This window comes from Betta splendens, chromosome 17 (genome assembly GCF_900634795.4).
Source record: "Betta splendens chromosome 17, fBetSpl5.4, whole genome shotgun sequence".
Lineage (NCBI taxonomy): Eukaryota > Metazoa > Chordata > Actinopteri > Anabantiformes > Osphronemidae > Betta > Betta splendens.
This window is the reverse complement of record NC_040897.2, coordinates 6155145-6289117: the sequence shown is the minus strand read 5'-3', so window position 1 is coordinate 6289117 and position 133973 is coordinate 6155145. Positions and strand designations below refer to the sequence as shown.

General features: G+C 45.2%; 14 protein-coding genes and 1 long non-coding RNA gene across 36 annotated transcripts in view; 11 read left to right on the top strand and 4 right to left on the bottom strand.

Annotated features, from left to right (window-relative positions):
- Positions 1 to 500, top strand: part of LOC114844710 (uncharacterized) — a 9875-nt gene extending 9375 nt beyond the window's left edge. The window contains exons 13-14 of the mRNA XM_055503915.1: positions 81 to 182; positions 337 to 500. Coding sequence (XP_055359890.1) covers positions 81 to 182; positions 337 to 390 — 156 coding nt within the window. The 3' untranslated portion in view covers positions 391 to 500. The remainder of the gene's footprint in view (positions 1 to 80; positions 183 to 336) is intronic.
- Positions 501 to 931: 431 nt separating this feature from the next.
- Positions 932 to 7369, top strand: copb2 (COPI coat complex subunit beta 2). Its single transcript, XM_029132624.3, has 22 exons — positions 932 to 1088; positions 1534 to 1671; positions 1897 to 1983; positions 2196 to 2322; positions 2422 to 2570; positions 2691 to 2837; positions 3020 to 3119; positions 3228 to 3370; positions 3553 to 3752; positions 3866 to 3976; positions 4094 to 4182; positions 4279 to 4385; positions 4566 to 4709; positions 4826 to 4956; positions 5043 to 5250; positions 5430 to 5540; positions 5633 to 5847; positions 5959 to 6097; positions 6207 to 6344; positions 6418 to 6495; positions 6655 to 6807; positions 6924 to 7369. Exons 1-22 carry the CDS (start codon positions 1086 to 1088, stop codon positions 7017 to 7019), a joined length of 2814 nt encoding a protein of 937 aa, XP_028988457.1. The 5' UTR covers positions 932 to 1085; the 3' UTR covers positions 7020 to 7369.
- Positions 7370 to 7717: 348 nt separating this feature from the next.
- On the top strand, positions 7718 to 18423 carry LOC114843962 (segment polarity protein dishevelled homolog DVL-3-like). The gene is made up of 15 exons (XM_029130883.3): positions 7718 to 8362; positions 9623 to 9692; positions 11720 to 11835; positions 12091 to 12203; positions 12322 to 12457; positions 12967 to 13057; positions 13195 to 13264; positions 13516 to 13655; positions 14064 to 14140; positions 14233 to 14300; positions 14390 to 14539; positions 15337 to 15468; positions 15764 to 15931; positions 16041 to 16244; positions 17194 to 18423. The coding sequence occupies exons 1-15, from the start codon at positions 8202 to 8204 to the stop codon at positions 17547 to 17549; spliced, it is 2052 nt and encodes a 683-aa protein (XP_028986716.1). The 5' UTR covers positions 7718 to 8201; the 3' UTR covers positions 17550 to 18423.
- Positions 18424 to 18763: 340 nt separating this feature from the next.
- On the top strand, positions 18764 to 28086 carry LOC114843963 (AP-2 complex subunit mu-A). Its single transcript, XM_029130884.3, has 13 exons — positions 18764 to 19119; positions 20507 to 20628; positions 23497 to 23762; positions 23891 to 23973; positions 24245 to 24250; positions 24349 to 24484; positions 24808 to 24952; positions 25263 to 25280; positions 25754 to 25873; positions 25960 to 26095; positions 26198 to 26295; positions 26487 to 26598; positions 26953 to 28086. Exons 2-13 carry the CDS (start codon positions 20555 to 20557, stop codon positions 27085 to 27087), a joined length of 1329 nt encoding a protein of 442 aa, XP_028986717.1. The 5' UTR covers positions 18764 to 19119; positions 20507 to 20554; the 3' UTR covers positions 27088 to 28086.
- A 1625-nt stretch (positions 28087 to 29711) lies between these two features.
- pcyt1aa (phosphate cytidylyltransferase 1A, choline a) lies at positions 29712 to 35391 on the bottom strand. Of its 4 annotated transcripts, none has more exons than XM_041068026.2 (10): positions 35005 to 35391; positions 34381 to 34479; positions 33340 to 33477; positions 33034 to 33133; positions 32735 to 32851; positions 32288 to 32439; positions 31997 to 32075; positions 31618 to 31760; positions 31351 to 31539; positions 29712 to 30340 (listed from the first exon to the last, which is right to left on the bottom strand). In XM_041068026.2, exons 3-10 carry the CDS (start codon positions 33475 to 33477, stop codon positions 30122 to 30124), a joined length of 1137 nt encoding a protein of 378 aa, XP_040923960.1. In that variant the 5' UTR covers positions 34381 to 34479; positions 35005 to 35391; the 3' UTR covers positions 29712 to 30121. The 4 variants fall into 4 exon arrangements, with proteins under 4 accessions (XP_040923960.1, XP_028986721.1, XP_040923959.1 ...); XM_029130888.3 differs by having other exon boundaries at positions 33364 to 33477; positions 35005 to 35390; XM_041068025.2 differs by lacking the exon at positions 34381 to 34479.
- A 1658-nt stretch (positions 35392 to 37049) lies between these two features.
- Positions 37050 to 38784, top strand: and3 (actinodin3). Its single transcript, XM_029131639.3, has 5 exons — positions 37050 to 37080; positions 37369 to 37464; positions 37541 to 37585; positions 37733 to 37881; positions 37972 to 38784. Exons 2-5 carry the CDS (start codon positions 37401 to 37403, stop codon positions 38635 to 38637), a joined length of 924 nt encoding a protein of 307 aa, XP_028987472.1. The 5' UTR covers positions 37050 to 37080; positions 37369 to 37400; the 3' UTR covers positions 38638 to 38784.
- A 219-nt stretch (positions 38785 to 39003) lies between these two features.
- LOC114844337 (dynein, cytoplasmic 1, intermediate chain 2a-like) lies at positions 39004 to 45168 on the top strand. 4 transcript variants are annotated; one of them, XM_029131636.2, is made up of 17 exons: positions 39004 to 39162; positions 40059 to 40176; positions 40293 to 40419; positions 40886 to 40970; positions 41266 to 41328; positions 41527 to 41654; positions 41755 to 41844; positions 41972 to 42134; positions 42217 to 42316; positions 42403 to 42528; positions 42637 to 42783; positions 42887 to 43000; positions 43074 to 43207; positions 43281 to 43425; positions 43521 to 43661; positions 43824 to 43949; positions 44072 to 45168. In XM_029131636.2, exons 2-17 carry the CDS (start codon positions 40069 to 40071, stop codon positions 44171 to 44173), a joined length of 1899 nt encoding a protein of 632 aa, XP_028987469.1. In that variant the 5' UTR covers positions 39004 to 39162; positions 40059 to 40068; the 3' UTR covers positions 44174 to 45168. The 4 variants fall into 4 exon arrangements, with proteins under 4 accessions (XP_028987469.1, XP_028987468.1, XP_028987471.1 ...); XM_029131635.3 differs by having other exon boundaries at positions 40835 to 40970; XM_029131638.2 differs by lacking the exon at positions 41266 to 41328.
- Positions 45169 to 45296: 128 nt separating this feature from the next.
- LOC114844336 (electrogenic aspartate/glutamate antiporter SLC25A12, mitochondrial-like) lies at positions 45297 to 52434 on the bottom strand. The gene is made up of 18 exons (XM_029131634.3): positions 51815 to 52434; positions 51109 to 51162; positions 50124 to 50269; positions 49662 to 49777; positions 49219 to 49358; positions 48981 to 49127; positions 48652 to 48790; positions 48448 to 48541; positions 48259 to 48340; positions 48053 to 48134; positions 47805 to 47963; positions 47607 to 47659; positions 47407 to 47487; positions 47113 to 47253; positions 46882 to 47020; positions 46536 to 46694; positions 46355 to 46445; positions 45297 to 46242 (listed from the first exon to the last, which is right to left on the bottom strand). The coding sequence occupies exons 1-18, from the start codon at positions 51824 to 51826 to the stop codon at positions 46035 to 46037; spliced, it is 2043 nt and encodes a 680-aa protein (XP_028987467.1). The 5' UTR covers positions 51827 to 52434; the 3' UTR covers positions 45297 to 46034.
- A 622-nt stretch (positions 52435 to 53056) lies between these two features.
- Positions 53057 to 55925, top strand: metap1d (methionyl aminopeptidase type 1D (mitochondrial)). The gene is made up of 10 exons (XM_029132963.3): positions 53057 to 53182; positions 53433 to 53593; positions 54002 to 54151; positions 54238 to 54386; positions 54589 to 54631; positions 54728 to 54891; positions 54976 to 55073; positions 55225 to 55272; positions 55352 to 55430; positions 55568 to 55925. The coding sequence occupies exons 1-10, from the start codon at positions 53110 to 53112 to the stop codon at positions 55650 to 55652; spliced, it is 1050 nt and encodes a 349-aa protein (XP_028988796.1). The 5' UTR covers positions 53057 to 53109; the 3' UTR covers positions 55653 to 55925.
- A 5655-nt stretch (positions 55926 to 61580) lies between these two features.
- On the top strand, positions 61581 to 70806 carry LOC114843848 (integrin alpha-6-like). The gene is made up of 26 exons (XM_029130621.3): positions 61581 to 61835; positions 64314 to 64441; positions 64533 to 64612; positions 64721 to 64982; positions 65072 to 65203; positions 65289 to 65502; positions 65578 to 65771; positions 65860 to 65957; positions 66042 to 66169; positions 66251 to 66340; positions 66459 to 66520; positions 66630 to 66793; positions 66875 to 67018; positions 67096 to 67211; positions 67301 to 67457; positions 67530 to 67610; positions 67692 to 67771; positions 67946 to 68023; positions 68109 to 68211; positions 68301 to 68471; positions 68621 to 68719; positions 68830 to 68940; positions 69084 to 69182; positions 69279 to 69407; positions 69510 to 69592; positions 70039 to 70806. The coding sequence occupies exons 1-25, from the start codon at positions 61669 to 61671 to the stop codon at positions 69576 to 69578; spliced, it is 3156 nt and encodes a 1051-aa protein (XP_028986454.1). The 5' UTR covers positions 61581 to 61668; the 3' UTR covers positions 69579 to 69592; positions 70039 to 70806.
- A 49-nt stretch (positions 70807 to 70855) lies between these two features.
- On the bottom strand, positions 70856 to 79781 carry LOC114843847 (neurabin-1-like). Of its 11 annotated transcripts, XM_029130614.3 has the most exons (20): positions 79603 to 79634; positions 79360 to 79464; positions 78172 to 78255; positions 76346 to 78099; positions 75664 to 76073; positions 75484 to 75588; positions 74833 to 74920; positions 74599 to 74745; positions 74439 to 74492; positions 73922 to 74022; positions 73573 to 73701; positions 73396 to 73492; positions 73243 to 73312; positions 73030 to 73160; positions 72718 to 72947; positions 72557 to 72622; positions 72217 to 72412; positions 71914 to 72012; positions 71562 to 71750; positions 70856 to 71482 (listed from the first exon to the last, which is right to left on the bottom strand). In XM_029130614.3, the coding sequence occupies exons 4-20, from the start codon at positions 78020 to 78022 to the stop codon at positions 71240 to 71242; spliced, it is 4032 nt and encodes a 1343-aa protein (XP_028986447.1). In that variant the 5' UTR covers positions 78023 to 78099; positions 78172 to 78255; positions 79360 to 79464; positions 79603 to 79634; the 3' UTR covers positions 70856 to 71239. The 11 variants fall into 11 exon arrangements, with proteins under 11 accessions (XP_028986447.1, XP_028986446.1, XP_028986451.1 ...); XM_029130613.3 differs by lacking the exon at positions 79360 to 79464 and having other exon boundaries at positions 79603 to 79781; XM_029130618.3 differs by lacking the exons at positions 79360 to 79464; positions 79603 to 79634 and adding an exon at positions 78851 to 78964 and having other exon boundaries at positions 75664 to 75784; positions 75941 to 76073; positions 76346 to 78255.
- On the top strand, positions 78931 to 81812 carry LOC114843852 (uncharacterized). The gene is made up of 3 exons (XR_003783651.3): positions 78931 to 79070; positions 79377 to 79481; positions 81037 to 81812. It is a non-coding gene; the product is annotated as an uncharacterized LOC114843852 (long non-coding RNA).
- Positions 81813 to 82061: 249 nt separating this feature from the next.
- Positions 82062 to 96897, top strand: LOC114843849 (rap guanine nucleotide exchange factor 4-like). Of its 3 annotated transcripts, XM_029130623.3 has the most exons (30): positions 82137 to 82339; positions 85995 to 86137; positions 86424 to 86512; positions 87252 to 87398; positions 89529 to 89601; positions 89738 to 89793; positions 90567 to 90673; positions 90755 to 90876; positions 91024 to 91207; positions 91332 to 91416; positions 91759 to 91819; positions 91992 to 92068; positions 92414 to 92560; positions 92769 to 92863; positions 92951 to 93036; positions 93147 to 93225; positions 93326 to 93476; positions 93553 to 93641; positions 93742 to 93769; positions 93862 to 93937; positions 94032 to 94178; positions 94318 to 94415; positions 94523 to 94648; positions 94736 to 94914; positions 95016 to 95106; positions 95187 to 95237; positions 95319 to 95406; positions 95488 to 95552; positions 95638 to 95692; positions 95783 to 96897. In XM_029130623.3, exons 1-30 carry the CDS (start codon positions 82272 to 82274, stop codon positions 95908 to 95910), a joined length of 2991 nt encoding a protein of 996 aa, XP_028986456.1. In that variant the 5' UTR covers positions 82137 to 82271; the 3' UTR covers positions 95911 to 96897. The 3 variants fall into 3 exon arrangements, 1 of the variants encoding a protein (XP_028986456.1); XR_008693015.1 differs by lacking the exons at positions 93742 to 93769; positions 93862 to 93937; positions 94032 to 94178; ... (7 more) ...; positions 95638 to 95692; positions 95783 to 96897 and having other exon boundaries at positions 82066 to 82339; positions 93333 to 93476; XR_008693014.1 differs by lacking the exons at positions 93742 to 93769; positions 93862 to 93937; positions 94032 to 94178; ... (7 more) ...; positions 95638 to 95692; positions 95783 to 96897 and having other exon boundaries at positions 82062 to 82339; positions 92769 to 93036; positions 93333 to 93476.
- Positions 96898 to 97555: 658 nt separating this feature from the next.
- Positions 97556 to 104287, top strand: LOC114843851 (mitogen-activated protein kinase kinase kinase 20-like). Its single transcript, XM_029130625.3, has 11 exons — positions 97556 to 98059; positions 99045 to 99132; positions 99699 to 99800; positions 99866 to 99931; positions 100006 to 100034; positions 100114 to 100251; positions 100341 to 100427; positions 101613 to 101687; positions 101766 to 101872; positions 102575 to 102755; positions 102850 to 104287. Exons 1-11 carry the CDS (start codon positions 97901 to 97903, stop codon positions 103807 to 103809), a joined length of 1992 nt encoding a protein of 663 aa, XP_028986458.1. The 5' UTR covers positions 97556 to 97900; the 3' UTR covers positions 103810 to 104287.
- Positions 104288 to 104308: 21 nt separating this feature from the next.
- On the bottom strand, positions 104309 to 129623 carry dnah9l (dynein, axonemal, heavy polypeptide 9 like). Of its 4 annotated transcripts, XM_029130608.3 has the most exons (89): positions 129276 to 129623; positions 128927 to 129122; positions 128615 to 128714; positions 128204 to 128415; positions 127882 to 128115; positions 127550 to 127717; positions 127289 to 127405; positions 126958 to 127095; positions 126726 to 126850; positions 126388 to 126583; positions 125995 to 126099; positions 125722 to 125913; positions 125347 to 125547; positions 124920 to 125255; positions 124744 to 124821; positions 124621 to 124676; positions 124405 to 124525; positions 124120 to 124289; positions 123808 to 124030; positions 123604 to 123720; positions 123327 to 123413; positions 123078 to 123236; positions 122821 to 122904; positions 122555 to 122713; positions 122201 to 122323; positions 121794 to 121916; positions 121461 to 121685; positions 121150 to 121368; positions 120845 to 121012; positions 120643 to 120768; positions 120440 to 120547; positions 120234 to 120365; positions 119994 to 120154; positions 119740 to 119896; positions 119499 to 119644; positions 119277 to 119393; positions 119061 to 119199; positions 118741 to 118833; positions 118394 to 118588; positions 118205 to 118282; positions 117967 to 118099; positions 117643 to 117770; positions 117364 to 117512; positions 117133 to 117283; positions 116879 to 117010; positions 116594 to 116767; positions 116312 to 116516; positions 115979 to 116144; positions 115797 to 115899; positions 115585 to 115722; positions 115384 to 115485; positions 115009 to 115170; positions 114776 to 114859; positions 114282 to 114391; positions 114018 to 114180; positions 113754 to 113877; positions 113378 to 113520; positions 113065 to 113226; positions 112814 to 112873; positions 112547 to 112720; positions 112316 to 112462; positions 112097 to 112210; positions 111781 to 111924; positions 111490 to 111672; positions 111146 to 111247; positions 110615 to 110749; positions 110359 to 110532; positions 109895 to 110027; positions 109676 to 109778; positions 109461 to 109583; positions 109157 to 109361; positions 108870 to 109034; positions 108585 to 108725; positions 108309 to 108479; positions 108071 to 108193; positions 107799 to 107992; positions 107475 to 107623; positions 107119 to 107246; positions 106884 to 107021; positions 106645 to 106734; positions 106381 to 106572; positions 106193 to 106312; positions 105959 to 106018; positions 105639 to 105821; positions 105311 to 105493; positions 105107 to 105222; positions 104884 to 104996; positions 104635 to 104775; positions 104309 to 104557 (listed from the first exon to the last, which is right to left on the bottom strand). In XM_029130608.3, exons 3-89 carry the CDS (start codon positions 128685 to 128687, stop codon positions 104310 to 104312), a joined length of 12642 nt encoding a protein of 4213 aa, XP_028986441.1. In that variant the 5' UTR covers positions 128688 to 128714; positions 128927 to 129122; positions 129276 to 129623; the 3' UTR covers position 104309. The 4 variants fall into 4 exon arrangements, with proteins under 4 accessions (XP_028986441.1, XP_055359602.1, XP_055359603.1 ...); XM_055503627.1 differs by lacking the exon at positions 112814 to 112873 and having other exon boundaries at positions 129276 to 129622; XM_055503628.1 differs by lacking the exons at positions 119994 to 120154; positions 120440 to 120547; positions 120643 to 120768; ... (27 more) ...; positions 128927 to 129122; positions 129276 to 129623 and having other exon boundaries at positions 120234 to 120355.
- Positions 129624 to 133973: the final 4350 nt, after the last annotated feature.

Sequence of the window (133973 nt, the reverse complement as noted above, 5' to 3'; positions counted from 1 at the left end):
ATATAAACCAAGAGCAGTGCAATAATGTGAGTAATGTGAAGGGCAGATGATGAATGAATGGGTTTAATGTTGTTTTGTAGAGTCTGGTGACCTGGGAGGGTGAAAAGCTAGTGTGCACTCAGAAAGGTGAAAAGTCCAACCGTGGCTGGAAACACTGGCTCGAAGGAGACAAACTCTATCTGGTGAGTTAAGAGCAGCAGTTATGGTCAAAAATTGACAATAAAAGACAGAGAGATGTGTTGGAACTTTATTACCCAGTCGAACTGACTGGTTGTAGAGGATGGATATGGGAGTTTTACAAAAGAATACTGAATTAAATTTCCTTTTTTCTCACAGGAGCTGACATGTGAAGATGCAGTTTGCCTTCAGGTGTTCAAAAGAAAAGAGTGACAGGCAAGCATTTGTTTTTGTTTTACTGTGTTAACAATGGTTGGTTTCCTAATAAAATGTTTTCTCTTAACTTATGAATATGAATGTATAATAAAAATGATTTCCAGATATGTGCTGTGTGTTGTGTAGACAAACCTGTTCCTATTTTGAATCAAGCTTGGCCTCAGGTGTAAACAATAGCTCTAACAGCGTAACACCATCAATGTGTTTTCACTTAGCAAAGTGCACAAAGAAATGATCCGTTATTTAAATGGACACTTTTACCGTACTCTCTTATCCTTATAGCCATAACAACAATTGATATATAAAAAGTACAGACTCCAAAGATTTATTGGAATAAATCATACAAAAAGGTGAGAGTTTGGGCCTAAGTAGCTGTGTAGAGTAATGGTTTCCCTCTAAGGTTCTACTTACTACTAATATAAAACTAACTGTGCCGGTATAGCAACATATGAAGCGGCTATGGCTAATGCGCAACTGTCACCGTGGCAAGATCACGGCACACACGCTGCAGAAGCATCATCAGCTGCTCGACTTTCGTGTCACGTCACCTCTTCCAGAGAGCAAATCTCGCGAGACCGGGTTTCAGGAAGTTCCACGTCAGTACCACTGCACTGTTCACCGACATTTGGACCCAATTGCAACTGTTCACAGTATAATTCTCGAATCTTATTGTGACAACGCGGGGAGAAATCATGGTAAGAGACATGTAAAATGGCCCAGAGTAAATTTTTGCTTTAACGTGTGTTTTCTAAATTCGCTTCTCGGTTTTAAAAAGGACACTGAAAGAGTGACAAATAATGCAGTCTTGTAAATAGCATAGTGGCTAACTAGCTTGCGTTAGCAGAAGGACGTGCAGGTAACGACTTTAATAATTTCTATACTGTTTGCTAGGTTTGATGTGATTATGTTACTTTTAAATATGTCGTTGCTGTAGTTTTTGCAATAAATGTAAGGTTTTCTGTAGGATTACTGAAGTAAGTTGACGCGATGTTAGCATGCTAACGGTTGCTTTGGCTATTCCGACTCTTTATTTTGACTCAGAGGAGAAGAGTTAATACGACAGAGGAGAGACAATCACAGTAGTAAAACAGTTAGAGTTTGTAAAGCGCACAAAAACACGTGTATCATTTATTCTTCTAGCCTCTGAGGCTGGATATCAAGCGGAGGCTCACAGCCAGGTCGGACCGTGTGAAAAGTGTGGACCTGCACCCGACTGAACCATGGATGTTGGCCAGTCTGTACAACGGCAGCGTCTGTGTGTGGAACCATGAAACACAGGTATGATCATAAATCCTGAAATTCGCATGCATACTACACAATCTAGCAGCTCTGCTAAGTAAATGTTCTTGTTTTTATTATCGGAGGTGGCAAATAACTAAGTAAATTTGCTAAAATACTCAAAACATATCCTGTTTTTGCAAATGTATTTTTTGTTAAACTGTAATGAAAAAAATGATAATGTATTAGTTATTAATTAACTGTTGTTAATGTTTTTTTTTTCAGACTCTTGTCAAGACCTTTGAAGTATGTGACCTCCCTGTCAGAGCTTCTAAGTTTGTGGCAAGGAAGAACTGGGTCATCACTGGAGCGGTGAGTTACTCTGCTGGGATCAGGATTTAAAGTCTCTCTAAATATACACAATTTCAAACTGGCTTAAATTAGTTTCATTTGATATATGATTGGGGATAGTCTTTCTTGCTATGCATTTTTAGTTTTATTTTGTTGAACTCAAAGTAGTGTTTCTTATTAATGTTGTTGTCAAAATTAAATGAAACAGAAAACACTTTTATTGGCATGTGCAGGACGACATGCAGATCCGTGTATTCAACTATAACACCCTGGAGCGGGTGCACATGTTTGAGGCCCACTCTGATTACATCCGCTGCATTGCTGTCCATCCAACCCAGCCCTACATCCTCACCAGCAGTGGTATGCTAGGATATCTATAATTTATTCTTATGTGTTTTGCAAAATGCTTGATTATTTTGTTTTCTTTATATGCACAAATATGTTTCTGTTTCTGTGTAGATGACATGTTGATCAAGCTGTGGGACTGGGAGAAGAAGTGGTCATGCAGCCAAGTGTTTGAGGGTCACACTCACTATGTCATGCAGATTGTTATCAACCCGAAGGACAATAATCAGTTTGCCAGTGCCTCTCTGGACAGAACTATAAAGGTAAGTAATGGTTGATGCTCCACCTGTCAGTTTGGATGCCTTAACTATAACATATTAATAAAGCTAATTATAATAATAACAGGTGTACAATCAGTGGTTTTCTGCTGTGTGTTGTTTCAGGTTTGGCAGCTAGGCTCATCATCTCCCAATTTCACATTGGAGGGTCATGAGAAAGGAGTCAATTGTATCGATTATTACAGCGGAGGAGATAAGCCCTACCTCATCTCTGGGGCTGATGATCGTCAAGTCAAGATTTGGGACTACCAGGTAAGAAAACTAGCAGACTGAAGACAGATTTAGAACACAGATGATGGAAACTAGATTTTGAATGCTGGAATGTTCCTAAATGTTATTTAACTCACACTTTAAGTTAAGTAATAATATTAATAATGAATGTGCTCCTACTGATTAGCACCAACTTGCACATTCTTTTACTTTGCGTGGATTAGAACAAGACGTGTGTTCAGACTCTGGAGGGACATGCTCAGAATGTTTCATGCGTCAGCTTTCACCCAGAGCTGCCCATCATCATCACTGGATCAGAAGATGGTAAGGCGAACACCCTTTTGCTTTTCTACCACAATTTTCTGACACAATGCATCCCTCATGACGTCACTAACTGTTGCTATTTGCAACACTGCCTTTCTCCCTCTACAGGTACAGTGCGTATCTGGCACTCTAGCACTTACCGTCTGGAGAGCACATTGAACTACGGCATGGAGCGAGTGTGGTGTGTGTGTGGCCTCAGGGGCTCCAACAATGTAGCACTAGGCTATGATGAAGGCAGCATTATCATCAAGGTGCGCTAAAGGAGCAGTGTCTCTTAGAAATGTATCTGTTCCTGTAAAGAAAGCCTGAAGTTTGCCATATCGTAATTTACAAACATTAAAATAAAATAAACTCTAAATTTTTTCCTAAATATAGCTACATTTATTTATGCTCATGTACAAAATGCAAATTCCACTCTTCTATCCTTCTGTAGGTGGGTCGGGAGGAGCCAGCTATGTCTATGGACACAAATGGCAAAATCATCTGGGCCAAACACAGTGAAATACAACAGGCCAACCTGAAGGCAATGGGTGATGCTGAGATTAAGGATGGAGAAAGGCTGCCACTGGCTGTCAAAGACATGGGAAGCTGTGAGATTTACCCACAAACCATCCAGCATAACCCAAATGGAAGGTATTAAGTCCTCGCATTAAGTCCTTTAGAAGTGTTCAGTAAGAGGCATACAACAGAAGCCTACAGAGCAGTGGTAGATATGCAATAAATATATTAATGTATTTGTTGGGCAGGTTTGTTGTGGTGTGTGGCGATGGAGAGTATATAATCTACACAGCCATGGCTTTGAGGAACAAGAGCTTTGGATCAGCACAAGAGTTTGTCTGGGCACATGACTCCTCTGAGTAAGTGCACAAAGTTTTATTGTCTCTGAGATACATCTTTGCTTTATACCTCTGTATTAGTGTAGTTACAGTAGCAATTAGTGGAGATCTAATAGCATGCTTTTAAAAAAATTACAGATATGCTATCAGAGAAAGCAACAGTGTCGTCAAAATCTTCAAAAACTTCAAAGAAAAGAAATCTTTTAAGCCGGACTTTGGAGCTGAAGGTAATGTCCACACTGAAGTGGTGAACTGGTGCTGTTAAAGGTTTGTGAATTGTTTCGACTGACTTTGTCAATGAGTGTGATGTTGCTCTACTACAGGTATCTATGGAGGCTTTTTGCTTGGGGTAAGGTCAGTGAATGGCCTGGCATTTTATGACTGGGAGAACACAGAGCTGATCCGCCGCATTGAGATCCAGCCTAAACACGTAAGATAGAGTTATGTTTGGAGGCTTAGTACACACCTGTCCAGTTGGTCTGGCTAATGGTCTGGTCTAGCTAATGTTTGTGTCTTTAATGAGGTCTTTGTTATATAGCTATGTACTACTAACTTACAATCATTTTCTTTTTCCCAACTTGACCTTGTTTCTATCACATTATTCTACCAGATTTTCTGGTCAGACTCTGGTGAGCTGGTGTGCATCGCTACAGAGGAGTCGTTCTTCATTCTGCGTTACCTGGCTGAAAAAGTAGCTGCCTCTCAAGAGAACAATGAAGGAGTGACAGAGGATGGTATTGAAGATGCTTTTGAGGTGTGTTTGTGTATAGTTGTACACACGTGTATAGAGTTAAATATATTAAAAATGTAGATGTTTTCACTTTTTGACTATACATTTTAGTAACTGCGGTCACCATTTTGTTTTTTCAGGTCCAAGGAGAGATCCAGGAGATTGTGAAGACTGGGCTCTGGGTAGGAGACTGTTTTATTTACACCAGCTCTGTAAACAGGCTAAACTACTACGTTGGAGGGGAGATTGTTACTATCGCTCATCTGGACAGGTGAGAATACAAGAAATTCACTAACACTCACAAATTCAGAGTCTGAAAGAATCCTGCAACTAAAACCCCTGCTGTCTTCATCGCAGGACCATGTACCTGCTAGGTTACATACCCAAAGATGACCGTCTATACCTGGGAGACAAGGAGCTCAACATTGTCAGTTACTCATTGCTGGTCTCTGTCCTGGAGTACCAGACTGCTGTAATGAGAAGGGATTTTGGAATGGCTGACAAGGTGCTACCAACAATTCCTAAAGAGCAGAGGACCAGGGTGGCCCATTTTCTGGAGAAACAGGTAACAAAACGCTTTAGTATTTTACAGTTCTTTTTCATTTTTATAGAACTGTAGACTGTCGGGTTAATTCAAATAACCAAGAAAGAAACGGGAGCAGAAAGATTGGACCATCATCATTAAAAAGCACAATTATTTGTTCAGCACTCCTGCTGATGGGATTTATTCCTGTGCCTCCTTAGGGTTTCAAGCAGCAGGCATTGGCTGTGTCTACAGACCCAGAGCACAGATTTGAGTTGGCTTTGCAGTTGGGGGAGTTAAAGATAGCCTACCAGCTGGCTGTGGAAGCAGAGGTAAGAAAACAGCAGGTACAAAATAGGATTAGGACATTGTTGACACTAGTGTCTATACAAATATTGTAACTATTTGCTTTTGTCTTCGACAGTCTGAACAGAAATGGAAGCAGCTAGCGGAGCTGGCTATAAGTAAGTGTCAGTTTGGTCTGGCTCAGGAGTGCCTTCACCACGCCCAGGATTATGGTGGCCTGCTGCTCCTCGCCACAGCCTCTGGTAATGCCACTATGGTGGGCAAGCTGGCTGAGGGGGCAGAAAGGGATGGAAAGAACAATGTGGCTTTCATGACCTACTTCCTGCAGGGGAAGTAAGTATTGAATGTGTGACTGGCTACATAGGTCTGCAAATTAGGGTTAGACCACTGTCTAAATTTGCGGTGGCTGGTAACTTTGCTCTACGTCGCCACCTTTCTCCACAGACTCGATCAGTGTTTGGAGCTTTTGATCAGGACCAACAGACTCCCTGAAGCTGCGTTTCTGGCTCGCACTTACCTTCCTAGCCAGGTGTCCCGTGTGGTCAAATTGTGGAGGGAGAACCTGGCTAAAGTCAACCAGAAGGTCAGACACTCTAACTTTGAGAGTAAAGAATCTGCTAGTTTTCTTTTTGTAGAAGTATAAATATCTTCCTATTGTTTATGTCACACATTATACTAAATCTTCAATGCAGGCAGCTGAATCCCTAGCCGACCCAACAGAGTATGAGAATTTGTTTCCTGGGCTAAAGGAATCTTTTGCAGCTGAGCATTACCTGAGAGAGACCTGCTTGGGCTCCTCCAGGCCTGCCACAGACTATCCACTTGTTACAGTGAGTTGTATCACAGTCATTGTCTTTTCTATAAGTGTTTTTCAGTCGTCTAATAAACTGCAAATCGTTTCAGGCTAACGAGGACAGGAATATTCTGGAGGAGGCTCAAGGATACGAGCCCAAGGGAACCCTCATTCCCCCTGTTTTAAAGGTTTAAACATTTTTCTGTCACCAAGTCAATAAGTAATAACTTGCAGTTACTTCTGCCTGTCCTTGCAGGAATTGTTCTGTTCAGTCTATAAACTGTGTAAATAAAATAAAAACTATTCAAAATTAATTTTGTTCATTTTTTTGCCTTGTTTTCTGGCAGTCAGAGACACAGGATAGTGAGGAGGGCACGTCTGAAGCCGAAGCATCTGTCACTGCAGCGTCACCTGTGACGCAGCCTGAACCTGCTCCTGCAGCAGTGGTTAAAGAGAAAGAAGAAGTCCTCACATTCTCACATGACACACAAAAAGACATGGTAGGACTTTCTTGTGATATTAATTTTTTATATACAAAATTCTGAAAAAAGTATGCTTCCAAGTACTTGAAAAGCATTTGATGGGTTTTTAAAGAATATCATTTTTCTTTCTGTAGACGCTAGATGAGCTGGAAGTGGACCTGGACAACATGGAGCTGGATGACATGGACACCACAGATGTTAACTTTGATGATGACTTCCTAGATGATTGAAATGTGTTCCACTTCAGAGCTTATTTAAAAAAACAAAAAAGAAAAGACCAAACCTCCTTTTACTCCTTTTTGTATTTGTACGTAAAAATATTCTATTGTCATGTTCACCTGCTGCAGAGATGGGTTTCAAGTAGATGGTGATGATGGTGATATCAGTAATCTTTTAATCTCAAAATGTGGGCAGAACTTGTTTATTTCTCACTCTTCAGTTTGAATGCAATTTAAAAATGATTTGAAAAACTTTGGCTAACTGTCCATTAGGTGATATGTTATATTTACTCTTTGTACTGTTTGTCATGGCAAATCAACCCTCATTCAGTCTAATAAACTGCAGTTGCTGTACATACTCACATTTGGCTTTAGTATTTTATATAAAAGTCTAACTAAACTCTAACTTTTATATAAAACTCTAAGTAGAGGTTTTACAGTTTTAATGGATTTTTGGGCAACATTACTTGTTTCACCCCAGCATCTCTTTATTTGTATGATGGCATTTTGTATTGGAAACTAAACAAAATAAAATGTAAGTAAATAGGGACAATTAATAATAATATCTTCTAGACTCTTTATTGGATCATTTTCATATATATAAATTTTGCCACAACAAAGGACATGCAGTACACGTGGTAATATTTTGCCTTCCTCTGATGAAGGGGGGGCTCTGTCAGAAGGGGCCCCGGTCCCTCTGCTGTAGAAGCGCCTCTGCGCGCAGGCAGCAGGAGCCTGGTCCTAGGACGGCGGTCGGTCCCCTCCTCTCCTGTGGGTGGCGCCCTTTCCAGTCGGGCTCGGACCATTTAATGCACTTTCGTGTGCAACAAAGTACCGAGCTGGGAAGCTAGCGAGCGGAGAAAAGCGGCCGTTCCAGAGTGTCTCCGCAGCGTTTTTTAATCAGTTTCTTGTTATTTGAAGGCCTTCGCGTGTATGTTGGAGGGTAATTACAAACGAGGATTGACGCGGGTCAGCGTTGGACGCCTTGCGGGGGAGCGCGGAGCCTTTTGACCAGAAAGGCAGGCGTAGCGTTCGCGAGCTGGCGCAGAGCAGGAGGAACCAGAGCGACGTAGCGACTCGGTGAGCCAAGGGGAGACGGGAGGACCACGGCACAGCCGCCGCCAGCGCCACGGGGAGTCGGGGCCCGAGAGGGAGCCTGCCGGGCCCTCGCCTGGATGCGCCCTGTCTGCCGAGATGGGGGAGACCAAGATTATCTACCACCTCGACGACCAGGAAACGCCGTATCTGGTGAAACTATCGGTGCCGGCGGACAAAGTCACTCTGGCAGACTTCAAAAATGTCCTCAAGAAACCAAATTACAAATTCTTCTTCAAATCTATGGACGATGACTTCGGGTAAACGCTAACGGCTTTGACTAAGCGCTTCACACGCACGCAGCACGGCGGTCCCGCGGAGCAGTTAGCTCAGCCCGTGCCGTAGTTCTCCGCCTGTCCCGCTAGCTTGTCATCGGCTTCTTGGTTACCTGGCTGGTTGTTATTAGCTAGCTTCTCCCGTTGCAGTTCCTTTGTTAGCTGCTAGCGGCGTTAGCAGGTCTGCTTAGCGTCACGACCCGTTTGTTTACATTGCTGCGGCTGCTAGCTTACGCGTCTCGTGTCTTGACTTCGTCTGACCAAGTTTGGTGTTTGTCAGATTCACGAGCAGTAGCAGAAGACACCCGAATGACATTTGAACTTATTTGACACAACGCGAATGTGACAGCGATAGTAGCCAGTTACTTCTGGCCTTGTTTTGAACTAATGTACTGAAGTCGTTTGCTAACTGGCTAATGTCATAATGTAAACGGTCAGTGTCACGGCCCTGTTGTTGTTGTCTATTAGCCAGAGGAATGTAGAGTTGGACGCAGGAATGCCCTTTTCATCACCCTGGCAGCTTTATGGACATGTCCCTTTGTGTTAAAACCTAGCTGGAAACGTAGACGCTTTTTATTCCCCCACAAAGTAACCTCATCAGAGCAAGCCGAGGAGCTGGGCCACTATTTTAACAGGTTTCGGAGTTGACTTTGGTTCGACTCAAACTAGGGCGGGGCAGCAGCTCCTGAACAAGCAAGGGGAGAAAAATGTTTTGAAAGGACCAGCAGCTATTCAGAGGAGAGGGGCAGCCTGTAAATGAGCCACTGAGACGTTTCACTCCAGGCTCGGGCTCAGTCACTTGTCAAACTGGCCTCTGTGGTTAATGCTTTTAGAGTTCCACTCCTGTCTTTTGAGCTGACATGACGGTGAATGTTCTGTAGAGGTGATTGATTTGTGCAAACCATCTGTCTAATACAAGGCATCGCGCAGGAATGTTTGCCTGAACCTTTCTTCAGCTTTTAACACGTGTTGTGTAGGTGGTGGTGCTCCAGATGAAAAGAAGCAAATCAGGTTTGTCTGCAGACTAGTTTAGGGATTGAACTTGGATGTTGACCTGATGTAATCAGCGCTGGCAGCGTGTAACAGTAATGTAGCAACGGCACTATTAAATCAGCGCTGGCTGTCCCACATGTCAGTGTCTGTCCCAGTTGATGGAGCTATTGCTGTTGGCTGGTGTTTTATTACCCTGAAAGTGCTTTTGTGTTGCTTAAGGTTTACTGAAACAAAGCTCTGTTCACTTTACAGTGTTGTAAAGGAGGAAATAACTGACGACAACGCTAAGTTGCCCTGTTTTAATGGACGTGTGGTCTCATGGGTAAGTAAGACATACATCCGACAGTAATTTCCCCTGTTTTGTTAATTTGTTGTTTTGTTGTTGTGTGCGTTCACTGTTTCTTTGTGGTTAAGTGGCCGTATAGCAACTGTTTGCGTGCTTGCAGAACAATGATTCCCATCTGTTGGCTAGTGACCACAACCATAATTAATCTCTTGGGAGACGCCCTATGCATCTGCGTGATAATATCATTATCACGTTATGATTCAAGAACCAAGAGATCACATGTAAATACCCTGCTCTTCTCTGTACCTTTATGTGTCAAACTGCGGCGCATGTTCCAAGCCTTTATCTATGCTGGTCACTACACACAGCATGTGCATACAATTAGTCAGGTGTCGCAGATCATATAGAGGCTTTGAGCAATAATCCTAACTGTCTCCACAATGCAAGAGACATCTGGTGCCAGCGCAGAACCTCCCTTCCTCTGTTCTGGACATTGAAATTGAATTAGGAGCAAGTGAAATCACAGGATAGGTGGAGAATACCTCATTACAAAGAGCCTCACTGCGTATCGTCTACCAGGCAGATTGAATCTTTAAGGTAACAGAGAAGGAGGTTTCGAGTGTTCTGTGGTTTAATGTAAGAGGGCGCTGCGTTTTTATTAATTTAAAGCAGTGTGATGTTATTAAAGATGGCCTATAGTCATCCAGATGTACAGACATTTGTCTACATAATCCACTATGTTTGTCTTAAAATGTCCCTGTGTTGTGGTCATGGAGATTGGCTGGCTTTGGTTCAAAATCCATTTGTGTGTGTGTGTGTGTGTGTGTGTGTGTGTGTGTGTGTGTGTGTGTGTGTGTGTGTGTGTGTGTGTGTGTGTGTGTGTGTGTGTGTGTGTGTGTGTGTGTGTGGACATGTTTGTTATCTGTTCAGGGCTGTTGAAATGTTCCATCTACAATGAAATGTTGTTTCTGTGTGGACAGTGTGTACATCTGTTTGTCTTCACTGTTCATCTGTTGTTTCGATGAGCTGCTATATTGTTCTCTGGGGTCCAAGGTTCTGGCTGTTATGTTATCACAACTCAATAGACCAGCACCCTAAATCTGCTCTGTTGTGCTCGTATGTCTAAATCTTTCTCTATATTCTCACTCTGTGGTTTCGTTTAAGAAGTTGCCTAATGTTAGTACAGTATTATTAATTTCTGTCATTCTTTATGGACGATATTGGAGCTGAAATAGTTAATTAGTTAAAGTGTGATGTGAATTTCCAGTACTTGAATATTTATATTGACGTTGCAATGTTAAGCTTGAGGTGACTGTGAAAACGGGATGTAAGGGAGAACGGCCCGGGGCTGGATAAAATGAAGTTCAACAGGATTTTTTGTACTGCACCCTAGTTCATAAAGCTGTCTTACTATCCCATTACACTATTATTAACGTGTGTAAAGCAGTCATAAAGCCGACCCAGTCTGCTAATAGTAGGAGCACTTTCATGCTGATCTGTTGGCTCGAGTAGCTTTTTGTGTGCATTATAAATTGTGCATCTGTAGTTTATGTTATGGACTGGATTCACAGCAGAATGTAAAAAGCAAGTAATGGAAATAATTAAAGTTCCTAATGTTCTATTTTCCTTGCGAGATAAATTCTCCTTTTGAAAGCTCAGTCACGGACCATCGGAAACAACGTTTTCCCACACCTAGATAACTTAGGCAACGCTGTCAGGTAGACAAACCACAAGTCCTGGCACTGGCCCTTCAGTTTCTCACAGTTTCTCAACAATACTCAGCTTCTGATTGCTTAACATTTGCAGTTGGAAACTATTGGAAAGCAAATTCGTTTTTGTAAGACATATTTTCTTGAATAGCAAAGGCTCTGGCTCATTTCCAAATGCTGGGAAGCTTTCAAGCTGTAACAAAAACACACACCATCCAGCTCCTGAGTTTGGCTAATTGTAAAGCAGCAGTGCACTGATGTCAATCTGCTCACCACTTATTCTGTTTCTTTTTGTGAAGCCTAACTGTAAGTTTTCGTCTAATTTCTCTGACCTGACTCTCTGCATGTCCACAGTTGGTCTCTGGAGATGGAGCCCACACAGATGCCGGCTCAGTAGCAGATAGTATAGAGCCAACACCACCTTTGGAGAGAACTGGGGGCATTGGAGACTCCAGACCACCGTCCTATCAGTCAGTATAGACAATGTATTTTACTAATGTGTGTGAGACTGAATGAGTCATCGGGTTCTTTGTCTAATAAGCAGCAAAGTGTTTTGAAAAACTGTGACAGCTTGTATATATTGTGGGGAAGGCTCACTTTAAGGCACAAACCCATAAAATATGGAAATGAACCTTTGAATTTTTTATCACAATATATGATTATTAAACAAGCGTCCTGATTACAATGCGGTACAATTCTACCTCATGCAACCTTTCTGTGTGAAGTGGGAAGGCAGCAAGTGGCCGTGACAGTTTGGACAATGACACAGAAACCAGCTCTATGGTGTCCCAGAGGAGAGAGCGCGAGAGGCCTCGACGGAAACACACCAACGAGCCTGGTCAGTTTTTATCACTGGTTGTACTGTATGCATCTTGAGCAATGTGTTGTAAAATCAGCTTGCGTCCTTTGACATGCTATTCTTGTGTAAACCTGGTTATAATGCTCTCCCACTGCAGGAGGGAGGCAGAACGGCTACTCATCACGGGCGATGGGGCGCGGGGGCCCAGAGTACGACAGCTGCTCATCCTTCATGAGCAGCGAGCTGGAGTCCACTTCCTGCTTTGATTCGGAGGACGATGACGCAACCAGCAGGTCAGATGTTCTGGAGCCGTTCAGCTTGTCCATAAATGCAGTTTCCAATAAGGAAAGCGTTTGGCCTCAGGAATGCATCTGTAATTACAGTTAATGGGTTTTGGCAGCGATTAGTTCGGTCTGAACGTCTGGCTGGTTTTTGTGGTCGCCCCTTAGTTTCTCCACCGGGGGTTGGAGAATTATTTGCTTGCCCACTTCAGAGTCTCTGCTGGTCTCAGTCTTCAGGCATCTTTCAAAATATTTTTTCCAGGTGTTGAAAATCTTGTTAATGTTTCTTGAGTACAAATGCTGTAGAATGAAGAATTGGACCCTTGTCTGGGTACTAGGATTTACTGTTTCCAGAGCTCTCAAACAATTAGTAAAGCCTCAAGTACTCTCATTCCCCACTTTAATATCATCCTTAAGTAGATAAATGCTCTCATAACTTTATAATTTCTTTAGATAAATCATTGCAGTAATGATCTACATGATTATTAGTATTATTTCAAAATGTTTTTATTTCTATTCAGGTTTAGCAGCTCCACTGAACAGAGCTCCTCTCGGCTAATGAGAAGACACCGCCGTCGCAGACGGAAACCTAAAGCCTCCAATATGGACAGGGTGAGAACACCCACCAAAACTGCAATTGAATCATGAATATTTTCAAAACATTTTTCAGTTTGTATTCATATAAACTAAATTTGTTTTTTGTCTGATATGTCTGTGATCTTTTTGCATTTTATTTTCTTTGCCTACAGTCTTCATCATTTAGCAGCATCACGGACTCCACCATGTCCCTCAACATCATCACTGTCACTCTTAACATGGGTGAGTCAGTTTGCCATGTGGAAATTGCACAAACAGCATAGTTAGATTTGTTATAATGAATATACCCTGCTGCTTTCCTGAAAAAGCCCCAGTGTACACTCGCACATTGGGTTAAATTCTTTTCACATGATGGCAAACTATCCAGTTACACAGAATTTGTTCTAGGTTATGCAGGTTGGCGTCACCTTTCATGCTTACTTATTTAACCTTGCTAATATTCATTGATTTTCTGTTTCTCCTCCACATCACAGAGAAGTACAACTTCTTGGGGATCAGTATAGTTGGTCAGAGTAATGAGAGGGGAGATGGAGGAATCTACATTGGCTCCATCATGAAGGGAGGAGCGGTGGCTGCGGATGGACGCATAGAGCCTGGGGACATGCTGTTGCAGGTGTGTGTCTGTGTGTGTGAGAATGTGCACTGCTGCATACCTGGGATCTGGACTAGGAAAGTGTGTGCGTGTAGGTAGCTGCATGTTGTGTTAGCTTCTAGTGCCAGTTCATGCAGTGCATTAAAAAGATTTGGTAATGGTAATATGAGAGCAGTCAGGTTGTGCAAACCAGAAGGCGCAATGTGTTAAAAGCATGTGATGTAAGATTTGTTCTAATCTTTTCCAACCCCATTTGAATATGTTCTGAAATGCTTGTATTCTATAGGTTAAGAAATGCATAGTACACTCCCACACAACCTAAAGCTCATTGGCTTGGTTTATTGTAATTCTTCCTTGATGGCTTTGTGTAGTGGCACGTCATGTAACTGCTAAGAATGTTATCTAGAATAATACATTTTATTTCTGCAGGTCAATGACATCAACTTTGAAAACATGAGTAATGATGATGCAGTTCGAGTACTGAGGGACATTGTGCACAAACCAGGGTAAGCAGTGACTTCTCTGTGTACCAAGACTCTTTTGTGGGCTTTTTAGGTGAGTGTTAACTGTACAATTTTGGCTTTGTGGTAAAAATCAGGCCCATTACTCTGACTGTGGCCAAGTGTTGGGACCCAAACCCTCGGAGCTGCTTCGCTCTGCCAAGAAGTGAGTGTGCTTCCTCCCGTTTGTGGCCTTTTTTATTTTTTTTCATTTCATCTTTCTTTCAACTGTCTTCTCCATGTTCGATTCTACAGGCGAGCCAATCCGACCCATTGACCCAGCTGCATGGGTGTCCCACACGGCGGCAATGACTGGGGTGTACCCTCCATATGGCATGAGTCCTTCCATGAGCACCGTCACCTCCACCAGCTCCTCCATCAGCAGTTCTATCCCTGAGACTGAAAGTAAGTTACAGCACCGCTTGTAGCAGTTATCAACCATTATCTTCTGGCTTTTAGCTCACAGTTTGAAACCTTTAGTCTCCCTCTGCCTAAATGTGCTAGAATCACTATTGTCTTGCAACTTGATAATAAATCTTTGTTAAGCATGGCCCTGCCCTTGACTGCATTCCTGACTGCTCTCTGTCCCAGCTGATTACTGTGTTTAGCTTAGGTCTGCTAAGTGACCCACTCTAACCTCTCAAAACTGAGCCTTAACTCACAACTTTCGTCAGCCCTGTAATCTTTAGACGGATAGATAAAGTAATTTCTTTTCTTTCTAGAGAAAACAGTTTGCATCTGTTCCCCTTTCGGAAAGAACACATTTCAAAATCAATATTTCCTGTAGTTGTTTGACTTATATGTCCACAAAAAAAAGAAAGTTTGGAAAGTTGGTTTATGTAAATGGTGCCAAAGCATGGTTGATCTTGGTTGCAATGAATATTAGGCCAGACCCTTACTTCATTATGATATGGCTCCGATGGCGTTTTTGTCAGCCCAGTCATTTGCTTCAAACAAAGCTCCCATCTGATTCATGGCTAGGACAAACCAGGGATCAAATTACGATCCAGACCACAGGAAACCAAATGTTATTTGTGGCAAATGTCAAAACAGACCAACATTTTTGTAGTCTGTCAGATAACAGTGCTTGGCTGTTCTGTTCTATCATTTAAATGCTTAGGAAACACAATGGAATGCAACTTAGCAGTTCTAATACTTAGCTCCCATGTTAATTTGAACATGTGTCCTCTGTTTTCTCCCAGGATTCGATAATTACCACCTTTCTATCCGTAGCGACATGGCAACTGTTGCTAAGGCAATGGCGTGCCCAGAGTCAGGTCTGGAGGTGCGGGACAGGATGTGGCTCAAAATAACCATTGCTAATGCTTTTATTGGTATGTCTGTCAAAGCACAGAACCCATTGTTTCCTTCCTCTACACAAATCTTTGTGTTATTTTAATCTCTTTTATTTTAGTTTTAATTGCAGCTTGCATAGAAACACAATTGGTTGTCCTTTATGAAATGGTTGGTTTGTATATCTGATTTTACTTGAATAAAATGATTTTAGTTAAACATTTCTATTTTTAGACCTAATTCTTGGTAATAAAATTGTTGGGAATGGTTTACTAACTGAATTATTTAAAAATGGCATATGGTTTTATGGTAACATGTGGGCCCCTGCCTCCTCAGGTTCTGATGTGGTGGACTGGCTCTTCCACCATGTGGAAGGCTTCTCAGATCGCCGTGAGGCCCGTAAATATGCCAGCAACCTCCTGAAGGCCGGTTACATTCGACACACTGTTAACAAGATCACCTTCTCCGAACAGTGCTACTATGTGTTTGGAGACCTCTGTGGCAGTAAGTGGACACTCCTTCGTCAGCTAAACAACAGCATGTGATTGAGGATGAACCTGTCTTTGCTGCCAAAGTTGTCAGCGTGTCCTTCCCCCCCCTCTGTCTCCATCAGACATGACTCACCTGTCGCTTCATGACCATGATGGTTCCAGTGGAGGAGCTTCAGATCAGGATACTCTGCCGCCTCTGCCTCACCCTGGGGCAGCCCCTTGGCCCATGCCCCTCCCTTACCAGTTCCCAATCCCTCACCCGTATGACCTGCCACAGCCTTTCCATGGCGGACCAGGTGCTGGCAGTGCAGGAAGCCAACACAGTGGTGCGTGATATTTAAACTGGACAGTTAACAAAGTACTTTTCATGATAAATACTTATCATGGGAAATGGTTTCATGATATGTTTATTCTGAATGTTTTTAATCTATATAAAACCGTTTTAAAGTTGGGAGTGGGGACTTCTAAAGAAAGGATTATATTGTGATTAAAAGAAATTATGTTTTGAATAGTTTGCTCCAATCACTTGAGGAGCACAGCCTAGTTCTTGTCAGGAGCAAAACATGTTCCATCCAAAACCTTCAAAGCGGTGGTATTTACAATTTGGGTTCTGTGTATTTAACATTTGAGGAACTAGAAAACCAGACCCAGTGGTTTTAGCAGCAGTTTGCTTAGGCAGTGGAGAAATTTGCTGACCAACAACAGCTGCTCCTGCTGAGTGCTCACAACACTGCAGACGTCCTGTCCTCATTTTGCGGTTGCACAATGCCACAGCTTGAATGTAGTGGTGAATAGTTTACAAGCTAACAAGATACAACATGTAAATAACGCAGTCAGGTTAGTCTTTATACCTTTCCAGACTGATATTCCACACCTATGGCTTTCTGAAGGCCACAAAGAGACTGAATATTTTACATTTCCTAAGATGTAATTACACATGTTGGAACAAACATCCCACCCAATAGAATAATGTCCCCTTACTTTCTAGACAGTTATGGTTTTAATAATTGGTCTGAAAACCAGCAAGCTGTTTGTGGCAATAAGATGAAAATATTTATTTGCATTTGGTGATGGCTGTGAGTTGTCCATGACCATGTCTACATTCGTCATGCAACTCCCCAGAGAGTCTCCCACAAACTGGGTCAACACTGTCTGCATCAGCTCATTGGAAGAGAGTGAGTGGCTCATGTAGGTCACTCAGGTTTAGTGGGGAATGGTCATGCATTTGAATATCACATGTATAATAATAATAACTGTCTTCTGCTCTGTCTACAGAAAGCAGTGGTTCAAACTGCAGCAAAAACGAGGGTCGAAAGTCTGGCGGCAGTGGCAGTGAACCCGAAATCAGAAGCCGAGCTCCAAGTGAGCGCTCGGTGGCGCCCCCCAGTGAGCGAAGTGTCCGCAGCTCCGTCAGCCACCGCAGTGCCAACTCTCACTCGATAGCCTATGGGCCCGGTCTCATGTACGGCCCCCCGGGCCTGCCTCCACAGCCTCCACATCTGTCCACAGCTGCACCCGGGGCGCCACAGGGCAGAGAGCTCGCCTCTGTGCCGCCCGAGCTCACCGCTTCACGGCAGTCTCTGCGCATGGCGGTGGGCAATGCCGGAGAGTTCTTTGTCGACGTGATGTGAGGGCCATAGGCTGATAACAGAGTAGCAGATTAAGGAGACACACATACAGTCAGGAGGGAGGGAAGATTGCAAAAGCTGTACCCCAAGGCCTTGACTCCACTTTCCTAGAAGCCGAAACGGAACCAAGTGTTCCTCTTCTCTTGTGCTTTTATTCCTAGTAGTAGTGGTCATACTTTTCTTCAGTGAAGAAACCCCCTCGCTCCACACGGAACCAAAGCGCCTTTCTCAGTTTCTGCTCCTCAGCAGGGGAAGAATTTGTGAGGACAAAGAGCAAGAGAAAGGGAAGGAGGGGAGGCAGTGGAAACGGGCAGCTGGGGATGATGACTCAGCGCTTTTCTACATGGATGTTTTTTTCATTTGTTCTTGTGCTCACGCCCCTGTTCTGTCCTCCCCCACTGCTGTCCATGTCAACACTTTGTGAAAAAGAAGCATCTTCCTTCCTATCTTATTTTATACAGCCCCCCCCCCTGGCTGACCTCTAACAAGAAAAACAATTAAAGAAAGCTGAACTGAACACTAACTGTTAACTTTATTCAGACCTTTTTAAATGTTTGCTTGATTTAAGACAGAGAAAGAAATTTAAAAATTGTATGTAGTGCAAGAGAGTCACAGTCTTTACTGTAAGAATGCTTTTGTTTCATTATATAGGTAGTTGGTCTCAACTGATTTCCTTTTTTCAACGCTAAACTTGAGCATCCAGCTTCAAAAGTCATTTTACATTACACAACTGCGTTGTCATCTTTTAACAAGAGCATTTTCAGACTCTGTCTTGTGATAATGTATAGTGGAAGAATTTCTTACCATGTGTTTCACACTACTCTTTTACCAAGGAAAAAATGTCTTTTTATTTATAAATATAGTTTTATGACTTAAATTTGCTGCTCTGGTTTCATTTTTGTGTGGGTGTGTTTTTTTTTTAAACCAAGGTACACAAAGTCATATTTGCATTTCAAAGCAAGGACAGGAACGTCAAAAGTTGGGCAATTTTGTGTGTGTGTGTGTGTGCGCGCGCGTGTGTGCGTGCGTGTGTAAAATGCGCGAACTGGTTCACCCTGGTTGGGGTTAGAGAGGAAAACTCCTGTACAAGCGGCTGCACTGAACTTGGACACAAAGTCTTGGACTTTAATCAGATGGCTAGAGTCAAATAAGACCACCCACGCTACCATTCCATTAAAATCAGCTTTTCCACGGCCACGGTGAAGTTTGTTTTCCTGTTCCCGTGCACGGAGGGCCGGAGACCGGCCCCACCGCTGGAACTACTGAAATATTTGATTCTTTGGCTAAAAGCTTCCTGCATAGACCATAAAACCGATTATAAGTGACCAGTACCATGTGTAGCTTATCATAACAAGAGCCGGGTGTGGTTTACTCGTCGCTCCAGCCGCGCCTTTTCCTGCCAAGGCGGAAAGGCTGCGCGTGAGGACGGCGGGTCAGCTGACAGCTAGCGGAGCACCAGAAGGAAGGAGCGGAATTAGCGGGTGTGTGGACTGGGAGCCTGCTGGATCCTGACACAAGCTACGTGAGGCCAGAGAGAGGAACGCAAACGGGTGGCGTTCGTGAGAGAACTTGGGTACGTTTGCTACTGGACAGAGAGTAAAATGTTTCGGGTTAACAATTGTTATCCCTGTGGTCCCGTAACAGTTACTGAAACTGGTGAAACGATGTCGTTCGTTTCGATGCTAATCGTAGCAACGTTAGCTCCACTGCCTAAGCTAACGTCGAGCTGAAAGCTAATCAGAAAACGGAAATGGGACGTTTTTTTTTCCAAAATAAAAGTATACAATACTTAACATAGAGCATTTGGTTGTTGTTTTGGGGCCAGTCGATGTAATGATACTTTGTGTAAATACGTCAGCTGTCGATAAAATCACCGTTCCTCGTTCAACGGCCGTGAAAGAGCTCCGATTATCTCCTCACCGGAAGTCAAATTGAAGTTGTGCACGTCTCGACGCCGTTTCCAGCTAGCTTGCTAGGTGAGCTAAATTAGCTAGCTATCGCTCACTCGGTGTATTCCCCATCACTTTGATCACAGCTGAAGGTCATGCTCCTTTTAATGCTGTAATCACTTTACGCTGATTGTTAAATAGAGGTGCGTTTCGGGGCCGTGCGTTAGGTCGCTAAGCGCTTGCGGAACAAAAGAAATTCTGAAAAATTAATGAACGTTGGGAAATGGCCCGAATGAGCAGACATCTTGACTCCGGCCACCAAAAGGGAGATTACACCCGCTCAGATCTTGGACGTGGTTTAGGCAGTCACGATTCGACGATGCCCTATTCATTTTAATATTTAACCAGTCTTGGGAGTGTATTTCAGTTGTTATGCCTCTCGTGGGTTGCGATTATTGAAACGATCTGCACTCTGACTTCGAGGAATTTCAGACGTGTCTATTATCCTCTGGTTTTCAGAAGCTTCCTTCTTCAATGAAAGCAAATTGCTATTATGTGTTGACTGTCGTCCCTGGCTGGTTGCCTTTACAGCAAATCCACCATGTGTAGATTTACTGTAGTGTCTTTCTAGAAGTCTGATCAGATCCTGAGAGCTTCAGGCGGTACCGTCAGTAGGCTCGTAGAGGATTTCTGGCGTCCATCTGGTTGCTACACACTTTTGGCTGTTAATCTGCTGTTTATCTGTGAAGAAGCAAAGCTGTGGTGCCAGTGCAGCCTCTACTGTGGCCTGTATTGCATTGAAGATATGTGTGTATGCACGCAGCAGCAAGGAGTCACTACAGTGGTGCAGCTGCAGGATATATTCTGTGTGTGTGTGTGTGTGTGTGTGTGTGTGTGTGTGTGAGCGCCAAAGAGTGACAGCAACGAAAAAAGCGGATGTAGTGGGACAAACGCCTCCCTGTCCTGCTGGCCACTCACTCGCTTGTCACTGCTTTCACTTCTCCACCACAGGCATTTCCCTATCTCTGCTTCCGTCCTGAAATCCTTTGCTCCCTTTCTATCTCTCCTCAGGCGGGGTTTGGATTCACCATGGACAGTTGGGACTGAGAAGCAGCCACAATGATTGGAGGACTGTTCATCTACAACCACAAGGGGGAGGTCCTCATCTCCCGAGTCTACCGAGATGATATAGGGTATGTTTCATAGGAGCTGTGATGTTGCTAGACTTTTGGGAGGTCCCCAGTTTAAGTGACAAGATTCTTATCTGGCCGGTGGAGTAGGTGGGGATGCCAAATTATTTGATAGTAACATGTGAAGATTCTGCCAGTAAGTGAGAGGCGCAATGAAAGCCACTATTTAAAATTCACAGGAAAGTGTAATGTTCTCACTTAGAATTTTCCGTGTTGCATGAAACAATAAAGATTGTTACTCGCTGTGAAAATGTACTGACAGGAAGTTTCAAAGAAATGTGATTATAGATTCTTTAAAACAAAACTACCAATTGGCAGATCAGACACAAGTGAAAATACCCAAATAAACTGATTCACATTTTGCCATTTACTTCTCTAGCAGGGTTAGTGAAGATTAGGTTTTGGTGGCAAGCAAATAAATCTCTACCTTCTGGAAGATGAACCATTGTTGATGTAAACTCTGGTGATGCCGTCTTCTAAAACACGTGGTTGAAGTTACTTTAGGTAATTGATTTTGTTACGTCAGTTTAGTGGACTGGAGTTACTCAGCTGCATGTCCAGAAGAATAAAGAATAAAATGTGGAGTTGATTTTGTGCATTTCTCGCTTATCTTCTCGTTTCCTGTTACTTGTTTGTGTGGATGACGTGTGGAAACGCGAGTGTCCATTCTTGAATGCTGTATTTTCTGGGCACGCACTTACAGTCCCAGTTGTAGTCAGTCAGATGTTTCTCAGCACAGACACAACCCCAGTTGTCTAGTACATTCACACAGTGAGGATTGGCAAGGTAGAGCAGTATAAATACACTTAGCTGGCATTTTATTGTATGCACTGACAAATGGGTGTTAAATAAACGCCACTTTTAAAGCGTTTGAATGAAAACGGAACATTATCGCCTACGTAACGGAGAATTTATGTACATAATAATCTGCCCAGTGAGTGTAGCTCTCCTTGTCAGTTATATGGCTACTCAGCTGCGGCGCTGGTTCAATAACTTATTTCTTGTACAGAAATGTCTCCACGTGTTTGCTGTACTGGTAGCTGCCATAACATGATGCTGTATGCTGGGTTTTACATCCAGGATGTGAGCCTATTTAAAATCCGTTTGCCTTGGATGGATGGAAGGCCTGCAGCTTTGTTTAAATGACAAACAGTAATGTAAGGTGGTGGCCTTGGCTTCATGCTTGTCTAATATAGTGCAGCTGTATTATGCAATAGTCCTCACACATTGTCCCGTGGACTGACTAACAGGATGCATGTACTGAAAGCGGGATAGAAGACTTCATGCCCTTTAATATCTGTAAAAGGTGTAAAGCAAGCAACACTTAGTTTGTGGGTCCACTCTCCAGGTTGCATGCTCACCACACGTACAGCAGATGTTTCTGGTTTGCGGCGCTAACTGTTGGCATCTGTTGCTTTTGGTGACTCCCTGTTGCTGCAGCCACACACAGCAAACCAGGATGCATTGTGTCCCTCTAATGGCTGTAGGATATGCTTTAATGTTGTTAACACCTATCGGCTGTAGATTTGGAGCCATCACTGCTGAATTAGAAATTGAACCGCTTAAAACAAATTAGTTTGCTGTGGAATCACAATTTAATGAGCTGCTCGCTGCTGTAAGTGACTATGTAGCAATCTATTGGTTCTAGTCTCTTCTGATACATTGGCTTTTCAAAGGTAGCGTCATGACAAACACCACATAACTCACTGTGTACATGATGCACGAAAATGTCTCGTGTGCATTTTTGTCTCTCTCCTGTCTTTACTTCATCCTTTTTTTCCCCTCTGTATCACCATTTCCTCCATCTTTCCATCTTGGCCCCTGTAGGAATAGGTAAGAGAAGCTCCAGCGTATCAAGCATGGCCCTTCCCTCCGGTGGCCACTGATCAGTGACCTTCCTCAAACCCCAAAGTGCATGCCCATTAATTCCACAGCCACTGTCCTGATTCTTCTTCTATGCATGAGTCACTTGTGCTGACGTTAAAATGTGAACCAAACCAATGTAAAAATACCACAGATGATCTATCGAAGAAGAAGAATACAGCCTCTACCAAAGCCATGCAGTCCTTTTTGTTCTTCATGCTACCCAAGCACGTAGTCCGAGCATGGGATATGACTAATAATTTAGCCCTCCTTTTTTGTTCTCGCCCTGATTTTTTTGCTTTAAGATAAGTTTAGATTAAGCTTTGGTGTCTCTCTGTAGAAGAGGTTCTTGACGTAAGTGACCTTTTAGTAGAGTTTAAGATGTGGGTAATACATTGTGGACTTCACTGTCTTTAAGTCTTCATGCTATTTTTTTTCTCTTTTTCTTTTCATTCCAATGGCCATTTTTACCTCATTTGATCCTGCAGTGTATGATTCCAACCAGATTCTTCTGTTAAAGTGACCGTGTATAAGCCCTAGCTGCTCTCAGACGTGTCCCTGTTTTCTTCTTGTTAGAACGTGCTGCATCTTCTTGCACTAAGCCCCGTTTTTGATAAGTCCACATTAATCACACCTGCGTTTCCCCAAAGCATCTTGGAAATAAGCTAAGCTGTACTTTGTCACATTTGTTTGTTAAATTATGCTGTTCTGTGTCTGGTAATTATCACCATCCATACTAAACACCGTGTTTTACCTCTTAATGCACCAACGCGAGGCGTCTGTTTGCAGTTGGTGGGAAAAAGCTTGGACAATTGCTGGTTTCTGAGTAAATGTGTTGTTGATGCGCAGGACATAATGTCACAGTTGTTATTTTGCAGCAGCATATACACATGCTGCCACAGGGTGGGATACTGTCAATAGCAGCCTCATTGTTATGTAAAGCCCTGAAAAGCGCAGCCTTAAACCCCGACATGAAAGCCTCCGTCTCTCTCCTTCCCCTCGTCCCAGGCGCAACGCGGTGGACGCCTTCCGTGTGAACGTGATCCACGCCCGCCAGCAGGTCCGATCCCCAGTGACCAACATCGCCCGCACCAGCTTTTTCCATGTCAAGCGTTCCAACATCTGGCTGGCAGCGGTCACCAAGCAGAATGTCAACGCCGCCATGGTGTTCGAGTTCCTTTACAAGATGTGCGACGTCATGACGGCCTACTTTGGAAAGATCAGCGAGGAGAACATCAAGAACAACTTTGTGCTCATCTACGAGCTGTTGGATGGTACGTTTGCAGCTAAGATAGTCTGTCAGACCCGCTCAGTTGACTCTCGTTCCCTTCATCACTGTACGCCCCAGTTTTTTCCTCTTATCTCATACGGTTGTGTTTGTGGTTTCTCCTTGTTCACACAGAGATCCTGGACTTTGGCTACCCCCAGAACTCAGAGACTGGAGCTCTGAAGACCTTCATCACCCAGCAGGGCATTAAGGGACAGGTCAGTAAGACAAGTATGGACTTGAATGTAGTGATGTACAAGATAAATTTGACGAAAACAAAATCGTGATCCCAGTTCATTTAATGACTGTTCCTACAAACAGTGTAGACACTAAATAATGGAAAGCAAGTGTAAATTTGAACAGTTAAACTATAGATTTATAATTACTTTAACGTTATGGTTGAAACATACAGATGTAACAGAACATCATTAACTAGTTGTTTCCTTTTGTCTTTTGTCCAATTGTGGCCCTGGAAACTTCATAATTCAGCACCAGGTAATAATCTACACACTGACATGAGTGAAACTCGCTGACATTTCTTTCTATCGCTTTTTCCAGTCCTGATATATATTTTCTATTCTTGTCCCCCTCAGACAAAAGAGGAGCAGTCTCAGATCACCAGCCAGGTGACAGGACAGATCGGCTGGCGTCGAGAGGGTATTAAATATCGCCGCAATGAGCTTTTTCTGGATGTCCTGGAGAGTGTCAACCTGCTCATGTCACCTCAAGGTCTGTTTTGGTGGCCTCATCACTTTATGAAAGTCTAGTGTGTCCGAGCCTTGGGAATGATAAAAGTCCAAGATTGAGGATCAACAGTTTATCCTTGACCTTGACAACACAAGCTCTCACTGCAGTTAATCTAGTGTTGTGTTGCATTTGATCATATCACACATGCTACACTTCAGATGCGGCTAAAAGGAGTTTACATAAAGACTTATTAGACTGTCCTTATCTTGAATACGTTTTGATTGGCATCTTATTTACGTTTAAGTTGTTCTGCATCTGACTGGTTTCCGACTGGATTCATCGCTTTTGTCTTTGTTTTCATCCAGGCCAGGTCCTGAGCGCCCACGTGTCGGGTCGGGTAGTGATGAAGAGCTATCTAAGCGGGATGCCAGAGTGTAAATTTGGCATGAACGACAAGATTGTCATCGACAAGCAGGGCAAGGGAGGAGCGTCCGACGACGCAGGGAAGAGGTGAGCAACACGGAGTCACACATTCACAGAATGGACCATAAGCGAGGCTGGAAATCCTCTGCATTAGTAGATCGTTAGTTTCTTTATTGTGATTTGGGGATTTATATTGTTTCAAGCTCGTAAACCCTCACAAAGAAATGAATTGCTGAGTATAAACGAGGCCGCCTTGTTTGTTAGTCCCCTGTCTGTTTTTAATGTGTTGTCTTGTTTACAACAAGACAAGTTGTGCCATTTATTTTTAATTTTTCTTTCCTTTGGATGCATCTCTCCTTTCTTTCCCTCTCTTTCTTTTCTATGTGCTGTACCTCAGTGATTTAGGGGGAGGAAGGTACTGTACTGACAAGTGTCCTCACCCTCTGCTACCTCAACACACACGCCTTTGTCTTGTCTTTTAGCACACTTAAGTATGGGTACATCGAATGCACCGTTGCTCCCACACAAACCCACTACAAATCAACCTAAAGCTTGTTTATTGCCTGGTGTCTCTTCCCCTCCTCCAGTAAATATTTCTCTTGTTTTATAGCTTCATACCTCCCTGCTTGACTTTTTAACCCATTACCCAAACACCTAACACAAACTGTGGTTTGTTCAGTAGCAGACCAGTTTCATTTATCCCACCCAGACTCGTGTCTTGATGCTAGCAGTTGTGTCCCTACATGTATTTAAGTTTCTTCTTCTTTATTTGTGTGGATATGAATTGAGGGAAAGCAGCAGTTTGCATATATTATCATGGTTAATAATAAACCAGTGGACTAATGTTCCACTCTGCGTGTCTCTCTGATGTGTTCTCTCTCCCTGCAGTGGGAAGCAGTCCATTGCCATCGACGACTGTACTTTCCACCAGTGTGTGCGCCTCAGTAAGTTTGACTCTGAGCGTAGCATCAGCTTCATCCCCCCTGATGGAGAGTATGAGCTCATGAGGTGAGTAAATGGATGTTGGTCATCATTTTAACTCCTCATTAAAACTGCACAGACAGAGGGAATCAAGTTCAACGTTTCACCTCCAGGTACCGGACCACTAAAGACATCATCCTGCCGTTCCGAGTAATTCCTCTGGTTAGGGAGGTGGGCCGCACTAAACTGGAGGTTAAAGTGGTCATCAAGTCCAACTTTAAACCCTCACTGCTGGCTCAGAAGATTGAGGTGAGCAGGGCATTCCTCAACCATTTAAATGTGAATTTCATAAATTTGTATGTCATATTACGTTGTTGTTTACTTGTCTGCGCACACTTCTCTTCTCTGCAGGTTCGCATCCCAACTCCCCTCAATACTAGTGGTGTACAGGTGATTTGTATGAAGGGAAAAGCAAAGTACAAGGCCAGTGAGAACGCCATAGTGTGGAAGTAAGTAGCTCCACCTGTGTATTCATATTCACACAACACAAGCCAACTCCTCCAAGCTATTGATTACCAGTCTCATCTTGTTCAGTGCTTCTTGCATACATACACATTTGATTCTCTCTTCTTCTTGACCTCTGTTAATTGTGCATTATCCAATTAGGTTACTCTCGCTCACTGTTTACGTACGTTTGCAGGATCAAGCGCATGGCTGGGATGAAGGAGTCTCAGATCAGTGCTGAGATCGAGCTGCTGCCCACCAATGATAAAAAGAAATGGGCCAGGCCTCCAATCTCTATGAACTTTGAGGTCAGAAACTTTTTTTATTCCTCACATTCTCCCTAGTCTCTGAAAATAAATGTTTCAAAATCAGGTAAATTTTCAAAATGTCTGATCAGAAACGATTTCCTAGTTTGCCCTAACATTCTGTTTAATGTTCAGATATTCACTGTTAAATACACAGCTGAGCAGGACTTTATACAGAGTTGGTAGTAAAACAAATGGACTATGGAATAAATGTGATCCTAGTGTCAGTCATGCAAATCACAGTCTGCTTATTGTCACTTCCCGGTCCGCACCCACAGTAAAAACCAGAAACCAGTGTAGCCCACAGCTTCCAGCATGCAGCGACATGTCTAAATCCGCTTCCCGTTGCCTCTGCAGGTTCCTTTTGCACCGTCTGGTCTGAAGGTGCGCTACTTGAAGGTGTTTGAGTCCAAGCTCAACTACAGTGACCACGACGTTATAAAATGGGTGCGGTACATCGGCCGCTCCGGCATCTATGAAACCCGCTGCTAAAGTTCAACCCTAACCGGCAGCGAACTTACCACTTTCCTCCCATTTATCCTGTTAAGATTTTTTTCTCCTCTTCCTCCTTTGTCTCTACCCTCCCAACAAACCCTTTATAGCTTCTCTCGTACAACCCCACCTCCACCCTCTCCCCCTCCCTAAATAGGTGTCGGAGACTGAATTTACATCGTTTAAAAAAAGAAAATATGGTATATTGCACAGATATATGCAAAATGTGAACCATTGTATCGTATATATCTCGTAGTGATGAGTAAACCTGTAAACCAACTGGTGTCTGAGAGTAAGACGAGTGATGTGAGGGGGGGGCCAGGGGGAGAGGACTGGAAACACCTTGTGTGTTTAAGGTTCCTTTGTTCTTTTTATTCAGCGTGATCGTTCACTATATCCTCTCCAGTTACATTAGACGTCCCTCTGGTCCATGAGTTATCCCTGGTAAGATGATTTGTAGCTGTTGTGGTTTATAGTAAATTCTAATATTGTTCCTGTATGAGCATCTGTCTCAGTAAAGTCTACCCTTCAAATTAAAAAGCACTGTCTGCTTCTGTATTGTGAACAAACGTGGCACTTGATCTCAGATACTCGGTCTTTGTCACCCAGATGGAGAAGAACGTAAACATTTCTTTCAGCGTAGGCTTTTTGTGGCTAATTGGGAAAGAATTCACATTGACTGAGCTGTTTTTGTGCATTGTAAAGTGTTTCTTTCCCCTGCTGTCATTTACTGTGAACCCTCCCGGCATTCGAGTGACGTTAAAGTGTATGGAACATTCCAGACAGATGTGAGGTGGGATCATCATTACCAGAAGTTGTGACTCACATTTTCTAAATATTCCTTAAGCACTAATATCAGTTCCGAGTCCAAGGTCAGGCCCTGGGAGTGTTTGCAGTGAGGCGAGGTCTCCCCCTGGTGTTTGCCTCATCGCTGTCTGCTTCTTCATGTTTGTAGCCCTGGTGACCGTTCTGTCCAATAAAACCTGACTATGTAACCGACCCTCACCCCACCCTGTGCTTATTTGACTGAGATTAGTTGGGGTGAAATTTATTGTTTGACAGTCTGATCAAGCTGGAAATGAGGACAGGGTGGAATCCAATTCTTTTTGTTTTTGTCGCAGCATAATCAGTTTGTCCTGGTGATGTATGTGAGGATATTGTCCGACAAGCATTTGCTCCATTTCAAAAAGTGGCAGCTGAAAAAGTTAATGTCTAAACCTGAGCCACAACTCATTCATATAATTAGCTGTTAATGAATAACTGTAAATGGCACAAGGACAGTGCAGGACACCAAAAACTTAACAACTGCTTTGACCGTGTTTGAATTTATTGAATTTTTCCTATCCCCCTCTTCTTTTCTCTTTACATTTAGGATGCAAACAAATAAACTCAAACAGTAAAATAACGATTAAAATACTCTTAACATGTTTCGTAGTAGTGGCCAGTGTTTGCTTGCCACTGGAGTATTTGCCACCTTTAACTTTTTAACATGGACATGCTCTAATTGAGAATTCACACAGATTCCACAATCGAGTCTTTCCAGAAGTAGCTTAGCACCAAAGTCTACGCCGGATTTTCTCAGCAAGATGTACCTACAATACTAAAAGAACATTGTAACTGTGGGAATAGTGATTTTACCAATTGAATTCATTTAACATTTAAAAAGGCTGACTTAAAAGCTGCAGGAAATATTTGAACCACAACCGAGTTTAGAATTCATCAGTCTGACGTCTGTTGCCATTTGTAGTAGAACCATTAGCAGTATTGCATTGCGTCTTCAGATCACCTGTTACGTTTCATTTGGGGTTAAATAGGAGACGACTCATGCCTTTTCACAAGAGATGGAAGGTTAGACACAGCAAGGCCTGCAAATGATGTATTTGTCACAGCCACTGCTGATGCAGAAGTTGTGCTCAGAACAAAACCAGCTCGAGGAAGGAGGAGGTAGCTACAGAAAGGTTTGATCTGGAGTTTCACTGATACATAAGCTGAACCTTTCACCCACTGGTGACACATCTAGTCCAACAAACATCTAAACCGCGTGAGGGCAGAGGAATTCCTGCAGGTTGATGCAGGATTAAAACGTGCCAACAATGAGGAAAGGAAACTGATTTTGTGCTTGTAACCAAAAGATCTGATTACTCGAGATTAAGTTAATGCTTCCTACTATCATCACATGTATAAGAAACACTTTTCCTATGCATCTGCAATGCTGATTCTCTGCCGACAGGTGAAATTACAAAAACTAATCATGTCTGCATTGATTAAATGGGCCATCCCCCACTCTACGCCACAGGCGACTTGTGTCTGGAGACAAAAATGTTAAAAAGCTCATTTCTACAATATGAAGGAAATCCAAATCTGTCAATAGGAGAAAGTTGACAGACAATATTTCAAACATGCTGACATACTGTTCGAGTCTGCACTCAAAACATTGCATGCAGACACACACACAGCCCCAAAGCAGAAAGACAAGCTGGAGAAAAAGCATGTTTAACGCCAGTACTCTTACGCTGAGCTCCGAGTTGAATTCATCTGGAGTTTCCCTGCTAGATTCTGTACGGGCAGCGTATCTGCTCTGAGCATGAGCAGAAAATTTAAACCTTTCATTTCCTGTCCTGCTCTGTTTTCATGAGGTCTCTGTTAAAAAACCCTTCCAACCTTCCTGCTCAAGCTACGACAAAAACACCCCCACTACAGTACAATGCTGACTTTCAGAATGCACCTAAGTGACAGTGAGAGACTAAACTCAACATCAAATATGACAGAGAAATGTAACTGAAGCCAAATAAGTCAAGTAACTAGTGGTAACATTTTCTGACCATTACACAGAAACAAAATGGATTGAATTGGCTGTTAAAAATTAGCTTTGACGAAACAGATTCTCACGGTTAATGAGACGTTGACGTGCTAATCTTAAAGTAAAAACAAAAATATGAAAGCAGGAGCTCCATGGAACAAAGCTACTCGACAGCTGAGCTAACTGGTAGTGCTGACTTCAAACCCCAAACACGACAAAGTAACCGCATGCGCTCTAGTTTTCATCGTCTTCATCGTCGTCCTCGCTGATGAGGTATCCGCGGGCGCCGCTGTGGTCGGGCGTTGGTGATGAAGACGGGGAGGTCTTGTTGAAGAAGGGGAGCCGGAAGGTGGGGGAGGGGGAGCGCTCCTCACGGGTGGGGCTACTGCTGGGGCTGTGCCTGGGGCTGATGGCCTGCAGCATGCGGCCTTTTCCTTCCTTTAGCATGTGTTTCTGAGGAGGTTGGATGGACATGGGAAGGAGTCTTTTAGATCAGGTGATGACATGAAACAAGGACGACTGATATAATATGTAAAGTCTTAGCTTGAAGGATGGAAGCAGGTGAATAGTTCAGCTCCAAACAAAACTGTGTACATGAACAATTCACGAACTACTAGAACTACTACTAGAAAAAGTAATTTCTCAGAAATTATGTTGAGAGCTGGTCTGTTGTCGAAAAGGATCAAAATGCTGATAAGGTGCTGACGTCAAAATGTTGACTACGACAAGACGTTAACAAAGATTAAAAAGATGAATAAAATTACAAAGTCGACGAACATTAAAAAGTCACGGTTGACAAAGGTTAAAAAGCTGACCAAGGGAAACAAACTGTTGAGTATCACAAATGAGTACACGCTAATGGAAACACAAACTATAACAAACAAAAACTACATTTAAACGCTCACAAGCCGGAAACTACAGAAGTTACGAGGATGCTGATTTACACTGAGAAAGTTGAAATATGACTGATGCTTTTGAAGTCTAAAGACGCTTCTATGTCAAAGTATGACGATGACAGACGCTGATGAAATGAGGCAAGTTGACGAAAAGTTGGACAATGATTCCCACAGACGACCATTATAAAACAATGAGATAAAAAAAGTTGAATAACGTTAAAAGTCGAAAAGCTGAAAACGTCAAAAGTAATAGCCGCCATCTCCTAAAGGCGACACACGTTTAGAAAGTTGAACGATGATTCTGCAATGAAGCGAACGACCGAAAAATGGGGCGAAATAATAAGTAAAAGAGCGAACATAACGATAGTGAGAGCTGTTGCCAGCTCTCCCAATAATTACGGTTATAGTAAACCTATTATTAGAACAAATGTTTCTCACAATAATAATTTCCAGGTTGTGTGCGACATCCTTACCGGCGCTACAAAACTCCTAGGGCACCAACATTGTAAATGATGTGTTCCTAGTTACGCTGCATGATCAATGAGCAAACAAAGCCAACATCCTCACCAGCGCGCCCTCAGGGCCAAACATCTGCAGGAAGTTGCCGATAAACTCTCTGGACTTCTCCTCCCATTTCTGAATGAGGTCAATGCTCTTCTCCTCCACCTTCTGAACAAACTCCTTGCTCTTTTCCTCCACATCGCGTACCTTCCTCTTTACTTTGTCCACGCGCTCCTGCAGGTGATACTTCTTCTCCTAAAAGAGATGGTAGCGAAGTTACAAGATTGTCTGCTTCCGAAATGGACCTTATGAAGTTTGTATGAAGTTACTCACATTGATGTAGCTGACGTTGAGTTCTTTAGCTGTGTATCCTCTCTGCAGGTTGCGTCTGACATATACGTCATAGTCTCGGACGATGCGTGTGATAATGTCAGAAGTGGAGATGCCCTCTGTCCGCTGGGTGGGAGCAAACATACCTGTAGACAAGCAGACAGAAACAAATAGATAAAAAGGATCCAGTCAGCACGAGATGAAGCTGTACTTAGAAAATTGGAAGGAGAATTGCACAAATTGCATCATAATATATAGTAATACTTTTTCTATATCTTTTGGATTAAGGACACAAAGTGTTCACAGAACATATGCTCAATGGAAGCATTAGAAACCACAGAACCCTCTAATTAGTTCAACAATTCATTGTTCCAACACTCACCAGCCTCTTTAATGTGCTTGTACACGTCATCACTTCCCGCTGAGGAGTATGGGATGTCATCATGAGCCACAAAGTCAATCTGGAGACAATATACATCAACACAGTAGATTCAGATCTACAAACTGTACAACAATATACAAAAAACATAAAGGGAGAAAGTTAGAGACTCAAAAGTGACTCATTTTAGAGATTAGAACAAAATGTCAGATTCATTGTCTGTTATCTGATGATGGAAAACAGACGGTGTGTCTCCAGCCATATTTTATCTTTTTATTCTCTTCATTCACTCACGCGGTGTTTCGCAAGAAACTCTGGTGATAACGTCCAGGGAGCGTTTCGCACCACTTCATCCACATAGCGACAATGTGTCACAGCATCATATCGCTCATCCTCATTCATCACTGTGAAGCCTTTGAACTTGTGGGTTAGGTCATCACTGCACACTGTGCATGAGAAGATATATTTACAGGCATTATTCTTATTAATTTAAAAAAACAAAAATGAATCAATCAAGTGTGGCGCGGGAAATTTAAATATTCAAGTTTAGGTTACTGTGACTTCAACTTGTTATTTTTACAATGTTACCTTGATTTACCACTTTCATTTCAAGTTACTTAGTATAAAATCTATCTAAAACATTTGGGTTAAAAGGAGTGCACTATCTTGATGGCCTTCTTTGTTTGTATAACTCCACTTGAAACAGAAAGATAAATAAGCAGCATGGACACACACACCTACCTCCAACAATGAGGTGTGTATTTGGGAACAGGCATTTAGCCTGCATGAGAGCTCTGGCGTGACCCGAGTGAAAAACATCAAAGATCCCATCTGCATACACCCGTACTGGTCTGTGGGCTGGATGGAGAGACACAATAGACTCATAGACATCTTCGAAAATTGCTCCTGTTTGTTGATAAGAATGATTGGAGTTGAACTCCTACTGAGGAAAAAGACTAAGGGGGATTACAAGGAAAAAGAGGAACACAAAAGTCTGTCAGAGAAAGATATCAGCTGAGACAAAACAGTCTGTCACTCACGTGGTGTTCCTTTCAGGGCCTCTTCCATAGTGACTCTCTCATAACGTTTACTATCTGCTCTCTCCAGTTCATCTGCAAAAGGTGCTGGGTGCTTCAGTCCCTAAATAGGACAAACAAAAGGAAAACATGATCAGAAATTGTTGTAAACCAAGCACAGGCTATATATATATAGTTTAAAGAGGTATAAAATAACTGTTATTCTTTGCTGTAACAGAATGAAACTCTATTGCCCTGATCCTTAGCCATCAGCAACAATGACCATTTCAACAACTTTCAGCAAATCTGTAGAAACTGCTGGACTCATACGCTGCTTGATGGCATCTGACCCACCACAGTGCATCTGGGGACTTTCGCACGCCTCTCTCCCTCATCGGCCTCCCCATTGGAGCCCTCTCTTCTCCTCTTCCTGGACGGCACTGGCCCACTGGAACTTTCAGCCTCCATCTGTGTCAATAACATAAGAATTAAAAAACTTCACACATTTTATTTCCATCTTGTAGTATAACTAAAAAGGTCAACATAGAGGCAGACACAGAAATTTTCTCACACGTTTACGTTGGCAACATGACCTCAGTGGTACAGTTATATGAAGTGTTATATAGCACGTATTACAAACTGTGTATGTAGACAGCTTTCATGTTATAGCAGGTGGCACATGCTGTGTCAACTATGACCCAGTAGCAGGCACCTGGCTGGGAGATATTTAAGAATAGCTCTCACACATTCAGCTAATGGAAAACACCACCTGTTTCAACAATACCAATTGAGTAAAGAAAATAAACCTTTTCCATCTGCCCTCCACTTGTACCGCTTTCACAAAATGGTTCAAGATTAAGTTGAAATCCAATTTGGCAGCAATGGTGATGTGTGTTCTTTCACCACAGTCAGCAGTTCACTAGTATGAACAAATCCTCTTCGAAATTATAGTCTATTACAACGAAAGTCTAAATTTAATGTAGCCATCATACTACAGTTTAATGACAAGTGTTTGGATATAACTTATAATTGCCCTGTTATCTTTTCTTTTTAACAACAGGTTCAACCCTGAAGTCCATTCAAAGCTCTCTCATCTTTAAAACCATAGTAAAACACAAAAACCTAGCACTGTGGAGGATTCCTGTCTGGTATTCTAAGTTAAAGCTCTTCCTCATTCCACACATACCGCCACGCCACCAGAAATTAAGCCATAGGTTTCATTTTTTTAAAAATAAAGCTAAAAGGTGTTTAACATTATATTAACCATATACCTAGTTAATCATCCTGCATTTTTTTTGCAGCGTCAGTTAGAGTGACTCAGCACAAGAAGTGACAGACGTAGTCATGCATGTTCCTGGTGGTGACAGCTACCTGATCCAACACTGGGTACTTTCACAACCACCCCCCTTCCTCTTTCTCCTGGCAGAAGCTGGGCACTGGGAGCTGGATAGCCTGCAGGGCTCCCACGCACTGACAGAGAAGATTTACACGAATAGCACATGTGATCATAACTGAAACCAGCTGCTATAATAAGCAAGAATCAAAAAGAGTTGACATTCACTTGACTGATTGTTTTACTTTTGATAGAAGTCTGTTGTTGTTTTAGGGTAAAAGTGTGGGCATGAAATTCCCCAAAAAGTAAAGTTAACAGTGTTGCGCTGAGTAAAGGGTTTATTGCTAAATTATTATCTCTATTTTGCTGTAAGATCAGTGGATCCTGCCCTGGCCTCCGAGTGGACCCCCCTTTTCAGAGTCAGCACCAGCAGGTTTTAACTCTCATTCAACCAGTTTAATGCGTTTCATAGACTGATACGTGCTGTAGACGTTGATCTAACCTACAGCTGCCAAACTGATGACAGCTCCAACCTTGGCTTAACTCTAGTTGACGTTTTCGTCTTGGTCAAAAACCTCAACCTTTCATCATCTAACATAACTATTAGCCTATATAACAGTATTCGCTAATGTTGCAGCTCCTTCAGGTTTCTGGTCACTTACCGTCCACTCTTGTCCGGAATGCCTCTTTACAGGGGTGGGCGGCTTCCTGCCCTCCTAAGCCAGCAGGCTAGCTAGCTAACTGCTACACAGCTAGCTACCGCCGCTTGCCACCGGATAATAGTTCACCGCCAGGTGGTATGGCTCGTTAGCTACTTTTAGCTGTTAGCTCGACGGTTAGAGCGACAGCGGCGACGGTCGTCAGAATAAACAATGAGCCTCTGAAGCTCCGCTACTGCTGGTAGAAAACTGCAGCCACCAGGAAGACGGATAAATTATCAACTGTGACAGCTTGTACTACAACGCTGACAGGTCAACAACACAGGAACTACAAAACTTCGACATCCTAGAAGAATTGACACGACCCCGGCATTTCCGGTGTTGCGTCATGCTGCCCCCTAGTGGACGTGTGCATGTTAGACGATGCTTCAATAAAACTTTATTAGTTTAACGCGACATTCTTTGTATTTATGGATGATCTATATCTCGCATGCATCCTTTTATATGGGCTACTTCCGCGTTGAGTAGCACGAGACAATATTTTGGCTCCCAGTCAGTATTTTTTTACAAATCTATCAGCCAGAGTATCAGTCAAAATCTGACAGTTTAACTCTGAATTACCTTGATAATGACAAGAGTAATTTACATGTTTTCTGAAAATGGTTGACGATTTGTTGAACAAACAGATGTTTCATAGCTATAGAGTAAATGGTACAGAGGCCGTGCTTCATGTTTCCTGTGAAATGTTCTAAAGCCAAGCTACAATTTCCCTTAAGATGAGACTATGATTAATTATAGTGTGAAGCTGGTGTCAAGCTTATGCTATGAAAGATGTAAAATGCACTAATGACACAGAGTCAGAATGGTATGTGTTATGTTTGAGTTAGAAAAAAACCTATAGACCATTAAAGTTGATTCATTTAAATTTTGTGAATTGTATTGGAAAAATTAAAAATCATAAACATACAAAAAGCATCCAACAACAACCCTTTGTAACATATTCATCACTTTTAGGTCAGCAAAATCTTTTACCTATTTCAGAGTTTGTCTCAAATATAGTGACAATTGGCCCACTTTGTTGTTCTAAATGCTGGCCATAATGTTTGCATGTCACATACTTTTCCCCACTTTTTTTGCTTCTTCCTACCAAACAGTTTAAGCATACAGGTTAAATGAATGTACATCATTTCAGAGTAACAGGCACTTCTACCCTTCCATTTTTCTCATGTGCGCAGAGAAATTACAGTATGACGTTCACCATTAGCCACCTGGCCGAACTCCTTTAGACTCTCCGTCGCCCCTTTGTGCTCTTTGATCGTAGCCGTACCTGCTGGTTTGAAGCGGCGGTTGAAATGACAAAGTCTGAGCAAACAGACGCTGAGCCACTGACATGAAAATAAAGAAAGTCTCCAGAAAGTCACAGGGCAGCTCCAGAATATTGAAAGTATTAGTAAACAGTAAAGAGTTTAAAAAAGGCTTTAAGGCCTAAGTTAACACAACCGTGTGTTTTCTGCTTAAATAACAACGCCAATGCTGTGTTGCAGTGACTTGATGCCCTGACAGGCCAGCCCATAATTCCTGCATATTTCTTTGGGACATAAACAGCCGTTCCCTTGTCTCCCCCGCTATTCTCTGACTGGGCAGCAACAAAGTTAAAGGGACACTTCCAGCTGTTTTGGTACAGAGGGTTCTTTTTTACCTGCCAGTGCATGTTGCCCTACTTTGCATGTTCGGTCCATACGCACATTAAAAAAACAAAGTGTGGTTAAAGATATGAAGGCCTAAATTACATACCTTCATCAGAACTCTCAGCTTTTTAGATAGTGAACTACACATTTTCAACAACAGCAACAAATTGTTGCCCTGGTGCAGATCTACAGGTATTGCTCATTTTATTTAAAGCTGATTTTTCACTGCTGGTTTGTTATAATGAGCTCTCAACCAAAAGTGCATGAGGGGAGGAGTTAAGACTGTTTACAGCTCAGTGGCCAATAGAAAGGCTCAGTATTTACAGCAGTATTTATAGACAGGTACGTACTGCAGAAAATGAGACAAGACCTAGTGAAGCTGCAGCAACAGGTGAGCGTTTTACTTTGTTACGGTAACAGTGATGTAAAATGTCACACATTAGGCAAAGGTAATAATTTCTTTAATTAGTCAGTTCAGTGAAAAATTATTGAACCACTGTTTAAAAGATTATGTGCAAATTTCACACCAAAGTGATACAAATTAGCAAATTAATGTCTCATTTAGAGAAATCTTTATTATGTCTCATCAAGGTTTTAGAACTGCATGTTCATCAGGAGGTTAGAAACAAGCAAATTACACTGTTGATTTGCTTCCTAATTTGTTGATTTGTGATTGCAGTGTGCATCGTGAACATAATATTCCAGTTGCAGATGTTGGGGATGACTTTCCAGCTGTGTCTGATAAGGGCACTCTGCAGTCTGCTCTTAACCACAGGTAAACACACACGTGCAAGTAGTAGCTGTTCAATACGCTGAAGCCTGTGAAGTCTTATGTTGTGTGGCTTGTCCAGGTCTGCTTGAAGCGACGTCCCTGATGAAAGTCAGGAATAATGAAGGTATTAATCATCTATCTTCTGTTAAATTTGAATCTGAATAGGAAATTGTATAGCAAAAAACACAATTATTGGAATTTCCTTTGGTAATTTTGGTAACAGTTAAAAAAATGTAATTAAAATTCTTTCTGCATCTACACTGATCCACAGGGAACAAGATCAGCATCGGCTCTGCTCAAGCACATGATTTCTTGACTAATTCACGACCTAAGAGGGATATTGACCCAAAGTGGTATCGAGCAAACCCAGATTTTCAGTCCTACTATCGCTTCTACAACAGCATCGGACACACTGAAGGCGTAAGCTGACGATGGGTGGAAATATTTCACCAAACATGCGGACCTATCACACTGTTAAAATAATGTATTGTCTCTGTGTCTGTCCATCAGCTCTATGAAATTGACAGAATCAGGATGCTGTATCAGCAGATGCGTCACTTAGAGTTGACCTTTGGCCCGGACGCCTCCAGTTACCAAACTGACTTGGGTGTGCTGACAAGCACTGCAGCGCCAATTACAACCAACCAGCCTCCTCCACCTCCCGCCACCCCTGCTCCCACACCAGACCCACTGGAGAAGGCGCAGAAGATCTATTTGTGCAACCCCAAAGACCCCCTGTGCAAACCACAGATCGTCTACCTGCCGACAGGGGCTGTTCCAGTGCTGTGTGACCCACGGGTCAATCCCGCCTGTCGGCCCAAAACAGAGGAGGAGATCAAAGCCGCTGCTCCTCCGCAACCCCCCGTCTCACCTTTTGCTCCCAAACAGTCTGTCCCGCCTCCACCTCCCACTGTTAAAGGAATGGAGTATGACTGTGACCCATACTGGGATCCTGACTGCCTCGTCGACCACCCTCCTCGCCCCATCCAGGAAACAGCCACAGGAGCTGTATCTGCAGAAGAGAAAGGTGTGGATGAGAGAGAAGCAAAGGTTGAGGAAAAGGTCCCTGCTGCAGCAGCCACACAGAAACCCCTTCACTCTTACTATGACCCTTATGATTTCAAACGTGACCTTTACGATCCCTTTCATTACACTGATCAAGCTCCCAACCCATGAAAGCAAGGTGCTTCAGAACATGACCTTTTAATGAACAGACTTCAGTAGAAAGGGGTAAAACCCGAATTATGTTATGCCCTTTGTGTATAATCAAAAACAATAATGTAGAATAAAAAAGGAAATGCTTATGAATATGCTTGACTTTGTTATAGCTTGCTTCCTATTTCTACAGGTTTCAGGGTAGCCTTATGACTATTATTTAATTGTTTGGTTTTAAGTGAAACACAAGGAAAGAGAATTCATCTAAACGGATTTAAAGGTAGGTAGATGCCCACTTGACGTGAGAAGCCCAGACAACGAGTTCAAGTGAGCGCAAACCCCCAGGAGACGGTGGCCGGCAGAGGGCGGTAGAGCTCTCCTTTGACAACGCCGCTCCCAGCCGCCGAAGAAGAGCGCAGCCGCAGACAGCATCGTCTCTTCCAGCATCATCAGTCAGTGTTCAGCCATCACTTCTCCCCGGGCTTAACGAGCGCAAACATACATTGTGTTATTACTCTTCCAGCTAAACGTGACATTTGACACCAGGTAATTTTTCTTCGTTATGAATTATAGATGTGCCACAGTTGCTTTCTTCACATCTGGGGACAGTAAAGCAGAGGACCTCGGGCTCCGATGTGAGACGGGACCGTTATTTGGACCGTTATTACCGCAGCGGGCCTACCGGGTGCCGTGGAGTTTAGCATGCTAACACAGCTAGCCTAGCTAGCTTCGCAGTCTGTGCCGACAGCCTAGCGGTTAATTAGATTATAATAAAGCTGACAAATCCCACATCGACGAAAGACGCGTCTCACGTCGACGGTTTCTCCGCTGTGGCGACTTATAATGAAAAAACGTCATGTGAAATGGCCAGAAACGCGTGTTTATGTATGTGTACGTGCTGTTGTTTGGACCGTGGGTGTTGAGCATCTCAGTTGTTTAGACGTTAGACTCTAGACACTCAATGCAGATTTAATAGACCTATGACATTAATTACCATATTATACCCAATACTAACACTACAAACCCTGACTATCAGCAGATTTAGATCAGAGATATACATAAACTCTAAATAGTATGGCGTTGGCTATTAGTCAGGATATTTTTCGGATTATCTCGATCATTGTTGATCAGCTGTGAAAGGGATAAAGAGAAGACTGTTATAACAGCTGGCTGGTGTTCACATGTTACCAGTGTGACCAGCCCAGAGCTACACTACAGGTCCCAACGTCATAACAGCAGCAGTTATATGAAGTCTAACGAAAAAGTACACATCCTGGTATTGTGCAATATTTGAAACCACAAGTTTCTTATCATGAATGAAATAAATGCAGTAAGGCCTTGATCCGCTTGTATTTTCACTGAGACAAATTAGTCGAGGTGTATTTTCCTTCTTCAGTAGCTTAGCTTTCCCATTAGTTTTGTTCACTTTCCCTATTATTTAGCTCCTGCAGGATGTCTGACAAGAGCGAGCTGAAGGCTGAGCTGGAGAGAAAGAAGCAACGAATCGCCCAGATCCGAGAGGAGAAAAAGCGAAAAGAAGAGGAGAAGAAAAAGAAGGATGTATGTAGTGGAAACAGTCATTTCAACACATTGCCAAGCTGTGTTCCTTCTTTTCAGCTTGACAGTTTTGAGCTACTGTCCCATTTTTTAAGTTGTTTCTGTTCTGTGCTGTGTAGGGACATTCGAAGGGTTCAGTGGAGGCAGGCAGCGGCTCTGGCCACGAAGACTCTGACCTGGAGAGGAAGAGGAGGGAGGCCGAAGCTCTGCTGCAGAGTGTTGGCATCACCCCTGATGTACCACACGGTAATAACATGCACCTTGGCTGCATGCGTGTTTCACCTCCAGTTAACTCCCATCGTTTCCTAGTTGTTCGTATTATGAGTTTGAAGTGTTGCTTCTAAATACGCTGTTTGGCTTCATTCAGTGTTTTCCCTTCCTTCATACAATATATGAGAGATTTACATAACTGTTATGTGCATGGCACCTAAAACCTACCTGCCATTTATTTTCATTCTCTCTTCTCTCCCCTTTCTTTTTCCTTTTGTGTTTTGTCCTCCTCACTGCATGCAAACTCATTAACTCGGTCACTCATTCATACACGCACGCACACACACACACACACACACATTTCATACCTCACTTCCTCCCTCCCTTACTCACCCGCCCATTCATTAACCAATGCACTTATGAACGCAAACACAAACATACACACCTACAGCTCAGCCCCTGAGGGTAGTAACAGAAGATACATGTCTGTTTCACTACCTAGTCCCCGCCCCCATGTCTCCCTCCAACAAATCAGTGGGCAGCGATGCAGGAAGCCAGGATTCTGGGGATGGAAACGCAGGACCAAGGTTTGTTTGTAGGAGAGAGAGAGATGGGGATAGGTTGTTTTTGTCTATGTGAGTTTGAGTTAAACCTGCATGCTACATGTTTCTGTATTAACACTGTAATTATACAGTGTTGTGTGATTCTGACCTGTCTCCTCTGCCTTTTTACTGGCACGCTGATATTTCTCAATTAACACACACCCCTTTCTTCTTCTCTCCCTGTCTCTTTTATGGCTCATCTTGTGCTTGTCTTTTCATCCTCTTTCTGTCTGTCCTGTCTATCTCCTACTAACACCGTCTGGTGATTTGGCTGTTTAAGGACATTGCACTGGGATCCTGACCCCTCTACTCTGCAACTCCACTCCGACTCTGAGCTGATGGGGTACTGCTCCTCCTCTCGCCTTTAGCTTGTCTTTCAGCTTTTATCAGTTTTTGTGGTTTCATCCTAGACTTTTTGCGGTGTAAATGTGTTTAGAAACCATTATTTATGTCTCCATGTGTAAAATCTGCACTCAGTTCTCCTTTGAAATGCAAAGCTGTGCCTGTTTGTGCTGACTTCCTCGGGGGTATGTGCTTGTAGGCGTGGAACTGTAAGACTTGGCATGTCCAAAGTGACCCAGGTGGACTTCGTCCCAAAGGAAATGGTGTCCTACTCCAAAGAAACACAAACACCAACCAATGCTTCGTCACACGCTGATCAAAAAGCAGGTAAACAATGACAAACATACACATGCTTCTCTCTCCAACTATTTATCCTGGTGAATTCAATTTGAGGAACAACTAAAGTCTGTATTTGTGCATTTTCCAGATGAGGAGGAAGATGAGGAGATAACTGTTCTCCTTCCAGCAGAGGACATCCAGGAAGAGAAAGATGAGCAGGGTGACCATCAGGAGGAGGGTAAGCACAGACTGTCACTAACAAGGAAACAGTAAGCTGGTTGTTAAAAGGCTAGAAGTTAATTGTTGGATTCTGATAATTGTAGAAGGGAAGTGTTGATATTGTATATTGTATCATGTGTGAACAGATACTCCCAAAGAACTGACAGAAGAGGAGAAGCTGCAAGTTTTGCACTCAGAGGAGTTCTTGTCATTTTTTGAGCGTGGGAGTAAAATAGTGGAAAGAGCTCTTGCTGAGCAAGTGGACGTATGCTTCGACTACAGCGGCAGAGATTTGGAGGACAAGGAGGGGTGAGGCACACGGAAAAGGACTGAAAGCAGGTAGACGATAGATGGGCAAAGTTGCACAATACGTTTCTTATGTGCCTTCCAGTGACCTGCAGGCAGGAGCAAAGCTGGTTCTGAACAGACAGTTCGCTGATGAGCGCTGGACTAAGAACAGGGTGGTCACTTGTCTGGACTGTTCCCCACAGGTTAGTGCGTCCACAGCAGCAGCCCCACAGGAAATATGGCAAATATGTAATCTTAAGTCACACATGTGCTGCTGTGTTCCTCGCAGTATCCAGAGCTGCTGGTGGCGTCCTATAACAACAACGAGGATGCGCCCCATGAGCCCGATGGAGTGGCCCTGGTCTGGAACATGAAGTACAAGAAGGCCACACCAGAGTACATATTTCACTGCCAGGTAGGAGCTAAGTGACTCTGGACCAAGTGCATTCTTGCAAGACTGAACAGTCGTTTTAGAACGGAATACATAAATAAAAATGTAACACGTATGATTTTATTTTTCCAGTCAGAAGTGATGTCAGCTGGGTTTGCCAAGTTTCACCCCAATCTGGTGGTGGGTGGGACGTACTCGGGACAAATTGTGTTATGGGACAACAGGAGCAACAAGCGCACCCCTGTGCAGAGAACCCCCCTCTCTGCAGCTGCACATACAGTAATGCACACACACTGATGAATCAGAGTTTAATGTTAACTTGTAGGTGCGGCCTTTCCTTTCCTTTACATCAGCTAACCTCACTGCGCTCTGTTGTATCTAGCACCCGGTTTACTGTGTGAACGTGGTAGGAACCCAGAACGCCAACAACCTCATCAGCATTTCCACCGATGGCAAAATGTGCTCCTGGAGCCTCGACATGCTGTCCCAACCCCAGGTGCGTTGAACCGGGAGGATTTATGCACAGGTTCGTCTCCGAGTCTAAGGATGTACGTCCATTTGCCCTGCAGGACAGTCTGGAGCTGGTGTTTAAACAGAGCAAGGCGGTGGCCGTCACTTCCATGGCCTTTCCACTTGGCGATGTGAACAATTTTGTGGTAGGGAGCGAGGATGGTTCTGTCTACACTGCCTGTCGCCATGGGAGGTGAGGTGGGAACCAAATAGGGAAGGTTAATGATTAGTGGTCACCACAATGATCTTGCGTTTGTGTGTTACAGTAAGGCAGGGATCACTGAAGTGTTTGAAGGGCACCATGGTCCGGTGACAGGCCTCAGCTGTCACAGTGCTGGTGGACCTGTTGACTTCTCCCATCTCTTCATCTCCTCTTCTTTCGACTGGACTGTCAAACTCTGGAGCACTAAGGTGGCACATTCACACTTGCACACAAACATTTGTTTCCCTTTAGCTGCTGTATGTCTCTCCTAACAATAATAATCCCTCCCCTCCATGTATTTCAGAGTACACGTCCATTGTACTCGTTTGAGGACAGTTGCGACTACGTCTATGATGCAATGTGGTCTCCAACACATCCCGCTCTATTTGCATGTGTGGACCTCGCTGGACGTCTGGACCTGTGGAACCTCAACAACGACACTGAGGTGCACAAACAAACAAATTAACCTTAGTTCACGCCTTTAACATGCCATTTATGCTTTCATAATAAATTCTACACTGTAAAGTAAAACTTTTACCTCTGCAAACACTTGAATGCAGGATTCCTGCTGCTGAGCTGCTTTCTTCAAAAACTGTGCTTCTTCCAGGTTCCCACTGCCAGTGTGTGTGTGGAAGGCTCTCCAGCACTGAACTGTGTCAGATGGGCTCACACTGGCAAAGAGATTGCTATTGGGGACTCAGAGGGACGTGTATTGGTGTACGACGTAGGGGAGGTGAGACGTCATTCAAACGTATTGCTCCTTTTGATTGTCCTTCGTGTGCTTTTGTTAATTACTAATAATCAATGTTCTTTTCCCTTGTTTGACATATGGTGGGTTGTGCTGTCTTTTTGCAGCAAATCTGTGTCCCCAAAGCTGATGAGTGGACACGCTTCGTCAGGACGCTGGCGGAGATCAACGAGAACAGAGATGAAGCTGAGGAACTCGCCAATGTGTGACATTACAGACCCCTTCACTGACACTGCTCATCCCTTTCTGTCCAGTACTCAAAGCACCTATAGCACACTACATGACATTGTCAGAGGAGCTGATCTATGCTCTGGCCTTTGCACGCCCTGTAACCTGATTCGGCCTGAGGAGTTGTGCAGAGCTAGAACATTAGATGGTTTTACTTGTTTCGTTTTTAATGTGGTTTATAGTGTCTTTAAGAGCGTTAGAGAAAACACTTGTAGGAACGATGAATGTGACGTGTAGCAGTAGCAACAACAGTTGCGTATTTGACGTTGTCTAAATGAAAGAGGAAGTAATTCATTCTAGCTTTGATGACATCCTCAGGGTCCAGAACCTACTCTTCTCCTGAGGCCTCAAACCGTTGATCCTTTTTTTAAATATGCAAGCCTTTGTAATTGCACCTTTTTTATTACCATTTTAATGTTTTTACATGTTTTAATATTTTCCGGATATGCTTGTGCACATGCCTGGCAGCAGAGTAAGAAGACTCTAACTAAAGCTGACGTCCCTATATTCTCAGCAGCACTTAAATTCCAAGACTACAACAGCTAATGCTGTGCTTACACACGCACTCGCTGGCCTGTGCAGAAGTGTGTCATTATTGCTTTTTAACCACTAAATATTTAATATTTATTCCAATGGTTGCACCTATTTAAATATTCTGTGTACTGTTTGAAAACCGCTGCTTTGTACTAAAAGGTTTAGTAGTACATTAATACTAAGCTTTTACCAGGATAAATCCTTGTATCTTGAATTTATTGACTAGTATAGTTACTTTATTTCTGTTGATGAGTAGGAAACGGTTACTTTACAGATCCTCAAAACAATTTCTAATTAAAGTGGAGGACGGTAACAAGTTTTTAAAACAGAACTTCAAGTGGTTTTCATTATTTTCCTTTGCTATCCAAATGTTCATTCCTTCCATTTTGCAGCAGTCCAACCCGGCCAGGCTGCTCAAAAATAAACAGCTTCTGTCATTTTCTCTTGTTCCAATTTTCATCAACTGAAGTTGAAACCATGTTTGACAAGACAGAAATGTCTACAGTACCTGCATTCTTCCCCTTTAATGGTTGCACTCTTCCACTGGAAATAAAATTCAAAGCTTACCGGTAAAATTTAAACCATATGGATGATTTATTTCAATAAAATACAGACTGATTTGAGATACATTTAATTTATAATACCTAATTCTCTGCTCATTTTTGGTTTATCAAGAAAACACTTAATTGAATGTTCTATACATTATTAAGATTGATTCTCAGAGACCAGGTCCCACATTGTCAGAACATTACAGTTACTGTATAATGATGCTGACTGAATGTTACGGAGCTTTGTCTTGTAACATTTTCTTCACTGCAGTTATACAATATGTACAGCGCTAGCCTGCCGTGTGCGGATCAATCAAGAGTGAAGACACGCTGTCCTGGTCATTCTAACTGTTTCTATGCCAGCTGTCCAATATGAAAGATGTCCTACTCAAACAGTTTCAGACAGAACAAAATAAAAATCATAGCTACTCATGAGGAGCGCCCAAAGCTCCGTTTTATACAAATGCTGTAGAGAAGAACACAAAGAATGGAGAGGCCAGGAACAAGCAGCCACTGAAGATACAGCACAGTCTGTGCTCTGGTCTCTTTGCTGCCTGTTCAGCTACGTCCACAGCTGCTGCCAGCACTCCACCTCTGACTGAGGACTAGCGGAGCTCACCATGGACCTGCGTTTCCTCCTACTTTAATGGCCCCGATTTGTGGAGTGTGTGTTAACTGTGCGTGTTTGGATTGTGTATCTAAGTGTCTGGCTCCTGGTAGAGGAGAAGGGGGATGGTAGAGTGAGACGGCATGCAGACCTTTATGGGGCTTTAGCCGTCGCGGTTGGCTCTGAATGGTGTATTGAAACCACACCGGAAGACTTAAATTTGGGCAGGTGAAGGCCAAATTTGTTCTCCACCCCGGCAAAGGTCGCTGCAGCCAGACGGTAGCCTCCAACGTGGTCTGCGTGGATGGGAGGAAGCTCTGAGATGCGAGACTTGGGCGTGGGCTCAGATCCTGTCGGGCGACTGCAGAAATGGAGCGTGTGTGATCATTCCACAATGATATTTCCAATTACACCAAGTACTGCTTAAACAAGCAAAATGAAACACATTTTAGTCAGAATAAAATGGAACTTACTGTCCTCCGAAGTCAACATAGAACCACCGCTGTAAAAGCTCATACGTCACCAGGGTCACACCAAACTGAGGGGAAGACCGGCACATACGAGCTGGAAAAGAGAAATCACACAATTCACTGGAGGTTTCTACGCAGAAACCATGCACTGGGTATTCCTGCAGCATAAGACAGAGACACACACCTCCGGCCCCCTTCCACAAAGCCCTGAACCCCTCCTCTTTCATTATCTTCCTGAAGCAATCTATGACCCCTGAGTAGGTGGTCTGTCCTGCCCTAGCTGCGACTTGGAGGCGTGTCTTGATGACATCAGCAGGAGTCACGAGGGATGCAGCAGGGATGCCTGGAAAACAGAGTTAGTGTCAGGTTTAGAGATAAAGAGGAAATAGTGCACTATAATAAACAATAGCTTGTTTATTAGCATTTTCTGACAACTGGGTTTGAATCTATATGTAAGGACAAAAAGGTGCATTTTGTCCTAGATGAGCTCTGACTGATTTGTGGTGTTCTGAGTCATAATTAGAGTTTACCTGCAATTGCTCCAGCAGTGAGAAGCTGCAAAGGTCCCACCCTGCCCTGGTCATCGGCTAGCTGGGCTTTAGTGTGGGCATACACGGGGAAGTAAATGGCTGAGAAGGGGATGTCTCTTAGGAAACAAGCTTTAGCACCCTAGACGCACACACAAAAACACAAAAGGGTGCCAGGCTGAGGAGGTACAAATAAACCACACAGCCAGCGTGAGACATTCAAGGACTCCTTACCTTGTAGAGTCCAAAGAAGCCCAGGTCACGGACCACGCTGAGCGCACTGACCCGCGGGCCGGTGGTGATCTCACCTGCCACCTGCAGACGAATCTTCACAATCTCAAGAGGGTTGGTAAAGATCACCTGAGACGCTCCGGCCTGGAGAAACAAGACAACACTTGTTCATCCATGTAAATCACTCATTTACTTTGATCTACTCCTCTGAGGGAAGTAAAATGTGTGCTTAGTACACAAAACGCGCACCACATGCTTTTATAGCAGATATAAAAGCATTTGGGACCTTGCACTTACACAGCCACCAGCCAGAATCTCAGCAAATAAAGGAATTGTGTTATCTTTCTCGGTGAACTTGTCTCTTACGAAGTCATTCACCTATGAAACACAAACACAGCATGTGAGAAGCGAACCAATCATGTCAAAATTTTGGTCTGTATTTTAAAAGACAGCTGCACAAAGCAGAGAGGATTGGCAGACTGTGAGAAGGGACTTACTGTGAGTTTAATAGCCTTCTCAGGTGCCACACCTATAAGCTGAGGAACCAGACCTGCAGAGATTAGGTGACAAGGGAATCTAATTTCATTAGTAACACTGGGCAGACTTGAACAAGACAGATAAATCAGCATCACCATGTAACAGAGAGAACCACACAGGTAAGGAGCTGCGCATCCTGCCTTATTTATAGGACTCACCTCTGTAGAAGCCAAAGAAGCCTTCATAGCGGAGCACCTTCTTAGCGCAGTCAAAGCTGTTCTTGTACATGAGCTCTCCAACAAAGGATCCCGTGGACCTTTGGTTCTGCATACGAGTCTTCACTAAGTCGATGGGGTACACGGCCGTCGCTCCCGTGGCTGTGGAGACACGAGCCAGTATTAAAGTGTATCTGTGTGCGTATCTTCATGTCCATCAAACCGTCGTCTTAGCCCAGAGGACACCTCACCTCCGGCGATGGAGCCCAGGGTGAACCTGTAGGCCGACTCTGCAATCTGGAGCCACACAGACCGAGAGCCGTCCCCATGAGGCTGAAAGAAACACACAAACAGTTAGCGTCTATAATAAAATACTTTGTACAGCTCATGTCTTTTTTGCAACTCAAATCCCGCATTCCATGATGTGAATACTAGAGGAGACTAACAGGGCTCCTACCTTTTGGCTTTCAACCAGGTGGTGGGGCAAACTTCCTTCCTCCAGCGGCGCTATTCTCTCAATATCAGCAAGGTTAAGGCGCCTGATACACAGATGTTTAACATCACTTTCATATGAAGTTAATATCAATGAAACACATTTGGGGTACATTTAATGACTTTGGCCTAATAGTGGACTGTGAGTGTTTACCCAGATGGGGAGTGCAGGCCTGACAACTGATACAGGATGTCAATTTCCATAGGAGTGATCTGACCGAACTTGTTGGCAGCATGAACAAACTCCTCTGGAGGAAGAGAGGAACAGAATTTACTTGGACAACACCACAGACTTTCCACAACACATTAGATCAAAGGCAGCGATACAATGTTGGTGTTAATATCACAATCTGCGCACCTTTGGTCAGGAGCGTGTCCTTCCGCGTGCCCGCCAGCGTGCTGTAGATCTTACGGATCAGCTCCATGTTGTTCAGGAGGGAGTTGAAGGCATTAAAGTAAGAGAAGCTGACCATGTGAGAGGTGCTACCACCCGCAGCCTGAGAAAAGGGGAACACAAGAGTACGTTACGGTCAAGTGTACAGTTGTACGCTTCATTTTCTTTGTTTTAAATCATCCTGAAAGCAAAGATCGCTTTAGTGCAAGAGTCACATGCACAAGGTGCACGTTTGTCCTCTGACTTGCAAGGCCTTGCAAATTTTTATAATTTCAAAGGTCAGAAACACTTACAGACACAAGGTTCTCCTCCACAAAAGGTGTGAGCATGTGGTGTCTGATGGTGGACATGATGTCACTGAAGTCCATGGCGGAGATGACGCCGTTCTTTTCTTTGTCCTTCTGTGCAAACGCCTGGCGTGCGTGCTCCAACTGCAGCTCCTAAAAACAGCATGACACCACGAAGGCTGAGTGTAAATATAGAAAAGAGCAGAAGAGGAACTCTGACTGATCGGTGTGAAATATACGTTACCTGCAGGAACTGGGTGAATTCGAGGTAGCTGAGGAGTTTTTTGCGGTCGTGGCCGAAGTGCAGGCGGATGAACTCACAGTCCCAGTTAAAGGGAATGTGGTGATGCACTGTGGTCTGGCTGAAGATGTCCTGCACATTTTCTGCGGCACAATTATCAATTATATTAGAACCAAAATCATAAACTCAAATTACCAACTGTCTCCAAAAACAGCTTAATGATTTAAATGATCCAACAAAAAGCGCTGTGTGCATGGCATATGAAAGTCAATAGACACTTATGTAATGTAAGTCGGTCCAGTGAGTAATCTGGTTAGCAATGTCACGGCAAGTAATTCTCTCTCCACACTGCACTGCAGAGAAACGTGTACATTTAATGTACTGGGAACAAAGTGCAACATTTCCTTGTCAAGTGAAATAAACTAAAAAATAAAAGCACTCCATACCAAAGGAAATAGTTCCAGTCCCAGTCTTGTCAAACAGCTGGAAGGCTACAATGAAGAGAGCGTCTGGGGCACACAACACCGACTCAAACGCCAAAAACTCTTGGAACGAGATCAGTCTGTAGTGGAGATTAAAAAAAATAAAAGGTATATAGTTATGCAGAGAGACCTCAAACACTAAGGCATGAAGCCAAGGTCAAAACAAGCACTGTGCGAATGCATAGGAAACAGCTAACAAACGGCATTTAAAGGCATTTGTCCCCTTTTAATATAAATAGATCTAAACGCACAGGCACCTGATTGTTGGTGTGTGTTTGTAAACTGTCGGCTTCACAAAGAGAAAAATGTAACTTGTTGGGAAATTAACCTTATCTGTAAATGGGTATAATGCCCACTGTCGATTAGACACTAGTCAATAAAGATAAGCTGTGTGTCCATGTGCTGACTGTTTATGTCAATACGCACCCGTCCTTTGTGGTGTCGGCAACGGCAGCGATGAGCTGTACAGTTCTAGGGTTGTGGTGAATCTGTGTCTGCAGTCCCAGATACCGCTGGACAAAGTCCCCCGGGGTCATGAACCTCTCTCCATCCTTGTCCACCACGCTGGCATACTGGCATCAACATGTCGGCACAGACACAGTTCACAAACACCCACATATTTTCCTGTCGCTCCGAACGAACAGCCGCAAATTATGGGCGAGACACCTGCAACTAAAGCGAGCAGCCGCTGGAGTCCTGGTTGAAGCGCAGTCCAACCCAGCTTGTGCAATCAGCTGGGTCACTATGACATGAGGGCAGGGCTGGACGTGAAAGCGGAGCATGACATACTCGGCTCCAGAGAAGCACACTGTGAACCACAGGAGAGTTCTACCGGGGTAAAATCTAGTCGAGATCCTTTTCCTCTCAACACTTCCTCTTGTGCCACTGTTTGCACTCACGCTGCCCTTGAACAACCAAGGTCACTGATGTTGCAGCTGAGCGTGTCAAACGTATACACACACACACACACACACACACACACACACACACACACACACACACACACACACACTTGCGTTTATGAGCTATTTAACCCCTGCATACCAGTACACCAACAAACAGGTATCACAGCAGACGGAGGAGGGAAGGTGCCCTTTCACCACGTTCACGCGGTGCCTCCATAAATACTAGTCCTGTCACGCTGCTACTGAAAGGACACGCAAGTCCTGCTCGCGCACAGCTGAGGCACCCAGACCCCTGACAACACACCTCCTCTACATTCCATAAAGATGAACACAGACCCGGGCTGAGGAAAACAGGTGCCGCTGCCTCATCAGCTGCGGTCTGTATCTGTGTTCTGTCAGGAAAAACTAGTTTGTTGCGACAAAGGCCCTAATTAAAGCCAACTTTGAGGCTCAGAGGAGGAGACGGCTCCGCTCGCTGTTCGTGCATGAATGCGTGCAGATCTCACCTTCTGGAAGATAGTTTTCAGCTCACTCGGGTCCCCACGTTTAGTAGATTGCACCTGTAACAGGACACAAAGGTTAATGTCCCATCGCCGTTACCAGGCTGCGTTAACTTAAATCTAACGAGCGATCCGCGTCGGGTCGGCGTCTCCTTGAATCGCCCACTGCGGCTGCAACCGCACGCGAGAAAACCCCCCAAATCCGTCCGTTCTGACAGTCGATCACGACGAGAAAGTCGAGCTGCCAGCTCCACAACGGGCACGAAACACACTTCCACACAAGCCCGGACTAGCCCGAGAGGGAAGCCAGCTAGCAAGCACCGACTAGTCGCAGGAGGAGCAGGCGGACGCGTTTAGCTTTAAAACGGCAAACTGCGAGAGGACGACGGCGAAACGACCACGAGTCGGCGGTGGAAGTCAAATATACGAGCTAGTAGTAGTAGTAGTAGTAGTAGTAGTAGTAGTAGTTTTAGGGCAGTGTAGCGGTTTAGCCCGTCCTCGCTAACTCCGAGGCTGTGGATGCCTCATCAAGGCCAGCCGCCGCCGGGCGCCAGCTAGCTCCAGGGATGCTACAGCCCCAGACGCCGCCCCGGCCGCCCCGGAGCCGGGGCCCGAGCCTCCGCCGCCGCTACGCGGGGACACCGACGGCAGACGGCGCGGATGTCTCGCAGCAGACGCTAGAACACAGCGAAGGAAGCGATGCCGAAGTCACCTTGACCGCCATGCTGGTTTGACGTCACGCAGAGTGAGGAGCACGGCGCCGAGCACGCCGTCGGGCCGGTGGGAAGCTGCGGAGACGAAACGAAACGACGCAGCCCGCAGCAGATCGGATTACACGCACACGCTACAGCGGTGATCCGGTCCGGCGACGAGACGGCGCTCAAACACTCTGCCGCTTCCGCGTGCAAGAACACATCCCCAAACACTGGACGGAGCCAGCCTCCCTTTATCTGTCATAATAGACTCCTTATTGTATCAGGTCATATTACTGTTACAGCTACTTGTTACATTTCATAATCGGATTAATGCTACAAAATACTGCATTATCTCAAATTACTGATGCTTTTTATACTACTACTAATAGGATACTGCAGTGGTGCGACTACTTGGCTGTTTAACAAAAGGAAGAGGAAGCAGTAAAAGAGGAGCAGAGCTCAGCAACAACAGCCAAGCCGCAAAACGCAAAAAGTGCCACAGATCAGTGCAGTAAATTCAGCAGTAGAAAACTCACCAATCAGCTGATGCTGTAATGATTCATGTGGGTTATTTTATTAAAACTTTGTATCCAACAGGAAAACAATTTTGTTGCTGTTTTTTGCCTCATAGTTGTTGCTCGTTGGCAACTGGAACTGAAACTATACATATATGATGTATAATGGGACAAAGGCCTATAAGTATAATATTATTACTATAAAATAATAGTATTGTGAATATATATCTTTTTTTGCCTTTCTGTTTTAGTTCATATTGACTCTGTTCCGTCATCCATTACGGATGAGTATTTCTGTTTAGTTTTCTGCTCAGTCTCTTTTTTGCTTTGCCAGTGGAAGAGCTCACTGACCTCTGTGAGGTGTCTGTAATGAGACATCAGTGTTTGCTGCTGCTGATAAGGCACTGACCTACTGCAGTATCTCCTCTACTAGATGCAAAACCACAGCCTTCTGTTACGTAACTTTGTTTAACAGCCACTGTGTCATCTGGTGTATGGTCGTTCTGTACAGTGTATAGATAAGTTAGTTAATTACCAGCATGTCAAAAGATGCAAAGCTACAGTATGCGAACAACAGTTACAAAAAATGTGTGACAACAAATAAAATACATGGAACTGACAAAACCCTTTTTATTTTATATGTTGCATAAGCCATAAATACATTTAAAAGTATTTACAATTATAACGTAAATCTTATAGACTTTAAAAAAATCAACATTTATGTCAGAGTGCGGATATGACAACAGCATAAACAGTCAAGGCAATAATGCGCCATTGTTTAGGTATTAGCGCGAATTATGCGTCACGTGACGTCAGCACCACGTGACCACAAACAAAACTTCATGGCGGCGCACTGTACGGCGAGATCAGGTGCTGAGCTAATGCTAGCTTCAAACTATTCCATGCTATCGTTATTACTGCACCATCGGGTTTCATTCGACACAGGCGCACACAACTTATATAAGCAGTTAGTTAAATCATGACAGCCGATTTGATGTTACTCCGTTTTACGTGTTGTGGAGTATCGGACTACAGCGTCCTGACAAGAGAGCACCCTGCTAATAAACACTGTGTTCACATCATAAATCTTAAGTCCTTTCCCTCCTGTCCCTCCCTCCAGGTCTGTTTGGCATCCTGCAGAAACACCTTTGTCCCAGAAGCTGTGAACCTCCAACAGCCGTCTTCTGTCAACAACATCGACACTTCTTCTGGCAGAAGTGGAAAAATTCTCACAATGTAGTTCGTCCAGCTACTGTTAAACCTCCTAATGCAGTGCCAGAGGTACAGTATTTATATTTAATGGTCCCACAGTGTCGCTGTCTAATCAGAATAATAATATGGAATGTATGTTTAATAATAACAATGTTACTCTTGATTTCTATAGCTGGAACCAAACCAAAGAAGTTGTAGTGATTCTGTCAGTCTTTACTTTTTCTTCCTTTGGTCAGGTTGATTTCAATGCCTTTATAATAGTTTATGAACTCATGTATAGATATATTTTTATTAATTTTTAAGGAGGATTGTTGTGCCTTTTTGTCTTCTGACTCCCCTGACTCTCTCTAAATCCGATTCACTACAGCATTATTATATTTATGTCAGTAGTCATTTTTAGTTAAGTTCCCCAAATCAAACTGTAGCTTGATACCTCTATCAAAGTAATAACTGACTGTACCTTCTCTGTGATTATAGCACATTGTGCGCCCTGACTATGTGAGAAGTAGACTGGTCCCAGAATGGCCAGACTACATAGAGATCAAAGATCAGGAGCAGGTTGAAGGCCTTACGCGAGCATGTCAGCTCGCCAGACATGTACTGTTGTTGGCTGGACGCAGTCTAAAGGTCAGCATCTAATTACTACAAGTATGGTTTTTCTTCTCATGTCATAAAAAATAACAACATAATCTGTCTCTACCTCTTGCCTGCAGGTTGGCATGACAACAGATGAAATAGACTTCATCGTTCACCAGGAGACAATCAGGCACAATGCCTATCCTTCCCCTCTCCAATACGGGGGCTTCCCCAAGTCAGTGTGTACATCTGTGAATAATGTGGTCTGCCATGGCATACCAGACAGGTAAATGACCAAGCCTCTCATGTCTCTTTACATTTTGTAGTCTTGTAGTCTGCATAGTAAACCGAACCACTCAGGCACGTTAGTAACTTAAGTCTAAGATGTTTTCTTAAATTGGCATTATGAGCTATAAAGGTACAATAAATATAGACAGTTATGATGTTTGTGTTTAATTCTCATATACACAAGTATGTTTTTCCTGCAGTCGGCAACTTCAAAATGGCGATATCATCAATATCGATGTCACTGTAAGCCTTTAAAAACACCCACCCACACACATGCACAAGCACAAGCTCACACACTCAGGCACACCTTTGTCATTGACTTCTGCCCATTTCTGTCAGGTGTACTTGGATGGTTACCATGGTGACACCTCCGAAACTTACTTGGTTGGCCAGGTAAACGAGGTCGGTCAGCGCTTGGTGGAAACTGCCAGGTTGTGCAGAGATGAGGCCATTGCTGTCTGCAAGCCCGGTGCACAGCTCTGTGTTATCGGAAACACTATCAGGTTGCGCACAGACAAATGCATACGAACAGAGAGTACACAGTTCGTTCTTGTGGCAACTAACTGTATTTGTGTATCTGTTTGCAGTGAAATAGCTAATGCTGGGGGCTTCCAAGTGTGTCCTTATTTCATTGGACATGGGATAGGCTCCCACTTTCATTGTCACCCTGAGATCTGGCACCATGGTAAGATTTTATCACGAGTGCATGACCCAGTAAAATTATTAATAGAACAACTTCCACATTGGCAGCGTTGCACTGTGACAGGGTCAAGGTCATTAAGCTGTTGGAGTAAAATGAATAGCACTAGTAAATGTGTTGCCGTTTTTATTTTAAGCTAATGACAATGACATGACCATGGAGGAAGGGATGGCTTTCACAATAGGTGAGTTATGTTTTATAACCCATATATTAAGATTTTACTGTGTATGAACAAGAGGCTGATATTTTCTGGTAATTTGTAGAGCCTATAATCATGGAGGGATCTGTTGAGTTCAAAATCCTGAAAGACAAGTGGACTGCAGTGTCTGTTGATGATAAAAGGTAGATGGAGGAGAAGATCTATTGCTAAAATAAGTTCTAGCAAGTCATCAGCCTGCTGCTTGCATTAGCATGCTGACAGGCTTATAGTAAAGTCTTGGCATGTGCAGCTCAGTTGTTCTGCGTTTCTGTTAATCCAGGTCGGCTCAGTTTGAACACACAGTGGTTATCACAGCCGATGGAGTGGATATTCTCACCCAGCTGCCAGAAGAGCGCAAGCTGTAACCTGATGGAGCCCAAGTTCTGACCACCTACTGCAGCATTTATAAGAGCTTGAGTGGTCATTCAAATGCATGTATTTAAAAACACATTTATAAACACTTTCTACCTGTAAGTTATAATAAATAATACAATTAACTCAGCCAGCACATTTCCACTGAACTAACTGAGCCTCTGTAAAGTTGTTCAAAGCACACATTCCCCACAACAGCGTTGTTCATCTTAAAGGGTTTGTGTTTGTTTATATTTATCCTTTCATTAAACCACCAAACACTTTAACAGAGTGTATGAATATGGTGTCCTTAATATTAGCTTGTGACCTTAACTTGAGTTCATATTTAGATTTGTAAAATACAAACATCATCAGTGAGGCGGGGTGTGTCTTTATTAGCCGGATTAGTGTAATTCCAAGCTTTGCCAGTAGGCGGCAGCAAACTGCCGTCAGATGGAATCACTGTTCATGAAGCAAGGAATCTGTTTGTGGCTCATGTATGAGGAGAAAGCAGGAGAAAGTTTTAAATGTCAATATATGCAACTGTTCTGACGTTTTTATTCACAAGGTAAACCATCAACATTGTTCAGTTTGATGGCACAAGGGTTTTTATGGTACGGTTAGATTGTGCAACATCTTAGTTCAACAGTGGCTAGAACGATATCTGTGCAGACTGAAGGACAAAACATAGCTTAGGGTTGGACATTCCTGGCACTTCATACTGATTTTGTTCTGATTTGCCAGTTCCTCTTTACTGTCTGTGTCTGGTCTGCAGGTGGAACAACTAAAGGAAGATAACAGATGACGCATAGCTCCCCACCAGCCTCTTCATACTTATGTTTTTTTAGTTTTTCATAAGACAACTGGGACCAATGTTAGCTAAGGATGCTTCAGGGAAAAACCGCAGGAGCTGAAAGTGGATTTCAACCCAATGGGTGTGTTTCCACTTCCTGCTGTACTCCGTGTGCATGTCTGTACTCAATGCCTTTGCTTCGGTGCCAGTCAGTGGGTGGGGCCGAAGGAATTAGACTAACAAAGGTGGGTCATCTTATCAGCACTGCGGTCATGTCCGAGAAAGACTTCCTAAATCACTGAGCTGATACAGACTTTCTGATAGCTTGGGCTGTAGCTGGTGAAGTGATCCAGCTGGGACGGTTTGGTTTTAGGGCAGATCACAGGGCGGGCGCAGCTTCCTGTGAATCAGAACAGGAGTCATCTAAGCAGTCCCACCAGCAGATGATTCAATACGATTCACGAAAATATGACATGAGGTTTGTCAGCGCGAATGTGAGCTAGTGGAGGCAAAGAGCAGAGGGTAGGTATTAGCAGGGAGTGGTGGGGCGAGGTGTTGGATCGTGCTCCTGAATTCTCTCCTGCTTATCATTCTTTTCGCTGCATGTTGGGACTCATTCTGGCTCGGCAGCGCTTCTCAAACATCCTCGTCTGCTTTGATACTTGGTCTTAAAGCTGTTCTGTAATTTGTCTTTCAGCTCTGAATTTAAGATTTTATACTACAAATACGGTCAAGTGGTTATTGCAATGAAGATATATATGTGGAATTCGTTTGTATCTATTACATATATGTTATTAAGACAAATGTAATCCAACCTTTGTTTGTAATTTAGCTTGTTAAATTATTGTTAACCCCCATAGCAGCAATCTGTTACATTTTTCCTCACATTCCAGACACACATACCTGCTGTGTTTGTGTCGCACTGTAACATATCACACTTACCTGGGAATCAACAGAAATTCCTGTGTTTCCTTGGCAACCCATGAACCCGTGCCATTCGCAAGATAACGTGCTATTCTCACACCTGTGGAGGCAAATCTGTTTTGCCCGCACGCACGGACGACATGTACTGAATCTGAGTCACTAACTCTCTGTGCAAGGACTTAGTCAAGGCCCCCGGAGGCCAAACAAAAACGGCCGAAGACATTGAACTGATTTGGGCTCGTGCTGTGCAGATCACTGCTGCTCTGCAGAAACATGACAGGAAGTTACCAAACTCTCTGTTGAAATCTTCTAATTGGCCAAAATGAGGTCCTGACTCATGCGTCTTTTGCCAAACAGATCATATGATAAGATGCAACACTGGCTAATAAGTCACTGAGGTTAAGGGAGTATATAGAAGTATGGAGTCACATTAACCCATATAAAGCAATTCAAAGTGTGTGTCACATGTTACAATGTACAGCAGTGCATGTGTGTGTCAGAGGAAGGCCTATTAGTCTCCAGACTGGAGCAGGGAACGCTCCTGTTTGATTGACACCTACAAAGTGAATGCCGATCTCTTCTGAGCTTTTGAGAATCCATGCACTCAGACCACAGATTTGGAACCTAAGCTATTCATGCGTCCCTTGTGAATCTCTTTAGCTTCTAGGGGGGTGTCTTTGTTCCTTTAATACCATTCCCATGTCTCAACAACAAAAGCAGCCTGCCCAAATAAGAGTCTGCATCACCCAGGGCAGCTCCGAAAGGCCTGTGATGAACGGTGTCTGTCTTCAAACACACTTACACACATTCTTATTTTCCAGTGCGATAAAATTCGAAATCAATAAAGACAACAGGAGGCCTGCATGAATGCTGCATGTTTGTACACAGCGTAGTGAAGTCTCTGCGCCGCCACAGGAACAGTGTAATAGTGGAGGAATTTCTTAAACAATTCTCCTCGAGTTCAAAAGGTCTGAGCCAGAATCCCTAGTGACATTAAAAGCGTCCAGTATTTATGTGTTTGTGGCTCTGAATTAACAGTTAGTTTCAGTTAATTACATGTAAGCCTTTCAGACTGCCAGGGCAAAGCATTATGGGAAAACAGCTTTGTCAAGCTGTCAGCTTTGAGTGATGAGCATTGTGGATGCACTGGTGTGTATATTGTCTGTGTCTGTGTGTGAAACGCTTGGTTTGTTGGTTTGTTCGATTTAGTTTATTTCTGAGTGAGTGATGCTACTTGAGAACGATCAGCAAGAAAACCAGAGACTGGACGTGTCCTGAACCAGTCGGGCGAGACATGGAACAAAGCAGAGCCTGCGTCTTTGAAACACACCTGGACCCAGCAGCACGGGGGCCCCTCCCTCTACTCTGCCAGCTCGTGTTACGTCCTCTGGCCACACACACACACACACACACACACACACACACACACACACACACACACACACACACACACACACACACACACACACACACACACACACACAGTGACTGTGTAATCAATACACTCAGCAACAGGGCCAGAGGATCTGTTACAAGTAGCACTGAGTGTGTGATGTTTTAACTATGACCAAAGGCCCTGCTCCTGCTAAGAAACTGGATCAATATTGTGAAAAAGAGATCCACGGAGGGGATTGTAAATTAGACACTTTAGACCTAGCTACCGGCCATCTCTTTGATACACATACTGTACTGGCACGGTCACACTGTGGAGTCCTAATGTTCAACAAACAAAAATGCTGAAAAAAACATTCAGGTCCATGTAAAATGAAAACATCAAGCAATAAATTAATTGACTTATGTTATTTTTTAGTCTATTATAATTTAGCCCAGAAGACTGATGTGATGCTCTAGCCTTAGATTTATGACAGAGGCATAAGGGCGGTATTGTTTTCTATGCTAGACATTCCTGTTTGCTAGAACGCAAACAGGAATGTTTATTTTTCAAAAATTTGAACAGATGCTTTCAGAAATGCTAGGGTACGGTGTCATGACCCTCCTGCACCATTCTTCGTCCATCCATTGTTTCCGATCTGAGTCATAAAGTAAAGCTAAAGTAAAGGTGAGCTGCTGCCGTCATATTAATAGGCTTACATAATCAATAAAGCACAGGGAGAGTGTGCTGCAGTTGTGAAAGATCTGGGGTTTGCTGTTCAAAACGATTGTGAAACACTCTTTGTGTGTGTGTGTGTGTGTGTGTGTGTGTGTGTTTGTGCACGTGTTTCTGTGTGTGCGTGCTTGTGCATGCGTGTGTGTGTGTGTTTATGTGCGTGTTTCTGTGTGTGCGTGCTTGTGCGTGCATGTGTGTGTGTGTGTGTCAGTATCCCGAGGCTACATGTTTCTACAGTGTCATAAACACACACCCTTCCACTCTGAGCGCGGCGCCACACCCTCAGATGAGTGTGCGCCTGCTTTCACCTGGAGCTGCGGCTTTAGGAACAAACCCTGGGTTGCGGCCCGGGCGAGTCCGGACCCTGGTGTTCGACGTGCGCCGGTCTTAGAGAACATTGCTTTCACTCTCTTTCCTTGGCTCCAGAACCCAGTGGGAGGTTCTGCTCCTCTGCTGCCGTAGCGCTGAACATGCTGTACCTCTGCCTGGGGAGATTTCAAGTGGCTGTAATGTTTATTTTGTCCTTTACCTTGCAGCATAAGCTGCGACCAAGAAGATAAATATGTTGTGTGTCATGTAGATCCTGATTAGTCAGCAGTGATTGACTAATGCAGTTATCACTATAGGAAACTGTGTTTAATGGATGATTAATCCTGCACTAATTAGTATGTTCTCAAGTAGCGTATCAATATTTACTAGCTCATTGTTCAACCTGTCCCATTAATAACTTTACCTTTATTTGACATTTAGTTTTAGTCTAATTTTCTTGGTAACTGAGCCGTGCCTTTGTCTAAAATAACACACTACTTCCAGAATGAGATACACTTTTATTACTTGCCAGGGTTTAGGATAATATGACTTTGTGGCCTTTAAGTGCAAGTCATGTGCATTTTAGAGCCAATCTCAATTTTGATTTTCATCCCAGCTAAAGATTCAAGAGTGATAGCCATCCCATACAGGATTCTTTGCTGCATTCTTTCCTGTGGCCTTTACCCCTTTGTGCGTTCCCCTATCCCTCCATTATCTGTGCCTTTTATACTATGTGGGCAGTGTCCCACTCCCTCTTTCTCTGAGCGCAGACAAAGACGCCGTTGTCTGCCGGAGTACAGAGTTGCGAGGACAGGCTTTGGGTCAGCGTCTCATGGAATGCCTTGGAAACGTCCTGGTGAGGGAGTGTGTGAGTGTACGGGTCTGTGCCCAGTCTGGTCTCTGGCTGCCTTTGGCTCTGTGACTCACTTAATGAGACAGAAGACAGAAGGAGATAGTATTTAATGTTTGAACTGAGTGCTATGGGAGGGATGATCCGTGTCTATATCTGAGGCTTGTGCAGGTTACATCCAAGAGTAATCAGGCGAGATGTTTACAGAGTTACAGCAACTCTGGAAATACAAAATCATAAATAAGGGAAAACATAAAGTGCTGCAAACTGTTGAATTACTCATAATCAAATGTCTGAACAAAATCAGTGCAAAGCAGGAACAAACAAATGAAACTATCCAAACACTGACTAAAAGACTAGAGGTCAAGAAGAAGAAGTGGAATAAATCAATGAAAGGAGGCAAAGCTGAACAGAACAGAACCACACAATGAACCCACACCGCCGCCAACGGGCCGGAGGGGGAACTGCAACACAATGCCTCGTTAACAGGCCTTTTGCTGCAAATCTCAACTCTTATCCCTGTAGTTTCACGTTGTCACTCATGTCATTGTGTGTTGCTACTCGGTCCAAAGTGTAGTTTGGTATTTGTGACAAAATGTGCGCCAGATTCCTCCATCCTCTCTCCCAAACTGTGAACAACTGTGCTGCTTATTCCCTCGTGCCACCGGGTCTTTTGCCAGTGTTTTTCCCCTCTCGTGGGACTTCATTTCATTTTGTTTACTCTTCCACAGCAGCCGTAATTGCAGTGTTGCGCCGCGAGCGCTGCTCCGGGAGCCGCAGGAATCACTGACCCCCGTTACGTTCCAGCACCGAATGTTACGCTGGTGGTGGAGTAATGCGTGTTTCTGACGACAATCCAGTCACCGCAGTAAAAACAACAGACGCTATCGGGAAGGTGCGGTGGAATGATGCGCGTGCGAGTCCAGAAGCCGATGGGAGGAGCCGCCGCCAGTCAAGTGCGCACCCCTCCACCTTGCAGCGCGCGCTCAGTAGCACTCTGCACCTTCTTCGTCCAGCTCCAGGTTGTTTCCCCTGTGTTTGAACCCGATGGAGGACGGATTCTCCCGCGGACTGTGGCTCCTCGTCTTCCTCTCAGGATGTGCGGCGTTCAACCTGGACACCGACCGCGTCCTGCGGAAGAGCGGGGACCCGGGCAGCCTGTTCGGCTTCTCCCTCGCCATGCACCGGCAGCTGGTTCCGGAGGACAAGAGAATGTGAGAGTCTCGTTTCTATGGCTGTTTTGGGCCTGGGGGCTGTTTGTTCACTCGCGCGTCTCTTTAAACCGCGAAGACGCGTCTTTTACGTCTTTCTAATAACTTTTGGTAAAGTTTATTCTGAGCTGGAAGTTGAGAAACTCCCGTTAAACCCCCTTTTAAAACAAAGTAAACCCTCTGCTGAAACGAGCTCGGGTTGTTTTAAAGCGGCAAACATTTGCCTTACTAAAATCAAGTACTGCACCAGTAATTCACCTGTTGTGACGTCAACCACACGCTTATCATTTGTTAATCTTCCTCCCAGGTTACTTATTAGTAATCGTACAATTGAATGTTTTATGTATTTGGGCGTCTATTATTTTTTCACAGGGAAGTGATCAGTACATAGATGGTTTGTAACTAATAATTAACATATAGGATAAAAGTGTGTCTCTGTGGTGTGTTTACAATTAGAGCTCAGGTTTATTAAGTCCCTCAGAGTCTTTTACACACTACTTTTTAACTGTTAGACATAGACACAGACATAGTGTGTGACATTGATGACACATGACATTGATCAGCATGAGACGAAAGTCTCCAAGTCTTTTCAGGAAGATTTCAAGTTTGTTTGAAACACTGCAGAGGAACACGCGTCCTAACTTGTCATGAAGACATGGCTTTACGTGAACGGGTGTATCAACAGATGATTAGCAGCGAGGGTTGAATCTGCGTTAACAGCTGTGTTTTGCACTGAAGCTCTAACTCATCTGTACAAACTATCATTTGTGCGTGTGTGTGTGCGTGCGTGCGTGCGTACGTGCGTGCATGCGTGTGTGTTTGCCTCCTTGCTGCGTTCAAATGCTGATGCAGGCTGTGGCTGAGCACTGAGGCGTCTCCTTGTTCCCAGTCATTTGGAAAAGTGTCTACAAAGTTCACTTGGCTCCTGATACTTTTGTAACCTGAGGCGCAAGAAGCAGACTGATATGAGTGTTCCATGACTGACTGTAGAACAGTGTGTGCGCTGAAGTAAGGGTTGGCGCGTTTGTATCCTCACGGGCCGACTTTTATTCCCATTTATGCCTGCCACTGTTTTTCATTCCCTGCAGTGCTGCATGTACCGGCAGGACGGAGCAGGGGCCGACGGTGACGTGGGTATGCATGTGTGCGTGTGTCCGTGGAGGTGTGTGAGAGCGAGCGAGAGAGAGAGGGAGGGAGCATTCCACGGTCGGCCGTAATTGGCAGACAGCGCTGTCGGTGTAATAAAATCAAGAGGGAAAGTGCAAAATGCATAGGCGGGGAGAGGAGGGAGGAGGAGGGAGAGTTCAGGGAAGTTTAAGAGCTTGGCCTGAGTGTGGGAAACGTGCGAGGGGACAGGGAGCATGCGCGTTTCTGTGTCAGCGTAGCTGTGTAGAGTAAGGTCAAAGGTCAAAGGCGTTTTTGTGCGAAAGGATATTTTATGCCGGTGTATTTGCAAAAACAGCAGAGTTAGATTCAGGCCCAGGTACTGTAACCTAAGATCACCCAGCATCAAAGAAAGAGGTGATACGTGTAAATGCGGAGAGGAGCGTAAATCACAGCTACATCTGGGCACCGGCTATCAGCTGTTATTCAAGCTTGGCAGAAGGACGGGCGGGGAACTTGGCTCGCACCTTTCCTCTGTCTGTTTCTGTTTAAAGGAGACTCAGCTCCGCTTTCCTCTACTTTCTGTTTAAGCAGTGGACCCTGTGTTTGACGGTGGCTTCTTTGCTGCGCTGCAACGCAAGTAGAGGTGGGGAGTTTGTCGAGACTCCGGCCTGTGTGGTATCAAATGTCAAGTGTCTTTAATGGGTGGGATAACAGCACAAATTACAGTACTCCACGTTTCAGCAACAAGGCCAAACCAGTGCAGTGGCTGGAATGGAAGAGGCTGCGTACACGTCTCTATGTTTCCTGCAAAACATCCTCTATCAGCAGCATTAGGAGCCTCCTAACTTTGTTAGAGCTGCGTAAATGTTTGTGTTTACGGCACTAAGCGATTTATCGCGCTGGCTAATCCCCCCGTCACCCGCTGACGTCACAGTGATTTGTGGCGTCTTTCAGCTTAATTGTTTGAAACCCTCTCCCATGTGCAGCGTTGACAGCGGAGGTCTACGCTGCGAACATGCTGAACGCATTAGGCTCCTCGCTCCGACTGTACGTGCACAGATGGCGTGTGCCTTTTCAAATGCTTTGGGTTCCAAAATAGCACGTCTTCCCCTCGAGACGGACGGACAAAGAAAACCAGTGACCACTCACAAGGATCTGGCAGTTTGGACGAGTCCTAGTCTTTGCTGCAAATCTCCACAAAGCGTCTCTTCAGCCAGATGAATTAGATGTGTGGCGTTTGCCCTTTGCTGCTTCAAAGGGGTCTTTGACTCAAAAATGACCATAGGCTGAAATTTGTCCCAGTGTGCATCTGATTTAGCCGATGATAATGATGATGATGATGTTGTCATGCTGATGGAGTCGTGTTCCTTTCAGGCTGCTGGTTGGGGCCCCGAGAGCTAAAGCCACAAAAGGTCAAAAATCCAAGGTCACGGGAGGCCTGTACCGCTGCGACATGAGCTCCACCTCAAGTGGATGTGACCGAGTCCTGTTCGATGACGACGGTGAGACGTCCGCTAACGCTTTGCCTGGTTTGCCTGACTGTGATACACGCATTTGCATCCGTTCTCATTTCTTCCCGCTGTCTCTGCGCAGAGAATTTAAAGAAAGAAAGCAAAGAGAACCAGTGGATGGGAGTGAGAGTCCAAAGTCAGGGCCCCGGTGGCAAGATTGTGGTAAGGCTGTTTACGAGAGAGTGGCCGAGCACGAGCCCAGCGCTGGAACGCTAGCAACATTAGCAACGTTAGCGTCATTAGCCCCTTATTTATCTCTTTCTTCGACAGACGTGTGCCCATCGCTACCAGCAGCGCAACAACGTGGGCACACTCCTCGAGTCCCGCGACATCACAGGCCGCTGCTATGTGCTGAGTCAGGACTTGAAAATAAACCCTGGGGCCGGAGAAGACGGAGGCAACTGGTACTTCTGCGCCAACCGGCTCCGAGGCCACGAGTTGTTCGGCTCCTGCCAGCAGGGTCTCTCTGCCACCTTCGACAAGGACTACCACTACCTGATCTTCGGGGCTCCTGGAGTGTATAACTGGAGAGGTACTGGTGGAGCGGTGTTCTGCCTTCTTCATCTTTCTATCGCAATCTGCCTCATCTCACCTCATTAATTTTTGCCTCCTCTCTTGAAGGCGGAGTGCGCTTGGAACAAAAGAACAACACCTTTCTGGACATGGACATCTTCGACGATGGTCCTTTTGAGACGGGAGATGAGGATGAAAAGAACCCTGAACTGGTACCCGCCCCTGCCAACAGTTACCTGGGTAACACGCTCCGTCCCACCCACTCCGACGCTACCTTCACATCTCAGACGATGCGAGCCGCCATTTTGCCGTCTCTCTCTTTCAGGCTTCTCTCTCGACTCTGGGATGAGCTTGACCAAAAAGGGCCAGCTGACTGTGGTGGCGGGCGCCCCCAGAGCAAACCACAGCGGGGCAGTGGTGCTGCTCAAGAAAGGGCCCAGCTCGCGCAAAATCCTGCTGCAAGAGTACACCCTGGAGGGGGAAGGCCTGGCCTCCTCGTTCGGCTACGACCTGACGGTGCTGGATCTCAACGGTGACGGGTGAGTGATGCAGGGGCGATGCGCGTTGCTTATTGCGATCTCTCATCACCGACGTGTCGCCCTGCTCTTTGTTAGTTGGCAGGACATCGTGGTGGGGGCGCCCCAGTACTTCGAGAAGGACGGAGAAATAGGCGGCGCCGTCTACGTCTACGTCAACAACGCAGGGAACTGGAACAAGGCGACACGCACCAGAATCGACGGGGAGAAGGACTCCATGTTCGGCCTTGCAGTGGAAAACCTGGGGGACACCAACCTGGATGGTTATGATGGTGAGGTCGCTGGATTTGTTCATGAGCGTTTTAGCGCCAACCATCCGCTGGTGGAACTTCACACACGGATGTTGTTTTGTCCTGCCAGACTTTGCAGTGGGATCCCCTTATTCCAACGACGGCACAGGGAAAGTCTTCATCTACCACGGCTCTGCCAAAGGACTCCACTCCAAAGAAGCTGTACAGGTGCAGTAGTAAACCCAGTTGGATTCAGGTTCATTATTTTGTAGGCCACACCAGCGGCTCTAATTAAAGTCTACGTTGCTCCAGGTTCTGGACAGCCTGACCTTGAGCGTGAGGCTGTTTGGCTACTCCTTAGCAGGCAACATGGACCTAGACAGGAACTCGTACCCCGACCTGGCCGTGGGCTCCCTCTCTGACTCCGTCTTTGTGTACAAGTAAGTCATTAGTCACTAGTAGGTTACTTTGATCACGTGTTTCTCATTGACTAGATTCTCACCGAGTTACTTCTCCCTCAGAGCTCGTCCCATTATAAACATCGAGAAGGAAATCGCGTTCTCACCAAAGGAAATTGACCTCAGCAATAAGAACTGTGGCAAAAGTTTCTGGTGAGTTTGTCAAGTGTGTTAGACAGGAGATGCCTTTTGAATTTGTTGCCATAAACTTGTTTATTGAGTATATTTTAGTACTGTGTCTGATTGTATATAATCTCCACTGTGTTTCCAGCTTGGAGGTTATAGTTTGCTTCCGTTACACTACCGCCCTCAAGACCTACACTCCCAGACTGAGTATGCTGAGACAAAGCTTTCTCGTCCTGATATTAGAATAAGCAGCCAATAAACAAAACTTATAATCATGCTATTTTTGTGTCATTTTTTTCTTCCTCTTCGCATTTAGGCGTGCAGTACTCCCTAGCGGCCGACGCCGACCACCGGAAAAAAGGCCTCACGTCCCGGGTGACCTTCACTGACTCCTCAGATAACAGCTTCGAATCCAAAGGGACCATCGAGTTGAGCGGCCCGGGCACGAACCAGTGTGTCACACGTAAAATCTCCATCCAGGTACCGACTCCTGCCTATCAGCTGTGGTCACAGAAGGCGCAGGTGTGGTGTGTAACGCTGTCCCATGCCGTCGTTCTACAGGACAACATTCGAGACAAGCTGAGCGGGATCCCCATCGACGTGTCTGTGGAGATCCAGAACTCCAACCGCAAACGCAGGCAGAGCTCGGCCTCTCAGCCGCCACCTGTGCTGGACGCCAGCGTCCCGGCGACGACCCGGTCAGAGGTGCGTGTGCGCACGATGATCCATGTGCCAACGACCCGCAGCACGTGACTGACGGTGCATCTAAACGTGACATACAGGTCAATTTCTTGAAGTTGGGCTGTGGCAGCGACAAAGTGTGTCAGAGCAACCTGGCCGTGCAGTACCTCTACTACCGCACGGCGGCCAGCCTGGACAAGTTCACTAAATTGGAGCTGTAAGAGGACACACGCACTCATGCACACTCAGCTGTTTTTGTAAGTGCACCTTGATTAACACACAGGGCCCGTGTCTCCCTGTTTGAAGAGAAAACGGCGTGCCAGTGATCTCGCTCAGCGTCCAGAAGGACATCGCCCTGGAGGTCAAGGTCACCAACGCCAACGGGGACGACGCGTACGAGGCCTTCCTCACTGCGACCTTCCCACCCTCGCTCACATACTCGAGCTTCATTCATTCATCTGGTGTGAGTCCTAGTTTCTTTTTCTTCCCTGTCACAAACCGCTTCTTGCTCTGACTTCCACTTGGTGTTAACTAGACGCCGGTGAACTGCAAAGCCAACGAAGATGGTTCTAAGACAGACTGTGACCTTGGGAACCCCTTCAAACGTGACTCAGAGGTGAGGGATAGTCACTCTTCAGAACTGTTTACCTCCAGAACTGTGTCCTCATTACTGACTGTGCTACCTGTGTGCATATAGACGACTTTCTACATTATACTGAGCACATCAGGCATTTCTCTGAACATCACTGAACTGGAGATTGACCTTCAGCTGAAGACGTAAGTAAACCAGAGCTTAATGATTTTTAAATGATGGATGACCTGATATTGAATCTTCTGAATTTTCACTTGAGCCAAAAAACGTATTTATATAATAGAAATTGACCCATGCTCTGGAATTTGATGTGCCGTATGTATGCAATCGCTTCACTTGTGTGACCTTTGACCCAACAGAACGAGTGACCAAGCAAAGATAGCTCCTGTTAAAGCAAAGGCAACGGTGGCCATTGTGCTGCAATTGTCTGTATCGGGGTAAGACACTCTCTCTCTCCCACCCACCCACACACACACACACACACACACATAGGCCTCATACTGTATGTTTGTGTCCTTCCAGACAAGCGCAGCCGTCTCAGGTGTACTTTTCAGGGAACGTCATAGGTGAAGCAGCCATGAAGTCTGAAAGTGATGTAGGCAGTGCCATCACTCATCAGTTCAGAGTGAGTCCAAAGAACCTTGTAAATGGAGGAGGATTGTGGGATCAGCTGGTGAACTGCATGACACCCCTCCGCTCCTTCTTCCATCACAGATAATCAATCTGGGAACTCAGTTGAAAGACTTTGGCACTGCCTCGCTCTACATTAACTGGCCGAAGGAGACAAACAAGGGAAAGTGGCTGCTCTATTTGACCAAGATAAGCTCCACAGGACTGGACAACATAGTTTGCACTCCCCAAGAAGAGATCAACCCGCTTAACCTGGTCAGTGTTACAGTATGGTCCTTATGTCCGTATGTTCGTATATTGCTCGAATGCTCATTTTTATTTATAGATTTATATTTATGTTGATTTAAACATAGTGCCTGAATGTACATTTTACACTTTTTACTTTCTTTTCTCTCTGCGTTAAGGACCTGTCTAACAGCAGGAAGAGAAGAGCAGCAGAAAACAAACAGAAACGTGAAGGCACCCTTTCACGGTTTCTTGACAGAAAGAAATCAGACGTTCTGGTACACACAACAACACGTGATCTATTCTGTGTCTTATGTTAATGCCTGTGCATTTACAGCCGGTTGTAGGTTGGGGAACCTATTTGTAACGTGGTTTTGGTTTTTGACAGTCCTGCGACAGTGGGGCAAAATGTGTGCAGATAAAGTGCCCCCTGCAGGGCCTGGGCAGCAATGCAATCATCATGTTCCACTCCCGCCTGTGGGACGCCACCTTCCAGGAGGTAGGTTTGCTCTGCTGGTCTAAATATGAAACCACAGAGATGTGCAGCTTGATGGCACATAGAATTATGTCTATTGTAGTGATAAAATCTATTTATTATTTTGATTTGCTTATTAGCGCTGATCTTCTCATGTTTTAAAAAAGGATTATTCCAAGCTTCATCATGTGGATGTGAGAGTTGATGCCACTCTGCAGCTGGATGGTACAACAAGGACCACGATGCTGGAACAGGCTCAGACACAGGTAACTGAAAACAGAAAAGCTTTTACCAAGGATGTGATCAGTTTGTTGTGGTGGTGTATTTCTCTTTACTGTATCTGACTCATTATTGTGTCCTAGGTGGCGCTGACCGTGTTCCCAGAGAGGCAGAACTCGGCCCAGTATGGAGGAGTGGCGTGGTGGATCATCGTGCTGTCCATCCTGTTCTTGTTGCTGTTGTTGGGTCTGTTGGCTTTCCTTCTGTGGCAGGTAAGACACGCGAGCTAGACTCATCCCGCTGAGTCCAATTTACGTAACAAAACGCGTGGCTATGTATCGCAACAGTCTTCTAACCTGTTTGCCCCTCCTCAGTGCGGAGTCTTTGGGAAAAAGAAAAAAGCGGACCCGTCAGAAAAAGTGACACTGACGTCAGATGCATAAAAAAGAGCGAGAGGGTAAAATGACCGGTCCGGCCACATGAGTAGATGCTTTCTTGCTTTTTGCTTTTTGGTAATAGGCAGGAAGTGGGCGGAGCTACTGGGACAGGACTTCTTTTCCTAAAAGCTGATTATTTCTGCAGCAGTTTTTACATGAAAGGGTTTCACACATGGCTAAGTGTGGATCACTACAGTTCACTTGCATGGCCAAGAGGTTGGGTTGCCTCATAATGATTGACTAATTTACTGCTCTCAGGAACTGCGTTGCATCCCTCATTTTTTTCTGTTTCTGGTTTCTTTTGTTGCTGTCACGCAGTCTGAAGGTTTCCTCCTCTTTTCTTCAGCTCTTAATGGAATCACTGCATCTTACCTCAGTGTCTTATTAACCTCCTCCGCTTTCTTTGAGTGCCGTTGAATATCCTGTTGTTCAGGAAAGTATTTGGTTTTCCCTTCTTCCTCTACAGTGTGGCTTTTTGAATCGTGCCAAATATGAAGCCAAGGTTCCCAGTTACAGCGCGGTTCGGATCAAAAGAGAGGAGAGAGAAACGAGCCCTCGCAATGGTGACTGGGAAGACCCGGAAAAGAAAGCCTGGATGACAACCTGGCATCAACCTGAACATTTTTCTTGAACAAAAACCAACTAAATCTGACTATATTCACATTTGCGTCTGAAAACTCCCAAATTTTACAGATTTCTACCTTCCTGTGTTTCCTTTACATCCCTGCACAGTGTAGATTGTAAATATCTACAAGGAAATCTTTGAAAAAAAACTTGGGATACTAACTGATCAAACATTCTGCTTCAGGGTTAGGGTTATCCTGGAAAACGTCTGTATGAACCACTGGAGGAAGAGCTGCATTAGGGTCCTGCACTACTGTCTGTCACAAGCTTATGTTGTACATGTCCTACATTGACGGTGTTGACTGGAGGGTGGGTGGGAAGGTTTTTGTACATTTTTTTAAATGTTTTGCAGATTTGTATTTATTCTTTTTGAGGAGAATTATCTGTTACGTGCTCTACAGGCCAAAGAGTCATGCAATGCATCATAAGAACAAAGTGTTTATTTCCATAGTAAAAAAAAAAAAGAACAGTTTTTAATTACTTCTACTTTGCATCTGCCCAAAGACCGTTTTTTTAAACTACTATGCACATTATTTTCTGCAAAGTGCCTTGTCTCAGGTTGCACAGGTTATAAAATGTACAGTAAGAACCAATAAAAGGTTTGTTAGTGTGTTATGAGTGATCACTCAAGGCCAGATGTACCATAGTGAGATCAAACAGAAAATTCAAAGCATAATTTATTAATACATAAAATAGCATTTACAGCAAATACCTGAGTGCTCAAGGCACACAATAGAATACTAAAATTAGAAGCATATTATTAAGACAAATAAAAAACACATTCTCACACTTTACATCTGACATACTGTATATTGAGAGACATGCAATAGCTGCGAGTGCAAACTGTAATGCTGGAGCCAATCAATAAAAACCAACCACCATTTTCTTTTGTTCCGAATGATCAACATGTAAACGACAGTTTGCTTGCAGATGATGCAGCCGTTTCTACAAGCAAAGTAGAAACTGGCTCCCGTCTATTTCTGTGCATTTGAGACTACAAAACAAATTCTTCCTGCTGGTACGGTCCCACTGACATCGTTCCCCTACAGGAGTGACTCCGTTCTCACCGTCTTGCCACTGCGTCTGGAGTCCTTCACAGACCTTCCCTCCACCGCCATCCTCTCCGCCTCTCTTTCATCACTCCCTTTGTCCAACACTGCATTCTTCTCCTTGTCCTCTTTCAGCCTCTTCTCCTCTTTCCGGTGTTCTTTCTCCTCCCTTTTCTTCATCTCCTTCAGCTTCTTCTTGAGGGCAGAGCGGTCACTTTGACTGCACACACCCAGAGCCTGGCAACAGGAAGGAAGCGGAGGGAAACACACTATACCTGCAGTCAAAACTGTTACAAGAACCCATTTAACCACTCACCTTGAGTTTCTCGCTGTCCAGGTTGAGCAGCTGTGTCCCGTCCACACCTCTGGCAGCAAATTCTGAGGCGTACTGGTCCATGTTCATGGTGACTAACCACAGACACACCTGCTGGTTGCTCCACTCCAGGACCGGTCGACCTTGCCACTGATTGTTGTTATTGGTGGGAACTGGGTCATCGTCCAAGGTCTGAGAGGACACCAGAGACAATAAGGGGACGAGAGAGTCAGAAGAGGAACTAATTAAAGAGAAGCGCAAGCTTGGGAAAACCGTAGGACAAAAAAAAAAAAAAAAAGAGTGCTCTGTTGGGAAATAGGAAAAGAAAAAAAAAGGCGTGGAAAGACAGGCTCACCTCAGTGGAGGAAAAGGTGAAAGTGTAAGAATGTCCAGAGAGGGAGTGATCAGAGACATGACCCACCATGCTGGAGCTGTCCACTGGAGAACCAATGCTCTAGAACCAATAGAAACAAACCTGGGCTGCCCATTTAGTGCACACCTGCTTATCATGCATGCTTATCCATGCAGTTTTAGATAAGAAGTGTGTGTGTGTGTGTGTGTGTGGGGGGGGGGGGGGGGGGGGGGGGGGGGGGGGGGGTTGTAGAAAGTGGAAGCAGGAGGCTGGCATGCAGACGAGCCCCAGTCTTACTCTTCGTACCTGATCCCTCCTGCCCGTGGTGGTGAGATACGGCAAACTGCTGCTGGACACAGAGCGAAGCCTCTCCCGGCCTCGCTCGATCTCCTCTTTCTCTCTTCCTCCGAACCAGGGGAAGGGCAGGCAAGAGGGCATGGAAGTGACCGAACCAGTTGGAGAAGCGTCAGCAGGCTCATCCACCAAATCACCATACGACCCCCTGGGTAGAAAGAGAGGGTTGGTGTTAAAGTAAAAAAAAAAAAAAAAAATCAAATTTACTTTTCTATAGTTACTGCGGGGTGTTTTTGTTGGTGAATGAAATTTTGTATTAGATAGAAAATGTGCATGTGTGACATCATGACACCTGTTGCTTATTGATCTTCTACTTTGTTTCTCACTTCTCCTTTTGCTGAGAGACTTGCGAAGACCACTGAAACAAAACAGACATCAGCCACTGCATTATCAATTGAATAATGAAACAGTTATAATCCCAGTAAAAAAGGGATACAAGGAAAAAAACAGCACCTGAAGTCAGGGAACTTCCTTTTGGATTTCCTGGAAACAGAGGATTTGCACGGCGAAGGAGTGACCGTATCCGTGATGTAGATGGGAGGCGTGAAGACGGAGCCGCCCACAGGCTGAGGACTGAGGGCCGAAAACGAGGAAGTGCTGGAGAGGTCACCTCTACCGCTCCTCTGTTCCGCAGCAGGAACAGGCAACGTCTGGTTCTCCTGTGGCTTCTGAAGCTCATCGTCCTAGAAAAGTAACAAATTCTGCAACTTTACACTGTTTCACTGCAGGTTTAACAGGTCGTCCAGTTCTAGCTTTGTTTCTTACCGCCTTTCTGAAGCTCTCTCGAAGCTTGTCTCGTGAGGGCGGGTGCCGTTTGGACTTCTGGGCCAGCTGAGCTCGGGCTATGTGAGCGCTGGAGTCTAGACGTCCTGTATCAGGGACTGGAATATACCAATCTGGGCCAGAGACAGATTCTTTTTGGTCGGTAAAGGGCACATGTCAACTGAAGAGGCGTGAACTGTGCAGAGGAGCAGTTACCGGTGACCGACGAGTCCTCCGAGTGCGTTGTTCTTTCAGCTACAGACTGGTTCCCCTGTAGCTGTGCAATCTGTGGCGAATGGTCAACATGAGCAGCACAGAAATAAAATAATGGCCTTCTATTAACTACAGCCCTCCTTGGGAGACTTTTACCTGCATTTTCAACCTTTCAACAGTCTCTCTGTGCCGCTTGTCCCTTTCCTCCATTTCTCTCACCAGCTCAGCTTCTCTCTTCTCACTCTCATCCCCTCTGGAAGGAACACATTGCCTGGAATTTATGGAGACTACTACATATTTTAACTGAAACAAATGGAAGTATTTAACCAGTACCTGCTCTGGTATTCTCTAACCAGCCTCTTGGCCTTATTGTATTTGATCTCCAGGCTTTCTGACTGACTCTGGGCATCAGCCAGTCTCTGGCTCACAACCCTGCAAAGGGTCTGGGCCTCCTGCCAATACCTGAAACACAGCGAGGGTCACAAGCACATTCCTAATTATTATTATTTTCATTATGTTTCTCAGGACGATCATTTTGCAGGTTTAAAAAAAAAAAAAAAAAAACACCCACTCCAGGTTTGAGCCAGGTGTGCCTACACTTACATTCGACATAATCACACACAAAAAAATAAACCATGACATGCTGCTGTGTGGCCAGAAATGGAGGCATGGAGCATTGTACTTCTCTAGTTTTTCGGCTTTCTCCTCTCCGTCCTCTGCTCTCTGCTCCAGCTCCGTCTTCTGGCTCTCCCAGGACGCATGCTGCTTCTCCCACGCCTTCAACTAGAAAACAGCAAATGATTATATATGCACGTCTGCAATTAATGTCAGACAAGAAAAGGCCTCTAAAAAAAGAAACAAACTATTCCTAGAGTCTGAGAAACTGTTCTTTAATGTGCCTCCTAACAGATGTGATGAAACAAACGAGACACTGATTGAAGACAAAAAAAAAGACAACTTTAAACTGAAAGGCTTCAGCCAACCCAGTTAAGTCACGGTTGTGATTGCTTAAAGGCAAAGACAGAAAAGCGGGGCTGACAGAGAGTGTTGGAACACGGCCCGTGTCCCAATAACTCCACATCGAGCCATCTCATACGCAGTTATGTGGGTCAGACTGTTCCAAATGTGGATGCAAAAGGTAGCGTAATAAAGTGAGTACAGTTATAGGTCTGTGTGAGAGAGTCTCGGCTCAGACTCACCTTTTCCTTCGTGCGGCGAAGGTGGGCTGTTCTGCTGCGTAATTTAGACTGGAGCTTTGAACACAACCAAACATACGATGCATTTTATGATAAGGAACACACACACAATACAACAAATTAGAAGAAGTTAAAAATATATTCTGGTTTAATTAAATATTACCTGCTGATATTTGAGGCAGATCTGGTAGCTGTCCAGACTGGAAAGAACAGACACCTCTGCCTCTTCATCATCATCTTCCTCCTCTTCTTCAGTGTCTCTCCCAGATGCATTACCCTCATTGTCTTCATCCTCACCAGTTCTTCCCTTCTTATAAAACATTATATGTCAACCCACGGAACGCCAAACAAACACCCTCTTTTAATCAGCCCTCCAGTCTTCTTCAATGCAACACACCTTCACAGACTTGTCCATTTCCAAGCTTTCATTGATGAGTCGTGCCACCTCACTCTCCACGCCCTCCTTCTCTCGGCCAATCAGAAACCTGCAGCGGAGCGGAGGAAATCTGTCAAAGCTGCGAACAATCACCAGATCCAACACACGCACGCAGCGTTTGAAGAACCTGCTTGTTATATTTAGTAGAGTGCAGGTGTGAAACTACATGGAGGACAACGTTGTCAGCAGAAGAGAGAGAGAGACAAGGTCTATTTTTTAATATAATGACGATCCTTTTCAAATCCCATTTCAAATGTAGTTTAGTTTCCAGGTGAACAGTCATAAAAGTCTACATAGATTACTGACCATAAATACTACACTTGCTAAACAGTAAAATGAACAGATTACACATTGCAGGAAGAAAAATTCACTTGATCTCCCTACTACAGTCTTTAAATAACATCTAAGACAAGCACCAAGCAGTCTGACACAGTCACTGATTAAAGTCATATATCTGCTGGTGTCAGGCCAAAAATAAACTACAATACCCAGGATCCAAATTACAAATGATCGTAAGTTCATACTGAGCCTTTCTCTTAGAGAGACAATAAAAACACTACTAGATGACGCAAATGTTACATGCACGCTGCTCTTTTAAATCGGACTACTTACTTGACGAGGCCCGACGTGTTCTTGAGGACCGTGGCCGCGAACAGCTGGGAGACTCCGACCAAACTCACGCCATCCACCTCCACGATCTGGTCATTCACCTGAATCCTGGCGCGCACACACTGTCACTTTAGATCCCGGCCAAACCGAATGAGACTCCCAGACAAGAGAACAACGTCACACCTTCCATCCTTATGCGTCGCTCCTCCTTCCGTGATCGTCTTGACAAAGATTCCCAGTTTTTCCAGTCCCTGATCAGCCCCTACTCCCATTCCTATGATGCTGATGCCGAGGCCATCTTCACCTACAACGCACACATTTTTACCTATTGGTATATTTTCCCCACACACATAGCTCCACTTAATCTTAAAGCCTATACTCCCCTGAATGATGTCATCTGGGATTGTTTTCGAGATTATGCAGAAGCACCGAAAATGAGCAGGGAAACAAGGACACAGACCCTTTACTATCTCCACTGGAAGGACGTCCATCCTGTCCACTCTCTTCTCCAGCTCGTACTCGGCCGAGGCCGACACCGGGTCGATATCCTCGTTGTGTCTGTCGTACTCTGCGTTGCAGTAGGTGCTGTACACCTGTCGATGTACATTCAAAAAAAAAAAAAATCACCGGCCGATGCCAAAGCCTAGTGAAAACGCAGTTTTATGCATCAGCAGCAACTCTAGTCTACTGTGCAGTGTGTGTCCAGCATGGAGCAGACTGTACAGAGAACCATCTGCTGCTGTTGGCAAAACACGACGCTGTTGATGTTGGCAGATCTTTCAGTGTCTCTCTCACACGCAAGCTGAAAGTGCAAACTGAAGCCATCTTTGGATTTCTATTATTATCATCCCGAAGGATTTCCTACCTTGATGGGTGCTGAGGAGAACCGGACCTTCCTCCTGGTCGGACCTGACGCGTCCTCGTCACCCTCATCAGGAATGCCGGGGATTTCCTCGTATTCCGATAGGAGCAGACTTCCCGCGTGCACAGGGCTTTCCGAGCCACGTGTTGGCGAAGGCTCCGGATGAGCCCGAGACCCCTGATCATACACAAAAGCCTTGTTCTCTATTCCGCAGACTGTGGTGGGTTCTGTGTCGTCCCCTCTACCTCCACAGACCACACGAGAGGCCTCGCCGGCACGTACTTCCTCTCTTTCTTTATCAGCCTGTGCTTTGTCAACATCCTTATGCGTTACACCGCTCTCCTTCCATTCGGCCCCATCTCCTGCTACTACGTCTGCCTTTTCCTCACACCTTTCTTTTGACTTCTCATCACATCCATCAAACAGTTTGTTCTGCTCCTTCCTTTCATCCTCATCCTGCTCATTCACTTCAGTTCCTCTTTCAGTGTCACCTTTAGTCTCTCCGTCACACGACACCATGAGAAGAACATGCTGGTCTGCTCCTACCCTTACTTTCTCCATTTCTTCAAATGTATAAATGTGAGGTATTGTTTCCATTTCTTCAAAAACATCATCCACCAGAGCCTCCACACTGTTCATGTCCGTGTCTCTTTGATCCTCGAGCCAGTTTTTATTCTCTTTCTGTCCCTTTTCCTCCTCATTCTCGTCACTCTCTGAGGACTCGTTCTTTATGTTGACAAGCTCTGCTCTCACCGGCTGCTCAGGGGTCAAGCAGAGGCCAAGATTTCCGTGTTCCTGCGTTCCAGTGGTTTGACCCTGCTTGTCTAGATTGACAGATTTGTTGGAGGCCTCACATGGGCCATCTGATACAGGAACCTTAGGGAGGCTCGTCAGTGATGCCGGAGCCGATGGACTCAGCAATTTAAAATTGATGAGAGGAGAGTTTATAAAATTGTCTTTATAAAAGTTATCAATTGCTGCAAACTTTCCTGTCCCGCTTCCCTCGTCCTTGTTTTCCGCACGGTTGCCTCCTCCTTTCCCATCACATTCTTCATTGCCATCTGCTTTCTCCCTGTGTCCCCTGCTGGTCGCCGCTTTTGAAACCGGACCTCCACCACCGTCAACCTCCATCTTGGTCTCGAACAGACTGCGCGTCACGGAGAACTTCTGAGCCAGGGCGGCTCTGTCTATATCCCTTATCTCCTCTGGTCTGGAAGGCTTATTTTGCAGGGAGGATTCTGGAGTAGAAGTGCCAGCCACAGTGGCCAGTAGAGAGGGGGACCCTGAAACTGAATGCCTGGATGTAGAGAAAGGGGACGTTTGGAGGTGCAGGCTGGGATTTTGGGGAGAGAGGCAACGTGTGGCGCCAGAACTCAGGCGTGGGCTCCTATCCTGTCTCAGCTGCTGGCTGTCCATTTGGAGGAAGATGTTGTTCCTAATCTTGGCCCCTCTGGTGCCGTGAAGCCTCCCTCTGCTGACGCTGGCGTGTGACATATTGGAATGTGACAGGCTGGATGGCAAAGTGTTCACGGGCCCAGGGGAGCAACAGGCGGCGGTGGCGGCGGTCCCCGGTTGTAGACTTGCACCGGTGTCAAAGGAGCACTTGATGGCGTGGAAGTCAGACTTGTAGGTGATCCTGTGAGGGGAGGCACTTCGGCCTTTGCTGTCTGTGCGCATCATCTGGGAGGAAGAGCCCGTTCGCCGCTGATGAAAGCCCCCCGTGGAGTGTTTCGCAGACAGATGATGTTTGGGATTTGCTGGTATAATAGGATGATGGCAATAAGGCACCAATCGTGCTGGATAATAGGGCTGGTGTTTCAGTAGCTTACTGGGTGACAGCAGGGGACGAAGGCTGGCTCATGGTCCGTAAAAGTCATGGTTCAGGCGGCGAATCGCAGTCTGCACGGCGAAGTCTGACACAAATGAGAACAGGTACATTTCAAGATTACACTTACACGTAGGGTCAAATATTCGTAATTACAGCCCAGACAAATGATCAAACTAGCAAGCCTAGTCACGGCTCACAACTTTAAACGCAGCGATTCTAATGAAAGGTTTTAATTCTCATCAACGCTACTCACGCTCAATGAACATAGAAATGATCAGATCCGCTAAAAGTCCAAATCACTGCAGGATCTCTTCGTTAACCGAGCTGTTCGACACAGGTATTTATAATTAACCTGGTCGATGTCCTTTGCACTACTGCTGCTTTCAGGTGCTGTCGGAAATCTGCCGATTCGTGGCCTACGGCCACATAATTTCGTAGGGGCTGTTACTTTAAACCGCGGTGTTTCTAAATGATCCCAAACACTCTATAAATCAGTGAATTAAGCAATGATTACGAAATTATCTTTGCAGCTAAACAGATGAGAACACTGAGGTTTAGCGCGGGATTTTACAAAAGCCCCTGAAGGCAACAAGCCTTACCAATTTCGCTAGGTGCGCGCGCTGTTTAAAGGTCGTGGCGGCACCGCGTGTACGTCGCGAGAGCGTCCGTCCTGAATTTACCTGTGCGTCGCGAAGTTAGCCGCCGCGCACTTCCTCGCGCTAGTCCGCGTCGTCGTCGTCCTGCAGTGGAAATGTTTGTTTGTTTGCACGCAGCCGGTAATGTCGGCTCCCACGCTGTGATAAATACAGACAGATGGCGACTCATGTCTCTAAGTACTGTAAATGGATTATCCCGCGGTAATCCTGTGTAAACTACTCCGGTACCTGTGAAACACGGCTGGTGAGTGGGTAGCTGCGTTCAGACATGTTAGCCTACATTTACGAGGCCAATAGTTACGTCTGCGCCCTTAAACGCGTCACCTGTAGTAATTTTACACATTTTGGTCACTGGGTACTTTTAACCATTGCTGCTAATTGTGTGTCTGTAGAGAGACTGTGCCAGCACTACTTTTCATTATAGCTTTTTTTTTATTTTTGGGCCCAACAACAACAATAATAATGTTTTACATGTAACCTGGCTGCATCTTGCACTACTACCAAACATGCAGGTTGCTACTACATCCACTTACCTTCACCTGTCTTTCAGCATCAGTGCCAGCGTTGCCATCTGCTGCGTAACCAATACTGGGACAGAGGCTTCCCTGGGCTCAGAGCTAAGCTCGGTGTGTATTCACCTGTACGCACCATGAAGGTTAGTGCAGTCAGCCTCGCATCCCACTGTCTGTCTGCGAAGGTGCGCAGAGAGGCAGCACCTGCTGGCGCGTGTGTGTGTGTGTGTGTGTGTGTGTGTGTGTGTGAGAGAGAGCGCCTACCTGTGTGTGATGCCAACGGGTGAATCGGTGCGGTTGCAGTACGTCTGTCCGTCCGTGAGGCACGCTCGAGTGACAGATGGACTGGACTGCAGAATCGAAGAATGGTCCTGCTTGCTGTGACCTGGATCTGACTGGAGACCATTGTCCCAGGTGGCACTGGGACCTAGTTGATATAAATAGTGGCCAATCAAGAAAGGCCGCTCCTGAATGAGGCTAACCTAAAGAGGGAGGGAGGGAAAGTGAATTACAGTGGGGGGAGTGAATGAGGGAGTGATGTCAGGGTGGGTGGCAGAGAGGAGGCGGCTGCAAGAAGGTGGCTGAGCTGAAGAACAAAGGGGAGGGGATGCTGTCGTGAGCCGAGCGGTACAGGTGGTAAAATACAGGTGTGAGGAATTCTTTTGTTTAGCTCAGCATTTATGTATTTGTATACGACAGGAGGGTGTGTGGGGCGACATGATCCCACTCCTGTCAACAGCACCTGGTCACTTTGTGTTCTTTTCTCCTCATTGTTTCTTAGTTTGACACAGCCATGTATGAACTGTCATAGTGTCGGGTGCCATGCACGTGGTGGCGGTTAATGAACGACAAAACTGGAAATTGTGACTGCTCAGCATATGTTCAATGGTCTCATTAAATATTTAGTTTGAACTTAACTAATCTGTGTGCAGGTAATATGTTTATGGTACAATGCACGATACGTTACACAGTTTGTCCACAAGAGGGCACTAGCGACTTATATGTAGGCAGTAAAATACCCCAAACAAAAATATTATAGGTTATGTGGTAGTTACTGTATATTATGTCAATGTTCAAACCATGACTCATGCATGACTCATTTAGATTTTACTTCTATCTGTACTGATAGAACTTATTTGAAGAGTTTGTGAAGAAGGACAGATGTTTCATTCAGACTGACATCTGACTGTGACTCTGGGTATTGAGCTGCATTTGGCAGGCAGTCATGCCCCATATGGTTATGTCTTCAGTCAACCGTATTCGGAGTTCTCCAATTCCACAAGGGACCCCCCCACACACAGACACACACACATCATGAACTCACAGCAGGGATGAACACGGCCAGTCAGCGGCTCACATAAGCAGCTCTGCACAGTTAGTTTATACAGTACCGTTAATTAGTCTGAGTTGGCACGTCTGCACGAGCAACCATAAACAGTGGTGCTGCCACCTCGATTCCACACACACACACACACTCACACTCCTCCGTCCTTATGATGTCATCCTGTCCAGTTTATCATTCAGAGTTTGGCCTGAGCAGTGACAGAGTTGCAGATTTAATCCTCTTCAGTGCCAAACATGATGAAAAATATTTTTCATCAAGCTGCAGGGCACTTTGAATATTTATTCAAAGTAGTATTTTCATTAAATTTACTGTTATTGTTTCTGCATTGTCATCCCCACACTCTGTTTGACCAGGTTCATCTATTACACAGTGGAATTTGCCTGACGCCGTGGAACCCGAAGCTTTGATGACGTGTGTGGGATTAAGGAATGAAAATCAAGCTTATCAAATCAATCTAGCCGACAGTGTTTCTCCTTCCTCCACTGTGCTTCTCGTGTTCTGAACAGTCCTTCTCCTTGTCGGATTTGTCAGGCTTTTCCCCATCACATGCCAGACACAGAATATATATCGCCATTCCTCGAGATATGATAACGATGTTATCGTTTCTATATTCCACCATTGTTTCTGTCTTCTTCACATATCATTGGTGAATCAGAACATCCCTTCCCCTTCATCCGCGCTCTCTCTTTCTCTCCTTTCTTCCCATTCTTCCTGCTCTGACGTCAGTCATCCTGGTGACAGGCTGCATCTCTGCTGCTGCGCCTTTCAGAATTTGCAGCTGCATCTTGCACTTATTTTTGATAGACAACAATAAATGTCCAAGCTATGTATACAGTTTATTGATGCTATGTTGCTTTTTTATTAATACTGACAGTGCTGATATGATTAGAGTAATGATCAATAGCATATATACTAATGACAAATGCCAGCATTTCTCCAAATCCTCTCTTGCTGCAGTGGTTGTCAGCTTGCTTCCAGTCAGTTTATAGTTCCTTCATACAGCATTGCATTTAGTGTGTAAGATCATTTCTTAGTCCTGTTAAATGGAAGTGTAATAAATTCCTGCTTAGTTAAGATACTACTGCATAGTGTATGTAGCTACTTTAATGACATGTCATTGTGCCTATTTCTCCAGTCTGATTTGTTTATAGTGTCAAAGATAATAATGTAAGAGGTCAGAGGTCACCCAGACCCGCATGAAGTCAGCGTTAATATTTCTTCAGAATTTCAGAAGTCAGTATAAATGCGCACACCAACAAAGTCTTTGTTGTACATATTTGTATTTGTATTTGTACATACTGATTGTTAGTATATGCATCCATGACTTATGATAATTAACTAGCGTATTTCTCTGCGCTGTATTGCACGTGGTGCCGTTGTGTGCGGGACCCTAAAAGGTGGTCAAGGCAGAGTGGCACAAGTCATCTGCATGTCCTCGTGAGGACAGCGGCAGCAGCAGCCGCCTCTGGTGGCGCGAGGCAGCTCGCAGCAGAGGGGCGGGGAGGCAGCGCAGCCGAGGCTCACAGTCATTAACGACCACCGACGACCGGGAAGCCTCGTCCAGCAGCATCACACACGGCCGGAAAAGATGGTCGCGGTGCGGATGTCGCCCAGCTCGTCCCCGTCGGCGGAGTGGATCTGCTGCCTGGACAAAAGGTGCGTTGAACGCGCTCCGCCACGCGCTCGCGTTTCCCCGGCGCTTTCATTCATCCGCGTCAACGTGATTAATCGGAACCGGCGATCGTGGCGCGTGTGTGCGCGGCGCGCGGCGCTTGTGTGTGCGCGCGTGTCTACGCGCAATCATGTCGCGGAAACATTTGTTTTATCGTGTTATGGGTGTGTGGCTTTTACGACAAACGCGTGCCCGTGCATTGGCGTAAGGGACTGCAGTGCATGACACAACACACCCTCTCCTTTTTTTTGAAATTCCTATTTTTGTAGCGCCTCGGTCAAAAAAGGCGTTGGTGGCGTCGAGGTTCACTGGGATGTCTCCGCACTGAAGCGCTGATTAGACGCACATGGTTCACGCCTGTCCGCTTCAATCAAATAGCGTCACATTTTAAAATTACTATCGTGGCGTGAGTGGTGTAGTGCATTCCCCAAAATGAAGATGAGCGGCAGCTTATCGCTTCATTCTTGCGAGGCTGCGTTTGGTCTGAATGATCAGGTCGGAATAACCGAGGAGGCAGTTTATAACATTCAGTCGTCCTGCTTTTACAAGGTGATTTAACCGCAATTCCTTAATTGTGGACATGTCACTGACAGACTGCCCCAAAAGAATAAATAACCACATAAACATAATGAAGAAAATGAAATATCATTGCCCATACAGTAATACATCTTATGCCTATAACAGTGATATACAAGACACGCGGCCTTCACAGCCCATACACCCACACACTGCACACACCTATCTATGACACATCCTCACATTACCAGTGGCAGCATCAAGCTCCCATCTTGTCTTTTATCCTCACCTACAATAAACCTGGATGCTTACTGTATATACCATGTGCTGACATGGTTTGGGATTGATAGACGTAGTTGAATGTGTGGCTGCAACTTGATTATTTATAGACCAATGAATTAAATGTCAGAAAATAGTCACAAATGGCCCCGGTGGGATCACGCAGCTGTTGTATTTGTGATTCTAAGAATAAGGAGCTTTCAGACAAGAGAGCCTTTTATGTTTAATTCATTGTAATTTGTTGTTAATTTATTGCTGGCCTGAACAATGTGCTAAAGGTTGTGATTATTGTGCTAAACTGTCCAGTGTGATGTTTAGTCTGTCACCCAAACAGCAGGCGCTGTGTCTCGTCCTAATGCAGCCTACAGAAGGCTGAAGCAGGACAGGAGCTCACTCCAGAGCCCTGAGTGCACCTCAGCTATGCACCTCTTATTCAATCAATATCAAGCAGTGTGAATGTGTGTGTGTGTAACTGTTGATGTGAGCAAGTGAAGAGTGAGAGGCTGAAAGGCTGTAGGGAGAGGGGCCGAAAGGAGGAACGATGTTGAGATGCAACTGTCTCCAATATATTTGTCTGAAGACATTTATTACCTGAGTGTGAAGCATGTGAGATAAGGTCTGATTTGTTTTGTTCAGTGCTGCTCTGGGGCAGATAATGGGCGGGACACACACACACACACACACACACACACACACACACACACACACACACACACACACACACACACACACACACACACACACACAGCACCAGTCCAGATGACGGTCCGAGTCTAGTGTAAGAAAATGGAAGCCCTGTTCAATGTGTGCAGTGCAAACAATGCCGGATGGTGTAGTAAACAATAAGTGAGACAAAAGCAATGTGACAAGCGTGGATGGCTAATTATTAAATGAGCTGAGCTAAGCTGTGTATGCAGATTGATGTTCAGTGTTGTGTTTTTGATTAGGCAGATTGGGTTCTGAAGGCACATGAAATGTAGTGTCTCTGCTACAGTATAGCAACGCGTTGATGTGCCAGCTCAGGAGATGCATTTGTGTTGAGGCCCTCGCAAATCAAAGTATTATTTATTTGTCTGGAAACATTCAATTTTTTCCAGATGGATGTTTTTCTAAAGCAATCTGCAGAACCTTCTGGTGTGTCTCGATGTTGTGTGTGTCATGCTGGTCAGTTTCTAATCCCATCTTGTGCGTGTGTGTGCGTGTGTTTTGCCATAAGTTGTGGGTGAAAGCTGACATCACTGCTGTTAAGGACACAGGGGGTAAGAGGCTGAGGAAGGAGATGTAAAGGGAGACGGAGCGAGAGCGAGGGAGAGAAGGTGAACAGCGCTCAGGTCACATCTGTCTCACAACGACTGGAGGAAGTCAGATTCTTTTGGACAGGCAGGGACGGAGCAAATGCAGGACAACGAAAGGAAAAGGGGGAATAAAGGCTTAACATCAGACAGCTGTTACAGCCACGCTGCCGATGAATAGGTGAAGGGTGAGGCCTGTAGAACCCAGTCAACCCAGCAGAGTTAACCTCTCTGTCTATCCCTGTCGTGGTGAGTGGGAGTCTGTCAAAACCGTTAACCCAGCCCGCGCCATGATACGATGGAGCCCCACACACAGGCAGTGGGCGGACGACAGGAGGATGAGTCAGAGGCAGTAAAGGGAGAGGAGAGACCCATGTGGAACTGCCCCCAGCTTATGGCAGATGTTGTGTGACTGGAAGGTTCGCCGTGCAGTGCAGCCCTTTAGGCGGAGTCTGTGTTGATCTGGGAGTAAGCGTCCCAGCTACAGAGGACAGCCTGCTGCTGGGGGACGTTAATGCACGTGTGCCTGCCGCTGTACGTGCACGCATGTGTGGGTAAAGTGGGAGCCGTCCTTGTGTGTGAGCTTACAAAGCAAGAAGGAAGCTATAATGGGAGGATGGTGAGGATATTGGTGGTGGAACCTAATGAATGCAGGGAAACGTGACCGTGCCATTAATGGAGAGAAGGAAATGAAAGGAGAGGGGCAGTTGTTCTTTTTCATCTTGCCTGTAATGTTCTTGAGAGAAACCTTTTCACAGTATCTTTAAAGACGGGGGGGAAATGGATGGAGGTCAGAGACGTGTTTAGTGGATGCAGACAAAACGAGGAGCTGAGGGAAGAGGATGGAGCTGAAGGAGGCGAGGGGATAGACGGCAACTTGTCTCTAAAAGAAGCAGGCCACGGTGCATTAGCTATTCTCTGTGAACACACACACACACACACACACGCAAGGATGAGTCACTAGTAAAAAGTAAAAGAGTGAATGAATGGGGATAACTGCAGTGTGTGTTACTTAGGCGTCTTGGCTCTGGAGCTTTTCACCATCAGATCTCAGAGCAGAATGTTTAAGCTCTCAGATCAGATTCTGTTTGTTGTCACTTTTGTGCGCCTGCATAAATATCTGTATGTGTGTGTGTGTGTGTGTGTGTGTGTGTGTGTTTCTATTCAGGCATATTGAAAGTAGCGCTTGCACAAATGAGGTCTTACATCAACACCCTGTGGGGGGTGAAGTGATGGAGAGAAGTAACACCTGCAGCCCTCCACTGTTATCACTATGAATGATATCACAATAAGGCAGCTCACTCACGCAAGCGCTAAAGGAACAGTGCTGAACACTGAGTTTTCTTGGTTCAGTCCATTAACCGCTCATGGCAGATGTTTAACATCACTGTTAACCACCTTCCCAGCAATACTGGAGCTTTTTGATTTATTTCCCCAAGGTAATCCATCACAGTGGCCACGTTACACCATGCAGTTAATCGCATTTGCAACGCTGCTGATGTGGTTGTTTAACACTACATGTTATGTCTGATGGTGAATTGTCTGTGCACAGGCCATCGGAACGCTCAGGAGAGGACGTGGACATAATATTGACCAGACTCCGAGAGGTCAAAGCCTTCCAGAGGTTCCCTCCTCCGCTCCTGCTACAGATCTGTGCCTGTGCCTTCTACGAATGCCTGGAGAAAGGCATCACATGTATGTACTCAAACACCCAGTATATAAATATAAATGGAAAAGTTCCTATTCTTTAATAGGAAGATTTATTTAACTTATCGCACACAGAAGCATGTGAATTATATATGCAGTATACAAATAACAGCTGAAAAGGTGCACTCTAGGTTTTCCCCTCATATATACGTAGCTAGAAATCCAAGCATATGCATTTAGGTGCATGTGGATCAAAGGAAAACATTGCAATATTTCAGATTGATAAATCAGTGTGTCCGCGGACAGTTCCTGGACTAAAACTCTGCCTGTGCAGTATTTCGACAGGGAGACATAGGCACGAGCTGGTACGCTGTCCTCTCTGGGTCTCTGGACGTCAAAGTGTCAGAAACCGCCAACCACCAGGTAAGAGATGAGAAGTCCATACATAATTATATGCATGCTACTGTACATACAATACATACGGGGGCATTTTTAACTTTTTGAGTTTGCTGCAGTCGCTTGTTGGGCGATTGTGTCATAAACTCCTCCTTCTAGATCCAGGCTGCTCAACAAGCGCTCCTAGTGTCAGAGAGCTGGTCCTGTGTGGATCTCGTCAGCGCTGACACCGTCCTAGCACAGCGCACCCGTCTCTGATTAAATATGCCAGAGCAAAGCTGCCTCGGCACACAAAACAAGTCCACCGAGAATTGTGCTTCCCGCTGCAAGTGATACCCTTTATGCCAGAGTGTGGAAACAGGGTTATGGTATACGTATAGAGGAGCAGGATGACGAGGCAGAGGAGAAAGGACTCGTTCCCTGTGGAAGGCGGCGATAAGAAGCTCCTTCATTGTGAAATATTCTTTTCATGTATAGTATGTAGCCCTAAAGTGCAACTGGTGGCCTAGTTTCTGTAGCTATATTTGAAATGTCAGTGTGACCGGCTAAAAGGAATTTCGTAACATGGAATATTTGCCTAAACGCATGGACACCGCAGGTTTATGTATTTGTTTGTCCAGATTATTCACAGCACCTGGAGACCTTTTGTTCATCACTTGCTTATGTTTGAGTTGTTTAGCATTATTCAACATCATCACTGCCTGTTGCCTATGTCTATTTATTAAACCCACCGTCAAGTGCGCAAACGTGTTGTGTTTGTGTGCAGGATGCAGTCGCAATCTGCACGCTGGGAATCGGGACGGCGTTCGGGGAATCCATCCTGGACAACACGCCACGCCACGCTACCATCGTCAGCAGAGAGACCAGCGAGCTGCTCCGCATCGAGCAGAGGGAGTTCAAAAGCCTCTGGGAGGTGAGAGACTGTTGAAAATGGATTGTAGCTGTGACTATGAGCTGGTGGGTCATGATTCAGCATGAATTGTGCCACGATAGCTTACCTAAAGCTTTCTAACTGGAAAAGAGGTGCCCTTTGGAGACTGCGTATTCTGGGAGTCTTCCATTGTAATTGTTTCTTTAACCACAAGAGGGCTGCCCACCATTTCCGTGCCCATTGTTCCACCTATTAGTTCCACAGCCTCAGGTGACACTGGGCTCTGAGCTATTTAAAGTAGGTGGGGTGGTGCTGAAGGTGGAGGGATGGGACAGAGAGAGAGACTGAGTGGGGGAGAGATCATATGCATTCACAAACCGTGTAAGCACAGTCTGGGTGCACTTGTAGCTCTGTTTTTCTATTGTTAACCATCCAATGGCCATCTTGATTTAACAAGCATTAAGCCTTGAGCAGCAGTCTAATTAGTGACATTAATGTCTTGATCTTCTCTGATTCCATGCCAGCGTTTTTCTTCTTCTAGCAGGAAGTACTGTGGTCCAACAATTTTTTCTGAAATGGCTTTAGAAAAAGAAAAGATCAGTAAAAAAAAGAACGTATAAAAGTAAGTAATAAATGAGTAAATACTTATTGTCTATTGAAGCCTTCCTTGAAGTGTGTGTCTATTTTAGGTGGACATGAAGCAGAGAACCCCGCCTGAGGTGGTGCTCTGTGTGAATAATCTTTAGCTCACAGTAAATGAGTCTTTTGTTCTGTTTGTGTGTGTCTGTGTGCGGCGACGACTAGAAAGCAACAGGATGAATGCAGTCATGTGTTTGATGAAAGGATGAAACAAGCGCTGGCCCACAACGTTTGTACCAGGTGAAAGGGAATAAATGGTGGAAATGGAGCCCAGCCTGTTGCCTCTGACATGTATGTGTCCGTCTATCAACCAGCTGATGGATGATGCCCAGCTCTCATTGTTCCTCTCTTCCTTTACTTACTTCTCTTGTCCCGCTCTTCACTTCTCTCGCCCGCTTCCGTTCTCCGCCCTCACTGTTCGCTTTTTGCCCGCCACCTTTCTTTCCCCCCCGCCCGCCTCCCCCCGTCCTCCATTAGAGTAGCTCGGTCACACAGAGACTCGGATCACCCTGGTAACCTGTGATGGGAAAGTGGTTTGGTTCTTGGCTCCGCGGCAGCGAGAGAGGGAGGGCGAGAGACTGAGGCAGACACTGGGGCGACTGTGTGAGAGGAAGAGAAGGAGAAAGGAAGGGAGCAGCCTGTTTTGAGCAGGATGCTATCCGGTGGCGTGTGTGAGAGTTGTAAAGGAGCAGAGGCCAGCTCTCTGGGGTTTCAGTTCCTCCAGCGTTAGGCAGCTGAGAGTGTTACCTCCGGTGAGTCCCACCTCTTGACTGTGTGATGTGTGGTGAGCGTGTGGGCAATCGTATTTATTTAACTGTAGTGATTTCTTTTATTTGTCTATTAAATTTTCCTTGACACAGTGTGTGATGTTTGTCTTGATGTGGATCTGGTCAATAGATTTGATTGTGTGTAGAGTTTCTTAGATGAGGGTGTTTGTGCCTTTAGATCATACAGATCCCCCCACTGTTTCTCTCTCTGACAGTGTTTATTGGTGTGTCTGTATTTACAACTTTTGAAGGTTTGCAGAAGTCTCAAAATGATCTTATGTATGTTGCGTGAATGTCCTAAGAGGCAAACACAGTTGCATTGTTCCTAAAACAGCCTCTGTTCAAATGTTTTGGTGTTCTCATTAACCCTGGACTATATGCTGCTGGTGGAGTGTGTGTGTGTGTGTGTGTGTGTGTGTGTGTGTGTGTGTGTGTGTGTGTGTGTGTGTGTGTGTGTGTGTGTGTGTTATGTAATGTTAGTTGTTCTGCATGTAAATGATCCTGGTTGTACAAAAGGCTTTGTTTTGAGGAGCACTTGTAGTGTGTGTGTGTGTGTGTGTGTGTGTGTGTGTGTGTGTGTGTGTGTGTGTGTGTGTGTGTGTGTGTGTGTAAGAAAATACTAATGAGTTTCAATGTTAAGCAGACATTGAGTATAAGAACCCAATTTATTCAGAGGTGATTGTTTGGTTCATATGCCACGTCATTTCCTTAGGGGTTAAAATAGCACAGGTGTAAATGATTTCTGTTGATGTGTGTTCTCCTATAGAAGTATCGTCAGAGCCTGGCTGGACTGTTGGCTCCTCCTTATGGAGCTATGGAGAGTGGATCCAACAATGACCGTGAGTAGATCCACAAATACACACAAGAATGAAGGAAGCCTTAACACTGTGGTGTACAGTAGCTGTAATATATAAATAATATCTGCATATTTTAAAAATGCAAAATCAATCAGGCTGAAGGTGTTTTAATCCATAGGGCTCACAGACAAAGACAACATGAACTCTGACTCTACAAACAAAGCTCACAACAAGGTAAATCGCACTGTGCATATTCAAGTGCTTGTTTTTTTGTCTTCTAATAGGTTTGTGGTATGAGCTACATACAGAATATGAATGAACCAAATCCATAAATAAAAGAATGGGGTCAAACAGTCTCAGTTAGTATTTGCTTCCCCTTCACTTGTGTCAGAATTTGTGTGGGCGTGACGTTTATGGTTTGAGCAATAATGCGTTGCACATAAACGCCTAAATGCATATAAATGTTTTCAGCCACAGCCTTTACGAACAAGTAATAGGCACAGACCAGTGTTCCAGTACGTCATCAAACGGTGCGACATGCCTTTAATGTTTGTGAATAAACCAGGTATCTGTATAGACTTTCAATGTGTGTTCTGAATGAGTCATAGCCGTGATCCTCTGTAGTTATGCTAATACCAAGTAATGCATGCAGACAGAAGAAAGATCCCATCTGGTTAATTAGCATGGTTTCCTTGTGTGTGTGTGTGTGTGTGTGTGTGTGTGTGTGTGCGTGTGTGTGTGTGTGTGTGATGCAGATGTAGGTGAGACCTGTGTAGGGTTACTGTGTATGCGAACCCTAGAACTCAAAGAAGTGATGCACAGTGTGTGTTGTGACTGTTGATCATGTGGAGTGTTGTCAGTTTAACAATCAACATGTGTTGATTGAGGATTTACCAACATCTTTCCAATAACTGTTCATCAAAGCTTTATAAGCTTGACATTCGATTTTATTTTAGTGCTCAGATCTATTTCAGATTAGTCATGATTCAGTGTCCTTCTGTTTGTAGATTCCTTCTGAGAAGCTGCAGAGAGCGGGGAAGTTTCTCCGCAACGCCATCCTCTCCAGAGCTCCACACATGATCCGAGACAGGAAGTACCACCTGAAGACCTACAGGTTAGGTTGTGTCTGCTGGTAACACTATGGCTGTTTGAATGTGTCTGCACTGCGTCTTCTGATGGAACGCGTGTATTGCAGACAATGCTGTGTCGGCACTGAGCTGGTGGACTGGCTGGTTCTGCAGAGCGCCTGCGTCCTCACGCGCTCCCATGCTGTCGGGATGTGGCAGGCGCTTCTAGAAGAAGGCGTGCTGAATCACGGTAAGCACGGAATAGAAGATTGTGGGTTTTAGATTCAGTATAATAATTAAGATCGAGCCACCTCACACTTCAAAGATGATGTTGCATGAAATGATAATAATAAAGTTAGAAAGAAATATTGATATCCTTGTGACTCCTGCTCTTCAGTGGACCAGGAGCTGGGTTTCCAGGATAAGTATCTCTTCTATCGCTTCCTTGATGACGAGGAGGAGGACACGGCGTTGCCTAGCGAGGAGGAGAAGCGGGAGAGTGAGGACGAGCTGCCGGAGACCATCCTGTTCCTCGCTCAGATTGGCCCTGATGCACTGCTGCGCATGATCCTCAGGAAATCGTCAGTAACAGTCACAGCTGCTACCTGGAGTTACTGCAAATACATTAGACATAGCAGTCCGTTACACAGTAGTTTGTCTCAGCTCTTGGTGAGCGCGATCTGACTAATCTCTGCGTGTCCGCAGACCCGGTCAGAGGACAGGGGACGACCTAGAGATCATCTATGATGAGCTGCTTCACATCAAGGCCTTAGCTCACCTCTCCAACACTGTGAGTCACCCGGCCGCTCTCAGTTTAAAGCTACACAGCGTGATCCTAAGAGAGCTGTTAACTCACCAGTGCTTTGTTTTATATTGTCAACATAACTCAATCTATGATTAAAGTGTTTCCTAACCAGATGGTACAAATCAGGTTGCTGCCACCTGGTGACCTGACGTGGCAAAGTTGTAATAGACTGTGTTTTGACACTTTTCTATCATAAGCCAGCATTGATTTGTAATCTTGTGCATAGAGATAAATTTGTCAATCATGGACCATTCACTTAGACAGTCTCTAAATAAAGTTTTTACAGTAGCACTCTGTTTACTATTAAACCATGTGTTTGGTTTGCAGGTGAAGAGGGAACTGGCAAGTGTTGTGATTTTCGAATCACATGCAAAAGCTGGCACTGTGTGTGAGTCATCACTTTTTTTGAAAGTGCAGTGATTTGGTGGATGTGTGAACTCACAAAGTCAATGTAGTAACATTAAGTGTGGAGTTTAGAGAGTTGCATTATTAAGTATTATGGTAGTGTAAGTAAATGTACAGCAGGCTTCTAATGTAACACGTTCTCTTCAACATGTTAGTGTTCAACCAAGGGGAGGAGGGCACGTCCTGGTACATTATCCAGAAGGGCTCTGTCAACGTGGTCATCTACGGCAAGGTGTGTGTACTTGAACGCAACCATCATAGCTCTGTGCCTCAGTTTGACAGGTGACCATAGTTCTGCTCCATTTGCTAATATTCATGTCTAGTCTTAAATGAGGTTCCAGTGTCTGTATGGCGTAGACCAGCAGGATGTGCCCTGTGGGGCCGGGAAACACCAGCAGTGGAGTTTGGCAGACTCCACTCGGCTCATGGTGACCCATCACCATGATTAGGCAGCTTAAGGGATAGTACGCATACACAAATTCAGCCCAGTACACGCTCATGGTCACACATGATTCACCCCAGCTCTGAGTTCTACTGTTACTGTGTGGAATCATACGTGTGTGTGTGTGTGTCTCAGGGCGTGGTGTGTACGCTGCATGAGGGCGATGACTTTGGGAAGCTGGCCCTGGTTACAGATTCACCTCGTGCTGCCTCTATCGTCCTGAGAGAGGACAACTGCCACTTCCTTCGTGTGGACAAGGAAGACTTCAACAGGATACTCAGGGTAGGCACACATGAAAGGATCCACTAGCCACTAGCAGCCACGGTATAAAGATCAATACATGCATGGATGTGGGCTGTGTGGACAGGATGCAATATTTGTCTCCCCCTTGTGGCGGATAAGCCACATTACACTTTCTACGATAAATCAAATTGTGTGTGCATTAATGTAAATAATGTGGGTAAATGCATGTTGTCGTCTTTTTTTGGAGGATGTGGAAGCCAACACGGTGCGTTTGAAAGAGCACGAACAAGCCGTGCTGGTGTTGGAAAAGAGTCCCCGTGCCTCCACCCTGGGAAGCATCAAGTACGCGTGTTCATGTGGAACTAGCCTGGCACATACACACCACTCGCTCTCTTTTTGTGTTTATATGTATTGGTGCTTTGTTTGCAGGTACACTGTGATATCAGGAACACCAGAGAAAATCCTTGAGCACTTCCTGGAGACCATGAGGATGGACATACATTACAGTGAACCAGGTAACCGAATAGAGGATAATCCATAGAATTCACCAGAATTGGATCCAGCTTCCTTGCTTTCCTCTCTGACTCTCCTCCTTCCTTGCCTCCCTCTGTTGTTCTACTGTTAGACCCTCCAGTGGATGATTTTGTCCTCATGCACTGTGTCTTCATGTCCAACGGCCAGCTGTGCCCTCTGCTCATGGCACAATATCCTTACTGCCTTTGCCCTGCTGCTCTCTCCTTGATACTGGATTGCTCCGCTCAGGCTCCACTCATGCCGTGTATCTGTCTTTAACCTTACGCTCACCTATCACGCGGCATCTCCACCCGGCTCCGAGCAGGAGAGGTTGGAGTATGCGCTCAACAGCAAGAGACGGGCCCTCATCCTGACCCTGCGATGGGCCAACACGCACACGTACCTGCTGCAGGAGGAGCCCGCTGCCATCTCTTTCTTGGAGGCAAGTTGTTAAATGACGTCAGTCCCACGGCCTGCTCAGACTCTGAGTGTGGCCCTTCATGTTCGTGTCTCTGCAGGAGCTCTATGGAAGTTTGTCTAACGACTCGCGGATGCTGAGGGCTCTGAAGGACTTGGTACCTGACTTGGAGAAAATCGTCCAATTGCAGTATGTTGCAGCTGCCATTTCACCTTTGTCTTTCACATAGTTATGTGTATTTAATTGTGTATATATATATATTTTTCCCAACACCTCTTTCATTTTGTAGTTCAGAAGAAGCCAAATCGAGCAAAAAGGTATGACCACTGCTCTGGTTCTGGTAAGATCTTAAAGTGCATTTTGAATTTCCTGCGCAATGACTGAGACATTGTCCAATGCCATTAAACAGAAAACACTAATACGACAGTACAGCAATGGAGAAGAAAGGCTGCAAAAGAAACAGCCAATCAGGAACCAAGATGACAGTAAGCCAGCCTGTGTAATACCCAGCATGTCCTGTAGGGGTCGCTATCATGCGCTTTCGCCACACGCCAGGTATTTATTGTGTTTTTTTCTCAGTCCTTCTCAAGGTTTACTGCAGTGATCACACATACTCAACCATCAGGATTGCTGTGGCAGCGTCGGGAAGGGAAGTGATCAGCGCCGTGGCTGACAAGCTGGGCACAACTGACGAGCTGGTGCTGGTCCACCTCAGCTCCGCTGGTGGTAGGAGAGCTGTCCTAGATGGGGTCCCAGCAGTTCCCCAGCAGAGGGGCTACCTCTGGATGGATGGAAGCACATGATTAGCTTTAAGGCTAAGTCAGCGTTGGCTGCTGGTGCTGAACTCTCCCTCTTTTTGTTACAGAAAAGCACATTTTGAAGCCTAATGACGTGTCAGTGTTTTCTACTGTGGGTATCAACGGCAGGCTATTCGCCTGTTCCCGAGAGCAGCTCAGCAGTCTGGTACGAGACAGACTCTAACTGTGCCCATTACATGCTACACTGTTAAGTACTCTGACCACAACTCTATGTTTTTGTGTGTGATTGTGAATTTGTGGCCCGTGTCTCAGACTCCGCTGCCAGAGCAGGAGGGTCCCTCTGCAGGCTCCATGTCCACGTTCGAGCTGATGAGCTCCAAAGACCTGGCTTATCAAATGACCATGTATGACTGGGAGCTCTTCAGCTGTATGCACGAGGTAGCGCATGTACAGGCTGTGAGGAGCCATGCACTGGACTCTCCCAAGCTTCCCCTGATTCCTCCCCCTCCCCCCTCCCCCTTCCAGCACGAGCTGCTCTACCACACGTTCGGCCGCCAGAGCTTCAGGAGGACCACCGCCAACTTGGACCTGTTCCTGCGGAGGTTCAACCAGGTTCAGCTGTGGGTGGTCACGGAGGTGTGCCTCTGTGGGCAGCTCAGCAAGAGAGTGCAGCTCCTGAAAAAGTTCATCAAGATAGCTGCTCAGTGAGTAGGCCTCACCTTCCATAAGCAGCCTGCTCTGCACACGCTTCCCACTGCAGTAGCTGCATTTTCCCCCGTTTGTGTTTGTGTGTGTATTTCGCCAGCTGTCGGGAGTTCAAGAACCTGAACTCGTTCTTTGCCATCATCATGGGGATGAGCAACCCAGCTGTCAGCAGACTGAGCCAGACCTGGGAGGTGAACAGGCGCAGCCACGGTTTTTCCACAATGCTATATTCCCGTCTTGTTTCTGACACTGACATCACTTTCGTTGGCAGAAACTTCCCACCAAGTTTAAGAAGTTCTATGCGGAGTTTGAGAGCATGATGGTGAGACTCCGATACAAACATTTCTAAGTTGACCTGACTGTGAACGGCGTTACTCAACAGCATTTGTGTGTTGGCTGACAGGACCCGTCCAGGAACCACCGGTCCTACCGACTCACTGTTACCAAGCTGGAGCCACCAATCATCCCCTTCATGCCGCTTCTCCTCAAAGGTGCGAGTCGGAGCAGAGCAAAGGGAGAAACAGGATAACAGGGAGAACAAGGTTGTTTAAATCTAAATGTTTTTTTTACAGATATGACATTCACAAATGAGGGCAACAAGACATTCATTGACAATATGGTCAATTTTGAGAAAATGGTGAGTAATGAGTCATTTAAGGGGCTTTTATTTGTTTTATGCTCTGTAGTGGTGTCTAAAGAGGCATTTGTCATTTTCGCTTCAGCGTATTATAGCAAACACCATTCGTCAAGTGAGGCACTGTAGAAGCCAACCCTTTAGTAAGTCCTGTATTAACTGTTACTTATTTGTTCAGCTCAGTCTTTCGGCCCTCGGGCGTCGGTCACGTTTCCTTTCTCTCCCTCCTCCAGATCCCGACATCTGCCAACCGAACAAGAACCAAGCGGAGGTCCGGGGCTACGTCAGGAAGCTGTGCGTGATCGACAACCAGAGGGCGCTGACGCAGCTCTCCTACAGGCTGGAGCCCCGGCGGACATGAAGCCTTCCGCCACCGTCGCCTTCTCCTCCACGCTCGCATCGGATGGGATGAAACAACGCAGTTCGATTTTCAGTAGCAAGTTACCGTGCGACAGGGACTCTTACAGGACAGGACAATACGGTGCCGTCAACAGCCGCCACCTCCCGGACCCGCAGACAGACAGGCGCCGGGCGGCTGCTCCTGTAGTGTGTCTCACCCCACAATAAGGGTTTGATCTGTACTAGCTGTTACTGTTTAGGACCTGTTGCATAGAAGTGTAATGTATAGAACCTGAATCAGTATCCTGCATGGCTATCCTTCATAGGCTTAGTGTTCTATACAGTGGATTTCTATCGGAGCGTCCTGCAATGTTGTACTTCCCCCAGACGAGTCCTAGTTTACAATATATTACTGCACCTGCCTGTAAACGAACGTCCCCATGAACTACTCGGACAGAAAACTCCACCAACTGTGATCCAGACTTCTCATTTTCCCTGAATATACAGATAAATATGTGATATATTTACTTAATAATCCACACGACTATATCACCGTGTTTGCCAATCTTTAGGATTCGTTGTCCTTTAGATGAATACCTTAGTCAGACGCGCGGAAAACTGCTGAACAGTATTAGTTCATTTATTTACAGTATTGCGTTTTATTCTTGCGCTGGAGGCCAACTCCTGGAGAGTCATTCTGATCCAGAAGCAGAGTCTGCAAGCAGCCTTTTGTTTCAGGGGGGGCGACCTGTCGCCTCTCAACCAGTTCTGTGCGGTCTGTGTGCTTTTACTTTTCTATCTGTGGATGTAAACTTTGAGTGTGTTCTTGACAAGTGTTGTTAAATTTCCTTTGATCTCAGGAGCTTTTGACGTGACGTGTGTGTGTGTGTGTGTGTGTGTGTGTCCAACTGCCCGAGACTGGCCTCCTCCAGAGCAGCCCATACCTGTACTGTGTGCGTAGTCTGCCTTGTAAATAAAAAGAGCCCATTGAACAGTGTGGATGGTCCAATGATAGTCCTGAGTCTTCATAATGAAATGAATGAAAAGCTCATCGGAAACTGATACACAGAATAACACTGATTGTTAATGTTCCCCGGATGGTTTGTCACCACTAAATATAATAGTTCCTCCTCCCGCCCCAGAAAATGATCATGTACTGTATACAAAAATATAGTCATGGTTCCAAGATGAGCCCTGTTAACGATCTCAGCAGTCGTTCAGCTTTATTTAGTCCGTGAATCAACAGTTGATTACTGTCAACAACCGAGAAGTGTCTAAGTTGCCACAGCTGATCTCACCTGTCCCCTGTGATGTCACCGTGACTGTCCTGCTTGATGATGTCACCGCGTCATTCCTGGGGGCTTGAGTAACGCCGTCCCCCGCTCCGAGTGTGGCCGTCAGCCTGGCTGCTAACAGATTTACTATGCCTGACACGCTATAGGCGAGAGCCTGTACGTCTGTGTGTGTGTGTGTGTGTGTGTGTGTGTGTGGTGGGGGGGTGAGGACAGCTTTATATAGCCACACTTATCCAGGAAGAAGGCATGTCCTGGATGCCTGTGACCATATTTGAACAGTGTCTGCTACAGGCAGACTGCAAAGCGTGACTTACAGACTCTTACCTCCCCTTCATCTGTATGGTGTGTGTGTGTGTGTGTGTGTGTGTGTGTGTGTGTGTGTGCGCGCTGCAGTTCCACTGGCTCACCACTGCCGGGCAATGTAGTCTTTGTCCTGCAGTGATGTCGGGGCTTGGACTTTTTCCTGACTCACGGGCAGCAGACTTCTCTCTCTCTTTCCAGCACTTTCTGGTTTCCTCCTGTGACGCTCTGTCCTGAGTGCGGCGCTGGAGGAAGCGACCCCTCCTCTCCTCTCCGCTCCGCTCCCCGTTCTTCTCTCTCGCTACTCGTGCGACCCGAGGCTTTTCCACTTGTCCGGCCCGGTGTGTGGCTGCTGCTCAGGCCGCTGCTCCGCTCTGGTACTGTGCGTGTTTGTGGGCTCGAGTGCGTCAGTATGCCATGTCGTCCCCCGGCTCGTCGTTTGTGCAGATAAAGCACGAGGACCTGCTCTTCTACGAGAACTGCGGAGGAGGCAGCTTCGGGAGCGTCTACAGGGCCCTGTGGATCTCGCAGGACAAGGAGGTGGCGGTGAAGAAACTACTGCGGATCGACAAAGAGGTAACGAGGAGTCACGCGCCGCTGGATGCGCTGAGGCCCGTCGCCGTGTCTTTCCAGTCAGGGCCCCGTCGCTCCCTTCTCTCTGACGCTGTTTATCTTAACCAGAGCTCTCCCTGACCCCCCCCCCCCCCTTCTTTTGTGCATGGAGGTTTATTTATGTGAGCACTGGCCGAGGTGTGTGGTCATTGTTGGGCTCCACACACCGCAGGTCAGGACTGGGTGGTTCTCCATGATTTCCTCCCATGTGACAGGGGCTCAGGAAGTCTCTGGATGTTCAGGGGACTCATTAATGTCTAACTATATTATACAAAGGGAAACTTTAATGTGTCAGAACAGCAAATGCGGGTGTAAGTCACAGATACTCAGACAGATCCAGCTGCACTGGATGATCGCAACGATGGCTGGACCTCGTCTGACTTCTTTCTCTCACACCCCAACACAATGACAGATGCATAAACCGTGCATTAGCACTGGGATGTACTGTACTTCCAAAATTGTTGGAGATAACTGCATATTCGGAGCACGGTAACATGCTGCAAGCAGTTGTCCTGTGCTTTCCTGCACCCATTGTAAATGTACTGTACAGTATACTGACCATACACACGTACAGTAGAAGAACTAGCAGGTGCAAAGATTGGAAGAAAAACCATTTAATGAGAGAATGTTTTGGGTCACTGCCGGTTGTTCCTGCCCGTTGCTTGGCAACCGTTGCGTATTCCACATATGCAGAGGGGATGACCTACGCAGCGTGTCAGCTCAGATTAATGGCATGTTTGTCACCGCGGTGCGAAAGGTCTCTGTTTGGACACTCAAGCCCTCGTTCAGGCTTCCCAGAGGCCGAGGGACGATTCAAATTAGATAACAAGCGTTCGGCTTCGCTGCCTGTTAGAGGCCGAGACCATTGTGTTCAGGCCTGCTTCTCCTCGGTGGTCTCAGATAAAAGGAAAGTTAACGGTGCTCCTGTTTTTCTTGTCTCCTCGTCCAGGCTGAGATTCTTAGCGTCCTCAGTCACAAGAACATCATTCAGTTTTATGGCGCCGTGCTGGAGTCGCCCAACTATGGCATCGTCACAGGTCAGACCCTGTGTGTGTGTGTGTGTGTTTCCACAATAACTAAACCCATTAAAGTGGCCCCCTGGAGGATAAGCAGGTCAGATAATGGACGGATGTTAAGTGGTCTGTATCTCGCTGTAACTACATCAGATCAGGGCAAAACAAGGAACGTATTTTTATCTTTGAGGTTACGACCTGATGGTTATAATTAACATCAAGGTTGAGGTCAGGACAGGGTTCAGGCTACGGAATGACAGGATGGGGACACACTGTGTGCTTCCAAGCTCTATAAGAAGTATAGTGTGTATTAGTTCATGTAGTTATTCATTTAACGCGTGCTCCAGTGAATCACTGGAGATTACAGATGTGCTGGCTATGTTTCAGGCAGGATCTGTAGGCGAGACCAGCATGGTTGGATGTTGTTGTAATCCTGGGTGAGGTCGTCGGTTAGTAAAGACAGTAACATGTATTCCTCCCTATGTCCATTATGTGCCCAGTGTCTGAGACATTACAGACAAAGATGATGTGAGCTGGACAGGCAGGACGTGAAGGTCGAGCCTTCGAATGTTAACATCTGTGCTTTCCAGAGTTCGCCAGCGGAGGCTCTCTGTACGAGTACCTGTCCAGCGACCAGAGCGAGGAGATGGACATGGAGCACATCATGACGTGGGCCATACAGATAGCCAAAGGTAGAGCCGAGGCGCCCGCTCGGGGTCCGCTCATGGAGCACTCACTGACGTCTGCTTCCTTTCAGGGATGCATTACCTGCACGCTGAAGCTCCAGTTAAAGTCATTCACAGAGACCTCAAGTCACGAAACGGTAACAATCATCTCTAAGGTATGTGACAGTGTAACGCCTCACAGCTGCTGATGGGTTCTGTTCTGTCCTTACAGTGGTTCTGACAGCGGACAGAGTGCTGAAGGTTGGTCATGTTTGCCGATGTAAAGCCCGCGTGTCACTCCGCGTTCTTCACGCTCCTCTCTCTTGCTTTGGATCCTCAGATTTGTGACTTTGGGGCGTCCAAGTTCCTGTCGCACACCACCCACATGACGGTGGTGGGCACGTTTCCCTGGATGGCGCCTGAAGTCATCCAGAGCCTGCCCGTGTCCGAGACCTGCGACACGTACTCCTACGGGGTGGTGAGTTTGGACCCGAAAGGCTTTGAGGCCCGGCTGCTGCGAAGTCTGCGCAGCGACACAGAGGAACCCACCCTGTCCGTTTTTCCCAGGTTCTGTGGGAGATGCTGACGCGGGAGGTTCCCTTCAAAGGCTTCGAGGGGCTGCAGGTCGCGTGGCTGGTGGTGGAGAAGCAAGAGGTAACCGTCCTACGGGCGCTCCACAGGGCCGGAGCAACAATGCGATGCTCTCATGGTTTCCACTGTTCGCTGGTGAGGCTGAGGCTGGGTATTTTTAGGCCTGATGTCAGTTCTCTGCTCTTGTAAGGCCTGGATACACAGCAGTGGAGCCGAGCCAGACTCCCCCGCCCCCGAGCTGTAGCCTTTATTAGAGACACACAGACGGGAACACAGAGGTTTTAGCGCCGGGATAGGTTGAACGGGAGGTTTGTGATGTGGGTTGAGGAGCCTTTGCGTGCGAGTTGCTGACGTGTCGGTTTCACTCTCGTACACACCGGAGGCCGACAAACAACTCGGGGAACATGATTCCTGCGTAGCTCTTGGCCGATCTCCAGATCCTCTCCCTAAATAACTCCCTCTCTCTGCCTCCTGACCCGCTAACTTGCCCTCGCTCCACTCACTCGGTGATATTTTGGAATTAATCCCCGGGGAAAACGGTTTCCATTGGCTGCGCCGTGCTCCCGTATGGGTTCATTCAGAGCTTTGATGAGGCCAGTGGTTTGCTGCTGCTTGCACATTACACAGATAAACACTAAGCTACAAGCTTCCAAATGTCCCAAGCAACCGAGAGCATACGTTTGTAACACGCTAAAGTGTGGTTCTGTAAAGATAATTTGGAAAAACACCTGAACAATTGTATTGAAACAGGTCCTTGTCTGTGTTTTCAGCTTGTGGTGAGGTTTTACATTTAATCTAAACAGCTGGAGCTGTTTGATTATTAAATAATGGGACATTATGATAATTTTTTGTCCTACTGGGTTCAGGTTGATCTGAGTATTTATTGCTAGAAAGCGAACATTCAGTTCAGAATGTGTGGGGGTGTCAGTTGATGAAGCATGTGAGCTGCTCAGATGCAGTAATTACACAAATATGTTGCCTTTACTGAAACGTATTAACTGTATTAATGTTGTTGGTGGGTCTTCAACATAATGGTGTCCTGTACGTAAGTTGGGCAGATATTGCATGCTGAGGGGCTATAATAGGATGAGTGTTCGGGGTCAGAGGTCTGACTCCACGTGTCAAGGTGTCCACATACCAGGAGCATCCCACTGCAGCTGTTTGATTACACGCTCCTTATCGACATGCTGAACGCCAGCAACGGCGGCGCTGCTAAACCCAACTGTGTCTGTGTGATTGGACACACAGAGGCTGACCGTCCCCACCAGCTGTCCAGCGAGTTTCGCAGAACTCATGAGGAAATGTTGGCAAGCGGAGCCGAAGGTAACCGGAAGACGGGTGCGCCACTTTTATTGCTCTGCTTGTGATGGCGTGTGGTCTGAGCTTGCGTTTTGCCCGCAGGAGCGTCCACAGTTCAAGCAGGTGCTGGCCATCCTGGAGACCATGGCCAACGACAGCAGGCTGCCAGACCAGTGCAACTCCTTCCTACACAACAAGGACCAATGGAGGTACGGATACGCAGCTCTGTGAGCAGTGAAGCTCCGGAGAAAAGTTGAATGTGTGACCCTGTACTCCACTTCAGGCTATAATAAGATCTCTGGAAAGTGTCCATGGAAGAGATTCCTCCACTCTGCCCTCGAACCGCCGAGGGGAGAAGGATGGGAGGCGTGGGGAGGGGGAGTAGGGGGCAGGTCTGGCAAGGAAGAGGAGGAGCTCGCAGAAATGTACTGTGTGCGTGTGAAATGTAAAAACACTGAGCGGGGAAACGGGGACGGATGACAGGGATGAGGCGAGGTGGGGGGAGAGGAGGTGCAAGATTCTGTGCATATATAACAAGATTACAGTGAGGCAATCATTGTGAGTTATGGGTGGAAAAACTTAGAAGGGGAGAGGAAGGGGGTGATGAATGAATACGGGGTATTGAAGTAAGGCTGCGCATCAGATCAGCTGTCTATATTTAGCTGCTGTGACGGTTGATTGTGTTTCTTAATGCAGCTTCACAAACAATTTACAGAACAAAGGCTCCCACAGTGACCTCTAGTGGTGACAGCCAATACTGCACGGGTCATTTATTTTATGCTTGCATGGTGACTATAATCTGATATTTAGCATACTGACAATGTGATGATTATGGCAAAACTACCTATTAAGTCTACATCTGCTTGCTGATGGATGTTCTGTGTGATTTTCCGTGTGTTTACACACTGCAGGTGTGAAATCGAGTCCACCCTAGAGCGCCTTCGAAAGCTGGAGAGGGAGCTTTACTCCAAAGAGAAGGAGCTGGAGGAGCGGGAGAGGAGACTCAAGCTGTGGGAGGAGAGGCTGATGGAGAGGTCCAACATGACTCCAAGCCCCACCTCCCTGCTCATGGAGCGCACAAACATCTCACCAGTGAGTGGACGTGGAATTAGGTCAATGTGAGTCATCCGACAGCTTTTTATGATTTCTGCCTGACTCTGTCCTTCCTTCTCTTTCTGACTTTCAGTTCTTCCCCTCGATGTCCATCGGTTCCTCTGGATCTTTCTTCCGCTCACACTCTCAGGACTCCAACAGCGCGGGGCTCAGCAGCGCAGGGCTCAGCAGCGCAGGGCTCAGCAACGCTAGTGTCAGCTGTCTCCTCCGCACCCTCAGCAACGGAGACACAGAGAGGGGCGGCAGTGCAGTGATGGAGAGAGGCATGAGTTCACTCGATGGCGGGAGGCTGCACGCCATGCTCCGTGGGTTGCAGGGCAGATTTGGAGAGGATGAAGAGGAAGAGGAGGGCACATTGGAGGAGAAAAGCTGGGGGCAGAGGGAGAGGGATGACGGTGGGAGCATGGATGGAGGTCGGGTGCAGGTGACACTCAGGAGCTTCCCAGGGGGTGTAGTAGAAAGGGAGGAGAGGACATGGGAGGAGGGGGACAGGGAGAGAGGTGGGATGCAGAGGAGCAGAGTGACGACCTTTGTTCGAGGCTACTCAGGTGGCTTTGGGGAGACAGAAGTCGAGAAGGAGGAGGAGGAAGGATGGGAGACAGAAAAGCTTGGGGACAGACATGATGAGGGAAGTGTAGAAGGAGGGCGGCTTCCGACCATGTTCAAGGGTCTCCACGGGGGCTTGGGGGACATGCTGTCCCTAAACATGGATGATATGGGGGACATGGACATGGACATGAACATGAACAGGGGTGACGTGGGGCTCATGAAGGTTGTAGGCCACGAGGTCAGGGGTCACAGGAGTAACATGGGCGTCGTCGTCCAGGGAGTCAGGAGCGACCGCAGCGAAGCCATCAGCCAAAAGATTAGAGGGGAAGTGGGCGTCATCGGCCACTCGGGGGTGCAGGTGAGCATGCGGGCCTCGTCCAATCAGAACTCTGTGAAGAGCTGCAGCGTGCGGCACGGAACCAAGATCAACATGGCCGCCGCGGCCACAGACATGATGGAGCTCGACTGGTCCGACAGCGACTAGTGAGCACGGCCGCACGGAGAAACACGGGCCGAACTCCATCACGGTTTGGACTAGTCCGCACACGTAGTACCTGAGCTACAATGTGTGCGTTAGAATCTCCAGATGAGCGACGCACACATTTCTTGGTAATGTTTTTTTTTAACTGAATGAATGGTAACTACACTCGTGTACTGTGAATTAGGAAAGTGTAAACAGACAGTCATCGGTCGTCATGTCCTCACAATGACCCGTGTAATTTAATGTCCATTTAAAACCGCTACTGTCAGAGGTACAAGTGTTTCGAAACACGCTTGAATGCGGCTCTAACAAGGCGGCACCGTCTGATGTTCTGCTTATAGACGATCTTCTAGTTTGTAGATGTGATTTGTTCAAAAACGGGCTTTGGCTTTATCAGTTCCAAATGATCCAGCGTGTGAATCTTTGGCATTTCTTTCTGTATATTTTACCATTTTTCAATAAAAAGAGGAGAAAACTCTGATTAGACTCCTCTAACCTCCCTGTCACACACTCAGCAGCAGAGCCACTCCAGCCAGCACCCACTTCGCTGGTCTCTCCCTGGTTTTGAGGCTAAACATCCACACGTATGTCGGCCCTCTGATCTTGGTCTTGTAGAGCGGGCACTCGTAGATGTTGCGGGTTTCCTGGCGATCGTTGGGCACGGCTCGGACGGAGATGACGGGCATGGCGGGCGTTAGCTCCTTGAGACGCGCCTCAGTGATCACCCCCACCTGGGCATCCCACCTCGCACCTGTGGTAAGTCACAGGTGAGGAATAGAGGAATTGCCCACGGCTGAATAAAGGCAGAAATAGTAGTCTCAACTGTACCTTCCATGTAAAGTCCATACACGTATGCACCCTCCCTGGCAGGCTGGTTAAACTCCTCCTTAAACTTTTTGGTCACGTCCACCGTCAGGTTCACTTTATCCAGGGGCCACTCATTCTTTCGGGCCAGAGACTGCATCACCGCTGAAAGGCCAGAACATGTAACGGATTAATCAATGGAAGATGATACAAGTGAAAACATATGACTACGCCTACAGTAGAGAGGACTTTCATTTTCCACCAAATGTTTACCAGTGAGAAAAGACTGTGGGTTGAAAAGTCCCGACAGCCAGACGACGCTGGGCAGAGACAGGTCCTGCGTCCAGCTGTCTAGCTCTTTACAACGCTGCAGCACATCATTGTACCTGACACACACGCAGAAGAGAAGGCAAATTCAAAATGCAGCAACTGAAGCTCCCTCCTCTACACGTGGATTTGCTCGTGTACATGTGGCTGATTAGAGGATAGTTCCCACCATATGGACAGGCTGTAGGTGGAGGGGTACGCCAGCTTGGTCCAGGTGTCGGGGACATTATCGAAGAACAACGCTGTCTGCAGCTTCTCCATCTCGGAGGAAATGGCCAGTTCACCCTTTGACACACGCGGCAATTGAACACCCGTTAATCAATAACAGATGAAGCCATGATGCATCGGTTTCATTACGAACACAGAAACCTACCTTGAGTCCCAGGTCAAGTTCCCTGAGCGAACGCCGTATCTCAGAGACGAGTGTGTTCATGCGCTCGCACTCCTGAAAGCAGACCAGGATGTACGGGGACCGCTCCGCCGTCTTAGAGGTGATGTCAGACATGTTGTACTCCTCTGGTAACTTTTCCAGGACTTCATCTAAAATAGTTTTGACCTGGAAGTTCAGAGTGAATTGGGGAATGTGCTAACATTAGTTAGATTTAGCTTCATCCAACTTGTTTAAGAATTACAGACATTTTCATTCAAAAGCTCTGAGAGTTTTCATCACTCGATCAGTTATATAACTGTAGCTACTGTACCTTCTCCTCTAGCGTCTGGGAGGCTCCCTCCCCCATCACGGCATCAGGAGACTGCAGCTCCAGTAGAGTGTGAAAAAGATTATCTGATGTCACCGTTAAGAATTCGATTTCTGCATTGGGGTGCAACCCATAATGCACTGGGCTCTCATGGGGCAGCATCTCATCTATGAAACTGTGATAGCCCTGCAGACGGAGGAAAAGGGGAAATGCTGCAGTACCTTTGATGGTGTGCGGATCTGTGGGACTGCACTTTCAAGTACTTCTAGATAGTAAACATATCTTCATTTCATCTTTGAGTTCAGAAGTTCTGAATCTATCACCTGATAATCCAGGTTGGAGGGAACAACAAATCCAGGAGCCAAAGCAAGCTTCCGGTCAAACTAGTGAAACGAAAACAAAAAAATATTAAGTTTTGCCCTAAAGTCACAAAACACACAGAACTGCCAAGTATGTGACCGAATTGTGGCCTCACTCTAGCACGAGGTTGCCAGATACATTGGTGTAGCTAACACAACCTGACGTAGGGTTACACCCGGTACAGTGTTCACACAAACCTGATTGGGCTGCATGTACTCTTCTAGATATGTTCTACAGAGCCGCCGGTCCCAGTCGTCAGTGATGTGTCCTCCATACATGATCTCTCCAAACAAGTACCTCAGGTCCTCCCACGGCACCTTCAACGTGACAAAATTAAGCTGTGTAAACGTATTGTGGGACACCTCATTCATGGCACACATCTGACCTGTGCGTTGGCCTCCAGGTAGTTGTAGAGGACGTTAACGGAGATGGTCAGGTCTCCGGTGTTAAAGGGATACTTTCTGTTCCAACCCTGGGGACCGAACTTCCTCCTCTCTGCCACACAAGCATGGAAGTAGCAGAGGGAGAAGAGGATGGTCTTAAACTCCTGCTCACGACTGCACTGATCCAGGATATCCTAGAGAGGGGCCAGTAAATGAGTTAGTACACTGATGAAGGAAGACCAGCAAAAAGTAGTAAATCACCCCACCTGGTCAAAGTTATCCAGCGCGGCATGCAGATTGGCATGCATGCCAGTAGGGGGTTCGTTGGTGATCTTGATAGCATTTTCCAGAATGCCCTGTGTCAGAATGGCCAACAAAACATGAGCAAGACTTAGAATAGTTTTATTCATGCCACTATCCAATCCTGTAACTGACATAGCAGAAGCACCCGGGAGCATACATTCATTATGTATATGATGAACCCCAGCCCATGCTGTCTCTCTACCTGAGGAATAATGTGCTCCTGGGGTATTGGTGCTGGCTCAGCACTCATAAACACTCTGTAGTCAGGGTGACTGTCCTCACAGCAGAGCTCTAGGAGCTTCTCAAGCGAGCCCAGCCATCGAGCAACCAGGTGAATATTCTGCAGGTAGGAAGCAAAAAGGTCCACCACAAAGACAGTGACAGAGTAAATAGTGTTGTGTTTTAGAAAATGTCCTCATTTCGTCTGGCAGTCAGACCTGTAATATAACCCAGTGGCCCTCCTTGGCAGCCTTCTCCACGGCAACCTCGGCCACAGCTTCTTGGCCCTGGCCCAAGGACACGTTGTGAAGCTTCCCGAGGTCAATAGTGAAACCCAGCTTCCTTCCTGGAAACACACAAAGCACAGTGTTTATTTGTTACCCCAGACAAAACTGAACCTGCATATTTCCAACACCCATTATTTTTACTTATTATTTAATGTTTTTATTATGTTATTTACTGTTATTTCTCTCATAACATTTCACCCTCAAATACAGTGCTACAACATAAGTGTTTTGTTAATTACATAATGTATGTGCAATATGTAAACTAAGTACGTTATCATACGTAGTACCTAGAGATTCCACATCTTTAAGCGGGTCCACTCCAGGGGAGAGGATGAAGAACACAGGAGAAGCTGGGCCACTTTCTTTAAAGGACTTGGAGAAATCAGTCTTTCTGCCCTCTGTATATTTCACCCCAAGCTTCTCTTCGACAAAGTTCCTTCAGTACAGAACAATACAGTACCCCAACAGGAAAAGAAAGGAGAAAAAGCTCAGGTTAAAAAAAAATACAAATTTAAATTCTTTTCTGCTAGTTTGAAAAAGGGGAGACACTGGTCAGTATTTTAAAAGAAGTTTACAGTGTAAAAGATGGGAGTATGAATAATTCTCCGTACTTAAGGGCATAAGTCATGCGGTCTGGTCTCAACGCTCTCATCATGATAAGTTTTTGCAGGGAACTTTTTCCTTTCCACTCCTGAGGAAACTTTTCCTTTTCCGGACACTCTGACTCCACTATCTTCTTCCAGCGTTTAGGGGAGCCCTCGATGTCTCGGTCAAGACCACGAAACTCATCAGTGAAGCTCATGACCTGAGCAAAGGACAGAGACAGGTGGAGCAAATAGACCCAGCGGTACTAAACAAACAAGTACACAGGACATGCTCATACCTTGATGGCACTCCACGCAGAGTTGGAGAGGAAGTCGAGGGGGCTGACGTAGCTGTGGTCAATGTTAAAGCGCAGCAGGAAGTCTAGCTCTCGCATATCTATCTCCTTACTCATTAGGAGCAACTGAGAGACAGAGAACACGGTCAAGGACGAATGCTGCCGTCACTGACTCTCACACGCACGCACGCACGCACGCACGCACGCACGCACACGTGTGCACACACACGCACGCACAAACCTGGAAGGCCAGCTGTGCAGTAAAGGTGAGCTTGTCTCTCTCAAACAGACCCCTGCTGATGTAGTTGAAAGTAGAGTAAGTGACACAGTCTATGAGGGTGTTTACTCTGTTCTTCACATCCATACAGGACTCCGCCATTTCCACTGCCTTGTGGAAAACCACATTAAAAGCCTAGGAACAGCAGTGAGAATGGATTTAGGGGAATGTTTTTATTATTATTTATATAGTTGTTAAACCTTGCGCTTTGGTTCTGGCATGGTGTGTGTAACATGTAACCTTAAGGCTGAACTGGTACATGGGGTTGATCTTGTTGAGGTCATTCATGATAAAGTAGAGCAGAGATGCTCTGACAGCAACAGTGCGATAGTGTTCTCTGGCTTCATTTATCTTCACCTCATTAACCTTTGCCTCCATTACCTGACCATGAGAAGAGGAAAGACCATAAAACAACAGGAGACAAACAAATAAATCTTGACCACAGGAGGAAAGACGAACAAGCGGGTGAGAGAGGTAAACTCAGTCCTTGCCGTGACAACCAGACACACACAGTCACCCACGTACTTTCATCTCTATCTCTGCAGCAGTGTGCTTGGTCGTCTCTAGCTTCTCCACCAGCACATTGTCTCCTAAGAAGTTACTCTCTGCAGCAGACAGCCTGGTCAGCAGCTCATCCTCCAGAAGCTTAAGCTCAATCTTAAACAGGTTCTGTTGTTTGGTCAGTTCACTCTGAAAGAAAGTTCATATAGTGCGATTTTACTGCAGGATATAAACTAGAAGAAATATATATTTAATGATGCAAGAGGACATAGACAGGCACCCCTGTTCACAGAAAAATAAGACCCCCTCACTTTAAGGTGCTCCAAGTCTGGTCTCTCCTGGTTCACAACCTGGGCTAAGAGCTGGTCCTCCAGTCCATCCCTGGTAACTGTAAAATTGATGAGGGTAGTCTGGGCTTGAATCTCTGGCTTGTAATGAGGATTAGCCAATTTAGTGTGAAGTATAAGTCTGAAGCCTGGGTGGAAGAAACATTCCTTGTCTCCAACCTTTATGCAACTGTGAGAAAGTGGTGAAAGAAAACGTGTAGGACATCAAATAAAAGGCAGAACAATGTAGATACACATGTGGTCTGCACATGAAGGTGTGTTAGTGTACCTGCCCTTCTTGATTGTGTGTCGTCCCAGCAGGGGGTCAATAACAGGGTCAATGGTCTCCTCGAGGTTCTCAATGAGGACAGTGTCTCCTGCCACTACAGCCTGTTCTATCACATCTACATAACTGTGTCGAATCAAAAGGAAAAAACAAACACCTGAACAGATTTCTTGATTTATACCCAGCAAAGCATAGGAAACGTCATCAAAGACACTCACCCTCTCTGTCCTAGACTGATAACCTTAAGGCTGCTGCCATAGCGACTCTTGATCCACTTGATGCCCTGCAGCTGAGGGTCAATGAGGAGAGGCCAGCGCTCGCCTGCAGTAATAACAGCATTATGAAGCAGACCTATGGTAGCACTGAGACCTTTATCTGAGAATGACACTTCCATCATTGTGCTGATGTGGTGTAGTACATTTGTTGGCACGACTCACAGTTAGTGAGAATAGTGGCGTTCTGAGTGGACATTTTGTCTCCCGGTAAGCCTTCGTTGTTCCACTGGGCCACAGTGGCATCGTCGGTCAGCATCGATACTGGATCTAAGCCCTCTGTCATGGGGATTGGTACCTGATGAGGAGATATGGGGAATTTAGTAAAAGGCGTTCCTTCTGTAACAATAAATTTAATGGTTGGAGCTTTAGGGGTGTGAGTTGATTTGTTGTTATCATTAACTATGTATGTATGAATGTATTATTTTGACTACAACTATTCAATGCTAGCAACCAAAAATAATAATACTAATGATTTAATGGTAGTATTATGCTACTGTAGTTTGTTCATGTCTTCATCATCAGAAGCGATGATAATATCTAATATCTGCTTTCATTTTTTTATTAACCTAGTTGTTTTTAAAGTTTTCTCTGTAGAATTATGTATAAACTGTATTTAGGACTGTGACCTTCTGACTACGCAGGAACGGCATCCAGAGGTTGTCCAGCAGCTCTCTCCTGTACTTCTTGGAAAAGGATCCAGCGTAAGATATGAAAGCTGAAGTTAAAAGGACGTCACCGCACAGAGTTTCCTCCTGTTCGTGGAACTGAGCCACAGAGTGGGCCCAGCGCACGTTCTCACTCTGTAGAACACATGATACACAAACTTTAAATATATCACATTTACTGTATATGCTTTAGCGGGAGCTCTGCTGCGGTGCTCACCTCCAGCCCTTTGACCAGACGATTGGCTAATTCTATGGTCTTGTTGGTGCGATTGACCTCCTCCTGAAAGCGCAGCTTCTCTGACGTTGCCTTCTCAAATGCTGTTGTCAGAGTTTCCAGGCTGCTGTCCAGCTCCTAAGAGAAAGTCAGTGCACAGCAGAAGATATGAAACCCTGACTTTTACTCCTGAAGAAAAATTACATGATGTGATTCAGTCTTGCCAGAAATAAACAAGACCTTTCTTCTCTTTTGCTGGTGTTGTTCATTTAATTGAGCAACACAAACAATATCTTTTAACACAGATAATGACTTTTGGAGAGAAAAGCCAAAACAAACCACAGGACTTGATTACAGGTTATTCTTACTGTAGATGCTTTAACTGCTTATTATATTAACTGAATGAATATAAACACGTTCTGTGTTATATTTGTCAATTTTGTGACATTTCAGGGTACTTTTTGAGTGTTGCTAAAGCAGACACAACAATAAATTGAGACAATACAAGTCTTGGAGATGGTTTTACAGACTCACAGTGAGTTTTTTTCTGATGGCCTCTAGTTTTTCAGCGGCCTCAGCCAGATCAGAATTGGCCTGAGAGAGATGCATCCTCTTCAACTCTACTTCACAGAACACCTGGAGATGCAGGAAAATACATAAATAAATAGTACTGACAATATGATGTGAAAGAATGAATCATTCCATATAGATTCCACATTAATAAATGCACAAAAATACTTACAAAAATCTATAAAAGGCAGCACAAACGGTGCATATAAAGAAACAACATATGAAACAATAAGAACCCAGATGTGTAAAGTGAAAAACGTCACCTACAATGAGATTTATTATGTGATCCCTGTTGGACACGTACGAACCTCGTGGAAGCGTATGATGTTGATTACCCAGGCACAGAGCCCTGCAGCAGCCGAGGATTTCTGTCGTACGAAGTCAGGGTTGAACTCTGGGTCACTGAGGTACTCTTCCTTCACACACCTCACTGTGGCCTCAGGGATACGCTCTTTGTCGAAGTTCACCAAAGCCTGCAGGAATTCGTCTACCTACAGAAACATATGACAAAAAACAGACATAAAGATCATATGTCACATTTGGCTTTTTAGCAAGTGAGCTTTCAAAAACCACAAAGAGACGTCACTGTAAAATATCACCTTGCCCATAACCATCTTGGAAGCCTTCCAGCTGCGATCTTTGGGGATTCGGCCTTGGGGGGAAAACAGGACCAGAACAGCTGCCGAGACGTTGGTGACGATAGCTGGAGGGTTTGGGAATGTCCTCAGTTCTGTCAGGTTTGACTGGAAGAGACACAGAGAGGCAAGATGGAGTCATTAACTCAATATAAGAGATAACAGCAATTGTGGTGAATAGATTTACATCACGATATTCATCAAAGTCAGACCGGTCTATAAACACAGCAGTCATCTCTCATCATCTACTGAAATTTTAAAGCTTTTGTATTGTCTTTACCCTGTTTAGTGTATTAAGGGCTGCATTGGCTGCCTGTAGGGCAGGCTCAGCCTTGGCCAGGTCTTCTTCTGTGTCTTGCTGCTGTTTTGTCACTTCTGCTTGAATTGCCTCCACCTACAGTAAATGAGCAGGAAAAATGTTATCCCCAAACCCCACAGTGTGCATATACTGTGCAGCCTTTTAATGGTCAGTGACTCAAAAGCAACATGTTGATCCTACTTTTTGCTCTTCGGCATCAGCCACAGCCCTCTCCTGGTTCAGTTTGTCGGTCTGTTGTCCTATCTTAGCAATAAGAGCTTCAATATCCGAGTTTCTCTGCCACAGCTCCACCTCCTGTATTGCTAATTTGGCTTTCAGATCCTCCACCTGAAAGAACAAGAAAAGGAAAAGCAGGTAAGGAAAACAAGATTAGACAATGAAAGCAGTGAGTCCGTATCTACCCTACCTGACCTGTGATGCAGTGGACTGCAGTTTCTGCAGACCATTCTCTAATCTTTCCATCTTCTGGCTCAGTTCTCTGCGCTTTTTCCCCAACAGGTTTCCATACAGCTTCATGAACTCCAAGAAGCTCTTCGGGGTGGTGTAGTTGAAATGCTTCTCATTCTGCTGGTATCTGACACTGACCTGGGTGTTGATAGTCACACGAGAGACCAAAGATAGTATCAGAGAAAGATATGGGGAGTGTGATTTCAGCCAGAGTGTTCTGCAATAGCTCACCTCATTGACACTAGTGTGGGCATATGAGATAAACTCACTGATTGATGCTTTCACGATTGGCTGCATTTGGTAAACATACGGAGGTTAAGTGACTTATTACATTAAATAACCAATTCAGTATCCATGTGCCATGTATGCATTGTTTATTTTATTTAGTATTTAAAATACAATCCTATATGAAATTACATGTACTTATAATATGCAGCTTTTTAAGTGGCAATTTATAATTAACAGTATGTTAATTCTGTTACCTCCAGTCCAGGTATCTTCTCTATGAATGTGGAGCTGACAGATTGCAAGGCCAGCTGAGGCCAGGGGTGAAACCAGTCAATGGCTGTGCAATTCACCAGAGCCGGAAACTTCCGTGCACGTGTCCGCAACGTAAAGCCCACTGGGGAGAAACACAAGACGACCTAGAATACGTAGTAGGCGGTGCAAGGTCGAGAGGAAATGATAAAGATAAGATAATAAGAATAAAAAGAAAGAACTACATTAGTGACAAGAATAGGGCACCAGGTTTACCTACATCAGATTCTGATCGCTTCCAAATGCTACATCACAAACCTTAAGCTGCCTTCGTATCCTCTCAATGAAGAAGCTCCAGCAGTTATCTCTGGTATCTATTAGACCCAACCCTCTGAGCTCCATTCTGATGGATGTCACGATCATATCCACTTCTTCGTCGTTAAAAAGGTCTGGAATATCACCTACGAGACAATCCAGTTCATACAAACTAATAGTAAGCATTTATACCCTTGGCACAGTATGCAATGCCACAGCTTTTATTTACAGTTATAGCTTTTCTGATGCCATTTAATGCTATCTGTCATTTATTATATTACAGCACTCACTGGTGCTGTAATCTAACCAGCAATACTTAAGATATGAAGTACCATAAACCTTTAAATTATAATACATAGTCATCTTGCAGTAGGCAAACCTGAGGCCAGCATGTCGTTGATTAGCACCAGGAAGCGTTCATCTGGAATCTGTGCATCTGTGTGAAGGAATACTGTCCCAATGTTCTTCACCCCCACTTTTATATATAAGGCTGCTATATCACTCTAGATATAAGAGTTTGGAGGAAAAGAAAAAAAAAACTAAAGTAAGTTGTAAACATGAGGAGAAAACATTACTACAGTCATATTTTCACAGTGTGAAATGACATTTTCTATTTACTGTGCGCGTGAGGGAGCCTGTTCACCTTAAGGTCATTTATGCCATATCCTTTACGCAGAGTGATCTGGAAAACCTCCAGCATGCTGAGGAAGGCAGCCAGCCGACACAGACTCTGCTTCCCACTGCCCCCAACGCCCACGAGCAGGGCATTGCCATAGGGAGCTTCAAGTATTCGACTAATACGACATCTGAGCACAGACAGTAATAATATTAGTGCATATTTGGTCTTTGGTACCCCTGTAAACCCATATTCATGCATGTGCTATATTTGACTTTCCAGCCATCTTACACATGCTGGATAGCTTCTTCAAACAGCACCAGGTCCATGACAGCATGCAGCTCATTATAATGCTCCAGAGCCTCAGCCAGTATCTTTTGGAGTTTCTCCCAGTCTGAAGCCTGAAAATAATGAACAAATGAACTCCAGTGTTGAGTAAGGACAGCAATGTCCAATTCACTATGCAGTAACATTCAGATACTGTAGGTAATGAAGTTAAGATCTCATGAAGAAGGTAATTGATTAACTTTCAATGCCCACCCTATGTAGAAACGAGGGGTAATTCATTTTGTAATGACCGCATTTATGATTATTTACTGACAGACTGCACTTGCCAGGAGAATTTATGTAATAGTGTCTTACAGTAAATATGCAATGTACAGATAGCCCATGTTGTAAGATGGGCAAAAAAAGCACAGCTACCACTGTAGCTCTACTAAGGGGGAGTACACAGTATCCATACAGGAATAGCTCTGACTAGCCTGTATGTGAAATTATGTGTCTACCTGGTGATAGCGAGGCTCTCCCACACCGTGAGCAAAGTGGCAGTACACCAAAGGCTGGTGTATGAAGATAGACTCATCTATCCCCTGTAGCAATTTAACAGAAACAGGTGCAAAAAGTACAGTGGACCACTTATTTTGAAATAGTCAAACTCTATAGATGAAACTGCAATCTACTGCATAACAGGCCAGATTACGAAGGAATTTGTTGTCTCTTTTTTGAACATGTTTTTTACCTCAAAATATCTCTTGCCAGTGTCCAGAAGGATTTTGTTGAAGAGCTCAACATCTTTTTCTTCCATCAGCTTGTCAGAGTAGACCCTGGAGCTCTCATGGAGCCACAGGTGAACCAGTTCCATGGGGTAGCGAATACACTCAGGCAGTGCAAACAGAATACCCTACACAGCACATACATACATAGGATTATAGACAGATGAAAGTTAAATTTACTTCACACGTCATCACAATAAAACAGCTTGATAGCTGGGATGGAATGTTTTTTACCATCTATGTGAGTCCTATAAAAGGATGTTGAGCCAACCACGACTTGAGTTTGGCAAGTGCTGTGTTTTACTCTATATGTAGTAAAGACCTGTGACCGTGTGTGTAACCTGAAAGATGTTGGAGAGGTCTCGCAGGTTGAAGATGTAGTGGAACCGTATCGCTGTGGGCAAGAAGTTCTGACTGATCTTCTGGTGCAGACATATAGCTGCCTGGACAGGCAGAAGGTCAGGTGTAGAAAAATTGAACGGATAATAATTGTGAATGTGTGACTCGGGTTTGCACGGAGAGAGAGCAACCTGTCAATATACCTGTATGAGAGTTCCGACTGAGCGAGACACGCCAAAGCTGAATCCTCCCTGAAGAAAGTGAGCTGACAAGATGCTGGAGAAGATTGTGGCTAACGCGTCAGCGCCAGGGAAGTGGACCGCAAACACAGAGAAGTGTCTCTGGAATGGAGGCATAAAGGATTATTATTGTGCATGTACAGCTTTAATAAAAACAATATAGCTGAAAAATGTACCTGCAGTCTGGGGTTGATGGAGAAGCTTCCAGCTGTTGGGTTCATACAGGTAATGTACTGGCAGTTATGAATTTCTTTCAAAACCAGTCGCTGTCTGTCGTACCTGAAATGATTTAGTTTAGATTAGAAGGCACCGCGTTTGTAGCTTTATTAAGAGACGTGCATATGTCCATAGGTGTTACCAGTGGTTATAGTCGAGGTGCTGGCGTATAAGTGTGTGAGGCTGAACAGTCCCATAAACATCCACCTCAGGCATGTTCAGATCATCTATAAAATAGATGAGTCTCTTGGCAGTAGGTGGAGCAAATTTACGACCAGCTTTCTTCTCCAGCGGCTTCTCCAGGACACCTGGGCATATTATGTGCAGGACAAGTGATGAAAATAGGCAACGTATACTAATCCCAGACTATTTCTGTGCAATATAGAATGGCACCTACAGTATGTCGTAAGTAAATGCGTAGTCAATAATCTCCTGTTTCTCTACTGCATCACACAAAAAGTAAAACGGTACTCACGCTGCAGCATGGCTGATGTGGTGTAGTAGTTGAACGGGACTTTGGCCACCATGAAGTCCTCCTTTAGTTTGGCGACTTTATCAGACACCAGAATAGTTTTGCCCACTCCGGCGTTGCCCACCAACATGACGGGCTTGCCTCTCTGGAGCAGCAGGTCCATGAAGTAGGTCAGACAGATGGTTTCGGGGGTGTGAACCAGAACTGTCTGAAACATACATCACATGAGAGATCCGAGATCCATGATCCACCACTCGCTGTAAATTCCTGTCATGTCGTTAGTACCTGTAACGGTACATCCGGCTCCAACTCAAATGGCACCATCTTCTCGCTCCAGGGAGTAAACTTTTTGGTCTCAGAATCAATAAAATAGTCGAAGACGGTGCCCTGGGAAGGAAACTTCACTGCTCTCATCTCTTTAGACCACCAGCGACTGAAGTCAGCACGGTAGTCATTCAGCTGGCATTACGGGGTCAGGAAAGCAAAACTTAGATATAATCAACATAGTTTGATTGTGTACATAATGTAATGGTGCTTCAAAACAAAGTTAAATACACAAACGCTACACACATGGTCCTGGAAGAGAGCCCCCCCAAAGGCCCAGACGCAAGCAAACACAAAGTAGATCTCATAAAGTTCTCGAGGCGAGTCAGCTGGAGTGTTGTGCTCTGTGAGCAGGCAGTCCAACAAGGAACACAAAGTCTAGGAAAAATGAAAAAACACAATATTTGATTCAACAGAAGACAGCAAAACACCCTTTCATCAGACAATGTAAATTATGTTATAAGCTTTAAGACCCGTGGGAATACAAAATGTGGTCCTACCTGCACCATACTGTTCTCTGGAATCGGGGTAATGGTTTTCAGATTGCAGCGGACCTGCTCCAGACAGTATGGCACATACTTATCGAACAGAATAGTGAGGTTGGCTCGCTCTGACTGAGCCTGTCGGGTGTCTATCCAGCTTGTCACATACCTAGAAATTGCAATACAGTGAAGTGAATGTGATTTTTAATCACATTCGACTGAGTTTGTGCTACGGTCTGTGTGCCTTACGAGCTCCATCCAAGGTCCTGTGGGTTGACATACAGTATGCCTGCTCTGGACACAGTGGCTGGAGTAGCAGCCTTCAGATGGGAGATCTCAAAGAGAAGACGCATAGAGGGAGACAAACTAATCCTCTCATTACTTGCAAGAGTGAGAACCTGATCAGAGGAAAACAAGCAGCTGGTTTGAGCAGTTGTTTAGCTGAAGTCAAACATAAAGAATATTAAAAAATAATAATAATTGAACATTAGTGGAATAAAAACATTAACAAAATCAATGCCCTTTGACCTTATTGTCATCCATCACTGTGTTGAGTGACTCAATCCACATGGGGTCTATATCTCCATCAAGAACAATCCATTTGGGTCCATCATGGCTCAGTGAAGTTAACTCTCTCATCGTAGAGGAGAACAAACCTGGAGTAGAAAGTAATATTTTAATACACCTTCTTTAGACCTTATATCAAATATCAAATCCTCACTGTAGTGAGAAGTTTATACTACTTCATAGTAGTATAAACGTTTTCATAATAGAAAAACACAAAACAAACAAAGTAACTGAGTAACAGCTGGTTCATCTTTGTTTCTAACTAAATTCCTTCTAAATTCTCACCATCTTTCCACTCTCGGGTAGCAGGATGCAGGTATCCAAACAATTCATCCGTGGTCACTGCTTTAGGGTTGATATCATTCCATACAGTTTTCATCTTCAAGTTTGAATAAGTTTTATAGAGAGTTTTTAATATCTGGGAAAGAAATAAATGGGTGATAATTTAACTGTTACACAAAGAGGCATTTTGTATGTGGTTTCATCCAGTAGATGTGTAGTTAATGTACTGTACACACATTACCTGACTCTTTCCGGTTCCTGGTCCACCAACTACAAACACAGAGTGCCTGACAGCCAGCAGCTCCTCCAGCTGGGTCACCTGGAGAAACAAAACAGTGCTTCATATTCAATTCCTGATCATATGAACACTAGATACTCTTTCTTTTCCCACTAAAGTAAAACACTTTAGGATAATGTTTAAATAAGAAACCTTAAGTATGAAGTTCTCTTCAGGCTGAAGGTGCAGTTCACTGACTGACTTGCGAACAGCGTTCTCCAGCTTGGGATCTCTCTTCCTGGGTACGTCCAACTGAGGAAACAGGTCACTGATCAATCCAAGGAATATGGGCACGTCATTGGTCACAATCTTTGGTAGGTTGAAGTCTCTGAGCGACCGCATCAGAACCTGTGGAGAACATACAAAAAAATGTCCTTTTGATGCCACAATGCAAACTTAAATGTGTAGAAACTTTATCCCACGCAGCAAGATACAAAACTGTTGTATCATAACTATAATTAGCAATGATATTAAAAATATGCGGATATACTCCTCAGTACCTGCTCCTCAGGTTTGCTACGATCCTCTCTCTTTAAAGATCCTGCCACAACAAGGACTGATTTGATGGCCCTCAAGCCCCAATCATAATGGTCCTGAGAGAAATAAATGTTACCCAAAAAGGTCATCAAACATGCAGCATAATGCTTTACATTTAGTTGTTTTAATCATTTAATTTATTAAAATACAGGACACTTAATGTCCTGCAGAAATCAGACTTGATGGGGTATTTCCTTGTCATTTATATTTATTAAAGGACATCTTCTAATGCTAAGACACCACAAGACATATTTTGCTTAGAAATGCAATTTATTACACATACTTGTTTGGACAGCAGCTCTTTGCAAAGAGTGTACAGGCTGATGAATTTGCGTGCCAACAGACGAGCATCTATGAATCCTTCTGCCACCAACATGATCTCACAAATCAGCTCGAAGTCTGGAATCACCATGGCACAGGGCCTAAACAGTCAGTAAACCACTTATTAGCTCACAATAAGTGTACTATTACACACATCAACATTCATTCTGTATCAGACCTAAATAAAGCCTTGAGGTTCTCTGGAAGCTCAGCCCTTCCAGCATATCCTGGGTTCAGGGTAATGAAGATCCCCACTGTTGGCTTGAGCTCAATCTCCTCTCCTAGGAAGAGGAACCTTTGATCACAGAACACAAATGATCAAAAACGTGTAAACTACATTTGGAGAAAAGAAGTTTAGAATAAAACGGACAGCATATTATGGAATTATCACCAAATTTACCTTTGCTTTTTCTTGCGGACAGCATCTTGTATAGTTTTGACCTGCACAGCTACTACAGACAGCACTTCCACTGAGATTCTGTTAAACTCATCGAAGCATCCCCAAACCCCTGTCTGGGCCAGACCCTTGTAAATGTTTCCTATAGACTGGAAGGGAGCACAAAACGCTGATCAGCTCAGACTCATATATATATACACTGTAGACACTGGAGAGAACATATATACAGTACAGTCCGTGTTACCTTGTAGTCCATCTGCTCTGAACAGTTGAACACATATACCATGATGCCAAGGGAGCGCCCAAGGTCTTTAGTCGTCTCTGTCTTACCGGTGCCAGCTGGGCCTGATGGGGCACCACTCATAGTCAGATGAAGGGACTGTGTAAGAGTTATGTAACACCTATAAAAGGAAGGTTAGGAGTATTTACATATGTAATATCTCCCACCTGTCAAAACAAAGGAGCAACATTTGCTCTATAACAGAGGTGGATGTGCACCTATCTGTGAGAGGAGTGATAACCAGCCTATTAGTGTTTCCCAGGTATTCATAGCTGAACTGAAACTGGGCATCACAGATGTTAATGTAACAGTGTTGACTCTCCTCATCCCAGCGATGGCGTAACTGGGACAACCATGCAAAGGCCTGGCCTGTTGTCACCTACAGTAAGAGGATGCATAACTGGGCTTGTTTGCATAGCAACTCATTCAACACACTCATGTCTTTTTTCAAGTATTACCTTCTGACTTATGAGGTTGGCAACCACATCTCGAGCATGGACATCAATAGTACACACAGTCATAATTTTCTGCCTGTCTCCAGGAGTTAAATCTCCAAGCAGCATATGGATCAGCGAGTTCAGTTGTGTGATCTATATAGTCAGAGTAAATATCACCAAAACACACAGGTTGATGATAATATCTTAATCTAGTGTGTTATCACGACCTGCTTCTTGTTGTAGTCTTTAAGCGCTGTTTCAAATCCCTCCTCCACTCTCTCAAAGGCAATGCCCACATCTGTTGCCCACCACACCTGACTGCCAGTCAACCCTACCTATAGTTAACAGGAAAAGAAATGCAGGTAACACATCATTGGTGATTTTAGAGTTAAGGAGGTACTGTAATAGCACAAATAAACAACTGTTAGACCTGTGCAGGGTAGTCAAAGAGCCACTGGTCTCGTGGTTTGTCTTCATAAGCAGCTACAGCCTCCTGGATCTCCTTCCGAACAGTACAGCGCATAGTGCTCTCCAGGGCACCTAACCAACATTCTGCCTGAAGAAAAAGAGTGTACTTTATTAAAACGGCACTCATGTCTATAAGGACATGAAGCGACTTTGTTTTTCAGTACCTGTCCTTCACAGACACATGGCTCAGAGAATGGAACATATTCTCCCTCTTTGCTGTACATGCCTAAAGCAACCGCGGCCCCTTCCTCCTCCTCCCCTCCACCTCTGTCCGGATCCTTGAAGCGAAGATCAGCTACATTGTCAAACAGCTTCAGCATGTGTCTGGTTACCTGGAACAACATGCACAGTGCACATGTGCATACGACAACAGACATACACAAACATGTATTTCTATTTTGTCTACAAGCTACTGTATAACCTGTCACCGGAAAGTGAGTATGACACTTTTTATTTTGTTATATGTTACCTGTTTGGGCTGTGTTCCCTTGGAGACAATATCCAATAGGTCTGAGGCAGAAACAAAGTAAAACCTGGGAAATGTAAGTCTCTTGGTCTCAAGGTACTCGGCCAAAGCCTTCTCACACACAGACAGCCTCTGCTGCATGGTCTCTAGGTTTTCCAGGAAGCCACACTGGTTGGTCACTTCTACCACATTACTGTTCTTCACCACCTCAGCCATCAGGCTCTGCGTGGGAAGAAACAATGAAAGAACCTGTAAAGGAGACACAATGGAGAGGTGGATGACCGATTCATGTTCCTAATCAAGGTGAGTGTTACCTGAAAGTCATCGTGTATTCCCTGGAAGCGCTCTGCATCACTGGCTAGCTGGCAGCGGATGTCGTGGCTGTTGGTGAAGATGCTGTTAAGGTGGGCCCAAGTCCTCTGGACACACATCCAGGAGGAGATGACGAGGTCAGCCACCATCAGTCTCCTTTGCCACCCACTAACCTCTGCCTGGAAATACTCTACATATTTACTCATCAGTATGTTCTGCAGTTGCACCTAACAGGAAGAAACATGAAGGTTTCCGCATTGATCTGTAAAAGGTATACCCACTGATCACAGTGCATATCCCATGCTTTGAACAATTACAGCAGTTGGTGCCCTCACCTGGTTGTCCTCTAATGTCTCAATAAGATTCTCATCTGCTTTGAGCAGAGGGATTCCTGTAGTCGCATGTGTTTCATAGGACAATGACATCATGCTCCATGTCTGAGTTATCTCTGCCAAAACCTGAGCAAAAAGATCACTTTTCAAATTATGATCTCTACATGGGAGTATGTAATAGATACAGAAAAAATTGATTAAAATCAACAGAAAGACATGATTGTAGTTGAGACATTTTTCAATCAGATAGGACACTTGTCCAGCAACAGCAGAGATGGTGTCAAATCACTGAAAAATACTTTAACTCTTAAAACGGTGGAGATGCATTAAGGAAGGTTTTATTAGAAGTAGCTTACAGAGCAATAATGATGGATGATGGCCTACTAGCGGCCACTCATTATGATCCCCACCTTCTCTATGGCCATTTCTTTCACAGCCTTGTCCACTATGTTTTTGACTTCGTCCTCCACACGGTGAAGCTGCAATTCCAAAAGGTCCCCAAGAGTGGTGCTCTGTCCCATCACGAACCTGACCTGAGCGCCACAAAGAGTACATGGCAACCGTGAGTGTGATCGGATTTCACATGAGGATAATTGGGTTCACTGACCTGCGCTGCTCATTACACGTGTGCACAGGACTATGCAGGAGAGATGAATGATGGGACAGCCCAGAAGAATAGAACGAAGAGGCAAGTACAGTGCAGGCAGCAGAACATGATCATGGACGAGAGAGAGGGCAGCAGCAGAGTTACAGTGTCATAATACCCCTGTGGTGTTCATAAGCTGCTGCCAGTGTCTTTCCCTGACAGCAGAGTTTTGCAGCTCGTTGACAGCTCTCAGTGAGGTCAACAGGTTCTTCACAGTCGACTCCAGGCCCATGTAGACGTCCCACACCCGCACCTCCTTATCCAGCATCTTCATCTCCTTTAATTGGAAGGTCATTATTTACAGTAGTTTAAAGTCCTCCACAACCACAACTGATGCATGATTGAATGTTATAATGCATGAAGTATGAAATACATAGTGGTGACCTTGGCAAATCGTCTGAGCTCCATGTCCATCTGCTCAACGTTGATCTCCTTCCATGGAGTCTTTGTCCAATCCTCTATACTGGTCTGGTATGGAAAGAAGATGTATGTCTATGTTGTAATGAAGTTCATAAATACAACTATCAAAAAAATAATACAACAAATAAAATCAAAACAACCACTGTCCAGTTGGTCCTTACAATGCCAATGTTTTATGTATGATTGAGCTTCATAGATTGTCCATTGCAATGATCATGTACCTTAACAAAGATGACCATGTCCCAGACAGATTTCACCAGTATGATGTCAGAGCGACACTGCCGTAGCTGCTTGTAATCGGGAAAGCTGACCTCAAATAAATTAGCTGTGGCCTGCAGCCTCTTCATTTCTGCCTCCATCATTTCAACTGCCCGATTAGTCTGGTGACAGTGACATTTCAAAATGCTCTGTATAAAAAATTTCTAAACAAACGAACAAGCAAACAGAATCTCTCTATAAATCTATCTCACCTTATTAATTAGTTTATATGGCTCCTCCACATGGATCTTAAAGATGGGTTCAATACGAAACTGCTCTCTGAACTCATACTGTTTGACCTACAATATAAAAATAAATCAAGCCAAATGCAGGTTCAGTTGAAGGTGGCATGCATACAGTACAGTATCTGGCTCTGTAACGGAACACGCTGGGAGGTTGTGGTGTGACGCGTGAATAATGCACGACAGAAAGTGAGAACCTTTTCTAAGTGTTGCCAAATCTGCACCCTACCCTTGTGCATAGTCTCACCTCAAAACGAACACATTTCCTGCGTATAACTGAAACTTCCTTTGACTGTAGAGGTGCCACTTCATGTTTGACCGTGAAGGCAATTTTTCTCAGACTCTTCCACTTCTCTGGCAGCTCCTGTGTTTTGCGACGAGGATAAGGTCATGTTCCTATACAGTAAATCTACACTCTTGTAAACCTGTGTATGTGTGCACTGGTACACACTTCTAGCTGTGTGTAGACATTCTCTGGCAGTTGCTGCCCGTAGGTCTTGAGGAGTTCACCGGTCGACTTAAGAGGTTTGAAATGGTGTTCATTGCTGATCTGTCTGTCCCGTATGGCCATAAGGTGTCCCATGATATTAACCAAGCCTGTGTAGTCACCATCGGACACCTTGTTAGAAAGGCCACAAGCTGTGTCCTGGACAAAAGAGGACAGATCCATCACACTGCAGGATGAAGAGAAAGGTAAATCGTGTTAGGTTTCAAGGAGAGGACAGATCTGCTTTTGTTTGTTTTTTTTAAGCTGGTGTCTCACCTCTGGTTTACATGGTTTAGCAGGTGCTCCTTGAACATCCAGCTCCACCTCTTTATGACATTCATCAGTGCGTGTTTGAAGGGTCTCATATCAAGCTGCAGCCAGCCACAAAACACTTTCCTATCCTCCATCTTGCTCACCCGTATATACAAAGACTCAAAAAGGCTGATCTGGTAGACGAAAAACAACAACTTAGGAAAAATGTCCAAAGAGAAAAGAACTACAGTGTGTAATTGGATGAAGTAGTTCATAAAACATATTTTTTTATTATTAGGTGACACACACTTGTTCCTTGAACTGATCCAAGGTGGGAGGGTTCTTTTTGAGTTCGTAGTCAGCATACAGCTCAACCTCTTCTGTACTTAATGCATGACCATAAAGCAAAAACTGTCTCATGAATTCAGATCTGAGAAAAGTTAAGAAAAACAGATGTGATTTGTTTTGTCTTAACTCAACACATTCAATTCATCAACTACAAAAATAAAAGAAGCTACATCTGACCTGTCGTCTGTCCAGAGGTAGCGGTAGCTGGCAAATGAACCCTGATATTCCTTGACCTGAAAAGCAACAAGTTTTGTACTGGCCTGTCAACATTTTAAATGTGGATAGAAATCACAAACTTACCTTAGCGATAACTGTACGAGCCCGTGTGCGTATTATGTGGCACATCTCTGATAAATCCTCCATTGCATTTATGTCACACTGTAAGATGAGCAAACCAGATACACTACATGTGTGAGCTAAGAATGTTTATGATGACAAGGGAACAGATGTACAGTGTATGGTTTGCACTACAGCACCTGATAGTTATCCAGCTCCTTATGATTGGCCACTCTGGGAATGAAAGATGCCATGTTTGTCACATTGGACACCATTTTATCCACAATATCATAGAAGTTTCCACTTTGACTGAAGTCCAGTGACGGGTCAAAGGTCATCTCAGCGTTGTTGAGAATGAGCCGCACCTCAAAGAGGGGTGTAATGCGCTGCGATGCATCCGTGTTATCCATGAGGTACTGCAGGGAGCAACGTACTGCGCTGGAAAAACCTGCGAGAATCATTTGATCCACATAGTCTGTGTATGCTTGCCACTCAGCACTGCTCAGGTCAGTTACACCGAGCAAAGACTGGTTCTCCTGCACAATAATGACAAAAAGTGAGGTGTTTAATTCTAGTTATGGAAATGTCAACATCTACACTGTTTGTGAACCAGGCAAGCAAACACACCTGCAGAAGCTTGTGTATCTGGTCCCCTGTACTGGTGATGAGAGCATGTTGTTTGGCAACACACTCTTCAATGTCAGAGAAGATGAGAAGCGTGGAAGCACAGTCTTTTCTGGTGATAAAAGCCCGGTGGCTAAATTTACCCATAAGGGTCTGGATAGCTTCCACATTAGTTTTGCTCTTCTGGACACGACTGGAAATGCTCTGGTAAAAGCAAGAGACTTATTGCTATTAATTAGACTTATATACGTATTAGCTAGGAAACAGTTTTGCGGCAAAATCCAGAACAAAGCACCAATTATAAAAAAGCTGTGTAAACCCGTGTAATTGTCTTGCAACAGAACAATCTCCTTCAGATGTGAGGGGCATGTTCAGTACCTTGACCAGGTCTTGTGTGCTTTGAATGTAGTTCCACAGGTCATCCTGATCCCAGGTAAGCTCCTGGAGGGCTGGTCTAAGTTGATGTTTCATCCCTTCAATCTCCTCTTTTACCAACCCAAGCTCCACAGCCAGAATGGTGCTGTGGAGCTGATTGTACCATTGAGTCACCATGCTCAGTGTCTGTGTGTACTGCAAAGTAAGATGAAGTGTTAACAGACAAGCTATACTGAACACAACAAAAAGTATTTACCTCCTTTCTCATCTACTCACCACATGGAGTCTCTCCCGCTGGGAGTGAAGACTGAGAGCTGCCTTTGGGATGCTTTCATACTTCAGCATGCCCAGGTACTTCACCTCCCTTAGCACTGATGTCAACTAGGAAGGGCAAGGAGGAGAAAAGCCGATAAATAAAAAAAATGAGCTGCATTGTATTTCCTTTTACCCTAGCAGCACAAATATAAATGAATAGACATGGTTGGAATCATAACATTGTCATGTTTTTGTTCACAAATAAAGGTTAATGCTGCAAATATAAATCAATCTTATGTAAACAAAATAAACGGAAGACACATGTTGCTTGCGATTCGTAACCGAGTGAAATGTTTTATGATTTATTTATTTATGATTTAAGTAAAAAAGAAAATGTATCCTTTTCATGCTTACAGCAGGACTGAAGTTGACCTGGTACAGGCCTGTCTCAGTGTTCAGTGTTAGCAGTGGTTCTATTAGGTGAGTCTGACAGACTTCCTCCAAACCCTCAGTCCATTCTGAGAACAGCTCTTCATCACGCTGGTCTAGAATCTCCAGAACATGCTCACACTTCCGGAGTATATCATCTGCTTCAGCACAGCCCAGAGGCCTAGAAGGATGAGAGGAAAAGAAGCCCAATTATTTTTTATTCCCATATTAAGCCTGACATAACGATTGTTAAACACAATATCTCATAAACTGGTTGTTCCTGGCACAATTCTACGCGTGTCCTGTGCGGGGTTGGTTCATACATATGAGCCAGCTGGCAAATGTTGCTCCTGTTGGTGAGGATGCGATTCCGAAGCTCCTGTGACCATTTGAGCTTGCCAGCCACTGATGGCATATTCTTTCCTAGCACTGCACAGCCGAGCTGCACCTGAACACAACAAGTTTAGCACAGCAACTTATTTTCTGTATTTTATCGTAAGCATGTAAAATTCAGTTAACATAGTTACTAAAATACATTATTTTAAACTCTCTCACCCCATCTTTGTGTTGATTTAGTATAAGCTGACAGTGGTTGACTTCCTGGTTGAACATGGCCAACAGCACAGTGTAGTTAGGAGAGAACAGCTGGTGGATGCTGGGCCTCTCAAGCAGGGTACCGAATATCTTCAGCAACTAATGGGACAAAACAGCAACACAGTTTACAGACAGCTTACGTCTAATACCTCATGGATTATAAAGGTATAGCTTTTATAAATTTAAGTCCTAATAAAAACAAATCTCAGCAACCTGTTCAACAAGCGCATGGTTTATAATTGTATTAATAAAATAATAGACTTTTTATAGAAGCAGTAATGAACTGATACACCTTAAAGGTTGACTTCAGGTTATTGGCATGCTGAAAAGCCAGGTTGAGGACTGTCCCAAGCCTTTGGTCAAAATCTCTGGTGTGGTCCATAAAGCGTCTATAGTGATGCACAAAATCCTGGGTAGAAAATGAAGTTTGACAGTGAATATTGTTTATAGTATTCCCCAACATACATATTTCCTTCGGATGTCATGTCATGTAAATCACAGCCCTTTGGGGCCCACTAATTAAATAGCTTATATCAAACAAAACCACACTCACTTCGCTAGTATAGTCCAATGGGTCATATTTGCTCTCTCTGAGGGCTCTCCAGTGGTCTTGAAACTCCTCACTCATGCCAAGAACCATCTCACTGAGGACCTTGCCTCTGGAACCACCTAGTTCAACCTTCTCCAGCTTCAAAAGATCCAATGCTGTGGCAAAAAGATCCTATACGAAAGTGGAAAAATGGTATAAACAGTTAAAAACAGCTACTGTATAGTGTGTTGGCAATGTTAAGACAAATATATTTTTGTAAAATAATTTTTTTAATGAATGTATAAAAGTGTTGAATTATTTAAGGTCATTTCTTTAACACTTGTTAAGACCTGTACCTCAATCATGAGCAGCCTTTGCATGACGCGGTCTAAACGCTGAAACACGAGTGAACCTGGAAAATCCCATAACTTGATGGTCTGGTTATGTTTGAAGTACTTGGGGAGCTGGCGGCGGTAAGTGTGAAACAGTTGCTTTAATGTGCGCAGAACAGAGATGGTGATCTGGACTCTCTCCACCCCCTCCTCAAGTTCCATCTTAAAAAGTTCTTCTGGAATGAGGTACGCGAAGGCCTGGGCAGACACGATGAAACGGTTGATTTGCTGACTGTAGCCTGTTTTTAAATGTTCTTCGGATATAAACAAACACGTATCACGATACCTTTTCAATGATGAGGTTACAGAACTCCTGAAGCAGGACCACCATACGTTGCGGTATGCAGTAGTACTGTGAATGGCTCCAGATGAGACAGAGCGTGTGGAAGAGAGGCGGCAGCAGAGCATCAACTTGTGGGAAACTCCTCTCCTCTAGGCTGCTTATCAGTCTCCTCAGAGGACGCAAGTACAGATCTATGTCCTCCGCTTCCAGGACCGCTGCAACGATTGATATGGAATTAATATTACACTGCAAGAGTCACTATTAGAATTCAAGGATTGTTTATTTCTAGCAAAAGTGAAAATGTAATCGCCTCAGACTAAACCACATGACTGCACCAAAGGCAGCAAGAGACTCTGGAAGAGTCAATGTTTTCTTAATTAACAGTTATGAGCGAGTGGAGGAATGATCATCTACCCTCATCAACTTTGAGACAGACGTCTTTAAAGGCGGAATAATAGCTGCTCTTCACTTGTCTCAGGATTTCCATGATGTGTTCAACTTTGGGGCTGTGGATCTAAAAAAAAACAAGGGCATAGCATTATGACGTGCGTGAGAGGAACTCCCATTAGTAGTGTAGTGGCTTTTATTGTATAGGGCTTTTGGAAAGATAATACGTTATATCCAGTCTGTCTCCTCCATTACAGTCATCTAATAACAGCCGTGTCATTTTCCACTTTGACTTGAAACCCAGCACCGCGTTCGGGTTTCACAAAGTCAATCTCGTACTTGTGACTGGATACCGAGCAGGTCTTCCCTCTGAGTGGCCCAGAAGTTGAGCTCCACGCTGGGGCCCGGGTGTTCTCCACGGAGCAGTATGACGCCGGAGTCTTTCCTCAGGACGCTCCATATCTGTCCGGACCACTGAACTATCAGAGTTTCTATAGAGTATAACAAGCCACGGTCTAGTGGCCAAGCCGCAGGGCTGAGGGAGACAGAGACGAGCAGTCACTTGAGCGGAAAACGCCAAGAAACACGGTGACTGGAAGTCAACTTTTACAGACATGACATGAACTTTAATAGGTAATTTAGCCTCTATGCATTATTACTCGTGAAACAACAGACAAGCTGCACTTACTGTACTGTATATTGATGCTATTCACTCACTGATGTGTGAGTGAAATCTACAACCAACTAAAACATTCATATTTGCTGCGCAGTAGAAAAGTTCAGCTAACTTAGCTAATGCTAAACGACGTAACAAACATGGCGCCAGGAAGTGCCCTTTGACCCTATTACTATGCTCGATTATTTTTTTTTATTTCTTAAATGTTTTATTTATATTGCAATAAAACATTTTGTGTGTATGTCTAACTATGTTATTGAATTGAAATAAATAATTGTGTAGCATACAAGTGTAATTTATTATGTCACTTCTAGATATTTGATTTCAAATGTAAATGTTTTAACTGACAGACAAAATGCACATCAGCAGCAGTATGTTGCGTATGGACATGTAATGATCCTACATAATAAATGATTTTACTCGTGAGGCGACATTAATCTTTACTGACCTGAATACGGCGTCCTGAGGATGGGCTCTCTCCACACACAGCGGCAGCGGCAGCAGCGTTCGTCCCTCAGCGTGGCCTCTCAGGGTCACCACCCTGTTCCTCAGCTGCTCCAAATGCCTGTGAATGTCATCAGACACCACCCGGGGCCAGTCTTCATGGTTCAGGCCATTGGACAGGACACACACCAGCACCTGTTTTGCATTCAGCAGTTTTGGGCTGAATCTCCATCTGTACACACAGACTAATGCAAACTATATTATTCCCCTTCACTTTGTCTTTAGACACTGTACATGAGCCCACCTCAGAGATGACCACAGGCAGATGCTCCATGGGGTATCCCGGCACTTCTCCCAGCCGGAGCTGGTGTCTGAACGCTTGACGGGCGACTCGCTTCACCCCCTTCTTTAGCACACACAGCAGCTTGGTCTTCCATGGCGGCGATGTCTTCGCAGAGGCAAAAACAGTAGGAATGCTTTCAACAGTATTGAAAGCACTAGAAATAAGTAGCGACTTATTTCAAAAATGGGCCTGTTAGTCCAAGTGCTCTTTGAAACCCTCGCTTACTTGTGAGGATAGAATGTGAAGGAATGTGGTCCCAGCCAGGTGTAAACACCAATGCACTTCATTGTCTACTGCTCTTTTTATAGGAGGTGCATATGTGTGTCCTACCTCAGCGTCTCCCGCATGCAGCGTGCCCCCAGGTCCAGTAAAGAGTAACAGCCTGTTGGCCCAGACGTGGTCCAGGAAGTCCAGCATAATCTTCTGGTTCTCCTCTGCGCCGATGAAGCGGTTCCACTTGTCCGTCTTGACCCTGAGCACGGAGAAGGCCTGCTCCCGGAGGAAGTCCACCCGCTCGTCTGACAGCACCACCCCGGCTTTGAGGGACGGCTCCTGGGGCACGCACACCCCTCCGGCGCTCCCTGACACGCTCGCGCCGGTGGTTTCCGCCATCGGGGCCCAGCTGATGGTCAAAAGGCTGGAGCGTGTGTGCAGAGAATCAAGAAGCTTGCATTTGACTTCTCCAGCTCTGAGAGTTATCAGTAGGGAAAAATGATACACACATGTGCTCCTATCTTTGTGACAGCGTAGTATAGACTGGCTTCATTGTCCTACATGGCCTGCAACCCTATCCTGTAACCCTAACCTCCAGAGGAGACCAAACCAGAGAAGGTAATGGTATTGCACTTAAATTATGGAGCACATCTAAGCTTTTTACTGCATGACATGGCGTCACATGTGAATATAATGTTACTGCATCTTTGTTATTGAAAAGAAAGACGTTTCCTTCTATTCAGTCATTGTACCACCCATGGCCACACGGGGGCAGTGTGGCACAGTGTTTCTGACAGCACTCTTCATGTGTAATTCAAAGTGACCCCTAGCCATGACATCCAATTACACATATTACAGCATTTATGTAAAAACATGGAGAAATGGGACATTTCTTTAACTCTGTTACTTAAAATACCACAGCAGTGATTACCCTTTAAACGATACTCTTCTTTCTTAGTTTAACCTCAGTTTAATCGTATCCTCATTGGAAACCGGGCTGAGAGGGCAAAGCTTTCCTGGGATGAATGACATTTGAGTGTGCTGCAAATGTCGTTGTCATGCCTTTGGAAAGGCTTAGGTTATGCTGCGCCTATGAATAGATATTAAACTGCTCATCAATCCCAAATATTCTAACTCATAATTTGATTTGATGATAACATTCTGATTTTAATTTTGTTTTGCATACAGTTAAAAGCCATTGCTGTTCTTTTTTTCTTTTTAAAATGTGTAATTCCAGTTCTTACTCTGTGTTTGTTTCTATATATAACATATATGTTATTTACACGCACAGAGATTTGTCAGTAATATACAGTATGTGTTTGTGTTTGCATGCATGTGCACAGCCCTTATGTTATTGAATGTGTGTAGTTTCTATGTATATGACTTCCTGGAGCCAAAGGCTAATGGAGGGGATCCCCTGGGTGTCTCTACACATACTATATCTAGCCCATTTGAGGCTGCTGACAGCAGGAGCATGACTGCCCATCTCTCAGACCTCATGCCCAGTGTCAGCCCTGCTCAGCGGGGACAGAGGGATGGAGGCCAAAAACAGAGATCATAGGACAACAGGAGACAAAAGGAGCGGGAGAGGGAGCGTATAGAGCGGCTGTATGTCGGGGTGGAGAATGAAGAGGGATAGTCAGCTTACAGAATACCAATGAGGAAGTCATAGAGGATAATAGGAGCAACAACAGAATAGAGATTCCACTTGGCTGGCTGCTGAAAAATGCCCGAGTGCAGTTTTGAACTGGATCATTGCTAAATTAATAGAAGCAGAAATAGGAGGGCGGTCCAATGTAGCATAGCGAAGCACTGCTTTAATTCTTTTTAAATTTCCCTCAAATGTAGTTTTAACCTGAAGCATCTCCCTAATTTCTTTTCTCCTCCTCCATTTCGCCAACTCTCCCTTTGCCGTTGCCATGACTACGTGTTGCTTGATGATCAGGCTGCCGCGCTTGAGTCTCACACTTCATCCCGGCTGGCTCTGTCTTCCTCCTCAAGCCGCTCCTCAGCTCTTCTCTCTCCTCATCAACCTCCTCCCCGTGTCCAGTCAGGAGCAGAAATGACATGTGGACTCTGTGGAGGTCTGTGTGTCCAGTACACGCACACACATCACGATGACCGTCGTCTCCTCGGGCACTTGATGTCACACTTTGGTACTACTCACCGCGGCCTTTTGTCATTTTGTGTTCTCGTCTCTGTGGGAAAGCGACAGACTCGTGTATTTCAGGAATAGCTGCACTCAGGGGAGGAAGAGAAACCGATGAAGGAGGATGGAGACAGAAAAGGCAAGAGGAAAACGCCACCAGGGAACAGGGAGACTGAGACAGTGACAAAGACGGCAAATGCATACACCCTATCACAAAACACAGACACACAACACACACAAGCGTAATCGCTTGTAAGCTCCCTCCTGTTGCTGGCTCACTACCCATGAAACCCCCCCAGTGGCAGCCAATTGCCATGTATGTGCTGCGTGCGCCCAGATGGCGCTGACCAGCCGTCCCTCCCAGGGTAGAGCGGGTAAATGGAGCGATTACAGTAATGACAGACACGCACATCTGTCTCATACCTCCGCGTGGCTGCCAGCTCTTTTGAACACACGGCGACGCACAGACGCACGCACATGAAAAGGCGGCGCTGGCCGAGACCCGCGGTGCTGCCAGCGCCAGCGAAGCCCGCTTTAATGTGCATTTTATCGGGTGCTAATGTATTGTACGATTGCGCCGGTTGCTGTAATAGTAAAAACAGGGAAATGTGAGCAGCTGGCTCACACACACACACACACACACACACACACACACACACACACACACACACACACACAAACACACACACACACACACACACACACACACACACGCAAACACTGGCCAAGGTTATTGTCCTTAATGCCTCTCGGATCGGTTCCTGAACCCAGCCCTCTGCTTCTGCCTCTCCATCTCCACTCCGCAACCTTCCTCCTCTCTCCTTTTATCGCTCCAATCTGACCCACTTCAAAACTGCCTCTGCTCTTGTCATTCCACCCCCCCCTGCCCCTGCCGCGGCCTTTGGTGTTTTCATCCACCCAGAAATGAGTCAAGTGCGGGGGACAATTCGGACGAGCTGCTGGGGCAGAGGGTCTCTTTGTAGTCGGTGGAAAAAGGCAGCGTGTCACTGGCAGGCTGCTTCTTATCAGACCCTCCCTTTTGTTCTGCAAAGGTCTTTCTCCTCTGTCTGCAGTCAGTGATATTTGAGAAGCAGCTCTGTGTACACAGGAAGTTGTTAGGGAGCACAGCCAAGGGCCCAGGATGTGTGTGTGTGTGTGTGTGTGTGTGTGTGTGTGTGTGTGTGTGTGTGTGTGTGTGTGTGTGTGTGTGTGTGTGTGTGTGTGTGTGTGTGGTGTGTGTGTGTGTGTGTGTGTGTGTACACAAGTCCTGAGCTTGCTCTGTATACGGTGTGTGAGCCTTTGCATGTTTGTTCTCCTCGTCGAGGGGATCCCGGCAACTTGCGTTGATAAGCGCTGAGTCCACGCTGACCACTTCCAGGATAGTGTTCACTTAAGTCAACACCCGGTGTAATCGAACGCCTCCTGTTCGCAGGTGAAGTGCTGCAGTGTCCCCACCAAAATCTGCACATCCAGTGATTCCTGTTGAAAATTGTCCCGTGGTAACAGGTTTCCTTTTACAGCGAGTTCACCTAGCCGTTCCCTCAGGAGCCTCATTAAGCTC

Bases quoted from the DNA above. Each gene is read 5' to 3' on its own strand.
- copb2 (XM_029132624.3), top strand. The intron at 1,984-2,195 runs GTGAGTTACTCT...TGGCATGTGCAG, and splicing joins ACTGGGTCATCACTGGAGCG to GACGACATGCAGATCCGTGT. The intron at 5,251-5,429 runs GTAACAAAACGC...GTGCCTCCTTAG, and splicing joins CCCATTTTCTGGAGAAACAG to GGTTTCAAGCAGCAGGCATT.
- LOC114843962 (XM_029130883.3), top strand. From the start codon at position 8,202: ATGGGGGAGACCAAGATTATCTACCACCTCGACGACCAGGAAACGCCG. The intron at 9,693-11,719 runs GTAAGTAAGACA...GCATGTCCACAG, and splicing joins ATGGACGTGTGGTCTCATGG to TTGGTCTCTGGAGATGGAGC. The intron at 16,245-17,193 runs GTGCGTGATATT...CTCTGTCTACAG, and splicing joins TGCAGGAAGCCAACACAGTG to AAAGCAGTGGTTCAAACTGC.
- LOC114843963 (XM_029130884.3), top strand. From the start codon at position 20,555: ATGATTGGAGGACTGTTCATCTACAACCACAAGGGGGAGGTCCTCATC. The intron at 20,629-23,496 runs GTATGTTTCATA...CCCTCGTCCCAG, and splicing joins GTCTACCGAGATGATATAGG to GCGCAACGCGGTGGACGCCT. The intron at 26,096-26,197 runs GTGAGCAGGGCA...TCTTCTCTGCAG, and splicing joins TGCTGGCTCAGAAGATTGAG to GTTCGCATCCCAACTCCCCT.
- pcyt1aa (XM_041068026.2), bottom strand. From the start codon at position 33,477: ATGGAGGCTGAAAGTTCCAGTGGGCCAGTGCCGTCCAGGAAGAGGAGA. The intron at 32,076-32,287 runs GTGAGTGAATGA...TATTGTCTCCAG, and splicing joins AGTTTCTTGCGAAACACCGC to ATTGACTTTGTGGCTCATGA. The intron at 31,540-31,617 runs GTGAGTAACTTC...CATCTCTTTTAG, and splicing joins TCAACGTCAGCTACATCAAT to GAGAAGAAGTATCACCTGCA.
- and3 (XM_029131639.3), top strand. From the start codon at position 37,401: ATGTTGGGGATGACTTTCCAGCTGTGTCTGATAAGGGCACTCTGCAGT. The intron at 37,465-37,540 runs GTAAACACACAC...TGGCTTGTCCAG, and splicing joins CAGTCTGCTCTTAACCACAG to GTCTGCTTGAAGCGACGTCC. The intron at 37,882-37,971 runs GTAAGCTGACGA...TCTGTCCATCAG, and splicing joins GCATCGGACACACTGAAGGC to CTCTATGAAATTGACAGAAT.
- LOC114844337 (XM_029131635.3), top strand. From the start codon at position 40,069: ATGTCTGACAAGAGCGAGCTGAAGGCTGAGCTGGAGAGAAAGAAGCAA. The intron at 40,420-40,834 runs GTAATAACATGC...ACACACCTACAG, and splicing joins CACCCCTGATGTACCACACG to CTCAGCCCCTGAGGGTAGTA. The intron at 41,845-41,971 runs GTAAGCACAGAC...ATGTGTGAACAG, and splicing joins GGGTGACCATCAGGAGGAGG to ATACTCCCAAAGAACTGACA.
- LOC114844336 (XM_029131634.3), bottom strand. The intron at 49,778-50,123 runs GTGCGTATTGAC...TCTCCACTACAG, and splicing joins GCCGACACCACAAAGGACGG to ACTGATCTCGTTCCAAGAGT. The intron at 47,660-47,804 runs GTGAGTCCTATA...TAATCTCTGCAG, and splicing joins CTTCTTTGGCTTCTACAGAG to GTCTGGTTCCTCAGCTTATA.
- metap1d (XM_029132963.3), top strand. From the start codon at position 53,110: ATGCGTCACGTGACGTCAGCACCACGTGACCACAAACAAAACTTCATG. The intron at 54,632-54,727 runs GTAAGCCTTTAA...CATTTCTGTCAG, and splicing joins TCATCAATATCGATGTCACT to GTGTACTTGGATGGTTACCA. The intron at 55,074-55,224 runs GTAAGATTTTAT...TTTTATTTTAAG, and splicing joins CCCTGAGATCTGGCACCATG to CTAATGACAATGACATGACC.
- LOC114843848 (XM_029130621.3), top strand. From the start codon at position 61,669: ATGGAGGACGGATTCTCCCGCGGACTGTGGCTCCTCGTCTTCCTCTCA. The intron at 66,794-66,874 runs GTACCGACTCCT...GTCGTTCTACAG, and splicing joins CACGTAAAATCTCCATCCAG to GACAACATTCGAGACAAGCT. The intron at 67,458-67,529 runs GTGAGTCCTAGT...GGTGTTAACTAG, and splicing joins GCTTCATTCATTCATCTGGT to ACGCCGGTGAACTGCAAAGC.
- LOC114843847 (XM_055503632.1), bottom strand. From the start codon at position 78,022: ATGATGCGCACAGACAGCAAAGGCCGAAGTGCCTCCCCTCACAGGATC. The intron at 74,746-74,832 runs GTGTGTTGCATT...ATGTTTTATAAG, and splicing joins AAATGGACAAGTCTGTGAAG to AAGGGAAGAACTGGTGAGGA. The intron at 74,493-74,598 runs GTAATATTTAAT...TTGTGTTCAAAG, and splicing joins TCTGCCTCAAATATCAGCAG to CTCCAGTCTAAATTACGCAG.
- LOC114843849 (XM_029130623.3), top strand. From the start codon at position 82,272: ATGGTCGCGGTGCGGATGTCGCCCAGCTCGTCCCCGTCGGCGGAGTGG. The intron at 86,138-86,423 runs GTATGTACTCAA...CTGCCTGTGCAG, and splicing joins CCTGGAGAAAGGCATCACAT to TATTTCGACAGGGAGACATA. The intron at 95,407-95,487 runs GTGCGAGTCGGA...TTTTTTTTACAG, and splicing joins CATGCCGCTTCTCCTCAAAG to ATATGACATTCACAAATGAG.
- LOC114843851 (XM_029130625.3), top strand. From the start codon at position 97,901: ATGTCGTCCCCCGGCTCGTCGTTTGTGCAGATAAAGCACGAGGACCTG. The intron at 98,060-99,044 runs GTAACGAGGAGT...CTCCTCGTCCAG, and splicing joins TACTGCGGATCGACAAAGAG to GCTGAGATTCTTAGCGTCCT. The intron at 102,756-102,849 runs GTGAGTGGACGT...TCTGACTTTCAG, and splicing joins AGCGCACAAACATCTCACCA to TTCTTCCCCTCGATGTCCAT.
- dnah9l (XM_029130608.3), bottom strand. From the start codon at position 128,687: ATGGAAATCCTGAGACAAGTGAAGAGCAGCTATTATTCCGCCTTTAAA. The intron at 127,406-127,549 runs GTGAGTGTGGTT...TTTTCTACCCAG, and splicing joins CATTGGACTATACTAGCGAA to GATTTTGTGCATCACTATAG. The intron at 104,558-104,634 runs GTACAGTTGAGA...GACTTACCACAG, and splicing joins GTATGGACTTTACATGGAAG to GTGCGAGGTGGGATGCCCAG.